This window comes from Drosophila gunungcola, chromosome 3R, assembly GCF_025200985.1.
Source record: "Drosophila gunungcola strain Sukarami chromosome 3R, Dgunungcola_SK_2, whole genome shotgun sequence".
In the NCBI taxonomy this organism is placed as follows: domain Eukaryota; kingdom Metazoa; phylum Arthropoda; class Insecta; order Diptera; family Drosophilidae; genus Drosophila; species Drosophila gunungcola.
In genome coordinates this window covers 29,699,986-29,844,164 of record NC_069139.1, presented here as the reverse complement: position 1 = coordinate 29,844,164, position 144,179 = coordinate 29,699,986, and the positions used below count along the sequence as shown (strand labels likewise).

The window sequence follows — 144,179 nt, the reverse complement described above, 5'->3', positions numbered from 1 at the left end:
GTTTACATTAACTGATTTAATCTAAACTTTTTAAACTCTCATCAACTAAGTTGTTCCATCTCCTCAGAATTTTTGGTACTTGATGTCGCCCGAGGCCTGGACAAAAAAAAGTTTGTTTACCTTTTAATGGCGTCGGTGGTGGCGGCGACAAAAATCAAATCAAAACAAAACACGCAACGCCAACTCTCAGTTCAAACACCCCGCAGCCAAGGCGGCAAAGGTCCCAAGATGTTGTTGATGAGGCGACCTTAGCATAAAGTTGCCAGCCAGCCTCCTCTTCGGAGCTCAGTGTTATGCTAAATTTAAAATATGGTGCGGTATAGATTAGAATAAGGCGTACGGAGGCTGCGTGCACTGAGAAAAATATTACAACTTTACGTCGTGTTTATTTTTATTGCACAAACTCGTTTTTCTTTCAAATTATTATAAATATTCCAGTCTTTGATGTTTCCACACATTCTTTCTTTTATCAATCAATCTTTTTATATTTTCTATAAAATCAAAGTCGTCTGAGTTTTTTTGTAAACTTAAAACAGAAATAAAATTAAACAGGAAGGAACGCTCTAGTCGAGTGCCCCGACTATTAGTTACCATTCAATAAGATTATCAATTTCAAAATAGATACTGGTGTTTTATTTGGCGCCATCTGCCGCACTGTAACATTTTTGCTTATAAATTCTAAAATAATAGCTTGATTCGTACTCTACGAGTAACGGGTATAAAAAATACTATAACGAAGTTACAATTTAATTAAATTTATTTTTCGATCTTTTTATGTGATACAGAACATCGGTCCAAAAGTTCGACTTTAGCAAAAGTTTTTTTTCTAAAAGATCATTCAACTTTCTTAACATTACAGGTAGTAAGCAATAAAAATTAAACTTTTGAAATTATTATCTGGGAGTAGAACTGGAGAATGGACATGGCTAGATCATGTTGAGTGTTGATGCTAATCAGCAATACACATTACCAAATATTTTTCAAAGGAGTTTTAAAACCAATAAGTCACTAATTCCTTATAAATTCGCTTTAATGAATTTTGAATAAATTTTACACAAATTTCACACCCACGGCTCTTCTTTAACAGAAGCATTACAATTTTTAACTAAGGCCCCTATACATTCATAAAGTTGCTTGAAGGAACAAGGTTTTCTTCTCAGTGTTGAGGCTGCAGCTACAGCCTCACTTCTTCACTCCCCTGGAGACATGTTCCTTGCGTTTTGACGCTGGTTGGGTGAGACATCTACAAGCTAACATCTGGCGTGGCACATCACACACGCGTGCGCGCTTTAATTAGCTTCTCGAAGGGAGGGAATATCGGGGGTATATCCTCCCTGATCTTGGAGGGAGGGGAAAACGGGGATATAGAGGAACTGCTCGCACTGCCTGCACATGTCACCGAGCTCGGTGTGTTTGTTTAGGGCACCCCTTTTTAGCTTCGCCCCTTCGCAGCCCCTTCGAGTAATGCCTTCGAGAACTCGTGTTTATGTTTAGACATTGCATATTCGTATTGCCAAAATGCTACACACGAAATGAACACAGAAACTTTGATTGCCTGGTAAAATTTATTATATGTTTTAATACTCCAGTGGGTAGTGAACTATACCCATTAAATAATGTTCAAATTTTCTTGTTAACTGAATTTGGTTATTGTGTGTGTCTGTCTTGTGCCGGCATGCAAACGTAAGCGAATGAAAATCAAACCCGTCCAATTGTCTGAATGTCAAGTTCAAAATTGCCTGCATATTCGGACTGACATCATTCCGGTTCTCCTTCTCTGCCGAAAACGACCAATGTCTAAGAAATGTGTATAAATTAGATTTTCGGAAGAGCAGTGAGATGCAAGTTGCTAAACGTCTGTTATCAATGCAGAATCGCTTCGAACCGCAAACATGGACACCCCCATGAGAACGAGATTGCAACTGGACAGCATACGCAGCTGTAACGCACAAACACACTCCCACAAGCAAAATCATGATTTCACTGAAAAAAATATATATAAATTATATTTTAATTTTATTTTGGTGGTGGTATGGTTTGCTATAAAATTATTATTTAGCGAAGTGCGTTTTATTTTTGAACACTTTCCTTAATTTATATTGAGGATTTATTTACTATTACTGTTAAAAAAAACATTTATCAGCATTACGATTAAAGTCAGTAAGTTACAAATAAATAATGGTTATAAATTGGCTAAAAAATACAAGAGTTTTAAGAAGTGGCTGATGTGACGTAGCAACCTGGGCTTTCTTTGTTTGTAAAATTATTTTTAGTTAATTTCAATTGACAGTCTTTTTCAGTCTTTTTTTCTTTTGCATAGGCAGCTTAACGTGGGAAATGTAAGGTTTTTGCTTCGACAATATTTGGAATTATAACCACTAACAACTGCAAGCAATGGGCGTATTTAGCAGAACAACATGATCACTGATCATTGAAAGATTTCTTAATATAGCTCTGCTGAAAACGTATGATCACTGATCATGATCCAAAAATTCTTCCATCATGATCAGCAAAAGAGAATCGAAAAAAAGTACTTGATACTTGATACTTAATACTTAATACATATATGCTAGCGATGGTTAAGATATCGATAAGAAGAGAACTTAAACAAAACAAAAATAAATTAAAAATCATAAATTCAATTAACTTTTTTATTTATTTTGCAAACATTTTTTGATTTTGAGGTACAGCGACAGGAGTTTTGTGGCTGCACTGGTCCAGATTAAGCTTTCAGCTGTAAAAAAAAAAAATTAGCCCCTTTCTTTCTTAATACAGAAATATACTTTTTTTTTTTAATACTTTAGCACTCTTAAGAAGACTTCAATCATTAATTCTGGCAGTGATTGTTCTTATTGTTTTTGAATTGTTTATTGAACTGAGATCAACGCAAATGAAAGAAAATTTGATTTTGTGTATCCCCATGTGCACTTAAGTCTTAGATTTGTTTGAATGTAGGTCACCACATTTATTACCAAATTTAGGCTTCGAGAGGTGACAAAGCTATCTAGTTGTTAAAGGTAATGAAATATAACAAGTTTACGCCACAAATATAATATTAAAATAAATTAAATTATATAAACAGGCGACAGTACGTATTAGTAAGAAGTGAAGAATTCGCTAAGCCTTAAAACGATTTCGATTTGAAAAGGAAGTACATTTTTACGCTATTTGGTTTCGTTTTTCTCCGTGCACTTTCCTCCTGTTTTGTATGCTTTTCGCTTGGGGTTTTGTGGTTCGGTAAGTGGCTCCCAAATTGCAAAATACTTACCCCAAAACCAAATGCATCATCAGCATACTTTGGTCCTTTCGTACATAAAACCGATTCAAAATTGGAAGAGGATTTCTTAAATGTAGGAATGGGGAATGAGCTATTAGCAGGGGAGATGGGCATTATGCAGCTGACAGGGAAAGACATCAATCACCTGCACATGGAGTTGACCTGGACTCCAATATTAAACATACTTTTAACCATTTGATTCACCAAGAGGCTAAGTCTTCTTAAAATAAAAGAAACGTGCTCCCGTACAAATGCACTTCCGTTGATCATTTTATTGTGCGGCCCTTGGCTGCAAGACACAAAAATCCCAGCAACCTCGCAGAAAAAATTACCGGAAACTGAGTCACAAAGTTCCTACGACTGTTGCAGTTTTGGCCAGAAACGGCTGCGACGGTTAAATTGTCCGTAAACGATTTATTTCTTAGAAATTATGATTTATATGGCTAGCAGCCAGTTGCACTCACAGCTTCTATTCGAAGCCAGGGTCCCGCGGAAAACCCCCACATAAAATCATGGCCAGACCGGGGACACTTTCCCAAGCCACAAAGTCTTTCATTATTTCTAACCATTGACCCCGATTTTTGCTGGCCAAATCAGCACCTTTTGGCTATAAGAAGCTGTGAAACTAAAGAGAATAATGCAGTGATTTTAGCTGCAGGTGAGTCCGATTTTTCGGAAACGCAGCAGTAAGCATAAAATATATCAAAATTTCCTTTTAATTTGAAGCTTCCATTTATGAGTTTTACCTAAAATGCTATAGCATTGACAAATTAAAGTAAGTAATTATTACTACAAAATGAAATTATGTGTGCAATAAAACATTTTTACCAAAAGGTATTTCCCAACAAGAAATATCATAAAAAATATATACAAAATTATTTTTTGTATGCATTATATTCCTTAACGGAAATTAAAATGCAACATAAAGAACACGGGCAAAATATATGAAACTTTTTACAGAACACTTTTAATAAAGCGAAAAGGCTTTTGGTTCCTGAAAGCTTTGCAAATGTAAAGCTCCGATACAAAGGTGGTGAAAACTAATACGGAGTTAAAAATAAAGCTTTCGAAACACAGTTTTTCAGAAAAAAAAGGATCATGTCCTTGCTAAAAAAAACACGCCCTTAATTCAAAGCTTGCTGCTATATAACTCGTAAATTTTAGCCCAGTCCCACAGAGCCCACTGAAACGCTTGATATTTTTGATAATAGATGTTCCAAATGGGTTTAAAACTAATTTTCACTGCTTTTATTTTATTAATTGCTTATGGAATACTGGGTAAAAGGTTTTTCTAAACATATAAATAAAGGCCCCAATTCTGTATACAAATTGACGGCTGGGTAAGAACGACGGTTTAATTTTCATCAAGATCAGACGACTATAGCATAAAGTTCCAATGGAAACAATAAAAATATAAAAAAAATTTTAACTTTTTTATTTTGTAATTTTTTTTAGAAATTTTTGTTGACTAATCAATAATTTAACAGTTCAGAATTACGCTTTTAATTTTATTAAAATCGGAAAACGATATCATATAGCTGCCATAAGAACGATCCAATAAATAAGCTGCAAATAATTATTTCATCAATGTTTTTAAACATATACGCAAGTAAATGATAATTTTAATGTTTTCAAGATTATTTAATTTTTACAATAGCTGCAAGAGTATATAAACTTCGGCTTGCCGAAGTTTGCTTCCTTTCTTGTTTTTCTAATTGTATATAACCGGAGTTGAACTATATCAAACAAGCAAAATGTATCTTCTCCATAGCAAAAAATAAAAAGTAACAGGTTGGAGGTCAATATTTCATCGAGGTCCAGAGGTTCTGGTTGAAAAACCAAGTTATAGTGAGTATTTATAGCCTGATTCCATTGGCGCATTAAAACGCATTTAGCCTAATGCGCATTTTTTACACAGGGAATCCCATAAGGCTAAATGCCGCATTTAAAATAAATGCGATTTTTAAATGCGATTAAAAACCATTCGCCCCGAACATATATAGAAAAAATACCAGAAAATACCGATGTTGAACGATATTTTGTTCGTGCCACCACTACAACAGCTGTTTTCTATATGCAAGGTTGGCGCAATTTTTGATTTCTTTTGAATTTAAAATCTATTTTGTATAAAAATGACTGAAAACGAAGGCGCACGCTGCAAATTCTGCTCGCAGTACCACAATGCATTACTGCTGGATCTCTGGCATAAAATAACTCCCACATATACGGGGATCCTAGCCCTTTTTGGAAACTGTGGTGGTCTCCATTGCAAACCCGTCATAACACCGTAATCAGCTTCTCTTCCTTGTCGTCCAAGTTGGCAAATGCCTCGGTCGCATTATAGATGTCCTGCTGAGCATTACAGAGTTTAGTAAACTCACTCATGTTCATTAATTTTGATTAATTTCTTTTTGATTTGCCGAAATGCAAAATAAACAAACCCAGATCAGCTGCTCGTGCCACTCACATGTCGGAGTAGCATTAGCTAAATGCTAATGCGCCAATGGAATCAGGCACATTTAAAAAGTCCACTAATGCGGCAATGGAATCACGCTATTACACATGGTCTAGCTTTGCTTATTAGCCTGATTCCATTGGCGCATTAAAACGCATTTAGCCTAATGCGCATTTATTTACACAGGGAATCCCATAAGGCTAAATGCCGCATTTAAAATAAATGCGATTTTTAAATGCGATTAAAAACCATTCGCCCCGAACGATTTTAGAGAAAATACCGGAAAATACAGATGTTTAACGATATTTTGTTCGTGCCACCACTGCAACAGCTGTTTTCTATGTGCAAGGTTAGCGCAATTTTTTATGTAATTTGAATGTAAAATCTATTTTGTAAAAAATGACTGAAACCTAGGGCGAACGCTCCAAATTCTGCTCTCAGTACCACAAGGCATTACTGCTGGATCTCTGGCATAAAATAACTCCCACATATAAGGGGATCCTTGCCCTATTTTAGAAACTGTGGCGGTCTCCCGTCATAAGAGGCTTACCCTGCCAACACCAATAAACGCCTACACGAGGCGTAGTGACGTACAACTTTTTGCCACTATCGTTTACTATTGAATTTGAAGTCTCGATAGTGTTTCTAAGCCCAAATATTCGATATATCGATACTATGTATCATGAATGGCCGACCCATCTCTACCCCGCACAGGGGCCTTTTGGTGCAGTGTTTGGGTCACATCTTAGATAACAAGTGCTTAGAACTGCACCCTTGAGTAACAGATCATAAATGAAGGCTCTAGATCGATAAACATGACATAAAATTCTCATAAAATCTTATACTTTATGATAAATTGTGTTCTTCTGAACATTCTGCAAAAAGTATTAATGATATACAAGTGACATACATAGATAGTGGACTGTATCTATGTTTTTCGATACATTTTATTTTGGAGCTACCTTATTGATATAAACCATTGCAACGGCCCAAGATATATAAGTTTTACTTTCATTACAATTTCAGATCAAGTTATGTTTTACAATTGCCTTAAAATATTAATATACTTCGAGATTTAGCAATTGTATACTATTTTATAATAACGATTTTAACTTTATTAATATCGGAGTTCATGTCATTGACTTTTCGGCTTGCCCAAGTTTTCTTTCTTTCTTGATAAAAATATAAATTTGGGCTTACCATTTGACTCCTCATTCAATTTTTTTACGAGAGCACAATAATTTTTTTCTCGATATGTTGTTTTTAAATATTGGGAATATTTTAGATTTAAAATAACCACAGTTATCCACGAGGACTTTATCCTTGCCTGGGAATGAGCAAACGCAGTCTGAGTCCACCTGTAAAAATACACATATTTAAATTTTTATCAGCCGAATATTACTGTAACTCTTCCCAGAACGTGTCAAAACGACTGCCGAAGAATTGGGTATTCCAGGAAAATGTCGTCTAGGGTCGCCGAAGATTGAAAAAATGATCGCCTTATTTCGTAAAGACTGCTCCACTTGGCGGGGACTTCCCTCGTGGGCATAACATTGTAGCTAAGCCAGAGTTTTGCTAGTCCACATTCATCTGAAAAACAATAAAAATATTATAAATATAATATTATATATTAGTTTTCTAAAAATTCTCTGGTTCCAATCAACCAATCTTTAACCTCAACTTAAGCCACACTTTTAAATATGTTTTTAAGTTGTAATACTTTGCGTATAACAAGCCTCCTTGTTTTTTTCCTGTTTTTTTTTTATAAAATATGTATTTTAAAAAAAAGTTGCGCGCAGCTTCGCCATCTACTGCAAACGAATTCCTAAAAACGCTTATTCTGTTTTACTTGCAGCTGCTTCGACTTCTGAATGTAAAGAATAAGACAAAATAGAACTTTTGTAAACAGCGGAAGTGAGAGGGAAGAGAAATGGAGTAGTAGTAGTTGTAGTAGTAGTAGTAGAAGAAACTTAGTTTCTTACTCTATGCATACCTAGTCTATCTCTCTATTTCGCTTCTTACTCCATGAGGATTGAACGAATGTCAGAGAAAGAAAGATGAAGAGAGGGTTAAAGGGAGCGTGCTCGAGAGAGAGATAGAAAGATTCTGACAGACAAAGTCAGACACGATTGTCTGAGAATGAAAATGTTAAACAATTTAAAAACACATTTAAAAAAAACAAATCACCTTTTTGTATATGTCGTAGAATGATTAATTTGCCCACTGTATATGTGTGGCATAGAATGGTTAGTTTGACCATTGTGCATGCATGTACATTTTGAGTGGCGACACGATGTCGCTAACGGTGGTTTTCAGAACGCACAACAGCTAAGGAAAAGAGACATCCTCTGCTGTTGAGTAAGGTCTGTTCGTAGGGGCGTAGAAAAGAGATAGCATTATGATCTGCAAAACTTGTGAAATAACTTGGAATGTGCGTAGTGAGTTCAGTTACGATCACGCCACTGAAACGAACAGAACTTGCTGCGTCCGAAAAATGGAAATAAATGAGCCATCTCCGACATCAGAAGTGGGATCTGCTTTGCCTACTGATCCACATTTGTTAGCATTGGAACTGCAAAATCGCAACCTGATGGAAATAATTAAAAACATGCAGACTCCAAAGGCGCCGCAATCCGATGGTAAAGCTTCACACAATACCTTACCAAAATTTAACCCTGACGTGGCTGGAGTGGAGCCCTCATCTTGGTGCAGCACGGTGGACCTTATATTTGCTGATAACGTTCTCCAAGGTAGCAATCTGGTGATAGCACTAAGTAAAGCACTAGAAGGCACCGCATCACAGTGGCTTTCACAAATATGCTTTGCCGGCATCACTTGGGAGCAGTTCAGGGAACTGTTTCTTCAGCGTTTTGTTGGAATTGAAACCTCTGCTGGCATGGTTCTCAATGTATTGAAGGGTCGACCGAAACCAGAAGAAGGCTTTGCTGAATACGGCAGCCGGATTGTCACGATGCTTATGTCTAAATGGAAAGCCAAGGATTTAGAAGAAATAGCTGTGTCTGTAACTTTGGCTCACATGGCTCAAGTTGACAGCAAGTTGGCGCGCTGGATTTTTACCACCAATGTAAAAACTCGCAATGAGCTACAACAACAGTTGCAGGCACACTCCTTCATGAAGCGTAGCCTAGAAGACGATGCAACTGGCTCGGATCGCAAAAAGTTCAAATCTCCGTCCCTGGTGAAATGCAACTACTGCGGAAAGGTTGGGCATAAGTATGCCTAATGTCGGGCACGTTTGCAGCAGGGCCAGAGTAAAGGCAAAACCTACAGCGGCACAAATACGACGGGTGTGAAAGATCGATCTGGTGTCAAATGCTTCAAATGTGGCGAAATTGGGCACTTTGCATCCGCATGTCCTAAAGTCCGATCAGGTGGATGCGAAAGAATTTTTGAGAAGCGAGTGGATATCTGCGCAGTAGCTCCACCCTCTGGAACAATAAAGGCATCCGGTGAGTCTGTTCCATTTTGTTTCGATTCCGGTGCAGAATGCTCACTGGTCAAGGAAAGTGTCGCCCATAAATTTAAAGGGAAAAGAGTTAATAATGTTGTAAAACTGAATGGCATAAGTAACGATGCAATTTATAGCACTCAACAAGTTTTATGCAAAATAAATATTGAACAATACTGTTTTGAGATTTTGTTACACGTAATTTTAGACAAGTATTTGAAATACGATGTGTTAGTTGGTCGAGAGATTCTTAGCCAAGGCTTTGGCGTGATGATAGACGCTGATAAATTTCAAATTTATAAAACGAAAATGATAGATAAGGTGACTTTAACTGATTACGAGGATATTATAAGTTCTGATACAGATTTAGTTGATTCCGATAAAATTGTCTTAACAAATATCCTAAAATGCTACTCTGACTGGTTCATTAGTGGAATACCAAAAACTCGAGTCTCGACAGGGCTGTTGGAAATAAAGTTAATAGATCCACAAAAGACAGTGCAACGACGTCCCTATAGGCTTGGCGAGGAAGAGAAAAACCTGGTGCGTTGTAAAATCGATGAGTTGTTAAAAGCAAATATTATCCGTCCAAGTTGCTCACCTTTCGCCAGCCCAATGATGTTAGTGAAAAAGAAAAATGGCACTGATCGTCTTTGTGTGGACTACAGGATGTTAAATGATAATACCATTGCTGATGGGTATCCATTGCCTCTTATCGCAGACCAAATTGCCCGGCTTCGCGGTGCAAAATATTTCTCGTGCTTAGATATGGCTAGTGGTTTTTACCAAATTCCAGTACACGAAAATTCAATTGAACGAACCGCGTTTGTGACTCCAGAGGGCCAGTACGAGTTTTTGACCATGCCTTTTGGCTTGAAAAATGCTCCTTCTGTTTTTCAGAGGGCCATAACAAGAGCATTGGGATCACTGGCACACTCATGCGCTGTCGTTTACATTGATGACGTGTTGGTTATAGCCGAAACTAAAGAAGAAGGTTTAGAACGGTTGCGTATTGTATTAGAAACATTGAGTAAAGCGGGATTTTCATGTAACATAACCAAGTGCTCCTTTCTTAAAACTCGCATAGAATACCTAGGTTTTGAGATAAGTAACGGAGAAATTAGTCCAAACGCACGTAAAGTAAAAGCATTGTTAGATTTACCGCCTCCACAATCTGTGTCGCAATTACGACAATTCATAGGATTGGCTTCGTATTTTAGACAGTTCGTTCCAAAATTCTCGGAAACGCTTAAGCCTTTGTATCAACTCACATCAAAGAAAAATTCTGATTTTTCTTGGCAACAGCAACATGAGCAAATAAGGACTAAAATTATAACAGTTTTGACGCAGGCACCTGTGTTGACTATATTCGACCCGAAACATGCAATAGAATTGCACACCGATGCAAGTTCGATTGGCTATGGTGCTATATTGTTGCATAAAATTAACGAAAAATAGTAGAATATTATAGTAAATGCACATCCCCTGCTGAGTCAAAATATCATTCGTATGAGTTAGAAACGCTAGCAGTAGTCAATGGTATCAAACACTTCCGTCACTACTTGCAGGGACGAAAATTTGTCGTATATACGGACTGTAATTCCTTAAAGGCTAGTCGCACAAAGCTAGACTTAACGCCGAGGGTACATAGGTGGTGGGCATTTTTACAATCGTTCGACTTTAACATAGAATACAGGAAGGGTGATCGTATGGCGCATGTAGATTGTTTATCTCGGAATCCAGTGCCCGATAAAAATAATGGTCAAAATAAAATTCCAGAAAAAAGCATTAATTTAACCGAGGTAACTGACAACTGGTTGATTTCTGAACAACAACGTGACCCTGAGGTAGCAGATACATTAGCTAAGTTCAAAAATAACGAATTGCCAGAGCATTTATTAAAAACCTATGAATTAAGGAAAGGAGTTTTATATAGAAAGATACAACGAAATGGCAGGACTAAATGTTTGCCTGTAATCCCTAGGGCATTTAGATGGGCAGTGATTAATCATGTTCATGAATCCATCATGCATCTAGGTTGGGAGAAAACATTGGATAAAGTCTATGGATTTTACTGGTTTGAAAATATGTCAAAGTACGTTCGTAGATTTGTTGAAAATTGCATTACTTGCAAATTAGCTAAGCCACCAGTTGGAAAAATTCAATCTGAATTACATTCGATTCCTAAGGTAGACAACCCGTGGCACACAGTGCATATTGATATAACAGGAAAGATGAGTGGAAAGAATGACCTAAAGGAGTACGTAATTGTCTTAGTAGATGCGTTCACGAAATTTGTTTACTTACATCACACCTTAAATATTGATACTGAATGTTCAATCAAAGCTGTTAAGGCCGTCGTGTGTTTGTTTGGTGCGCCTACACGCATTATAGCGGATCAGGGCCGTAATTTTGCAAGCTCAGGATTCCGTGAATTTTGTTCCTCCCAAAAGATTGAGCTACACTTAATTGCTACAGGCGCGAGCAGGGCAAACGGCCAGGTAGAGCGTATAATGAGCACGCTTAAGAGTATGTTGACAGCAGTCGAAAACAGTCAGAGGTCGTGGCAAGATGCTCTAACCGAAGTACAATTGGCAATTAATTGTACCACCAATCGAGTCACAAAGTTTAGTCCATTAGAAATGCTAATTGGTAGAGAATCTAGACCTCATTGTTTGTTACCAATAGGTGAAGAAGAGGATAATTTAATTGATAGAGAGTCTATAAGAAAACAAGCCAAGGAAAATATGGAGGCTAATGCTCGTTATGATAAACATAGATATGATAAGAATAAAGCAAAGACAATAAAATATAATGTGGGAGACCATGTTTTACTAAAAAACGAAGAGTGTCACCAAACTAAGCTTGATCCGAAATTTAAAGGTCCGTTCGAAATAATCGAACAACTAGATGGCGATAGATATGTTTTAAAGTCTTTAACAAGCAAAAGAACTTATAAGTATGCACATGAGTTTTTGAGGGCATTGCCCAATAGAGAATTAAGTAAAGAAATTGATGAAGAACTAGATGACTCAAGAGGAGATGCATCTGACTCTCAAATGAGAAATAGAGATAAAGATGGCACAGCAGTTGCCTTGGAATCCCAAGAGGGGATATCGACCGCACCATAACAGATGGAATTGTTATGGCGGGGGTCAATCGACCGCACCATAACAGATGGAATTGTTATGGCGGAGGTCAATCGATCGCACCATAGTAGAAGGACTTGCTGTGGCGGGGGTCAGTGTTGATAGCACCATGACAGAAGGACTTGTTATGGCCAGGATCAGTTAGAATAACTACACAACATAATGGAATTACAGAAAAGAAGAATTGTTAAGTTTGACTTAAGACAAAATGTTATGAAAACGTCTAAGTGATGTCATTGTAAAACCAATTTGATTGTTTGGTATAAAAGTTGAAACTTTATATAAATAAAAGTTAATGAATTAAATGGTAAATAAAATTTGACGATAATTGAGAAAATCCTAGATCAAACACACGAGGACGTGTGATTTGTCAGGAAGGCCGTGTCGTAGAATGATTAATTTGCCCACTGTATATGTGTGGCATAGAATGGTTAGTTTGACCATTGTGCATGCATGTACATTTTGAGTGGCGACACGATGTCGCTAACGGTGGTTTTCAGAACGCACAACAGCTAAGGAAAAGAGACATCCTCTGCTGTTGAGTAAGGTCTGTTCGTAGGGGCGTAGAAAAGAGATAGCATTATGATCTGCAAAACTTGTGAAATAACTTGAAATGTGCGTAATGAGTTCAGTTACGATCACGCCACTGAAACGAACAGAACTTGCTGCGTCCGAAAAATGGAAATAAATGAGCCATCTCCGACATATATATATTTCCAAAAACGTACGCTTATGTGTGCGAGAACATGTGTTTCCTAATTATGTATTTCTCATCTCCATCTCCATTTATATTTATTGCTTTTAACTTACCTTTCCCTTTGGACTTTGTTTAATTTTTGAAAAAAATTACTGCTTGGTCAAACAACTCCTAAGGTATGTACATACATATGTGATGCCTTGTTCAAAAATTGTTGTGAAGGCCTCGCCTACCAACCCCTTCAACAGCGTAGTATCCATTGTACAAATTTCACTGAGTGGCACGCGCCATCAACCTCGTCTTTTATCGTTCATTTTCTTTCGCGTAGCATTTGTTGGTCAAAGGCTGGTTTTCTATTTTTAAAGGATGTTGCTCTATGGAACTCAAATAAAAATTCGTCTTTAAAAAATAATAATTGTTGTAACTGTTGTCGTCCGAAAAAAAAAACAAAAAAAAGTCTTTTTCCTATTTTTAAGAAAGTTATTTTTCTTAAAAGATTACATCGAGAAAGGTTTTCCATTTTTAAGTACAATTTTTTCTTGAATCAAGAAATTTTTGTCATTGATTTAAAGGCGAGATTTCTAAACTTTGGGAATTTTTTTTTAAAACTATAGCATATAACACTCGAAATTTTTTTTTTATATACCTTGGCTTAGCATTTATCTTGCATTTTGTTTATTACTCAACTTTATTTGGTAAAGTTTTTGCTAATTACTTAAAATGGACCCCCCTCTTCAACAACAACCCATCGATCTGCTGGAGCAACTCCTGCCAAACTACGGGCTATATTACGAGATAATATAATGGACGGCTTAAAAGCCGGCAGTACAACCAGAACGGCTCCCACAAGCTGTACCACAACCTGTACTGTAACATCCTCGATCTCATTTCCATTGACGTTCTCAACAAGCTCGAATGGCAGTTTGTGTTCCGCTGCATCCAGCACGGGGCAAGATCCTGCTCCTACTCACACACCATCAGGCAACTCCACCCCAGAGTGGCAGCAAGTCACCACAAAACCTAAAAAAAAGGAGCAGCTAAGAAGAGAGCAGGTACCGCTCTCTCTCTCCCAAGGTCAGCCAAAAGAAGACAAGCTTTACCGCCAACCCCGGAAACCGCTTCATAACCCTAAGCGATGAGGAAGAAATGGACGGCGAGCCTTCCACTTCGCAAGCCGCGTTAAGCCGCGTTAAGCCGCGCCGCAAAGATGTGTGACGCAACTTTACAGCCAGCAAAATCCAACAGCTCAGGACAAGTCCAAACAGCCGCACCGCAAGCCGCTCGATCACCCAAGGTCCCAAGGATTATGGTTTCCGGTGTGGTCAACTTCCGCGAAAAAGGAATTGTTTTCCACCACCACCAGCTGCCAGAAGACCGATCCTTTCGCATGGTAATGAGGAACATTCATCATGACGTCCCATCGGAGGATATCATTGAATGCCTGCAGGAAGAGGGTCACTGCGTTTTGCGCATCTATACCCCTCGTAACAAGGCAACTCAGTTTCCACTCAACATGAGGTTTGTGGACGTTAAAAAGGCTGACAACAACAAGCTTCTTAAAAACATCACTGCTGTCTACAGTCTACAGGACACATAGTGACATGGGAGAAGCCACGCAAGCAAGCCGGTCTTACTCTATGCCAGTGATGCCACCTAGACTAAAAAAGGGGAAAACTTCAGTTTTTCACGGTTTGATTCGTGCTTGTAATTTGGCCCCGCGGTGAATTTTTGCAGCTGAACTGTAGTTGTGCACCTCGCAGACGACCAGTCCCAGGCTGAGATACTTCTTCTCGTCCAGCGCGGCGATAGTCATCGATGTAAGGATATTTGTAGAGCTGGGTCGCAATAATATCGATACATCGAACATTTGGGTCTAGAAACACTATCGATTCAATTTCGATATATATAAATTTTTTTGCTATTATTTATTTTACACGGCACACAAGGATGGTCCTTGTTGGAGGAGCGCGGCTTTATCGTCTTCTCCAGGTTCTTAATAACTATATCTTGCAGCGAGGCGTAGCGGTTGCGCACCTCGCAGACGACCAGCCACAGGCTGAGGTACTCCTGTGGAAAATCGGAATCCCCTCGGAAATTTCCTCAGGAATTTATCCGGAAATCCTAGTAAAAAACCTAAAAAATTTAATTTATTAACTTTTTAGTTATGTTGTCTGTAAACAAAATACATAGATATATTAGAATAAAATACAAAATCTGATATATTTTGCTCAAATATACAGACCTATTATCCCGGAAAAAACACTGGGAAACCCTTGGGGGACTGTTGACGCCGCCGTTATTGAACCCGCAAAGAAGGGGCTCTGCTAAAACTCCTTCTAAAGCCTTCGGCAGGTTGTTTCAATTTAGGATTATGTGTTGGTCCCAATCTGTAGAAAAAACACAGAATAAATTTCACTCCCATCTTCTTCATAAATGTTATACTTACATAGGCGGTTTTAGATGACCAGCATATTTTAAGCTCCAACGCCACCAGCTTCTCCTCACTTTGGATCGGAAACGAATCGTGGACTTCTGCATCCTTGGACTTTCCTTGAAGAAATCTGCAGCATGGCCGTGAGCTTTGAAATTTGCTGCGTGCATTTGCCCTCAAGGGTCTTCGTGTTGGCGTCCAGTTTTCCCTCGAAGTCACAAACCCTCCTTGCTAGCTCTTCCACCTGATCCTTTATTGGGGTGCCTGGTAAGGGATCGCAGCTGTTTTGCGGGGTTTCTGCTCAATGTAATCTTCTAAGAATTACAATTTGTATTAATATAAACAAGAAAAAAAGCAAACTTCGGCGTGCCGAAGTTCATATACCCTTGCAGCTATTTCAAAAACTACTATACTCTTGAAAACGTTAAAATTATGATTTACTTGCGTTTATGTTTAAAAACATTGAAGCTATGATGATTTTCAGCTTAATTATTCGATAGTTCCTATGCCAGCTATACGATTGTTCCTATAGGAGCTATATGCTATAGTCGTCCGATATTGATGAAATTTAAACCGTAATTCTGAAATATTTGACCAATACTATATCTCGAAGCACTAAAAAAAAATTAAAAAAAACCAAAGTTATAATTTATTTTTATTTATTTTTATGATTGTTCCTATGGGAGCCATATGCTATAGTCGTCCGATTTTGATGAAATTTAAATCGTAATTCTGAAATAATTAACCATTAATATGTGTCGAAGAACTACAAAAAAATTAAAAAATAGAAAAGTTATAATTTTTTTTTAATTTTTTTACCAATTGTTCCTATGGGAGCTATATGCTATAGTCGTCCGATCCGGCTCGTTCCGACTTATACACTACCTGCAATAGAAAGACAACTTTTCGGAAAGTTTCATGCAGATAGCTTTAAAACTGAGAGACTAGTTTGCGTAGAAACGGACGGACGGACAGACGGACATGGCTAGATCGACTCTCCTAGTGATGCTGATCAAGAATATATATACTTTATAGGGTCGGAGATGTCTCCTTCACTGCGTTGCAAACTTCTGACTGAAATTATAATACCCTCTGCAAGGGTATAAAAATAACCATTATTTTGACAGACCAAATGAAATCGGCGGTTTTATCCAATTCAAAATTGGAAAACGAATTAACCCATAGCGCCTTGAACATTTCCGAAACGGTTCAAAACATTTTAGACGAATGGAATCTTTTCGATAACGTTTCCGCCATTGTAACGGATAACGCAGCAAACGTTGTGCTTGCATGCAAATATTTAAATAAAAAGCATTTCCCATGCTTTGGACATTCTCTTAATTGCTTTAAAAATAAGAAATTCAAGAGCCCTTTCTAAAGTTCAAAACAATTGTGCAGTTCTTTAAAAGCAGCACAATTGCGTTTTCAAAGCTTAAAGTAGTGCAGAGCTCAGATAAGCAACTTAATCTGATTCAGGAGGTGCCAACCAGATGGAACAGCAGCTTTTATATGATACGCAACAGTCTTGCTCAGCACTCCAAAAAGCCCAAAAATATTCTCTGCTGACGAGTTTCTCATATTGAAAGACATTTCCGCTTTGCTCACCAATTTTGACTGTGCTACAAGAAGAGTTTCAGCAACAAGCGTGACGATGTCTCGAATAATACCAATCATCTGCGGTTTGTATTCGGAACTGCTCGAATCATCAAATCGTCTGAGCACAAGACAAGGAAAAAATTGAGTCAAGACGTTCGAAATATGAAACCCTGTCGGTCACCAAAATTTCTACCATCTTGGACCCGAGATTTAAAATGGATGGGTTCCGCTCAAGTTCTAATGCTCAGAATGCAGTTAGCTTAGTCGAAACCAAGCTTGCGACTTTAAAATGTTCAGATCCCGAACAGCTGCCAGATGCCAAAGACCCTCCCACCGATCCGCTCTTTAAGTTTTTTAAAACTAAAAATGCCTCCAGATTTGTCAACAAAAAGGCGGATTAGAATAAATATCTTATAGCCTGATTCCATTGCCGCATTAGTGGAATTTTTAAATGTGCCTGATATGTGGGAAATATTTTATGAGCAATGAATGAGGACAACAATGTAGTGTCATAAGCCCATTAGTAAGTTGCCGTGCACTCATTCTGTTCTCTGGTGTGTAATAGCCTGATTCCATGGGCGCATTAAAACGCATTTAGCCTAATGCGCATTTATTTACACAGGGAATCCCATAAGGCTAAATGCCGCATTTAAAATAAATGCGATTTTTAAATGCGATTAAAACCATTCGCCAAGAACATATTTAGAAAAAATACCGGAAAATACCGATGTTGAACGATATTTTGTTCGTGCCACCACTACAACAGCTGTTTTCTATGTGCAAGGTTAGCGCAATTTTTGATGTCTTTTGAATATAAAATCTATTTTGTATAAAAATGACTGAAACCTAGAACGCACGCTGCAAATTGTGCTCGCAGTATCACAATGCATTACTGCTGGATCTCGGGCAGGAAATAACTCCCACATATACGGGGATCCTAGCCTTTTTTGGAAACTGTGGTGGTCTCCATTGCAAACCCGTCATAACAACGCAATCAGCTTCTCTTCCTTGTCGTCCAAGTTGGCAAATGCCTCGGTCGCATTATAGATGTCCTGCTGAGCATTACAGAGTTTAGTAAACTCACTCATGTTCATTAATTTTAATTAATTTCTTTTGGATTTGCCAAAATGCAAAAGTAAACAAACCCAGATCAGCTCCTCGTGCCACTCACATGTCGGAGTAGCATTAGCTAAATGCTAATGCGCCAATGGAATCAGGCACATTTAAAAAGTCCACTAATGCGGCAATGGAATCAGGCTATAATAGCCTGATTCCATGGGCGCATTAAAACGCATTTAGCCTAATGCGAATTTATTTACACAGGGAATCCCATAAGGCTAAATGCCGCATTTAAAATAAATGCGATTTTTAAATGCGATTAAAAACCATTCGCCCCGAACATATTTAGAAAAAATACCGGAAAATACCGATGCTGAACGATATTTTGTTCGTGCCACCACTACAACAGCTGTTTTCTATGTGCAAGGTTGGCGCAATTTTTGATGTCCTTTGAATATAAAATCTATTTTGTATAAAAATGACTGAAACCTAGAACGCACGCTGCAAATTGTGCTCGCAGTATCACAATGCATTACTGCTGGATCTCGGGCAGGAAATAACTCCCACATATACGGGGATCCTTGCCCTTTACAGAGTTTAGTAAACTCACTAATGTTCATTAATTTTAATTAATTTCTTTTGTATTTACAAAAATTCAAAAGTAAACAAACCCAGATCAGCTGTTCGTGTCGCTCATATGTCGGAGTAGCATTAGCTAAATACTAATGCGCCAATGGAATCAGGCACATTTAAAAAGTCCACAAATGCGGCAATGAAATCAGGCTATAAGTGCGCATTAGGCTAAATGCGTTTTAATGCGCCAACGGAATCCGGCTATAAGTCTCTTAAGTTAAAGCCTAGTACTCACTTTAGACACTTTATTCCTTCTAATGAAACCGACGTTTTCATATTTTACCCGAGTTCGTTTGCTTCGGTCATACTGTCAATCAGCTGGTCTTATTGGGAAACAAATTAATTTGAGAAAGCAATTTGAAGATGTTGAATAAAAGAAATTGGTATTGGAATGGTGGCAGATATCGTGGAGATTAATACTAATTTTCTTTTTGAAGATAACTGTAAATATGAGAGCAGTTTTTAGTGTCTGTTATGTAGTTTAGTCTTATGTTTGTATGTGGTTTTATTATATGTAACATTTCTATGGTAAAGCTTTTTCTGTATTGTCTTTCTTGTTCTTGTTGCATCGAAATTTGGCGAGTGGCCGCTGGTCTTACAGTGGGCAATAAGTGCTGTTTTTTGTGTGCTGATTTGGTGCCTCAATTTAAAATCCGATTAATGTTGTGATTGTCTGACATTTGAATTTTGGATTATGTTGAACATTTGTCGCAGGGTGTTGTTAGGTTTATGTGCTTATTTTACCTTTTCCTTGTTGTAAAATTCTGAAATTTTAGGAGCTCCGATAATCTTGGTATATATGTTACGGACATAAATTGCGTGGGTTCCGGACATTTTTGTTTTTCTTTAATGTTACTGTGACTTTTTATTAATTTTTTTGGTCAAGTGATAAGGGGAAGTCATAAACTTTTTAATAAAAATAGAAAAAAAAAACCTCTTCCCGATTACCGGCTGCTTCAAAAGAATTGTTTCATTAGATTTTGATTTCTGATCTTCACAAACTTTTTTTTTCGATTAAATCAATTTCCTGTCATTTGAAACGCTGTAACTCCGTTAACTGTCAAGAAGGTAAGTTTAACTTGTGTGATATAGGTTAGGGGGGATTCTGGTCTAGAAATTTGAAAAAATATTTATTTTTTTTGCATATTTGAAAGTTTAGACATTTATAAATATGATTCCAAAAGGATTTTTCAAAATTGGAATTTTTTCGGAGACACAACCATTTTTGTGACGTAACGTCCTAATCAGAATTCTTTTGTAATATTTAAGCACGTTTTTCTCAAAACTATAATTTCTGAGGTAGTTGACATAATATTTTAATTTCTACTTTCCCGTTTCTGCAAGACGACGCTATTTTGTTATTTTTATTTTTTTTTAAGTGGTCAAACCGATAGCTGCTCTTCTTCGGCAAATTTGGTTTTTATTTGTGTATTCTCAAAAACTCATAAATTACCAAAAATATCGATTTAAAACTTTTCATACGGGAACAATCTGGCCAGTCGTTTGAAACGCTGTAACTCAGTTAGTTTTACTCGGATTGACTTGAAATTTGTACAGAATATTCTCAGCATACATAAAAGTTTTTTTTTGGTTATATGCAGAGATTTATTCTTAGAAATATAAAAAAAAACCATCCAAAGTTTACTTTTAATTTCGATACTATCGACACAATATTTGCTTTCAAAATATCGAAAACATCGAATACGCGAACATTCGACTTTTTCCCAGCTCTAGATATTTGACCACCTTGGACACCACTTTAGCGCGTGAATGGAAATAGTGCGATATCTGGTCAAAAATGGGCGGCCGCCTCCGACTCCACAGTCTGAATCTAGCCAGAGTGTCCTCTTGGATGGATACGCCAAAGCTGTTGCCATCCTCAATCTTGGGTTTCATAAAGAAGATCCACATCTCGATCATATTAGAGTCTTCTAGTATACTAGTTATCTAGTATTGGCAGTTTTTATAATACGTAAAGCATTTTGCCGATGTAAAATCTTTAATTGGGTAAACTTTTTCAAATTGTTGGTAATGTGTCGCCTTGTCAAATCTACACGATGTATTATTGTAAATAATGTCCTTCTTTTTATAGTTAAGAATCATGTCAGCAAAATTAAAATTAATATTATAAGCTAGCGAAACCGGCGCGTTTGTTCCAGTAATATAGATGTATTAATATGATAAATGTACCTTCGTCTATATCATCTTTTAATTTGTTTAAAATTTCCAGACTGTAATGCTCCTTTACCCTTTCTTGATCCAACTGCTTAAACTTTGTTTGGAATGTAATCCACTTATTTTCTACGACTGGATATTTCAACTCAAAATCTCTAATTATCTAATAAGAAACATAAACATATTAAAACCAATTTATGCCCATGCACACATAAATAACCACTTGCGCATACTTTTGTATGATAAATGCGCATTAGTTCGATTACAGGAAAATTAACTTTAATGGGATTTTGACCTAAGACCGAAGCGCTTGGTGATCAGCAGCTCCGCCTTGTGTATCAGCTTGTCCTTGTACTCCTACACCTTCACCACCGTGGCGTTCGGCATGTTTGCTTTTGTGGTTTCCGCGTTCCGTGTCCGTGCCAACTTCTACCTGCCTGATCGTCTGATCCTTTCCTGAGTCCTTACTTCTGTTCCTTGCCTTTCTCAGACGCTCGACCAATTCGACAAAAAATAAAAAAACGGCGGTTATTTTTTTTACATTTTTTTCCCCGATTGTTCCTATGGAAGCTATATGCTATAGTCGTCCCAGAAAGACAACTTTTGGGATAGTTTCATGCAGATTGCTTATATAATTTTTATACTTTTAGGGTCTGAAATGGCAAACTTCTGACTGAAATTGTAGTACCATCTGCCAGGGGATTAAAAATGTTACTTTTCACCCCACCTGCTATCTTACTTTTATCTTCTTACATTGTTTTCTTGATGATTGGAACAAGTACGACGAGGTTACGGTACAGATATAAAAATCAACCTGAAGGTATGTGTTTGGTTCATATAAACCTTTTCTTCTTTAATTTCATTTGTAATTTTATATTTTTTCCATATAAATAGACATTTAAAAAACTTTGATTTGACTGTTGATACTAGAGCCCTGCATGAGTAGAGTCATAGGGCCCTCATTTTAAAATCGAGTAAATCAAGTCAAGGTTCGAATGGCTCAGCTCATGTAAAATTAACATGACCCACTTTATCTGATCAAAACAAAAAAAAAATCCTGGAGTTCATGACTTCTATGACTCCTGACTCCTGTGGCTCATGACTCCTATGGCTCATTACTCCTATGACTCTTGACTCCAACGACTCACAGAACAGATCAGCATTACTAAAATACAGATGCACAATGAACACGGTTCTCACAAAACTAGTGCCCAAAATGTCCGGTTGCGACTTCTCCGTTAAGTCGAAGCACAAACCGTGAATTCTTTGGAGCATGAGAATAATTTTATTCTGCGCCAACAGCGTTGCCGACCCTCTTGCCCAGAAACTCTTAAGATTTTTGTGTTTAACAAGTTTATTTTAATCATAATTCGATCAACATAATATTTTTTTACTTTTGACTCTTTGATGTAATAGCGGCCCTTTTCTCACAAATAAAATTTCATGCTTGGGAAATGTTCTTTCCTGGTACTGCCAATACTTTACAGCTTGTCTTGAAGAGCAGGGGAAAGTTTGTTTTATTGTTGTCCCACCACTTAAGGCAATCAATGTCTTCTGTGTATGGAGTAGAAACAGAACTTATATCCTCAAATACAGATCTGAGCATTCCAAAACAGTTTTCTTTGATATTTAAAATGCATCATTAAAGAGCCATTGACTCCGATCGAACTTTGCAACTTCGCTCTAAATATGTGCTACTTGTTTTTTCTAGCTCTAAGATTTTGAACAGCAGATCAGTAGCTTGGCAGATTTCTCTTGGAAAATCATTATTTCCAGCGTTAAATAAAAATTGTTTCTTTCCAAGAATTTACAGCGTCTTCAATGTAAGCATTGTCTTGACTTTTAAATTCGAAAGACAAATTTTGTTCCCTTGCAACGTTATCAGAAACCAATTTTATCCAACATCCGTTACAATTTCTTCAATTCCAGGTAATGAAGTTTCCGAACTGAAAATCATTTACATTTATTTGTGACTATTCTGCTGTTTAGGAGTTTTTTAGGTGTTGAAAGTTAGAGTTTTGCTTTTTTTGTTTATTGCATTTGTACTTTACAATATTTTTTGGATTTTTAAAGTTTTTTAAATAATAAAGCAAACAATTCTTCAAATATAAATATACTGTTTTATTTTAGTTTTAATTATTTTTAAGATAGTGTACTAAGTTAATAACTGAGGAATTTATTTTATCATTAGCCGACTATATTTTGAAGAAAAATAAAATCCAAATCCAACACGATTCTTTAGAGTACTTTAAATTAAAAACGGAAAATATTTTAAAAAGAATATCTAATAGCCGGATTCCATTTATTCATAGCCTGATTCCATTGGCACATTAAAACGCATTAAGCCTAATGCGCATTTATCTACACGGGGAATCACATAAGGCTAAATGCCGCATTTAAAATAAATGCGCTAATTAAATGCGATTAAAAACCATTCGCCATGAACTTTTCTAGCAAAGATACTGGAAAATACCGATAATTTGTTCGTCCCACCACTACAACAGCTGTTTTCTATATGCAAGGTTGACGTAATTTTGAATTGCTTTCGAATATAAAATCTTATTTGTATAAAAATGATAATAATCGGGAATCTCCATAGAGATCCATAAATTTCTGCGATAGCTAGCCGATGTTTCGGCAGTCCATCCCTGAGAAACCGTTGGAATTTTCAACAAATGTGAACCCTACCTTACCGACGATCGCTTTTAAGGGCAACGGGCAGAAACAAAAACAGCTGATTGGCTTTGGTTTTGTTAACATTTTTTAGGAAACTTATTTTAAATGTTATGTTTAATGATCTATGGTTGATTTATTTTTTTATGATTCGCAGTGTAACTTGTTGTCTTTTTTTTGCTATTTTTATGAGAGGTGTTGTTTTTGGCAATGCAAGTTATAGGACGACTGATAACATGCGCGCCAATTCTATGTTTGATTTTTGGTTGTAAATTTACGCGCGTAAAATGTTGCCATTTGATAGAAAAAGTCAAGCATCTTTCAACTGGCTTTTGATTGTGATTCTGTGCAGTGGTATTTACAGTGCAAAACACATAGTGAATAATTTAATTTTCAATACAGCGTTTTTTTTTCAAAACGCCTGTGTCGCTGTTCCGAGTGTCCGTGGTTATAACATCATCAATTCGCAAGTATAAAAATAGTTTAATTTATCTAGATGTTATTATTATAATTTTTTTTGTTTGCAATGAACTAGAATTTTGTTAAGCAAAATGATTCAGCAGCAATTAAGTTGTTTTCATTTCCATCAGATGATAGGAGACTTAAGAAATAAAATAAATAAATAGGCCTAAAAGCAATGCCGTACCCACTTTGAATTCAACTTACAACTTCCTTTTGCGTCCGGACAGTACTGTTCTTTGTGATCAATTTTAATATAATGATGATGGGGCGGAAGAACCAATTGGCGTTTATGTAAACCCAATTAGATCAAAACTTTTGTCCGATAGCTTAGATGCTAGTTCATTAAATTTAGAAGTACCGCAGTCAGTCTTAGGTAAATCTTAATGTAGAGCAGTTAAATGTTTTTCCTTCCAATTTATTATCTCCTAGTGTTCTTATTGTCAGAAAAGGAAAGAAAATGAGATGTTTTACAGAAACAAAAATTACGAGATGTTTCTTGCAATCAAAAATCCTACACAAATAATATTGAAAAATTGAGACGAGTTAATATCTTAATAAAAAATGCGATGAAGCGCAAGAGTAAGAGAAATAACAAGAAAAAGTACATAAATAAATTTAACAGTATAAATAAATTGCCTCATGTTTTGAAGAGGCAAAAACTGTATGCACAACGCTACTTAAAAAATCAAACCCTTACAATAGCGCAGAAAAATTAATAGCCCAAAATATAAACTTTTATTCAAGCCGGACATACGAATACATGCGGGGTGTTTTAAATTTATAACTTCCGTCAAAAAGAACGTTGAATAGATGGGCTTTGTTTAAAAATATGACGCCAGGACTTTAACCTGATTTATTAGAAAACCTTCAGTAAATTGTTGGTGAAATGAGTGAGATAGGTAAAGAAGCAGTTCTCCTTTGTGATGAAATTAAAATAAAAAAAGGACTGCAATATAATACCGCTTTCGATGAAATTCAAGGATTTGAAAACGATGGCGAAAAGAGAACACGGTTTTTGGGGCAGCAAGTATGCGTCTTTAAGGCAAGAGGAATATTTGAAAATTGGAAGTACGTTATAAGTTATACTGTTTCAGCTTACGGTATTAAGATTGAAGCCCTCATGAGCAAAGTTGAAGCGAACATTGGAGTTTCGCAAACTTTGGGGCTATAATTGCGACCTATAATTGCGATCAAGGCTGAAATAATAGAGCAGCATTCAAAAAATGGACATAAACAAGCCGAGTTTTAATGTTAATGAAAAAGAAATATTTAAAATATTTGATGCCCCACATCTTATAAAATCATTGAGAAACATAATAATGAAGAATACTCCTGATGGCGAAGTATCTTATATTATAAAGAAATTATACCAAATTGAGTTTAGAAACTCAACTCGGCTTTGCCTCAAATTAACTGTCAAGCATATCAATCCGAATTCATTTGAAAAAATGAAAGTTAAATATGCTACACAAATATTTAGCCACACAGTTGCGGCCGCATTAAGAACAATGATTGATTCTGGCGGATTTGTGGTATGCCGAAATAGCGCAGAACCTACGGCAAATTTCATAGAAAAAGTAAACAAGCTGTTTGATTGCCTCAATAGCCATGTATTATATGAAAGAAACCCATACCGATGTGGAATGCAGAAAAATAAAATGAAAGAAAAAGTTTTTGATTTGGTTTAATTAATTGCGCATGTGTTTTTAATTATGTTTTTCATTTTATTCCCGCAGTTGCATCCCACGCCGTAGTCTCTTCAGCAGGAATTTTACAGGAGCCGGAACGCAATTGTGGCAGGTAAGTGTAGTTTTGATTTGATTTTGTTTATTGCACACCTGTTTATTAATTATGTTCTTTATTTTTTCCCGCAGCCGCATCCCTCGCCGCAGTCACATCAGCAGGAACAGCCAGAAGTGGCCTACCCAGCCAGCCAGCCTTAGCAGCCTTGGACGAACGAGATTGCTGGATTTAATGACGCGTCCAACTAGATGAAGAAAGACCAAATCAGGATGGATTTTACATTGATTTAACATTAACACAGAAAAACAGAGATAACAGAAAAAAATACTAGATATACATTCTCAGGAAAGTGACCGTTCAAAAGTCATAGAAAATTCCAATAGGCAACAGCAACCTGTTAATAATTTTAGTCTGGCAATGCTGTGCCTATTGCTTACATTTGTAATTGGATAATTGGTTTACAGTTTTAAGTTTAGAAGTCAAAGTTCCGGTTTTAATTGTAGTTTGCATTTAAGTTATTTTAACCTAATCCAAATATAAAACATGAGGCAGCTGGTTTCAAGGCCATACCAGGATTTGCTGCGCCGACGAGTTGAGCAGGTGTCATAGGTGAGTCCAGTTTTGATTTAATAGTTTATTTTTCAGCCTGTGTGCTAACCTGTTTAAAGTGTGATTTTCTCTTTCTTTCCAGCATGGCCAGATCAAGCGTGTCGCAGACAACAATACTAAAAGTATTTTGGAGAACTTAAATATCCACAACTAGTGCATTGCATTGACGGAATGATTTTGAGCATATCATCTGTACTTGCACTTTATGAAAGTGTGTCGAGCTCCAAAACATTTTATATATCAACCGCGAAATTAAATCAAGACCCCTAAGAATAACAATCCAACGATGTATGAATTTAACATCATTAAGGCAAAAATGCTTTCAATGAAAATATTAACATCCACATCAGTATCTGGCAATTGTGGCCCAGATGATAATACAATGATAAAGAAGAAAGTACCGAATTCGATATGTTCTCAGATGAAGAGGTGGAAAATGAGCATATTTTTGATATTGCAACTGGTAACGAATTTGATAGCAGGGCCTGCGATAATTTGCAGGCTATATATTTTTCAAATTTCTGCAAAAAAAAGATTGCGGAGTGTGTTCTGATCTTTTAAAAACAAATATAGAAACACAATGCTCCACAGAACATTTTATTATAAATAAAAATTATGACTGCGCTGATAAAAGTTTTAAGCTTAAGGCTCCTTAAGATTTCTATTTCTCTCTAATTGAAGTTCATTACAATATTTAAAAAAAAATATTTGACAAAAATCCATATCAAAAAATAATATATAAAAAATTGCGCATGCCTGCATACTCGCCACTGAAAAGTCCAGCATTTATTCAAATTGGTTTTCGGTTACCCATTCATGTTATGAACACTGAATGAAAATGCGAGATGGAATTATTTAAATTTTACTGAGGAAAAACAGTAAATGGCTATCAGAAAAAATGTACACGAAAGGAAAAGCTGTATCAACAGCTAATGCACGAAAACTAAAAATACTAATATATACATACACCTGTGTTTATTACAGTATTAGTGGGACAGTGTAAAAACACATAGCATACGAAAATTATGCTTTTTATAATGCTATCTTACCAATTAACAAAATTGAATACATAAACTTTAACATTGTTTTAGTATTCGATTAAAATTTAAATATATTTAAAATCATTAAAAGTTTACTTCTTGATTTAAAATAGTAATGAAAATTTAGGAAAATCAGTTCGAATATTTTTGTCTGTACTTTATAGTGACTAAACAAATAAGGGTTGGTATAATTAAAATTTTACAAATATTTTTATTAAAATATTATTGTATATAATAGCAAAGGAAAAAGACAACAAGTTACACTGCGAATCATACAAAAAGAAATCAACCATAGATCATTAAACATAACTTTCAAAAAAAGTGTTCCAAAAAATGTGAACAAAAGCAAAGCCAAATTAAAATAAATAAAAAAAATAAATAAATAATGATCACGCATACATACAAACCCAATTCAAACGCCTTTTGGCGATTGAACGATCGAACTCGTGCAATGAGTCCGCGAGCATAATAATGAGAATAAGAATGAGAGAGCAAAAAACCCGAATGCAGACGAAGCGCCGGTTCCTTGGGCATAAAGTAAGAAATGTCATAGAGTAAGAATTATAGTTCTTATAGCCTGATTCCATTGCCGCGTTAGTGGACTTTTTAAATGTGCCTGATTCCATTGGCGCATTAGCATTTAGTTAATGCTACTCCGACATGTGAGTGGCACGAGCAGCTGATCTGGGTTTGTTTACTTTATCATTTTGGCAAATCCAAAAGAAATTAATCAAAATTAATGAACATGAGTGAGTTTACTAAACTCTGAAATGCTCAGCAGGACATCCATAATGCGACCGAGGCATTTGCCAACTTGAACGACAAGGGAGAGAAGCTGATTGCGTTGTTATGACGGGTTTGCAATGTAGACCACCACAGTTTCTATAAAGGGCAAGGATCCTCGTATATGTGGGACTTATTTCATGCCAGAGATCCAGCAGTAATGCATTTTGGTACTGCGAGCAGAATTTGCAGCGTGCGCTCTAGGTTTCAGTAATTTTTATACAAAATAGATTTTATATTCAAAAGACATCAGAAATTGCGCCAACCTTGCATATAGAAAACAGCTGTTGTAGTGGTGGCACGAACAAAATATCGTTCAACATCGGTATTTTCCGGTATTTTTTCTAAAAATGTTCGGGGCGAATGGTTTTTAATCGCATTTAAAAATCGCATTTATTTTAAATGCGGCATTTAGCCTTATGGGATTCCCTGTGTAAATAAATGCGCATTTAGCTAAAGGCGTTTTAATGCGGCAATGGAATCAGGCTATTACTCTATGGAAATGTAGTTCTTACTCTATGCTTTCATTGTCAAGTAGTAACTGTGCATGCTGCTGGAATGGGGACAAAGGCATAGAGTAAGAACTATATAGAGGAACCATTTTAACAGTGTGGTGAATATATCAGCTGTTCGAACCTGTGCGAGCGACCAGCAACAGGATGCAACCACCGTAAGAGCTGCATGCGAAAGAAGAGTCCAGCTAGTAAGGGCTAAATTCAAAAAATTTAACGACTTTTTGCGTTATTTTGTAAAAACAATGACTTTTTTTTTACTTTTTTTGCCTTCGATTCGCTTCACTATCATCGCCCTGGTTTAACAGATTCTACGGCATTTATTATGTTCTTCCGTTATCCGTTGTAACGCAGAGCATTTGGTGTTTTGAGGTGTGGAATTCATTCAATATAATCTCGATCTCTTCATATAGCTTAGCTGCCGTATACAGCTAATATATGCAATTAAATAAGGAGTAAAGTTGTTGTGTAAAACCGGTTGGCATCGTAGTTGTGCACTTTAATGCCGTATATGCCACGTTTGCAACGGGTAGCTTTATCGATTTTAGGACTCAACACTTTTGACCTAAGTGAGGTTCGAATTTGTTCTTTAATTTCGTCACTTTTTGGCCGACTGCAGCCATTACATTTCGTGAATTTACTCATACCAAAACCACTAACCATTTGCCCCGAAAAAACTTTATAGGGTTCTGAGGCCAACACAGAAAACGGCATCTTTTCAGTAGTTACTAAGTTTATGCAAGCATATGTAACTTCACCTTTACTCATGCTCACTAAAAATTTAACTTTCTGGTGCTTCATGAAAAGGTTTTATTGCAAATGTTGTTGACTACAAATATTATTCACTTTGCGGCCCATTTTAAATTTGCGAGCTCCAACAGTACGCTGAATCGGAATTAAAAAGGTGGGACAGAGAAAGGTTTATTTTAATCAGGACTCCGTGATATATTTTCTATAACTAGTTGGTAATTATAAATTTTGTCTAATTGAGGTTAGCTGCATAACTTATGCAACAAAAATCAATTTAAAATTAAAAGCTTATGACTCGTAGTCAGGCAAACATCATGTGCTTTTCTAACATTTAGATTCTGACTTGTGTTTGTTTCTAGTTCGGAAACACCTAAAAAAATGTCATAGAAACTAAACTATTTTTACATGAATTTTAAATTATTGGATATCAAATATTTCTCAATAAGATGAGTATTAATTAAAAATCATCGAAAGTATAAAAATAAAACTTTCGATTTTATCAATTCTATACTCAGGAGTATACAATTTAAACTCACTTGGTATATTCATACCGAGACTCCTAGTTTACTTTTTGTACTCTTTAGTATAAATGACACAACATGTAAACGCTTTCTAGTTTACATTTTAAACTACGTAGTATAAATTTCATATTTTTTTATTGGAATTATACTATTTCCCGGGAGACGTAAGGAAGATTTTATAACATTTTGTATTTTTTTAGTATACAAATTGCTCCCATTAAAAATGCATTAATTGCACTAGTTTACAAAATGAATAATGGGTATAGCAGCCGTTTTACAGCCCAACATTTTCAAAAAGTTTGTGTTTGTCGAGCTTTTGCCGACAATTGACTTATCCAATCCAATTACTCAATACGACAATGTTAAAGATTGATCTATTGGTAGTAAAATCTTTTAAATCTTTACTTTTTATTAAATATAACATAATGTAATTTAACATTTTTTATTATTTAAGAAGCTGAAATAATATAACAAAATAAAAAGCTGAAATTATAAAATAAATTATAAAATATGAAATAATAAAAATAAATTAAAAGCGCAAATTAATAAATTAATTATAAAATCTGAAAATTATAATTAAATACAAAAATCTAAAACTTTAAAATAAAATATAAACGTGTCAATAGTAAAAAAGTAAAAACCTGATATTATAAATATTAAATTAAATAATATAAATATATATTGTGATTAAAAATAAAATTCATTAAAATAATAATTTTAGCAATAATTGACTCTCTTCCAAAGTCAAATGGGTCATCCGCTTCGTCGATATTAAGTTTCGCAGAATATAGCCTCAACAGAATAATTTATTCTACTCTTTTTGTCAATTTTGCGCTTAACAAAATTAAGCAATGAGTTCTTAAAAAGTTCTGGTCTTTAGCTCCTTGTTGGCTAGAGGAAAAGATGTTATGATATTTTCAGGGAGGTTCACGTCTTGCTCCACGTTGTACTGGAAGCTGATGCCCTTTTCTTTTTAATCAGTGGTCGAGCATTGTTGCCAACCTTAATAATATTTTTTTCTTAATTTTTTGCAAGTTTTTAAAAAATATTTAGAGGCGATTTTGTTTAACTTTTTAAATTAATAGTTCTTGAGATTCCTCCACGTTTGGTAGACAACAAAGTGTCTGTGTAGGATGAATACCTGGATGAAGCGGTCCGAATTTCTATAAAACTAATCTCAGAAACAAAACTAGAAATTATTTCTTTCATGTAGACAAACATAAAGTTTTATTGCTAATTTCTAAATTTTAAGGTAAATTTTGTTATAAGTGTATTATCAAATACGAAAGCAAACATTGTAAATAAAGTTGTATTGGATACTTATTTGCGACGTTGTTTTTTTCATTGTGAAATATAAACTGCAACTTTTTGATTCTTATTTTAATTTAAAATCAATCTAAATAAAACAATGCTACAACCGCTATTATCAAGTTAAAATTAAGTTTCGTACACTAGTGCTGACATTTGAAATTGGTTCAACGCCATCTGTAGGTGGTTATTTTTGTATAAAATAGCAAATCATACGTTTTGTGGTTTGGGAACTGCCTAACAATTATCTACTGTATGAAATGGAAAGGCTAATGGCTAACTGCGTCAAATTACATTCTCGCACATCGCAATAAATGTAAAAAACGTGAAAAGTTTCAAGTCTCAACTGCAGGTATTTTTGGCCGCATTCCCCGTACAAGGCCTTCCAATGCGCATTGGAAGCGGTTTTAGTTGAAAATGTAAAATTGTGAGTAATAGGATATACAGTGTTTGTTGAAAAAGACACTCAAAAATACTACTCGATTCGTTCTAGCCCTGACGGTATATTTATTCTTATGAACGTCAAGGTCTACCTAGATCTGTACAAGAACTCAGCAAAATTTACCAGTACTTACTTAGTATTTTAAAAAATGGTCATCCAAATTCAGTACGCTTTTTATACCCTTGCAGAGGGTATTAAAATTTCAGTCAGAAGTTTGCAACGCAGTGAAGGAGACGTTTCCGACCCTATAAAGGATATATATTCTTGATCAGCATCACTAGTAGAGTCGATCTAGCCATGTCCGTCTGTCCGTCCGTCTGTCCGTCCGTCTGCCCGTCTGTCCGTCCGTTTATATGCAAACTAGTCTCTCAGTTTTAAAGCTATCTGCATGAAACTTTCCCAAAAGTTGTCTTTTTATTGCAGGTAGTATATAAGTCGGAACGAGCCGGATCGGACGACTATAGCATATAGCTCCCATAGGAACAATCGGAAAAATAAATGAAAAAAAATTATACCTTTGCTGTTTTTTAATTTTTTGTTTAGTTCTTCGACATATAGTAATGTTAAAATATTTCCGATTTACGGTTTAAATTTCATCAAAATCGGACGACTATAGCATATAGCTCCCATAGGAACAATCGGAAAAATAAATGAAAAAAAATTATAACTTTGCTGTTTTTTAATTTTTTGTTTAGTTCTTCGAGATATAGTAATGGTTTAATATTTTAGAATTACGGTTTAAATTTCATTAAAATCGGACGACTATAGCATTTAGCTCCCATAGGAACAATCGTATAGCTGGCATAGGAACTATCGAATAATTAAGCTGAAAATCATCATAGCTTCAATGTTTTTAAACATACACGCAAGTAAATCATAATTTTAACGTTTTCAAGAGTATTTAGTTTTTGAAATAGCTGCAAGGGTATATAAACTTCGGCACGCCGAAGTTTGCTTCCTTTCCTGTTGTAATATAATTTCAGTCAGAAGTTTACAACGCAGTCCAGTTTCCATTTCCGACCCTATAAAGTATCAAACAAAAACCTTTTAACTAGTTAAAAAAGTCGTGACGACCGCATATTCAACATACAAAATGTCTGATATAAAATTTATTATCATTTGACTAAATAAATACATTTTTAAAAGGTTTCCATTCGGACTGCTTCAGACAGGTATTTTGCCTACACAAACATTTTCTGTCGCAGAGTGCGGAATGGGAAAATTTAAAAAGTGTATTTACTAAGTCGAAAGTTTATTAATTTTTCGTCACAAAATTTGACATCAGAATTTGTGTATGTTTAAGATGCGATCGTCATGATGTCACTTTATCATCTTTAAATCAATTATTTTTCTAAGGATTTAGAACCACACTTCAAAATAGTAAATATAATTATGTCGTATAGTTATATTTTATATTATCATCCGCATAGTTATATTATATATTTATTTTAAATATAGATCGTATTTCAAATAAATATGACACATTCTTAATTTATATGATTTTTTTTTTTAATAACTGGAACATGTCGAAATATAATTAATTTTTACTTCACATAGTTATTTTCAGAGAGCTCGATCACTGTTTCCTTCACTTTGCATTGTCAGGCTTATGAGGGTCTTCACAGAAATTCTAGTGAAAAATTTTTAAATTGTTAATTAAATTTGATTAAAATCTCTATCCTGGAACTTTCGCTAGTCGAATAATATTGACCGAAACACCGCCCTTGTGCCAATACTTGGGATAGCATCAAGGTGTTCCAAAAGTAAGTCTGTTTCCTGTTAAATTATTAAAACTAAACAAAATTATTAATTTTTAAAAAGTGTAAACTTACGAGATCGATCATCATTAAATTCCAACTTTATACAAATAAAAGGCTTATCAAAAAACAAAAACAAAATTCTACAAAAACAAGAAACAAAAAAATATAATAGAAAAATGCATTTTCACATCATAAAAACTTCTATTATTTCAAAACACGACAGTAAAACAAAAAGTGATATTCTTCGCGATCACACGCCGTGTAAGAATATTCACATGTGTATGTGTGTGCAAAAGAATGGGCAAATTCTGTCGAACTTTGACGCATGCCGTTATGTTACAGTATTGGTAAAAAAATTGCACAACAAAATTTGGGTTATATTCAAAGGATGCAATGTATGAATACAAATATGATATGATATGGAGGCTGAAAACGGTAATAAAGTTTTGGAAAAAAGATTTGTTTTTGGCGTATGTAAGAAGTAAGTTTATTTATAATTCTTTTTTAAAAATACTATAGTGTTAATTATCAGTAAACAGTTGCCGCGGGATAATAGCGTTCACACGTCCTAATCGCAGTTGGTAAGCTATATTTGTTATTTCTATGGTTTTAAATTTTAAAAGTTAATTTTTTGCGTAATGTAGTTTCACTTTTACCATATTTAGTTAAACATTCTTATTTTTTAACATTTTTCCAAATATTTTGTACTTCTAGTATGTCATAAACCTCTTGAAAAGATATCCAAAAGGATCAGGGATTCTTAAATATTATGAAAATAAGTCCGTCCTGACAAATTTCCACCGATACGATTTAATTTCCATTATAATAGAACACGCTATTGCATCAGAGTTAAAAATAAGAGCGTCTGTGTTTCCTTCGATTGTTGACCAAATTATATCAATTTTCACAAGTAAGTAAGAAGTCAAAGTAAGTAAAATATTATACAAAATATGTTAAAAACATTATGGTTTTTCCTGTTTCTAAGTCCTGAAATTTATTCACTTTAAACAATATTTTCTTTCAGGATTTGTATTTCATTTTCGCAGTGGAAAGAAAACCCATCCTGGGAAATTGTATGCCAAATACACTAATTCCAGAATCAAACGGAATAAGCTCGACCGAGTGCTGGAGGTTCCTGATGAAGATCAACCAGAAAACAGCAATCAGTGTGATATTGATGAGGAAATTTACCTAGCAGACAAAACTGAATTGAAGTGAGATTTCTCAGACTGGACTGACCAAATCACAGATAAATTGACAAAAACTCATCTTCTTCGTCAAAAGGATGTAAAATCTCTTGACGGCGTAGAGTTTTTGAAGGCTTGGCCAAAATATAAAGACTCTCGAGCACCAGAATTGGTATGAATTGTTTTCATTTTTATATATTTGGCTGCAATTTTAACATATCTTAGACTTAAAACTTTTTGTCGACGTATACTCTAACTTTAAAGTAATTGCAAAATGCTGATTAAGAACTGATTTGATTTTTTAAAATATTACAAAATAGTAACAAAAATGCTTAAAAAATTTCTTATTTCTGTCTTTCTTTTATTTTTAATTAAATGACAGATTCATCAGACTTTAACTTTTAATACAATACATGGTATTCATCGAAATCATCAAAAATCAGGACAAAATACACTTTACTTAACTCCCAGGAAAGTTTAGTCCTTCGAAGAACTCCATCGCCGACTATCGCCAAAGGATTGCTGAACTTGTCGGTAAAAAAAATTTGAATTTATAAACAGTTCAACCGTTAATGTTTGTAGAAGGCCACAAAGCAACTTCTTTAAAAACTTGTATGAAGTGAGTACTAAAAACTACGTTAAATTTAGATCTCGTTGATCTATATAAGCCGTGCTGTAAAGAAATTCTGCTGAAATAAAATGATTTAAAAAAAAAATAAACTGCTAGATTTTTTTCTTACACTGGTAAAAAAACGCATAGTGAAATCAAACATTTTTATTCGAATTAATTATAAAAATCATTGAATTTAATAGAAAACATATTTAAACCTTCAGTCAATTATGCACATATTAAATCAATGTGAATAATATTTAAAAATATATTCCTCATATAAAAATCAAAGTTCTTCATCGTTATTTTTACTATTTCACAAAACTGCAATTTTGTATAGTATGCCATTTGTTTTGAATATGAAAAATGTTAAAAACTGTAAATGAAAATTAAAATATAAAAAGAGGGATGAAATTTGGCATATTAGTTTTTACTATAAAAAGTATTATCTAATGTTCATAGTTAAACGAGTGTATATATATATATATGTATAAGCAATTTTTTTAAACATAAACATATTTTTTTGAATATGGGAAATATTAAATGTTGACACATGTTTACACATAATAAACACGTATTTACGTGCGGTCACAAAATATGTGTGTGTTTTTTTTACATGTAATTGTTAAACAGCAGCAATATCTACGAATGCAACATCATTCAGGCAGACGAAGAGGAGAGAGAGTAAAAGCAAAATGCGCTGAAATTTCTTATTTTCATGTTTAAGCATAAGTACTATATGAAATATGCACATTTATTGTAAATGCAAGGTCAAGCAACCCAAAAACCAAGATCGCGTGTTTGCTTTTCGTTTTGCATTCTTTTCGCATTTTTCTACACACACACATGCGTGAAAGCAAAAAAGCTAATGCAAGCTTGCGTCTGCCCCTTTAATCGGAATTCGTACACCAGTGGTCAAAAATCTATGTAAAAATGTTTGTTCTGTTTTTGAAGCTTTCTCAAATAAAACAAAAACATATTTACAAAAAATGTGTTTTCAAGCTTAAAAAAAATAAAAAATTAGTTCGTAGTGATAACAAATTCCTATTTTTTTACAATGCGTAAGTATTTACAAAATTAAGATATAGGAATATGTATTCATAGCTGGCATCCTTTGAATATGATCCAAATTTTGTTGTGATATTTTTTTACCTCTACTGTAACATAACGGCATGCGTCAAAGTTCGACAGAATTTGTCCATTCTTTTGCACAAACATACACATGTAAATATTCTTACAGGGCGTGTGCATTGTTGCCATTTTAGCTTATTTCAAGCTAGATTTAGCATATTTTAAAATGAAATAGCTTGAAAAATACTTGAAATGCATATAGCTTAAAATCTGGCTTATTTCAAATTTCATTTAGCTAATTTCGGCTTAAAAAAATTTATAACAAAAAATTTTTTGTTTTTCGATTGTATTATAATTTTTGGTAATTTTTATCGATAATTTGGACAAAAGTCATATTTTTTGTTGGTATTTTAATAATAGTCGTTAGTAAGTTTCGGTCACACTGAAATTTTGCACATGTTTGTTTTGCGTTTGTTGTTGCGTAGTTTAAGAAACATGCCGAAAGTGACTTACAAGCAAAATTTCCGCGATTCGTGGTTAAATTTTGAAGAATTTAAGCAGTGGCTACGCAAAGTGCCAACCGACTCCACAAAAGCGTACTGCTGCCATAGAGTAAGAAATGTATAGAGGCACCATTTGCTCTGCCGCTCTCTCGAGTGACTTTTCCAGTGATGCCACCTAGACTAAAACAGGGGAAATATTCAGTCTCTCACGGTTCGATTTTGCGGACGTGTTTTAAAACATTAGAAGTGTTTTTATGTGAAAGTGGAGTTGTGATGAAAAGGGGAGTAAAAACTTTAATAACACTCAATAATAATATTAATTACTTTTTATAGTATTCATGATACTTTTTCCATTCTATATTTTTGTTTCTTGTTTTTCAAGGGATTTTCTTTTCTTTTTTGTTTATTCTTATCTTTTTATTTCGTTTTAATTCTATGTTCCTGGTGAACCTTCCCTTCTCCTACGCTTGTAATCCATGTAGTTTGTACGGTTAGAAGCTGGCGCTGAAAAGGCAAATGGAGAATATATCGTCGCTGGCTCATCCCATAATATTGAATCAATATTACCATCAGTCGACTCTTTAAATAAAAACGCGACACCATTTTCACGAGCTTTAAATTCAGCATTGACGATCTTAAGTTTGTCAAGCTTCCCAAGTGCAGCCGAAGTCTGGTTTCTGCACATTCTAGTAACTAGCAACCGCATCGGGATGTATCTAGTTTGTAGACATAATCAAATCCCAGAAGGCTAGCGTTCAATACACAATTTGGTGGATGCCAACCAGGAGGCAACGGACCCCATACAACAGGTTGAGTGCTCGTGATTTCTGCCATTTTCTGTATATATTCAGAAGTTATGAACGGACTAACTTTACATTCGTATGCGTAATGGTTTTCGGCAGTGATAGGTCCAAAACTTCCGGACCTGACAGTCTGATCATGTTCTGTCATTTCAGGCTTTTATGGCAACATTGGGGTAGTTCCACGCAATGCTGTCGCCTGTTAGTGTTAATAAGCACCAATTCCACAGATGTAGTCATATATTGGCTGTGGAATATTATACTCACTACCACTAATCGCTACTAGTGGATCCATCATTCTCTGGAGCTCAGGATCTTGAGGATGTATTTTCCTACAATTGGTAGGCAACTAAAAATTCCGTCATCGCGAGCTGGAAAATTGGAATATACATCCATTCATACACTTGACGCACTAACGGTATAAAACCGGCATTTTCAAAATTCTGGCCTAATGTTTTCTTAACGGGTTTGCTTCTACGTCCATTTCCCATATTAAGGGCTTCATCCCTAGGAGCTGTTTCCGTTGTGGATGGTTTGATTTCAGGAGCAGTTTAAGCTTTTTTGCCACCTCGTCCTCTGTTGCCATTATTGTTATTATTATTATTTTTGCGCTGGGACGAGCGCTGAAAGTTACTTGCCCGCTGGGATGGTAAGTGGGAGAAGGCTTCTTTCCTTCTGTCTCATGTCTTGTCTCCCTGACCAGTTGGAATTTCCAAATTGCTGGTTGAAGCGTCCTGTATTGAAGTTTGCGATTTGACTCGCATTTCGAGCTGACATTCTGCGGCCTCTCGGCTGCTGATCTTGTTCTGCGGGTGTTTCACGCTGTTGGCCTTGGTTGTTATTGCTGCTTGACGCAATCGTACGCTTTAGTTATGTATAAAGTTGAGCGGTGTAGAAACGACAGGGTTGGTTCCTAATGATGACCAATGTCGTAAGTATAATCTTTTCAATAATTTATTATTTTATTTAATTACAAATTTTACAGGAAACGGTGTTTCTTTTTGGTCACTCCAGTTTTATCAGCGGGGGACATCCATGATGCTATAGAGTATTTATTGATTTTTTATTGACAGTTTATAAATTTGTTTAATAAAAAAACCTGCCAATGCAAAATAAAGGATACAACGATCGAGTTCTGAGGAAAAGTTAAAATAAATTAATAATGTATTCTTTTGTTGTATTTTTATATTTTCAAGCTTTTTTCCACATAAAAAAAACAAATTAACAATGTGTATTTATTTAAAATACGGTCAATATTAAAATTAAATATATAATACTATATAGATTGAACAAAAAATTGTTCAAAATAATTATGGGCTTTTGTTTTTTGTGAATTTGAACAAAATTTGAAATAAATATTTATTCTTTTAGAAAATAGTTACTATGATTTACTACGAGGCATATTTAAATTAAATATTTTAAACTATTTTATATTTTAAAATGTTTGAATTTACTATGCGCATAATTAGATAAAAAATAACTACGTGAAATATTTATATTTACTTTTGCCATGTGTGATACAAATCGTCACGAAAAATAATTGATTCAATGATGAAATAGTGACATTTACTATTTTTTTTTACCATTGTAGATAAATAGCACATAAATCCAAATCAAAAACCTTTTTCTTAAATCAAAGGCGGTTTTCTGTTTAAGAAAAATATAAATCTATTGTAGTTAACCGCTTTCCACAGCGATTCTCCTTCACCTCCGTCCTGATGTTCGTTAGCAACAAGTTAGATGGGCTAAAAATTTTCGAACTCGGACGAAAGGGGGAAATTTCCCCCTAACAAAAACCTTTCCCCGCCCAAAGGAGAAAGTGTCTCAGAGGACTTTCCCGCCCCACGCAAGCTGTAAATGACATGCGCCCGCTCCCTAAAATGCTCAGCGCTCTCTCGATTAGTTCGCCGCACGCCCGTCTGGCGCTGCAGTCGCCGGGCGTTCAGAGTCGGCTAAATACGAGCGGAGTTGGCCGAGAAGGACGAATGGCATCCATGTGGCCTGGGCCTCTTCTCGGCTGGCTGAAGTGGCGAATTTCCATGTCAGTTCACGTTCGATATTTGTGTTGTTTGGTAGCGGCTATCGGGCGACAGTGCAAGCGCTTTAAGAACGAACCGAGCGCGTCGCGTTTTTTTCCCAAAAATCGTCCTGAAAAAAAACACCCAGTGTGTGGGTGTGCGATTTGGATAGGATGTGTGGCTGTGTGCGCGTTGAAGTTGTTGCATTGACAAGGCGAGACCAAAAACAACGCCCAGAAAAGTAAGCGAACGGATATATCTGACCTAGCCGAGAATATAAAGAAGATAAAGGCCGTGGGAACGGCGGAAATCGCAAGGAGCCCACAGATTTAAGTGAGTGTGCCAGTGTGTGTGCCGCGCTCGAGTGTCCGTGTGTGTGAGGCGCCAACTTGCCCGGGCAGAAAAATAGAAATAAATAGTCAGCCAAATGGCAGCCAGAAGGCACGAAAAGTGAAAAGCATATCCCGGCTAAAGAAATATTAAAGAAAATTTAATTTTACGCCCGAGCCAAAAGCCTTGGTGTGAAAGGCCAGTGAAGTGTGACGAGAGAGAAAAACCATTCCCGAAGAAAGTAAATTTTGCAAATCAAAGCCGTGCACTTGGATTCGGTCTGGACTATTAAACGGTAATTGAGTCATTAATCAAGCCACAATTAAAGCAAACTCACTGCCTTCTCTCCTGTGGTCACTTCGCCACGCGAGATTAAACTTTAAATGGGCTCTCAGACGCGATGAAAGTTGGCGCTTTCGTAAAAAACGAAAAATCAAACTTCAACCGACCCAATCCATCATGCGATGCCTCTCGAAAAAGCCTAGAAATGGCTTAGACCACGGGTCCTCCCTGATTGATTAGTTGCCGACTTGCGGGCACGCACAAGTCAAGTGTTTTGGCCAAGAATATTCTGCCGATTGGCGCATTTCTTATTCGATTGCTCTTGTTCTCTGTCAGTCAGACAATCGTCCTTCCACTCCCGAGGTTCAGCATTTGACATGAGTAGCGCAATTAGTCCATAATCGGATTGTGATCGCGACCTGACAATGAACTCTGTCAGTCATTGGGGCTTAATTGTATTCTGTTCGTCGAGAATTTTTTGCCCTTACTGAGCTTTTTTCGTAATATTCAGGTGCACTATGTAATATTCAGGTGCACTAAATGTTATTATTTATTCATAATCAATTTACCTTTACACTTAGGAAGCTTTTAAAATTGTGAACAAATTAAAATATATAAATACTTTAATTAATAAGTCAAAATCATTTTTACACGCTCACCAAAAATGTATGTTATGTAGTAAATAAAGTGACATCAGTGATTGTTTATCATAGCTTTTTATATTACAGACTTTTCTTTGACTAGCACATGGAAAAAAGTATTGCGGCACAATTTACATACAAATGTCATAATATTATTAGCTTTTTTAGTCAAAATTGAACATTTTTAAATCAGGAAAATAAACAAACAAATCCAAGGAAACCAAATTACTTTTCGTCTGCAATTACTTTCTCATTCGATGAAGCATTATTCAAAGGTTCCGCCATTTGTTCGCCTCTTATTCATTAAGTTGCCGAGCAAAGAAAAATATCATGGTGGTTTTCCCAAAGGGAAATTAACTTTTTCGGCGCGTGTTCAACCCCCGCACTTCACTTTTAATTAAATATTAATTTTGATGAGAAAATAATACGCGCACATTAGCGCAGTGACCACCACCAGGGGCGATGACCAATGTAATTATTTGCTAGGAGCGGAAGTGCTCACTTCGTGCATAGCCTTGGATAGCTCCTGGTGTTGCTTAGTCGCTGTGATTAATAATGCTTAATTGCAAGTATTTGGGCCGCCGAGGAAAGAACTCCCCGGTCTGCGGAGAGGGCTTTCCCCTTTTTGATTGATTACACATTTTGTCGCACTAATACCGAGTTGCCTTGGATAAGTTTGGGGTATCCTTGAGCCTGAACTCGGATTACCAGGGGCTTAGCAGGCCGACCACGCGACTGAGGCGGCCACGTTGCGGCACTTGAAAGCTAATCAACAATTAATGAGCAATTAATATGCAAAATTTGGCAGAGGGGTTGGAGAGGATAGGCGAAGGGAGGTTTGTGTGCAATCGGCCATCATTTAAAAGCATAAATTAATAAACGCTCACACGACTCGCGCTTCCCTGATGATGCAGTCGCTTATTAAGCACACACGGGGTAAATGAAACTGGCATGAATCAATTGATGAAGTCCAAACTAAAAACTACACCAACCCAAAAGTTCTGGGTTTTGTTAATTATTATGCATGCAGGTTTTCGAGCGTAAAATTAATTTGGTTTTTGGTCCAGCGGTGTCAGAAAAGCAAACAAAATATTAACCAATGGCAAACACTATCACATATTTTGCGCCAATGAAAGAATTTACTTTTTTTTAGAGGCCTGAATTATGGATAAGGTTTATAAAATGGCAAATTCGAAACAATGATTTATTTATTTCCTGCATATGAATTGATATGTGTAAAGCAAACAAGCATGTGTCGTTAAAATTATAGTGAATGCTGAAAAATGAACCAAATGCGCAAAAATATATTGTTTTTTTAAAGACCAATTAATTTTAAATTCCGAACAAAACTCATAAAACAATACAATGTCGCAGCAGGCAAACAAAATTCATTTTGAATACATCATGCAGAAGAAGTTTGACTATTTTCATTGGCTGCCTGGGGAATAATAAAGTGGCCATTTCGGGAGCAGTTGGCTACAAACATTTTCAGTTTCTAGCAAATGCTGGGTAAACTGTGCCGATAAGAAGGAAAATTATTCCTATGCCCCAATGTTGCCTGGCAATTGCAGTAATAATATGCCACGAATCCGTGCAGCTAAACATAAAGTAATGGCAGCCATAAATCATGGACATTGGCCTTGTCAAATGGCAAGAGTTTGATACATTTGCGGCTGGCGAACGCCAAAACTACACGCAATCGTAATACCAACAAGGGCTGCAATTGAAGTTATTTGAATATTAATCGGACCAAAGTAAACTAAAGCGAAACAAACAAGCAACAACTCAAGCCCGAATTTGTTGAATGTTCAGTGACTTGGTGTGTAGTGGTTTTCTTCTTAAATTTCAGGCGGTTTTAAAAATGATTATATTCAAAAGAAACAACACAAAACAACAAAAGATTAAAACAAAAATATATTCCTGTTTTTAGATAGCCACCTTTAAAACTGTGTTCCTAAAACCGAAAAAAATACAGTATTCTGGAATGCTTTAACCGCTATTTGTGGGAAGGGAATACCTTTGCTGGGATGATATTATAAAAATAATGCATATTGATGAGATGCTCATAATTTTCAAGATTATTTTAGCTTAACATCTCTCACTGATAATTCCCCTCTTGAGCTTGTCTTCGCTTCACAATACACTTTATACTTTATAATTAGGCTAATTTAAAATTCCGTTTCGCCACAAGCTAATTTCCAGCGCATTGCGTGCTAAGAGGAATGTATTTTCGCGGGATTGTTTTCCTCGAATATATAAAACTCCAGGCCTGGCTTTCCCTATTCAGCACGAGCATAATTAAATCAAATGGAGGCACACGTTGTCTAGCGAAAACAGAAAAAAAAACACAAAACACGGAAAAAACGGCGAATGCAAAGTTTTGATGAAATCGGCTCTGGTTCTTCCCAGGCATTCATTATATTGTTTTGTTTTGGTTTTACTTTTGTTTTCTTGATGAGGGCAATTAGCAAAGTTTTTCCTGCGATGGCAAACAAAGTGAAGCATACTTTTGCGAGGGGCTGCTGTCGCATGCATAGTTTTTGTGAGGAGCGGGGGATCTGCCATGTAATTGAATATTAATCATACGCCACCCACGCCCATAACTCACCGAATGGGGCGGGGCATTTGCATGGCCGCCTGGACAGGTGAACGAGGGGCCCTGCCGAGAATCGAATGCATGCACTGAAAATAAAACAAAAATGCCTTGCATGTTTCTACGCTGCCAGCAAGCCAGCAACATTTGCTGGAGCAACAACAATGACAACAAGGAGTCCACGTGTCTGGGACTGAAAAGTCCACCTACGAGGACTTCTGCCGGGCACCTGGCATCGCATGCAAGGCCATAAATAAATTTGCTCATATTTCAACACATGAACAATAATTAAATTCGTTTATATGGCACATGGGGCGGGCTAACCGTTCGTTCTGCTCTTTTTACCACTTTTTGTAACCCACCTTGGCCATCATCTTTGTAGTTTTTTATGCTGACTGCTGACATCCATAATGGAATGTATGCTGATGCTGCAGCCCAATTAATTGTTTTTACCGCCTGTGCTGCATTGAATTTATACAGCAGTTACTACACCCAGCGATTGACCAGCAAAAAACACTTATGAGGGCAAATAAACCCAAAGTTCACGGGGGACACACACCAGCTGTAATGAAACCGAATTCGCTGGTTTCAGATTGAAAAAATCGACAAATTAATTAAGGATTTATTTTAGCCTCTTTCTGGGTGTTCCTTTTAATGGCTTTCCTGTTCCCTTAATGATTTTGAATATTCATTGCTTTTGCTATAAACAAACCCAACATATACACTACCAAAGAGTTACGACTGCTCATGATTTGATCGGCTTTATACAAATTTATTGCGGTGCATATTTTTTTAGCTTGTGATGCTGAAAAACAGTTTACAGTTTGCCAAATTTAATTGCCTTATTTTTTTATTCGATTATTTACGGAATTACACATAGTCTTACTTTACATTCATTACAAATTCCTCATTAAAATGGGGAAATGTAAATCATTGTTGCAAATTGTAGCTTTCCATTTATGATCCCGTAGCATACCTTTGACCTTTTTACTTTTGCATTTCGTGGACCGAGGCGAATATAAATTGTATTGCGGCGGCAATTAAGTGAGCAATTCTTTTCCCCCGCATCGCGAAAATATAAAATTCCAGCCAAAAACATGTGATAAATGTATCTGCTACGGATTTTTCAATTATAATTATACAAATATTATAAAAATAAGAGCGCAGCAGTATGCTTGATAAATATTGATTTAAATGTGAGAAGCGAATTAAATTTGCATACATTAAGAATGTGCCACATGCGCCGCCAACGTTGATAAGTTTTAAATTTCTCACAAGTTGTCGAGGGTCAAATCGTTGCCCAAGGCGCTCGTTAAGCTCCGGGAAAGTCAAGCGCCTCATTCAAATCCGCCGAAGGACCATTAAATATCAATGCCAGCGTTCTGCCAGCTCTAATTTAAATCATTGCGTGTCGGGAACTGCCTTGAAGGCTTTCCATGATCTGCACTGCGAAAAATCGGTTTTCTTACAGAAAATAGTATCTTATTCTTGTGAAATGAGCTTTGTTAGCTGGAAACACATTTTTTAAATAAACAAAAGAAAAGCATAACATTCGCACATTAATCGGTGCTATAGGTCAGAACGACCCAACAAATTTCTTTCATGTAAAATGCCCAATGGATGTGTAGCTTGAACCTTTAGGTTCATAGAAAACCAAGCTTTATAACATATATCACACATTTGTGTAATATGTGGCTCAGACAATTGTGTGAGATCGACCAACAAATTTCTACGTAAATTTTGTATGGAGAAAATGTACATTTGCAGAATCACACCTTATAGAGACGCGTTTTGGAAGAGGCTTTTTGTTTCAGACTCGTCAGTAAATACTTTCTCCATGATTTTCAGGCAATTTCCGAGCTCGCTTTCCATGGAACAAACTGCGCAGCGATACATTTTTCGAAAAACATTTTGCCTGGGGCAACCCCTTTCCCCATTTTATTCTGCTTTTCGTCTCATAAATGTTTTAACGGAGTGCCATTTTGAGACGAAGTGTCACTTGTCTAAAGACAACAGCATCATGCTCGTGTGCCTTCTTTTTTGGGGACGAAAGTCCCCTCATCACCCGACAAAATACGTTATTTCCCCACTGGCTTCCACTTAGAGAATTTTAATTTCAAAATGCCTGTCAGGATGGCGAGGGGAACTTTGGTATTTTCGTTGAGGTTTTAAGTGACACAACGACGAGTTAATATCATAAAAATATTAAAATTGTGTCAGAAACATGCAAAAGTCTCTGGATAAATGGCGGAATGGGGAGGAAGTCCCTAAATTATGTCATACACATATGCTAGCATGTTTACAGACATGTTCCAACTCACTTAGCAACTTTTTGATGTACAGCTGTGGGTGGGACGCACTCCGGTAATTAGGTGAAATTGCAGAACCATTTGGTTTACATACTTTTCGTTGGAGAAATCAATTCCCCTCAACCGCAGGAGATAAATTACTCCACCAAATCCCAGATAAATATCTATTAGCTTAGCCAGAGAAGGCAGTAAAATCTGCTTGTGCCACGCAGCGTGAGACATAAACCTCACACGCTGGCCGCACCCATGACTTTCATTAGAGCCGGAATTGTTTTTCCTACTTGCCTTGGCTTATTTATGGCGGCGGAGGAGGAAGTTTTCCTTTTGTTTCACTTGGTGGGCGATAATATAAACGATGACGAGTATGATATGCATGTGTGGCAGCCTTGTTGGGCAGTGAAACAGTCCAAAGATAAATGGCCCAGAACTCGACTACACAGAGAATAAACGTTGCAAATTAAGCATAGCCTTCAAGATACAAAATAAATGAGATCAAATTTTTTGAGGAAAAATTAATAAGTATTTGACTTAGTAAATACACTTTTTAAATGTTCCCATTCGGAACGCTTCATGCAGGTATTTTGCCTACACAGGCATTTTTATCTCAGCGTACCGATTGAGAAAGTTGTCTTACACCAAGAGTTAAGGAATCTCAAGGACTATAAGGAGTTAAACAACAATCGGTTCTAACCATACTTAATAAGTTGCAAGCAATTAAAAAAAATTAGAAAATTTTCAAAGTATTTTTTTAAGGGCATTTAGGTTTAAGCAGCGTGATAAGCATTTGACAATACCTTTTTTAATGACATATATCGCTTGTCTACAGCTTTTCTAGTTTAGAAGTTATTGCAGTGCAAAGTTGGACTGCCTTTAGCGATATTCCGCTTAATAAGAAAGTGTTTCAAAAAGTTGTAGAACAAACTTTTTTGTTAAAACCCACCCAAGACATACAAAATTATTCCAGAATTCTGAAACAAGAGTTAACCATTTTTTAAAACGGACAAACAGGCATCATTTTAAGATATACCAAAAAAAAAGTATTTTTTGTGGAATCTTATACCAATTCGGGCTCAAGAAGTCCACTTTCACCGCACTTTCTCGTGAACCAATTAGTTAAATTTCCTAAAGTCTTTAAATCCCTTTTCTTTTAGCGATTTACGATCGGACCATCGCAGCAGATTTTCAGTTCTGCGGCTATATATAAGTGTCTTCTATGCACACACTCGTGGTGCGCATACTGCCGTCCATAGTGATAAACTTTCCTGCTTTTATTTCGTGCAGAAAAAATATCGTTATCACTGTTTCCTGTTTTAAATTTTTCTTTTGTTTTTAGATTACAACTTAAAAATTCCCTGCTCAAAACGATAATTTGTTAGTTATTAAATTAATGTTTTTAGGGCCCTAAAAGTGAGCTACCTTATTTTGTTGTGTGTGGAAAGTGAAATGGAATCGCAGGCAGTCCAATATCAAATCCGCCTGTGAACCGAGTACAATGCCGGCGCACTTGATTTATGTTTATTATGTTGCCCTGCCAATATTATAGGCCATCCTGTCCGCTCCGCTCCCTTCACGGACTGGTTTATTACAAGACAATGGCGTTGACAACGGAAAGAAGCAAAACAGAGTGAAGAAGAAATATGGTGGCAGAGGCAAGAGCGCCGCGACTGGCAATTAATATTCCATTCGCTCGCTCTGTCAATAGTTAACTACTTTTTTTCGAGGCTCACAGTTCTGCATTTAATTATTCATATATTTCGCTTTCCACATTCAAGTGGCATTTACATCGCGATGATGGAACCTTGAAATGGGATCCATTATGAGTCTGGTTCGCAGGGCTTGATTAATTGAAAATAAACCCGGTCCTATACACTCAGTTTCGGCAACAATGCCAGTGCCATCATCATCATCAACCGAATGGGAAAAATTGAAAAACAAAAACACCGGGAAGAGCAGAGAAAATCAGAAAAATACGGAACAAACTGCGGAGACTGTTAATGCCCATTTCTGTGTAATGCCAAACAATGCGAATGCACATGAAGGGAAATGAAACTTTTGTGGTGCATTATCCGGCGACAATGACATTGGCAGAACAAAGCGAGAGACTCGCTGTGTGTGCAGCAATAATTTTTAATCCGGCATTGTTGCACACGAATTTCCATAATTACGGGCGAAACTTTTCAGTGCAGTCTTTTTAGGCACCGGTTAACCTTGAAATCAGTGCACAACGAATTTAAGGCTCCCTTTGTGAGAGAGTCGGCACTCAACGCGGCGTATGCGTGATTTTTATGCAAATAACAAACAATACACAAACCAAACAAAACCCGATGGCAGAACGTAGCTCCATTTTTTGGTTTCAAAAGGAAAGCGGTGGCGAGCGTTGGAGTGTGAAAATGCAAGCTTTAAATAAATTAAACGTAATGCGAGTTGTGTGTATGAACTGGATTCTGGGTTGGTTTGTTAGTTGGTTGACTGACTCTGAAGGCTAATTTTTTCCGAGCTGCATGAATATCATATTTTCCCTAAGAATTGGTTAAATTCTATGGAAAATTTTTGATACAAATAAGTCAATTCAGAAAATGTTTGGTTCAGTACTAAAACTTTGAATTTTATTGTTGTAAAGGTGCACGAAATTTAACTTACTTTTTAAGAAACTCTAAATGTTTTTCTTCATTATCTAAAGCTGCAAAAATAATGGGTTTCCCCATGCTTGGGCAACGAAATTTAGAAAATGTTTTTGAAACGCTTTTACTGGAAATGTTTGATGTTAATTGTGCTACTGTCACGACTTTCGTTCCTCGTTAAGAAACTTGATTTTTAAATTCGTTACATTTTTATAAAAGGGGTACATTTTTGTGCAAGATTCTTTGTATTATATAATTTAATTAATTTGAAGCGTTAACAAAGCTAATTACTCTCTTCAGATTCTTCTCCCTTTGGCCTGTTCCTGATCTCATAACCACAAGCAATTTTAAAAGGACTGTCCTCAGCCATTTCTGCTGGCAAACCTTGACTCGCTGACTGATTGTGCCATTGTGACCAGCTCACACACCCAACAGGCTGACTGACAGACATCTGATGTTCATTGTCAAAAATGCATCACAGCATCAACAGCCAGCTGAGAACTGTGCTAATTTGTTTTTGCACTTGTTGTCGTATTTGTTTTACGTCTTTTTTTTATGCCATGGCCAGCTGGCCAAGCAAAAAGCAGCGGGAAAACGCTGCACGAAGCCGAGCAGAAGCAGCAGACAGACAGCATGTCAATCAAGTCCACGCTTTGGCTGAAAGAAAAACCCCGAAAAGGAAAAATACGGAGGCAGCAGAGGAAACGCCAGCAGTGCAACAAAGTGTCTTCATTTGCCAGCCACAGTTGGGGAGGCTGGGGAAAAGCTGGGTGGTAAGGGGTTCTTTTGGGACCCTCCGGCTGGCCTTTGGTTGTAACTGCTGCACCAAGTTATGAAAACAAAATTAATGTCAGGCGGTGTGGGTCACGTTTGCAACCCCCGCTTAACACTTTCCGTCAACTCTCAAAGGGCTTCCGGCACAGAGAAAAACGTAGCACAAGCCGTTGATGACTTCGCTTATTACCTAATGTTTGTTATTATAAAAAAAACCATTTTTATTTCTTTTTTTCTTAAATATTGTATTGATATATATATTAAGTTAGAAATGACTTGACAACTGTATACTGTATTGCTATAAATCAAATAACAAATTAACTCTATACACACTTGAGATAGTGTCCAACTCAGGCTTACACAACAACCGCACATTCAAAAACATCGAAATAGTGACCTGCCTTAAAATATTAAGTTTTAGAATGAGTTTGTCCAGTTTTTGAAGTCGCTGTTTCATTTCATCAGCAACGATTAGTTCAAAGAGGTATCCTTGTAGATGAGCCGAATAGCATTTAAGGAAATAGTTTTTGTAATATTTTCTCAGGCCAAGATGGAAATGACCTTACATTCGACTTCTTTTCCCCTTAACGATCGCACCCAAGAAATACAAATTTTCTTATATTAAATACTTTTATTTATATTTATTTATTTTACAATTTAGATTTAATAAAACTTAAATTAAATTTAAAAGATGTACAAAAGAAATTTTTTGTTGAAACGTTTAAAGAATTTACAGCACTTACTGATTTTTTTCTCCGTGTAAGTAACAGCTTTCCGCCACGAAAGTGAGTTTAGTTTTCGTCCTTTCATTCACATTTTTTGCACTGCCTTTGCCGCTTTTGCTGGCGACCTTGTTAATGACAAACAATATACATAGTTGGTGCGATTCTTTTTCATCTGACAAATGGTCGCTCGGAGGCTTGAGGAGCCGTCGCTGAGCAAATTGACAGCATCAGGCGTCCGTCAGCACCAGGGCTGAATTTTCCGAGCCCCCATATTACATTTTCCCCATGTAACTTTCCAAGTTGTCTGTGACGGGTCATTTTATGTGCGCAATAAAAAAATGAAGCCGCTTTTCGTGCTTCTAAGGCAGGCAGCATAAATAGGCGGGCTTTATACAGAAAATGACTGTATTGTACAGAGAAAAGAATACTCTTAGCTTAACATAAAGTAGCTTAATACTTAAAACAAAAATTGTTGTGTAACCTATGCAAAATTTGTCGGCCGTTGTAAACCTAAGTTAATAAGTTAACATTTTATTTATAATTTTTTCCAACGTGTTTCGACAGCCGCCTTGTCTTCTTAGTTAAGCTCAGGCACCCTATTTTTTGAGAAAGATACATATGCACATATTTGGTTTGCATACATTTAAACATTGAATTTTGCATATTTACATAAATTTTCTGCCAGTGTCGCCATTTCTATTCAAATATTGCACAGCCTTTTTTGTATGTCTAGTGTTTTCATCGTCAAGTCTTTCTATACCCTTGCAAGGAGTAATTTTACTTCAATCAATATAAAGTACATATATTCTTGTTCGGCATCACTAGGAGAGTGAATATAACCATGGGCAAAATAAAATTTGAACTCCAAAATTCAATTTCTGAATTATGGTTTTAATTTTCTAAATATCGGATTGAATAGTTCGTCGGAAAATCATCATCATAGCTTGACTGTTTTTAAACATGTACGCACAAAAATCGAAATATATATATGTGTTTTTTAAATAAAATTAGGCTGATCTATTTCTTCTCTGTGGTTGAGTGCATGTTCCATTTTCGATTGTATATATATTCTTGATCAGCATCACTAGTAGAGTCGATCTAGCCATGTCCGTCTGTCCGTCTGTCCGTCCGTCTGTCCGTCTGTCCGTCTGTCCGTCCGTTTATATGCAAACTAGTCTCTCAGTTTTAAAGCTATCTGCATGAAACTTTCCCAAAAGTTGTCTTTCTATTGCAGGTAGTATATAAGTCGGAACGAGACGGATCGGACGACTATAGCATATAGCTCCCATAGGAACAATCGGAAAAAAAAAATGAAAAAAAAATTATAACTTTGCTGTTTTTTAATTTTTTGTTTAGTTCTTCGAGATATAGTAATGGTTTAATATTTCAGAATTACGGTTTTAATTTCATCAAAATCGGACGACTATAGCATATAGCTCCCATAGGAACAATCGGAAAAATAAATGAAAAAAAATTATAACTTTTCTGTTTTTTAATTTTTTGTTTAGTTCTTCGACATATAGCAATGTTTAATTATTTCAGAATTATGGTATAAATTTTATCAAAATCGGACGTCTATAGCATATAGCTCCCATAGAAATAATAAAAATATATAAAATAACTATCTAATAATTGAGCTGCAAATCATCATAGTTTCAATGTTTTTTTTAGCACATACTCAAGTAAATCATAATTTAAATGTTTTCAAAAGTATTTAATTAATGCAATAGCTGCAAGGGTATATGAACTTCGGCTTGCCGAAGTTTGCTTTCCTTCTTGTTTCTGTTGTCATTCTAAATCTCTATCTTCTATCAATGTCCAAAGTAATTAAAAAAACATTATTTATAATTCAAGATGGATATGAGTATTATATGGAGTTTACAAAATAAAAAATTACTTTAGAATAAAGGCATTCTAAGTAGGAGTTATTTTACAATAAGTTTTTTAGTGTACAAAGTTGGACGCTTGATGCCAACCCCATTGCCTAGTTTTTTGCCCAATGTCAACAGCAACAACAGCTTGCCTTTGGACTCATTTTTTATGGCCCGAATTATGCAAAATTTGTTCCGTCTTTTTATTGGCGTAACAAAAATGTTTTTAATACGCAATGGTCTGGAACCAGAGTGATAAGCTTAAATTACAGGAAGCCCTACACAGCCAACTGCAGTGATATATAAGAGTATATACATTTTTTTTCTATTTAGCAGTTTATTTTGCTGGCCAGCCTGTTAGCTTTCTTGCTGTTTAGGGCCCACCCGAAAATTTGCCATAAAATATGGGTCAGTCCGTTGTTGATTGAGTTCTGAATGGGTGCTGTGGCTCAGATTCTGGTCAGTTGAACAGTCTGGCATGTGAATTAAGTTGTGTGCAGGGCAGAAAATGGAAAGATAATACAAACAAAAACAAAAAGAAAATGGGAAAAAGTGAAAGCGAAAATGGAATAAACATGAGATAGGGTTCTGTTTACTTGGCACGTGTTTGGCCCAATTTGTTGTTGTAGCTGTGAGGACTAGAGCAGAACTGTTAAAGTAGTAAGACGGCAAGAAAATTTGGAAAGTGTTAGGACAGAATAGGAATTGTATAGGCTGCAAATAAAAAATAACTGCTTTTGGAAATAATCAAATAAAGATTAATCAAGTTCTATAAGAATCTTACATGTATAGCCTTGCTTAAAGTGTTTAAATTATTTAAACTCAAGAAGAAAAGAAGCAAACTTCGGTAAGCCGAAGCTTATATGCCCTTCTTGAAAACACTTAAATCTCGACTTCTATGCGTATATGCTTAAAAACATTGATGATTTTCAGACGGACAGATGGACATGGCTAGATCGACTCTCCTAGTGATGCTGATCAAGAATATATTTACTTTATAGGGTCGGAGATGTCTCCTTCACTGCGTTGCAAACTTCTGACTGAAATTATAATATGCTCTGCAAGGCAATATATAAAAATTGCCTTTTAATAATATTAAGTTCAAGAGTATGCAAGTTTAAAATTATAGCAACTATTTTTTTTTTTAAATGTCTAAATCGATACAGTAGTGGAAATATAATTTGAAACGTAAATTCACATTGTTAAAAGAGATCAAAATTATTCAATTTAAACAGTTCAGACTCAACCTGGCAAATGCCAGCAAACTGATATTCGACCCTCAAGCAGACAATAAATGCAATTAAATCCTGCACACAAAGAGGCGCACAGCAAGAAAACTGGGAGCCACAGTCGGAGGCTGCGTAATTTCATTGCATTCAATTACATGCTGGCAACAATAAAATCCTTGAACTGCTGGCCCCACATCCTCCACTTTCCTAAACCACTTGTGCTGACCCACTTGAGCGGCCCAGCACTTGAAAATGGGTCTCCAAGGAGCGCCACAGTTCTTCCGCCTGGCGCCATTGTCCTTGATGGTGTGCGCCATTTTATAATAATTGCAAGAATGGAAAGGAAGAGGGGCGGTATAAGAGAACCGCCTAAAAACAAATTGTATGCGACCCTCAACAACAATATATTTTGAGTCAGCGCACGCCCTCCCACAGAAAACTGCGCCTTTTTGTATTTTCGCTGTAAGGCTTACAAAATGCGATAAAAGTGGGTGTGCGTATCTCTCATGTGTGAAAGCAGAGATCTTTAAAGAAAAACTGAAATTGTACTCTTGATTTGAAAATTCTTAATATTTAAATCATTGGAGTTTAGTTTAACTTATTTTAGTTTTAATTAAATAATGTTTTTCTTAAATGAGGTCGGTAATGGCAATGGGTTTATGAGCTTTATACAAATTAAAATAGAAACAATTCCCAGAAATCAAACCTTGATAATGCAAGTCCGTCTGTTCTTCCGTATTTAAAGTGTAATCTACCGGTTTCGTGCCTATCCTATTTTTCATCTCCAGTTGTCATCGAAAGCTTATATTGCTAGAAATAAATAGTATTTATATATACATGTAATGAGAATTGGTTTCCTAATATAATATACATGCTAAAGCTTGTCAAAATTTTAAAAAGACGAAACTAATTTTAGCGCTTTATCTTAAAGATGGAACATTAAGAAATCCCAATGGTAAATCTATTTTATACGTATTTTTCTATCTAAAGCAGACAGTTAAATGGCCTGTGTCTGTAAGTTACAATTATTAAAAAAACTTTCTATGTATTTAACTTATAATTTAATAGCTTGAAAATAAACTGTTTTTATGTTTTGGTGTTGTAGAACTCTTACCAGAAAACTAAAGTAAACATTTCTTCCGTTTGCAGCAGGACAGAAAAATGAAATACAAGCATTTAATGTCCAAATCAGACCTATTCAAAATAATATTTAACATTTAGTTGCACACAAAACTCATTTCGTTGGCCAGGTCAGGGTTGGATTTGGACAATTGACAGCGAAGCGAAATTGAATTCACAAATTGAATTTCAGCTAAATAGCAAGCAATCAATAATAATCAAGTTTTAGTTGAATGACACTGATTATAAATGAGAGCTGTGCATTGCGTGATACACAATTGCTCGACGAAAGTGTTTATTTCTAGATCGAATTACCCAAAGCATGTGGGTCAAAATAAAGAGTGTACCCATCCCCTATTATAAAACGACCATTCAATGAGAAACGGACCACTATCAATATGGCTTTGATTCGTTCCACTTGTTCGGTTTGCTCTTTCTGTGGGAACCACCAGATAACAATCCAATGCAAGGCTGGCACTCAAGCCACATCCACAACTGTAGTCCACAGAAACAATTCGCCCGGAAATTCCCCTGAACCCCCGGGGCGAAGCTTTGTTGGTTAGCACATGTAAAATGCCAGAAACTTTCAAAAGGAGCCAAAGCGATAGACATCAATTTGAAAAATGGGCCAAAACAACAGAAACAACGAAAAACAAACACGGGTGAACAATGGCCGACCCATGGCGGACATGAAACAAGCATGCAACTTCGATGAAATGCCCATTGTAAATTAAATGGACAAGAAGTTGAAGAAAAATAATTAATTAAAAGAAGGCATTACAAATTGTAACTAAATTGTAAACTCTGTGCCCGTTGATTTATGTAAATATTTTTTAAAAGCTAAAAATCAATAATAAATTTAATACTTAACTCAAAAATATATCTATTGGAAATATTGATTTTTTGATTGGCATACAAAATGATTTTTGAGCCATACTTTTTTTTAAATTTTTTTAAGAAAATACAGGATATACCCATTCGTTCCCACACAAATGGGATATCACAAAACACCCCAACCCAGACGGCGACGTATACTTAACGTTAGTTTGTGCTGGAAATTTGAGCAGCATAAATTTTGACAGCCAGCTCAAACGACAGACACATGCGATTGCTTCTGACCACTAGGAAGCGAGCAATAAAAAATGTTATACGGATGGCAGAGAGAGCAAACTAACGGACACTCACTGGCACCCACACTGGGACACTCTTACACACACTAAGGCCCTTGATGAGCCATAACGAATGCTTAGCCATACGTCACTCATACGCCAGGTAGCCCAACTGGAGACGTAGCGGGCGGTAATTCGTACACAGAAACGTATGAGATAGTGTAAACTTTAGGAATAAAGATTTCAATTCTTAATAAATTTCCCTTTTGGGAAAAGAAAGAAAAGAAAAAAAAAAGAAAAGATTAGTATCATTAAATAAAAAAATTTATTTAAAAACATTGAACTAAAATTTAAAATCAATAAGTGTTTTCCCGTTAAAGGCAGCCCAAGTCTGACTTCAAATTAAAAAAAAAAGTATTTGCTTCATTTTTTGCTTATTTATCAAAACAAATTTAAGCGATAAAAATATGAATATTTAAAAATAAAAATCATTTAAGTCCATGTTATTAATGCTGGATTTTGTTTTTAAACAAAAGCATTTAAGGTTATGTAGTATAGTTCGTAAAAGCAAAATTTGATGTGTTAAAAAAAAACTGTCCGAAAATCAAAAAACAATAATCGGTTAATTTCAAAACTATTTCTTGTGTAACTGTAAGGTGTGTCAATCAGAATGGATGTCCTTCGCCGAACTGGCGTTACCAAAGTGATGGCTAGCTCGGGAAAATTCAATAAAAACCAATTGATTGCTTCGGAGGATTTGCGTGCATGGTGAAAGCTAAAGGTAAACACCTTCCGCTTCTTCTCGGCTTACCCACCTTTATGTTAAGTGGCACCTGACAGATTGTCAGCAGAGGCGAGGGCGACAAACAAACGCTGCCAGGCGACTTTCTGGATGGCTAAAATGAGGTAGACCTCAAGCACGTCGGCCGATCAATATTTGGCCAGCGGCGAGGATTTATGCCAGCTCATTTGACTGCCTGCCAGCCCGCTCGGGTAATCTTGCCTCGACAACTTGATTTGGATGCGAAGAAGTCAATGCCCAAGGCATTCCCTATCACACACATGCCGTGAAGTCCTGGAATAAATTCTAAAAGTAGAAAACATCGTTCGTTGCTCATTTAATGTGCGCTCACGCATAATTCCATCGGACTTTCCGGGTGTGTTTCAGGGCGATTTATGTGAAGGACAGCAGAAGTTTGCTTTCGTACTTTGGCAAGGGGCATAAAACACATTAAAGTCCCTTTTATGACCGCCATAAAAGTCAAGTCAATTCGCCTGCTTGACCCTCGAAAATAACAGAGAAATATTGTACCAAAAAAGGTGAACGTTAAAAAATAATGAAATCTCTATGATCCACGCAACGAAAACAGAAATGTGGACAGTAATGATATTTCTTAGGGGTCAGCACGCGAAAATCTTTTTAAGATAGATAAGAAACCCCTCTGGTTAACATCCGATTTTCTTCATTTTTTCCGTTTGTCTATGGTATCAGCAGGCAATCAGTAATGCACTGAAAATAACATACAATTTTGTAATATATTCTTAAGTTAAATGAAATTTAAAATTATTTGTAGGTCCTAAAATAAAGTCAAACTGTAGTTTGATAATTGTTCACTCTAAATTGACTTAAGTCATTTTCAGACATCTGTGTCAAACCATGCACAATAGTTGTATTTCAGTGTACGTCAGGGCACAGATTTCTTCGGCACGAGTTTTCTTCTCTCCTCAAAAAAAGTCCTCAATCACAGCATGGTTCATTCCGATTCCCAGCTACACTCACACTTATAAACCTTACACAGATATCAGAAAACAATACAAATCCAGGGCGTACAAATATAAACATTATTTAAATGTTCCCCAAAATATGCTACGGCAAAAACGGCAAAAAATCAGAGCGAGTTAAAGGCAAGCGAATACAAATGTAAAGGCGGCCCCAGTAAAAAGTGGGACAGCAATGGGGCAAAAAGGCAAAAACAAAAGTCAAATAAATGGCAATTTAATACACTCAACATGCCATTTCATTGCGGTGGTTGTTGTGTTTTTGTATGGAAATTGTTATTGGAGCAACATAAATTTTGCCGTACGAGTTTGAATACAAAAGCACGGCAGAAGTATTCCACCCCACATGTGATATTTGGCGGATTTGCCAAAAGGGTTTTACACCGAAATCAACCAAAATTAAATAAAACTCACACTGGAATTGTTTTCCGTCTGCTGTATGTGCGAATACGTTGTCCAATTTATTTTGTAAGCCGCCCAAAATGAAATAAAAAATCTGTTGACCAACCGCGATTGCCAACGCAATAACAGCCATTGGATTCAGATGCCGATACAGCTACAAAGGACACGCAGGACACCCACTGCCAGCACATTCTGGTGGGCATACTTTTGGGCGCTCTACAATTGCCCTATTTAATTTTGGCCAGTCGTAAATCTGAGCAATCAGCGCCGGAAGACAAACAGGCCCTGCACAATCAATTAGCATCAATTAAGGTGCTCAATGAGGCGGAGGACGTGTGTCCCGAATGCGGGCAGGAAAATACCCACACCCACACCCGCACCCGTACCCGAACGGATTGCAATTGCAAGTTCTTGCTGCGTTGTCCGTCATGCAAATGATAACTAATTAAATGCGGATGGGAAAACTGCCGTTTGTGTAGGTCGTCGACTGAGGACGACGATGCCGTTTGCTCCGACGCCTGCGAAGTTGTTCGAGCGTTGTGTCAACTTCTTGCACAGATAATGAGTTAATGAGTTTGTCAAAGTTGCTGCAGCACAAGTTGGCCAAGAAGGGAGTGCAGCTGGCAGCCGCCTAACAGGCGGTGAAAGCAAAACGCTAAGAGGATCTCCTATGTTTGCCATGTGAACTTGGCTAAGGACAAGATGAGGGCCTTGTTTGGGGACTTTTCGTAATCCCCTACCCATTTCCCATTATTAAGCAGTAGGCTTCAGTTTGCTTTAACTTTATTCATAGTGATGGTTAGGAGAAATCCCATCAAATCCCATAACGTTGCTTTTATAGGCTTAAACGAAAAGCAACCAATCACCAATAAAGTTATTTGCTCTTTACTTAGCAAATGCTGATGTCCTAAAGGGCACTCTTAAATATTAAGATGCTTACACTCAGAGGTCTGTATACTTTTTAATTTGTGTTTACCAAACTCACGAATTTCTTAGCGAAATCAAAACAATACGTTGTATAAACTCGTTAACGACAAAAAAAACAGACATATTTTTCTATGCGCAACTTGGTACTGGGTGATTAATCCATAAAATTAGACCGCGAACACTTATTTTAACTAGTATACCAAAATGTGAGGTCATAAAAACACAAGTAAAGAAAATAAATATAGCCAGTCGAGCAAGAACGCATGGAATTTCTTGAGCCTTGGGCCTACGAAAGCGGGCCAGGGGCTTTATATACATATATGCCATATAGAATTATATTTTCAAGGCACAACTTCTCTTGTGCCAATAATTTTATAAATTTATGGCTCAACTTCTTGATATCGTATTGAAATTTTACGCACTACTTGCTGCAGCCGGAAACTTTGACAATAAGCAGCAAAGCCAAAGCCGTCGAACACAAAGCCAGAGCTGACATAAAACAAAGCAAACGACCAGGCAAACAGTGGGTCACACATTTTATGAGCCAACCATGAACCGAGGGCACTTAAACCGCAACAAAGTTGTATGTGTTTTGACTGAAATCCCACTTCCCAGCCAACTAATCCGCCCCAACACCCACAGCATAAAATCGCACGAATTAGTTTTACGTGAATGCTTTTCACAAATTTATTTGTACAACTCGTTGCCTTTTTAGGGATATTTAATGGCAAAGACTAATAAACGCTCAGGCTGTGTTTTAATTAAGACATTTTCATCGTCGCAGCCAAAATTCGAAATTAAAATGTGTCTGAAGTGGCCTTATTAGTAAATACCCATCAATAAGTCACAATAATTAATACGATTTCCCAATGATTTAATTACGTGATTGGTCAATAGTTCCCGTCCTGTGTGTGCCTATAAATTTTAGTGTGTATCTTCACGGAAAGACGGAGAGGTGTTTTTCAATAAAACAACTGCCAATGTTTGTTGTGCGTTCCATATAACTTTAATTAAAATGTTTTGCCTGGGCGCAATAATATTTCATTAAGAACTTATTGAACTTCACAGAGACAGAGTTTATTCTGAAAATACCTTAAGCCTTTGGATTTCACGTCACAAAGATGTGTATAAATTTCATTGGGCTTGGGCTTAACAATTAAATTATTGAAAATATTCCTTTAGTCTTATGTAATTGCCAAATAAATATTTCTTATAAACAATATGTTGATTGTTTGTTTATAAGTTTTACTTGCACTGTTAAATAAAAACGTAGTAAATCCAAATATTATGAATTTAATTTAAATAGGTTCCTTTCATTTTCATCTATTCCGGTATTTAATTATTTGAAAAAAGAATATATAAAAAAATTGTAATTTTTTATTTGGATTTGATTTAAATATGTATATATTTATATTTAAATTTAACTCACATAAAATGCATTTAAATCAAATTACTATTTTTTGTCTTATATTTTCCACATTAGTTTAAACTTGTATACCCTTGCAGACGGTATTATAATTTCAGTCAGATTTTTGCAACGCGGACATTTCCGACCCAATAAAGTATATATATTCTGGATCAGCATCACTAGGAGAGTCCATCTATCCATGATTGTCTGTCCTTCTGTCCGTCCGTCCGTTTCTACGCAAACTTGTTTCTCAGTTTTAAAGCTATCTGCATGAAACTTTCTAAAAAGTTGTCTATCTATTGCATAATTGCAACCGACATAAGTCGGAACGAGCCAGATCGGGCGACTATAAAATATAGCTCTCATAGGAACATTTTGAAAAATAAATGAAAAAAAGTTATAACTTTTCTGTTTTTTAATTTTTTATTTTCGACATTTAGTAATATTTAAATATTTCAGAATTACGTTTTAAATTTCATCAAAATCGGATGACTATAACATAAAGCTTCCATAAAACAATAAAAATACTTAAATTTTTTGTTTTTAATTTTACTTTTCTTTTCTGTAATTTTTTTTGTAAATTCTTTTTGTCTTAATAATAATTAAGCAGTTCAGAATTTAAATGTTTTTAAGAATATTTAATTTTTGCAATAGCTGCAAGGGCATATGAACCTCGGCTTGCCAAAGTTTGCTTTCGTTCTTGTTTATACTAAACGATGTAATTTGATATGCATTCTTTTTAATATGATGATTTCATATTTGTTTATTTAATTTTATTATTTAATTTACAATTTTAAATTCAATAGTCAGATATTTATTTCCACTATGCGACTTTTTGAATCAGTAACACGGATGCAAAAAATTGTTGCAAAGAAAAAAGAGCGGGGAAAGGTAATCACTTTTATGTTTGGTTCAATTGCTGAAAAGAGCTAGATTGTAAGTGTTTTTAACAAACAAAGTTATGATTTAAGATTCCCTACTTCACGGTTAAGGGGTATTTATTTAATTTTCCGGGCTTGGCCTGTTTTTCGCCGCGATTTAGCACGAAATGACTTAAGCCAAACATTTCAATTTCATGCGCTCATGTTATGGACGCTTAATGAAGCCGCAAGCATTTCAACTTACCAACCGCGTAAGGTCACACGCCCAGCACTTTTCACCGCCCCACCGACAGATGGCAGTTTATTAGCCAATTTAAGACAAAAGCTGCGACAGCCACTCCAAACCATCCTCATCCTCGGTCCTTCAGCCTTTTCCTGTGGTGCGTTTTATGTGCTGCGATGAATTCTGGCGGCGTTTTTGCCGGGCTGCCATTCGTTTAATGACTGGGTCACACACACAGACAAAGGGGGTGCCTGGGGTGGCCACGCCCCCTGGAAAAGTGCAACTGTTTAAGTTCCTAAGCTTCCCCACCTTCAGTCGAAACTGTGACAAGTGTTTGACTTTGTCTTTAGTTTTCCGCCCGCTTTCCACAGACTATCCCCTGGCTCAGTAAGTGGCACTTTCTCGCTCCGGCATAACGTTAATTATACGACTCGTTGACCGTGCTATTAGTGCTCAGTTTTTGGCTTGAAAATGTATAAAACTTTGTCATGCTTACCGCACTTCCCCAGGGACTTTCCTTGACTTTTGCTCGGCTTTCACAACGATTGCGGTTGCTGACTGTTTTTCAAGTGCAGTTTCCTAGAGCTCTTGAAATAGGACTTCTAAAAACTAACTTAACTGCTTGTTTCTTAATGTATATCCTTATTAATTGAACTAACCCTTAAATTTAGAAAGTTATTTTCTTATGATATTTCTTATTATTTCTAATGGATAATAATAATAATCGACAGTTTTTTAAACTGTTATGTTACTGTCATTAAATATAATCATATTAAAACAAACTTAGAAGTTTTCAAGTAGTTGTTACTGGGTATTGCTTCAAAGAAGTTCCATTTTTTTGTTTCAGATTAAAGACGTAGTAAACTCTACTTCGCATTTTTAACACATCTGCTGGCCATAAAATATTTCAATTATCAGAACAGCATTATTAACAAAAGCTTTTTGTTTCCATTTTCAGGTATGTCAAGATTGCCAAATAGAATGTGCAGCAAAAAGGTAAAGGTAAAATATTAATTGAATTACTTCGTACTTGGCCACAAAGCCACATTTGCCACAGTCAGGCAAAATATTTGACAGAGGCATCTGTTGAAGTCTACTCTAGATTCAGCACACAGCCGCAAGGATCCTGCAGGTCCTGATGCCGATGCCAAAATGCAAATCAGTCAAACGCATTTCATGCATGCCTGGCACTTTGGCCCACCATTAGAAACAGTGAAAGCAGGCTAAGTGGAAATTACACGGCAGAGTCGAGCAGATAATGCTGAGTCCCAAACCACAACCAGACAAAAGCGCTTCCTGAATGCGGTCGGCTTGGGAGCTTTTTCTCAGCATTGTTTATATTTATTTGTTATGGCGTCTATACCCTTTCATTAGGGCGGTTGCAGGCGCAGCTTAGTTCTTCAACTTGAGCGCCATCAGCTTGAAAAAAAGATTTAATTTCAGCTTAAAGGAGGTCTCCATATTATTCATCATTCAAGCAAATGTAGCCTTTTTTTGGTATCATTAAACGCACTTATCTTATATTATATAAAACGAGAGAGGAAGCAAAGCCGAAGCCGATGTAATATATCCTTGCAGCTATTGCACTAATTAAATACACTTTCAAACTTGTAAATTTCGATTCATATGTGTGTGTTTAAAAACATTGAAGCTATGATTATTTTCAGCTCAATTATTCTTTCATTCCTAAGCACCTAATGTTATAATTTTCCGATTTAAATAAAATTAAAAGCCTAATTCTAATTTATCTACCATTTATACATCCAAAATAAATAAAAAAGATAAGCAAAAAATAGAGACGCAAAATTTTTTGTTTAATTATTTTTTTAATATTCCGATTGGAGATGGGAAGATACTATACAGTCGAACGATGAGGTTTGTGGGGTTCAACACCCAATTTATGCATATAATTTTCCATTTTTGTTGCTCGGATTCCCATGCATCGACTGCTTTCGCACTTTGCCCGTATTCCGCAGACACTGCCATTCTATCATTTATTATTGAATAATGGAATAAACGAATAAACGAAGAAACTCGTTTAGCCGCCAAGGCACAAGCTCATGCGAAGCGGCTAAATTTATAATGCATTGCGGCTGCTCCTGCTGCCGTTGTGGTTAATGAGACAGCCAGCCAGTGGTTGACCTGCCAATACCCTCTCCATGTTTCCTTTTCGCACGTGGCAACCACCTGGGATATGGTATAGATTGTTTGGGCTACTTTTCATTAGATTGCATAATCAGTTTCAGACACCAGGCACCGTGGCAGTATATTGCCCTTGTAATATTTCATTTTGCCAGCAAGTAACTTTAAATATTTATGGACCAGAGCTACACAGAAACGCACTTAGGAACGGAAGGAAACTTGCAATTTTGGCCAAATAATTGAATATTTAATTTGCACCCAGCCAGGTGGATACACATACTTAACAATCAGCTAATATTTATTGGTATCCAACAGATATATGCCTTCTGTAATCACAAGATAAAGGAGCTGCAGCGTCTTGTTTTCATTACGGTTGTTATTTTAATGAAGTGAATGCGGTGTGTTTATTTTGAGAGCCAAGCTAAGCCTTTGTCGAATGACATTAATATAGATTGTCCATCTAAAAGCCTTTTCGCGCATGAAAATATTCAAGGAGCTTGTCCCAATTTGCTATCAATGAATGTGTCAAGTTGTATTTGAAAGCTTCTTAAAAACTTGAACTTATATAACTGTGCCCCACAAAATATGATACAGAAGTTAAACAGGACGAAAACCTTTCACACACTCATATGGAAAAACCAAATATAAATAAATTGTGGGGAAGAAAACATTCAAATCGCTGTAAAAATCAGGCCAAGCTCGTGCTGCGTACTTATGTCGTTATATGCTGGGGAGCGAAAAGTTGGATACGGATACGGATTGGGGTTTCTGGTTCGCCGCAGTCACAGTGCGGAAACATCTATATTTTGGTTTATTTTCCAGGTCTTTGGGGAAGCATAAATAATAAGCAGCTGCAGTTGCCATCAGAAAAACTAAAATTCGGGGTGGCTCCGTTAAATATTTATCTGTTTTTGTCAAAAATAACAGCAGTACTCTCGACTCTGACATGGCGACAACTGTTAGTTGATTAAAGGCTAAATGCAATGGTCATGTCTATACAGCAAAAAAAAAGGGCTAATTGTTTCAGAACAATCAGTACATACCCATCCTAATTTTAATTAAAAGTAATGGTTGTATTTCCGAACCTTAAAAGTATGAATATTTTTGATCATCATCACTAAGCGACTTTACATAGCCATATCTGTCTGGGCTTCTTGCCCAAAAGCATTTCTTCAATTGCAGGTATTATATTAGTCGGAATAGACGAAAAGGAATTGGACGACAATATTATACATTAATTAACTTATCTTTTTTGTAACATTATCTTATCTTTTTGTACCGTCTTGTAGGGTTGGTAAAACAATCGATAACACTATCGATACTATCGATGGTCGAACAATTTAGCAATTTGGGCTCACCATCGATACTATAAGTCTAGAACAATTATTTTTATTTATATATATTATATTTGAAGAATATTTGGAGCATATTGCGGTATATTTCTGGGAACATGATTAACTTTTCAACTTTCAGGTTAAACAGCATTTTCAAAAGGTTCGAGAAAGATAGAGGTTGGCTAAGAAGTTAATAAATGGCTTTGTTAATCAGCGTCGAATAGAACTAATTAAGAATTTTGATTTGTATTTATTGTTATTTCAATCTATTTTTTTGAGACAAAACAATTTTCGATACTATCGAAATAGTGCACTTATGCGAATTGCGTTTTGGTTTGGCACTTAGCCAATATTATTGTAATGTAGGAAATCTATTTGCCGCCATGAAAAGTTAAAGTTAAAGAGATTTTGGAGTAAGATAAAATAAATGTTTTTGCTTTTTAAATATATTTATAAGTCTACTTATAGTTTGACTAATTTAGTTCTTTATACTGTTAGAAATGTGTTAAGTAAAGATTGTTTCGATATCTTACAACACCCATAATATTTTTAATAGGACACTTATAACTTTTTCATGAGAACTCGATTTAATTTCTTTTATTTGTTAATGAGGGGCTAAAACGTGACAATAAAATTATTTTGGATAACTCCCGTATAGTTAAGCTTTTCCAGAAATTGTGAGCTGAGCACACATTTTGCTGAATTAAGATAATAGGTACAGATTTTAATTTGTATTACCTATATTTAACTTTTGACAACTAAAAAGAAACATTAAAATGAAAAAACTTAAATCTAAAGATATTCAAAACCTATTGGAGAATGAAATATTATCCTATTCTGGTGATAAAATGCTCTTCCTTCGAAGTTTCTCTATAGAGTTTTTATATGAACTTCTAAATTACCTATCGTATTGATCAAACGAAGAGCTTTTCTTTGAGGGGATATCTAAAAAAAAATGTATCGTTTTTAAACGGACTTTTATAGTCATCTTATAAGTGTACCCATTAAAAAGCCCATGTACACACATGGTCTGCCAGAAAAAACTTTAAATTATGTTTTATCATGAAAAAATGGTTGCAAGTTAACATAGCTAGTGGCCCTCTTAATACCCTTGCAGAGCTTATTATACATTCAGAAAAAGTTTGCAACGCAGTAAAAGAGACATTACCGACCCTTTAAAGTATATATATTATTTATGAGAGTCGATCTAGCCATGTTCGTCTATACCTCTGACCGGCCGATTTTAAACATACACGCATATAATTCGCATTTTAGATGGTTTAAGAATATTTCATTTTTTGGAATAGTTGCATGGTGTATATGTGTATTTTTATGAAGCACAAAAATAATAATATTTAAAATAAAAATAAAAAAACTTTGATCAGATAAAATATATAAGTTTGAAACATTTCATACTACTTAGCAAGTATTAATAAACAGAGCATACCATTGAGCGAATCAAATTGTTTAAAAGTAAAAAGCTTTTTGTTACTCATGGAAACGTTTTCTATTTTTAAAGTCGAATTTAGGCAGTAAAATCGTGTGGGTAATATGTTTGGTGTGATTTAAAGAGAAATTTGAAGGTTCCAAGTTCGACTTATGGAGACAAATTTGTTTGATATATAGTCACCAAACTCTTCTGCCGCTAATAGTGTGTTGACAGTCATTTTTTTTAGATAGTTTACCCCAGAGAAATTTAAGTTTTAATTTTTCAATACTTTGAGACACAACTATGTGTCTCTTCAGGGTTCTAGATATAGTACGACATGCCGTGTCTGTGTTCTTGTCATTGTGCGTGCTTCACATGCAAATGTCATTAGGGTTTCTGGCCAGAGGCGTGTCTGCGCTTTAATTATGCTGCAAACTTGCCACACTCGATACTGTTGGTGTGGACTAAAAACCATTGGGTAGTAGCATTTATAAGCGTATGCTCTGCCCACAATTAGCAAAGTTGCTGCAGGTGTTTTATGCACAAGTTGCCCTGGGCGCATACAGCTTTTCTCTTCGTACTTCTCCTTCGATTCTACCCCAATACTCCTCCTGGCTGGGGCTATATCTGTATTTTCATCGCAGCCCCTTCTCCATAGGCTAGTACATAATGAAACTTGATTTAGCTGACAGCAAAAAGTCACGTACAATGGTGCGTATTAGTAATCTTGTGTTAACTTTGTTAGCAAGCACTTGAGCATGTAGCAACGAAAAAAGTTCCCTCTATACATATATCCGTTAATGCATATATAGTGGAATAAAAGAATGACTGAAAATAGCAAAAACATTTAAGTGGATGTGCAGGATTGGGCATCCTTATTGGGTTAGTTTCAAAAACTTGACCAACTTTAATGTCAAAAGGTTGGTTTTCAGGACAAAATGCAGTTCGGTTGTTTTAACTTTAAAATACAATTTTTAAAATATGTTTAATCGATGTTTAAAGACACTACAAGCAAATTAAACCGAAAAAAACCAATTAAAGTACCAAAAATAAAATTAAGCAAGACTGATAGTCGGGATTCCCAGAGATGAACATTGTCTTTTTTTTACCGATCAGCAGTTAAATAGGCAAACTTTAACACACTATAGAAGTTTTAAATTTAACAAAGCTTCTGATCATGGAGTTATGATTAATTGAAGCCCAGAAAGAAACAACTATAGGGATACATTCACGGTCTCACTGGCTTTTATTCCTTAAATTTAAATGTTTTGATAAAATATGTATATTCCGCTAATTTTAACGTCCAAGGCTTGCAGTTCTTACCTTTAAATGCAAAAAAAAAAAAAAAAAATTACAAAAATATTATAACATTTTGACTTTGAACTCAGCAGTGTTTAATTTTTAATATGCCTTTCAAAATGATTTGGGGTTGCACCGAGCAATTGACCGTTTATTTGTCATCCCTGGCAATAATTTCTTATAAAGCATTTTAGTATAATTTTCTAGCTACTACTAACAGTTTTTCATTTATTTACAAAAGAAAAACTAGTCATTTTTCACGCTGTCTAAGACAAAAAATATATTAAGGTTTTTGCCTTTCTTGGTTCTCTATTCAATTTTTGTTGCAAAAAGATTTTAAAAACTAAAAAAAAAAATAAATTAGCCTCATATCTTCATTTTGTTCGACAACTCCAATAAAACACCAACGTTCTCCAACCAACGTTTAAATATGCTTTTAAAAATCTCCTGATGGGCAGTGGGTTCATTAAATATTGAAAAAAAACTTGACCTGCCCAAAAATTTTACGACCTACAAGACCAAAGCTATTTTTTTCGTTACTAATAAGGAATATAATTATTTGTTAAGAAATATGTAAATTAAAAAATAATTTATTTCAAGAAATAAATAATGTGGCCAAAGAATAATAACAAATTATATTAGCATATTCTTAACTCAACTTCAAATTTCTAGTTTCAAAATGGTGACGAAAATGTATTAGCTGCTCTGTTGCTGGTGTCTTGACCGTTGCTGTTTATTTATATACATTCTCAGACGGTTTTTGTCTGGAGCAGTTGCTACACGTATTCAACAGCCTGCACACTTGGTTTTGGACTAATAGAATTAGACCATAAACCACTTTATTGTCTGCAGTTATACGAGTGTATGCGTCACTCACAACAAAGCATTTTTATGACAGATCGCCGATTTGCTTGCCTAAATTTAGCCTCATTAGCCTTTTTGCATACGAATGTGAATATTTTCGCGAGGCTCCTGACTGGGTGGTCAAGCCATAAAAAAACTCATTTTAGGCACGAAAATTGTGAGCTCAGTTGACGCACTGCAGGTGCTGCACATTACGCAAGGGATTTCAGAGCTGTTTTGTTGGAAGCCGCTCTTTATGATTGTTAGGCTGCTTATGCTTCGCTGGACAAAAAACGGAGGAGGGTATCTCCGGGTATGATTGAAATATGGAGTAACAGTGGTGCAACACAATCAAAGATCAAATCACTAACACTAAGAACCACTGCCCTTGTGGTCCAAAAATCTGTTATTCAATTAAATGATTGGTAGACTTTACATCAAACAAGAACTAACCTGCTACTCTAGTTTTAAAATATTATTACTCCCCCTGAAAAAAATTTCGTTTTATAATAATTTTCATAATTTTTTGTATGAGTCGATAGATATTGGCTGAATAAACAGTTTTACTTGCTTCTATCAAGTGGAAGAAGAAGTAAAAACATTTCTCATTTATAGCCTTAACAGATTTTACTTCGTTATGCAATTCTCCATCCAGAAACAGTTAGCAGCAAATTAGACGAAAAAAAAGTGAGTAGAGCACAGGAAAAATTGCCAATATCAAAAGCAGACAAAACGGTAATGCCAGCGGTAGCATAAAACAACACGATAGAACTGAAAAAGCAAAGAAAATCGAGGCTAACAAAAAATTTCATGTTTCCAGCAAACCAAGAACTTGCCCCTAGGGAATTAAATGGAAGAAGCGGCCATGGCCTAAAAGCCTTAAGGAAAACATAAGCTGGCTACTAATTATCGGAAAAACTGCAAGCAAAACAACCTGGCAAAATTGGTTTGCCGGACTATGCTTTAAGAAACTGGGAGTGTCCACTTGGCAAGATGAATCAAATGTTGAATAAAATTGTTTGAATAAGAATATGACTTCTAGGACAACATTCTTAAAGGGTTTCTGAAACTAACTATTAACTAAAAAAGCAAAAGTTATAATTTTAAAATAAAACAAGAAAGGAAGCAAACTTTGCAAGCAGAAGTTCATATACCCTTCTAGCTATTGCAAAAACTAAATATTCTTGAAAAAATTAAAATTATGATTTACTTACGTATATGTTTAAAGACATTGAAGCTATGATGATTTGCAGCTTAATTATTCGATAGTTCCTGTGGCAGCAATAAATTTAAATATGTTTATTGTTTCAATGGAAGCTTTATGATATAGTCTTCCGATTTTAATAAATTTAAACCGTAATTCTGAAATATTTAACTATTGCTATATGTCAAAGAACTTAAAAAAATTAAAAAACAGTAAAGTAATATTTTTTCGTATTTATTTTTCCGATTGTTCCTATGGGAGCTATATGATATAGTCGTCCGCTTTTGACGACTCATATAGCTCCCATAGGAACAATCATAAAAATAAATAAAAAAAATTATAACTTTGGTGTTTTTAAATTTTTCTATTAGTTCTTTGACATATAGTAATGGTTAAATATTTCAGAATTACGGTTTAAATTTCATCAAAATCGGACGACTATATCATATAGCTCCCATAGAAATAATAAAATTATATAAAATACCTATCTAATAATTGAGCTGCAAATCATCATTGCTTCAATGTTTTTAGACATATACGCAAGTAAATCATAATTTTAATGTTTTCAAAAATATTTTATTCTTGCAATAGCTGCAAGGGTATATAAACTTCGGCTTGCCGAAGTATGCTTCCTTTCTTGTTTTTTGTTGAATTTATTTTTTCGATTGTTCCTATGGGAGCTATATGCTATAGTCGTCGGATCCGGCTCGTTCCGACTTATATACTACCTGCAATAGAAAGACAACTTTTGGGAAAGTTTCATGCAGATAGCTTTAAAACTGAGAGACTAGTTTGCATAGAAACGGACGAACAGACGGACAGACTGACAGACGGACGGACAAACTAGATGGCTAGATCGACTCTCCTAGTGATGCTGATCAAGAATATATCTATTGTATAGGGTCGGAAACGTCTCCTTCACTGCGTTGCAAACTTCTGACTGAAATTATAATACCCTCTGCAAGGGTATAATCATTGACAAACTATAAGGGTTTGATTTAGTATTTTTGATGTATTTAATTCTTTTTATAGTCTCCAAAAATATTCAGAGAGTCAAATTGCTATTTATATGTATTTATAGATAAGGTGTTTTAAATCGAATTAAAATAAAAGGTTTTTGAACGTTAACCCCAAATTGTCATAAATTTAAGCAAAGCTAGGCCTCTTGCTTATATAATACACGAAAACTAACAAATTACAAATTTAAAAGTCAAAGTAATATAACTCAAACAAGAAGTAGGAACAACCCCAAGCCTTTCAACATCAATTTTAAAAATGACTCTCTTCAATTTTTTCCTAAAACGTGTGTGCTTTTGGTAGTTTTTTTTTCACATTCCAGATTGCACTAACAAACATGCACAACTCGAATCTGGAGCGTGAAAAACCAGCGACACTTGGGCTCCCTTTGGCTTGTTAGCCATCAGCATCTGTTGCCGTGGAATGTTGGTAGTGCCCCAGAAAACAGCCCCCAGGCTCAGTCAACGGATCTCAGCCACATTTCCTCCCTTTTTGCTGCAATGCTGCTCGTGCTGGCGAGTGGGTGGTGAGTGGGTGAAGAGTGGGTGGTGAGTGGGTGGTGAGTGGGTGGTGTGTGGGTGGTAAGTGGGTGGTGAGTGGATAGGTGGCTGGGGAGCTGCGCTAACAAGATTCGACATTTGAACGAGAGTAATCCATCAGCTAACGTTGAGTACAAAAATGGATTAAGAAGAAATTTGTGTGTGTAGCATATATACACAGAAAAAATGCACATGTAGAAACAAAAATTTATGTCAAACGTGCCCCAACCTTTACAAAATAATAAATAATAAAGACAACAAGAAAGACATCAAACTTCGGCATATCGAAGTTTATATACCCTTGCAGCTATTGCAAAAACGAAATATTCTTAAAAACATTTACATTATTTATATTAAATATTCTTGAAAACATTAAAATTATGATTTACTTGCGTATATGTTTAAAAACATTAAAGCTATGCTGATTTGCAGCTCAATTATTTAATAGTTCCTATGGCAGCTATATGATATCGATTTCCGATTTAAGCAAAATTAAAAGCGTAATTCTGAACTATTAAAATATTACTATTTCAAAAAGAATTAAAAAAAAAAATTTATATGGTATAGTTGTGTGATTTTGATGAAATAAAAATCGCAATTCTTAAATATTTAACCATTAACCTTTATCTCAAAGAACTAAAACAAAATGTAGAAACAGCTAAGTAATACTTTTTTTTATTTATTTTTCCGATTGTTCTTATGGCAGCTTTATGCTATAGTCGTCCGATCCGGCGCGACAACTATTGGGAAAGTTTCGTGAAGAAACTTTAAAACTGAGAGACAAGTTTGCGTAGAAACGGACGGACTGACAAACCTCTGACTGAAATTATAAGTGTATAAAAACGGTCTTACCTATTTAAGTATACAGAAAATTAGTGGTGTGCAAGGTTTTTATTGTCACTTATATCCCATAACTAGTTCAACTTACTGTTTAGCTTTTCTGTCTGCCTGGGAATCGAACTAAGGCCGAACTAAGGAACATATGTGGACCTAAAATGGACTTATAATTACATTAGGCATTAAACATTACAAAATAAATAAATGTTTTTTTCTGTGTGTAGAGAAGAAGGTTTCAGTTTCATATCGTTCCACGGGTTTTTCCTCCTTTCTTAAATCGCTTTTAATGTGCGGCATTTGCTCTCGTTTTTTTCCGCCCCTGCAGACGCTAGGATGTGCTTCATTTTTCACAATGGAGTGAAAGTTCAATTATTTGATTTGACAGGCAATGCCAGGAACTGGCATCAAAGACGTCGGCTGCGAGCATCAGATTTACTCGCACACAAACAATCACTAGCCAACCGAACCGACTGCCACAACACATTTTATATCGAACATGACTTTGACTGCACAATTGAAGTGTAATTTATTAACTTCCCCCAAGCAAAATGAGTTTTTTGTGTTTGACGAGCACTGAAAACACTAAATCAATTCTTTTTCAATACATTAAAAAATTTTGTAACGGGGAGCATTTTTAGGTAACCTTTTCCATTTAAGAATAAGTGTAAGGAACTTATTAAAAGCGTTTAAAAAACCGATAAGAATGAACTAGTTATTGTTACTTTAATAGTATTCCCAAGGATACAATTATCGTAAAAGAAACATATTATTGAATGCAATTTTATGTGGATTTTTATGCATTTCACATCGCATTTCTGGGCTTCCTTTGCAGTAATTAGGAAGCTAATGGAATCTCTGTTTATTGGAAATTCGTTTGCTATTTAAGCTAAAAAGTTTGATTCACTTCGGCAAAAAGAGGTAAAATACTCAAATATTGATTTCTCTTTATTGCTACCCTTGTGAGTTTGTGCGCTGTATATTTGATGACTTTGGTTTACGTTTGCGATAAAGACAAACCCATAAACAACACACTCAGCTGGTTGATAGTCCGTAATATCCCATCCACCTGTTCTATGGCCTCGGAAACAAATTTTAATGAGCAAGCTGAGCCCATCTGCGGGTTCATTTTTGGGTTCACCCGCAGCCAAATAAAATGTTTCCCTTCTGCGGTTGGTAGCCCGAAACAAAAACTGTTAGATTTTATTTGTTTTGTGGGCGATAAGTGGTTGACAATGTAGATTTTGCTTTGCAATGTGTAAGCTCTGAAATACATTTTGAGGTTGCTGGCTGATTGTGGAAGGTAGAAATACTTCAATTTGAATACTTCTTTGATGCAATATAAACAAACGTATACCATAATGAGTGGAACTCTGAATGTATCAGTTTATTGGCTAGCAGAGGAAAACAGGACGTTCTTTGAAATTAAATAGGCACATACTTGCGAAAACAAAGTCAAAGAACACTCTGTTCTAAAATTTCACACAATCAACGTCTGCCCCATTCAAAATATATTCGGCTCTCATCGATTCTCAGCGAGTCAAAGGCCCCTGCCAAATCACACAGGCAATAGAAATTCCAAGTGTGAGAACCAATTTGCGACTATTAAACGGGAACCCCAGAAAACACAAGGAGCCGTATAAGCCAAAAGGATCGGATCGAAAGGAAAGAATGAAAGCAGTTTGCTTTGCAATGCATTTTGTGGGGTGGTGGATTCGGATACAGACCAGATTTGAATGGCAGCAAAGCCAAAACGAGCAGTCAAGTGGGTGTACTTCAGTGTTTGTGTTCATACACTGTGAAAACAAAGGTTGGGCGATGCAATGTTTGATTAAAAAACTGTTAGCATGCACAGGAACTATCAAATTTTTAGATGAATTTATTTAATCATCACAGGATTTCATAGAAACATCAATGTTTTAAGTATATGTCGTTGTGAAGCACAAGAATATTAATAATGGTAGCAATAAGACCACATGTATTAATAATATTGCTAGACAATCAGAAGACACTCGTCTAAGGCAAGTTCAAATTAAAAACTTCCCAGACCAGAGCATGTTATGATCTATATTTTTTTTCTTTGTGCATCTGTGTATGGAAGCCAATCTGAGGAAAAGCGAAAGGCAGAGCTGCCTGAGCTACGAGTACAAATTGCAGTACTTGTATCAAGATACATTCGAAGAACGAGCGAGCTACTGAAGCAGAAAGTTTGAATGGCTTAGGGGGACGCAGAGGGTGGCAGTCTCGAAATATTTGCATAGGTGACTCCCCCTCTTCCCCGTTTCTTGGCCCCTTTTTTCCTGTTTGCTCGCATATTGATATGCTTTTGGCCTTTTGTCGACCCTAAATGCCGGGCTGCGCGCTTAAAGGCAATCAAAATCTCTGCCCCAAACGCGTTGCCTAAATAGTTAAACGCGAAATCCCTGCACCGAAATTGAGCAAAGATTTAGCTTGTGGGTAAGTGACTAGTTTTACTTTGACATTTGTGTGACTTTGCTAGATACCATAACCGAAAGGCAGAAGCTTGTGTACATTTTAGCGGAGTTTTAGAAGTGAAAACCACGAGCAAGGTTCAGTCATGTTTAAGTTTGGCGAAGAAACTGTGAGAAATTATTAAGCCACGTTTCGGGAAACTTAAAGTTAAAAATTTAAATTTTAGGATAGGGTAATTTCTTTCGAAACGAACTGGAAAAACGATTTAGTGCAATTGAAAGGTTTAGTCATTTTGGTAGTAGTTTTAAAACAAAATATTACTTACACAACAATCATTTAAGAGGTCATCTTGAGTCGTCAATACGTAAACAATGATTTTTACGATCATGTTCTTAAAAATGAAACCCTGTTTATCATACACAATTTTTTTGAAGTAACAGAATTATTATAATTATTTGATTGGTTGGTTTAAGCCCAAAGAGTATTGTTAGGTTCGTTTTTAGTTTTCGCTGATGCGTAGTCATCAACACGCTTGCATTAACAAGCACACACCCTGAAATTTAGCCAGGAGGTCACAGATTGCGTATACGCCACGTCTTACGCTCGCTTGCCACCTGCGTGTTTGTTTGCCGAAAATTGTTTGCTGCTTGTGGAAACTAATTAAAATATGCACAACTTGCCAAAATACTTAAAAGCAGCACATGTGGGGCCCGAGACGCAGAATGAGGCACTCTGTGGCATGCGGCAAATGTTGTAAACGCCGCTTTTGCAGTTTTTTGTAATTTTCCACTCAACAGATTTCTCTGCTCCCGTTGTTACCCTCACTTGTATACGCCATTTACAAAAACGTTGAGGAAACCGGGCCAAACGGGCGTCCAAAATGCTGGGAACGAGCTTCTCAAACAACAAATAGTTTATTTATGCGCTTACTCTTCGTTTTATATGCACGGTCTCTTTGTGTTGCGTTGAGAATTAATTTAAATTTTTTCTTGACTTATGCTTAGTTGCAACCAGGAGTGCAGAATTGTATGGATGAAGCGCTGGGGCTGGGAATCCATAATGCATATATATATGCATACAGTATCAGTGAATGGATGTGCTTCGCTCATGACGACCGAAATCCCAGATGAGAAGCTCGTTCCGTAGAGATATTCTACGAAAGGGAATGTTTAAAGAGGCTTGGGTTTCATTTTGATCGTTTAAAAATACCTATTATTTTGTCCCTAGGAGCAAATTGCCCTCTTGCTGTTTGCAATGGAAATACCTGCTCACCTTTCTTGTTTGTCCTTAGGCAAAAGTCGTCTGCTGTTTTTGCCAAAGTTTTAACTAATTTCCTTGTTTTCGTGCCAGGACACGAGGCAAGCCAGGCCAAATGTAAGCGCAGAAACTTTTAGAACAAATTCACGATAAAGTTTCTTTTCTGTGCCGTATAGCAGGACAATTAAAAAGATTTGTTTTCACGCTTGAAATTTGCTTTCAGAACAGAAATTGCATGCATTGTTTCGGTACAGATCCTTCAGGTTTAAAGCCACCTGATACACGATAATTTAATTGAATGTGCCAGCCGAGTAGGGCGAGTAATTAAAGTCAACGTTTCGGAATGGGCGGGGCGTTCAAATTAAGCCGAAACAATTTCGGATGCCTTTGTTTATGCCATCGTTTGGGCCAAGCCCTGGAGCAGACAAGAACGGAGCCAGCGGCAGCAGGCCACTTGACGCCTAATGACCAATTTAATGGGAAGGCGGAAAGCTCCATGGCGCTTTGTGTCCAGAGAACATTTGCAAATGAAATGGCCTAAACAATGGCAGGGGAGTCCAGGCGCTTGGTGGCGCAATTCGAGCGCCTGCCGATTACCTGTTCGGGGTTGTTAATTAAGTTTAGGCGGCCTAAATGTTATGGCAAAGTTTTCTATTACCGGGTTGGGTCGGGAAGAGAGACGGGCACACGTCCCTTAATGAGGCACGTAGGCGTATGAGTAACGCAGTCAAACAGGTGAATTTACGGGGCAGACGACGTGACACACTGAGTCCTGCACTCAGACAATGGGGCGTATGCGTAGTGCCAGGGCAATCACCTTCCCTTAATTATTGCCTAACTGTGGGGCGAAAGTACACCCCTCGGCCCACAGCCGTACTCTGGCATGCTGTGCAGCTGAAATATGTATGAAACTCAATCGGGGAATTGAAAAAAGGCCCCACCGAAATATTCCATCTAACAAATTTTCCAGCCAAAAGTTACCCAACCAAGAAGCTTCAGCTACAACTCGGCTTAGCATGTAATACCATCCGCAGCCGTAACCCAGAGGCCACCCCCATCTATGAAATTCGAGACTTTTTCTTGCTGGTGCTCACAACTTTCACTGCTCGAAAGTTTTCGCACATGAGCTTCAAATTGCGCGTATCCCCCTCAGGGGGAAATGTAGGGTGCTGAGGAAGTGGGGCCCGAACTGAAATCGAAAATTGTTTGCCAAGCGAAGCGCTTAGCTAAATGTCTTCCGTGCCAGTTCTCCATTGGGAGGATGTCGATTGTTGAGGAAGCCGGGCCAGGAGGAGGGGTAACAGGATAAGGAGGAGCTAGGGCTCAGGTGAGGGGGGAGAGGAGAAGGGGGGAGGAGAAGAGCAGGTGCAGTCCTCGCCCACCTATTAAAACGAACGACAAGTGCAAACATAGAGTCCCACACGGTGCGAAAAACATGAAATCAGATCCATAATTTCACTTTTAGAGTCATGACTTAGGCACAGCTAAATTTTTCTTCAAATCTTTAAAACGCTTAATAAAGCAAACGCGACCATATGGATTTAAGCCAGTATCAATGAGTTCTATCAGAATTTGAAGTCAAAATGTGGCACAGTGACAACATAATGCTATCAATATGGTTAAAACTGTATTTTAGAAAGTGACAATGTATAATTACAAGATAATTTGAGATGTATACCAATTTCTTTTATAAAAAGCGACTTTTTCATTTGTTAAACAAACTAAACCGGTTTAGAAATTATTTCCAGGACATAAACAGTAAGGTTAAGCTTGTTCTGCAGTCTTAAAGTTAATTAATTTCAATATTTTAATTTTCTTGACGGATTAAAAATGTTTGAATTATATTTTTATGAGAAATGTTAGCTTTGCTTATTGATTGCGAGTCAATGTAAGATTCTGTTATCTTTTAAGACACAAATTTCAAAGTCAGATTCATTTTTTCTCTGTGCACCAAGGACCAGTTCGAAAATCCCAGTGCCCGTGCCACATTGCTGTATTTACATGCAGACAATATGAAGCAGTCGTATATGTTTATAACATCCGCAAATTGTTGAAGATAACAATTATTGTGCATTGAAAGCAAAGCTGGGGGAAGCACTGGAGCAGTAGCAGCCGGAAATGACAGTTTACGGAAACACACAAAGCCAACAAGGACGCCAGGACCAAGGACCAGGACGGACACAAAAGCCAAGCCCAAATAGCCTGGAGATGTGCCATTAGGTCGGCAACTCACACGCAGTCCCATAGTTCCACCCACCATGTGGTTAAGCAGATTTTTTGCTCTTGTGCTGTAAATTTTGCAACTTGTCTGTGGATAACTATTTCACCTTTACAGCTGCTGCTGCTTCTGCTGTCTCCCCAGGTGTTGCTCATTAGTGTAACAGGCTTTCCTATGCGGTTAAGTTGAGATTGCTCGGATTGAAATATTACTGGCTGGGACTCCGGCTTACAGCATGAGGTCGAAACTCAATTAGGACCAGCTGGCAGGTTGTTTCTTTGCTGGGGCTTCCTCTACTCTGTAATGAATATCAAAGTAAAAAACAAATAAACAGTTTGCGCAGAGCAAAAATTATCGTGGCTCTTCAAAGTTTTTTGCCCTACTATTTGTGAAATTTCATGAAATAATGATTACTTTTCAGGAGGGGGCGTATTTTATTATCATTATCATTCTTTTTTTTTACGAGAGATGTCTTATAATCTAATGCACTATATTTACTGAAACAAGATTATTTAATTATTTTAATAAGTATTCAAAATTATTGTGTATTTAGTTCATTTAATTGGTGATATGAAAATCTATTTTACAATTGTTTTGAGTTTTTGTTAGTTTCCTTACAGATGTTTTAGGATTTAAAATAAGGTGGGCTTGTGTTAGGCTTCAGTAGGTTTGCACCACTATTCTATACACAAAAATCAGAGACGAAGAAATTACGTTTAGAGGCAAGTGTGTATTTGTAACGGACAGTTAATAAAATATTAACTCATTAGCCCATCAGGACGTTGTCTTGAAGTCTATTGTTTGCCTTTTCTTTAAAAGCAGACTGTTCCATTCGAATATGCTCTATAACATTTTAAATTACAGTTAAGTATCTCAATTTGTTTTATCAACCGAAAAATAACTTGCGGGGGGAAAACTAATATTTAAGAAAATATTTGGACACACACATTGTAAAACAAAGGATTTTAAAACCTTTTGTATATACAAGCGCTTTAAAAATCATACAAAGAATTGAACAATGCATAAATAAAATTGAAAGTAGTATTTGTTTTGCTTTATACATACAAGCGTTTCCGACCATATAAAGTATATATATTCTTGATCAGGATAAATAGCCGAGTCGATCTAGCCATGTCCGTCTGTATGAAAGTCGAGATCTCGGAAAGTACAAAAGCTAGAGATTTCGGATTTGGCAAGCAGATTCTAGTAGTTTCTGCGCAGCGCAAGTTTATTTCAAAGTAGGTACTGGCACTCAGAGACTTGCTAGAAAAAAAGGTGTTTTTTTCTGTGTGTGAGTTTCGATCAAATCTATCGGTAGACACACAAATCGAGACATTATTTTAGAAGTTGTGAAGGTTATCCTCTGCCGCCACTCAAAGCTAAAATAAAATTCTCTTAAAAAATATTATTTAAAATAAAGATTTTAGCATTTTTAAAGAATCGTTTAATCTTTTAAGATTAAAAACAAAACCAAATAAGGGCAAATAAGATTTGGAACATTTTAAGAAGTAAAACGCTCCATAGTAATTTATAATGTCAATTTTCTCTGTGAGGCCATTACATTTGTTTTCTTTTTAGTCTGATTTTTCGAGATGGTCTAATTGATGGACATTGTCTGGGCTGAAATGAAGTCCTCAGCCTTGACCGCTCTTTCCAACAAAGCTCTGTTAAAAGGTCAATTACGACTTGGCTGTCTCGATTCGGCCATTATGCCATTGTTATGTAACTCTATCCAGTGTTGACCTTGCATTATTTAGACTGTACGATTTGCCCTTGCATATTCATAAGGCGAAACGAAACCAGCAAATGTATTAAGTAAGTGGGCAAGAACAAAGAACGAAGCGAAACGAAACGAACTCTGGCGAGGAATGCTCCTATGACCGCACACACACAGAGGCCCAAAGGACTAAGGACCAGTTGTCATATCGCGCCAGCAACGCCCTCATTGAGTAAACATTGAGTCAACACTTCCGCTAAGATACCATCAACATGGCGCCAACATTATGGAAGGGCCGAAAGCGATGGCCAAATAGATATTCCATTGCAGATAACATGGGCCAAAAGACAAAAGCGAGGACAACGGGAAAAAACACTGGCAGGCGGCTGGGGAAACCAGAGCGCTTAGCTCTTGGCCAGCGATTTTTACCCAATAAATTATTTTATCTGCCATTTCAGCCAAACAAAAACAAATGCGCAGAATGAAGGCCGAGCCACGTGGCATAAAATGGAATTAGGAACGCATTGACAGACACAAAAAGACACACACAAATGGCGGCGGCTGTTTATGAAAACGTCATTAAAATACCCCAAAGAGCATCTAGTCCTGTGCCACAACTAGTAAAAGTAATCCCGAACAAAGCCAAGGACGCTGCCTAACGCGGCGTGGGTGGAAATTAATTAAGACTAACGCGCTCAGTCGGGATGAATATTTAGGGCTCGTGTCCTTTGGCGTGTGCGGTGGAAATTGATTTTCATTTGGAAATGTCGCCTTAAGTGTGACGGACTGGCAGAATGATAAGAATTCAAAATTATAATACCCTCTGCAAGGGTATAATAAATTATCTGAAATGTGTTTGTTGTGATTGCTTCGCCTTATAAGCGATAAAATGCTGAGCTATATGTTGAACATTTTGGAGAGGTAAACGCATGTTTAGTCTGTAGTTGCACTGTAAGCGCTTCAAAGCTGTTTAAAAATGGCGAAAAGTTTTGCATGACAATTTAAACATACTTTTTGTGTTCTTTGTCGGTTTAGTTCAAACCGCTCTTTGATTATGTACTGAGCTCCATATAATTGGAACTATTTTACCTCTATGTCTACCCTTCGAGGCCATTATTCCGTGTTCTCTCCAGTCGGTGACTTTGCCAACTCCGCCTGTGCCCTCTAGCCTCATTATTTAGACTGGCTTGGCTTACGGGGCGTATGCGCAATGTCTTTGGCTGCCAATGTATGTAGCCAACGTCATTGTCGTCAATTATTTTTGCATGTGTGTCGCTACGTAATGGCGTAATGTTGCTCTAATATCATTATTTCGTCATTTGCTGCTGGTGACCCCCCAAGGCAAAATTATTTCATGCGACGCCGAATAACGAATTCAATTTGCGAATTTCTGGCAAGGCCAGACGGAGAAAAAACACAGGAATGAATGAGAGAAGGGAAGGGGATTCGATGGTATCGTATTATTTGCCAATATTAAACGATAATTTATTTCTAACTGCGTCGAAAATTTGCTTTTGAAATTTGTAAGCCGCGAGCGCTAAATTTATGCCTTGTATGGAAAGGGAATTGTAAAATCGGATGGAAATTAATTTTCCATGCATTTTCTGGGCCCAATTGTGCGATAAATTTATTGCCTTCGCTAATGTTTGGCCCAAGGATAAATACATGTGTATCTCATTCGAAGGGTTCCGAACATCGGTTGCCTTTCAATAATTTAAACCTTGTGTGATTGTGTGTGTCTGATTGGACTTATCACTTAAAGTTCAATTTAGTGTGCGAGCTCGAATTTTCAAATGCCTTTTCCTAAGCTCGTTGTAAATGCTTGAATAATTCATTTAAATTTAAGAACCTTCACAAATGTGATTTGATGGGGCTCAAGGTAAAACTGTATATGAAACATTAACGAGCTCACCATTTGCATAGATGGAAATCCTCATAAGATATCTGCAATATTCCTTTTGCAGTTAAAGCAATCTCTCATTTTGCATACTTAATTTTATGTAAGCATTTATGCTAAAATAAAATACCCTTCTGAGCTGCTTTGGGGCTTAGGCCAAAACTATTTTCTCCGCTGTATTTTTTTTAATGCAGATGGATTTTAGTTTCCGCCAAGTATTTTTTGTTCCCACTACTTGCCAGAGAACGCTTTTTTATTTTCTTCTCGTTGACTTGTCAGTTGTGCTCTTCCTGATGAAAGTCAGTTTAATTTCTGCCTTCGTTGTTGTGCAAAGCCATTGTTTTAGCCGTTTTTGCTGGCAGAAGGCGCAGCCCAGTCGAAGAGGCGAGAAGTTGTGTTCTCGTATACATAAATAAAGGACGTGGCGAGCAAAAAATGATAAGCCTTTGTTTGTCGGATAGCCAACATAATGAAACCCAAAACGCAGCAAAAAGGAGGTAGCCCATTAGGGCAATGGAGAGACGGAGATAAGAACTCGGAGAGTTCCTCTCGAATATTATTATCTAGAGACGAACTCTGACATGCAAAATGCATTTGGCCAAACTAAAACATAGTTAAAAAGTCGCATTATTTCCCATCACTTGGAAAGTTCTCCACCCCACTTAGTTCTTTTCTTTTTTGTTCCTCTTTGGTTTTAACTCTTTTGCAGATTGCATTTTTCGCTCATATTTTCTTGAAGCGAATTTCCCACATTTTTGCATAAATTTACATGAAATACTACGGTTTGAGTTGGTCCGAGTATCTGTCTACATTTAGGTTTCTCCATCAGACAAAGCTTTATGCAAAAACAATAGTTTTCCCTGGCGTCATGAGTTAAAACTGTTATTTTACTCTTTGCGCTGAATGTGGCTCGAGGAATTTAGTAAAACAATTATAAGGAACTTTGCAAAAAATATCTTTGCTTTATTTTTTCTTTGGCGAAACAAAATCATTTTCGTCTTCGTGGTCTTTGTTTCTTCCTCTACATGTGTATTTTCATACCCACTTAAGCAAGGCAAAGCAAGACAGTCATTTCAATAAAGTCAAATAACAATGCCAAGGCAAGTAAGTCAGAAACATTTTCATTTCTATTTCCAGTCAGACGACTGCTAAACAATTTTCCTCCCTATCCTGCCGTTTTCTCCTCTGCCCTTGCATTCTTTTCCTTTTCCTTTGCCTTTGCCTCTGGATTTGGATTTCTTTTATATTTGTGAAGATTCTTTCGTTTCGTTTGCCTTCCACAATTCAGAAAAGCACCAAAACTGATTAAATTTCCGGAAATACGTGTCTGAGAGCGTAAAAATCGATATACTTACTATAAAGCAGCAAATTTTTCCCAGATGAGGGCACATTGAAAAAGTATACGCATTCGTAGGATTCTTTTAACGGTGTAAACGTTCGTTTAGTTAAAAAACAAGCAATATTACATATTTTTTTAATTATTATTATCTCCTTTTAGTTTTAGTCATAAAAACAAAACATTAAACCTTTAAGACGTTATTCATATTTTATTTTTTAATTAATGTGTAATAAGTCGATATTAATGATATATGTTCACTAGTACCAGTGTTCAACAGATTTTGAATACTTTTTTCTTTACATTTGCGGAGAGGCAACGTCGTTTTTTTCGAATTTGTTAGTATTTTTTATTTCAAATAAAATATTAAATTTTTTCTGTTACAATCTTTGTTTTTCCCTAACCAAAATAAAAATTTTTAGTCTTAAAACTGGTAACTGCGTTACCAGGGTTAATAGATTATCTAACGATATAATTTTGATTTCATATGATCCAGTACCGAGTTATGATGGACACCACAATTCAATGCTCCAGAGTATTTTCTACCATACTGTTAAATATTTTCCGTAGAAAATTAAAAAAAATTGATATTTTAACACAAATTAGCACTACTCCCCACTTAAATAGCATTTAAGTTTGGTATTCATGTCGCTTCTTTCCCGGGACTTACTTTATAAAAAGCCTATAAGATTATGTCAGAAAGATCGGAGCGAACAAATATCCATTACACCTCAGGATTGACCTAGCTTCGAACTTTATTGCTCCTTGTCTGACCTGCCTTTGCTGCCCCTTTTCTAATTGCTTGGCCCACAATTCTTAATTTAGTTGTGCTACTTAAGCAGTTTAATGCCGCAGCGGCAACGACTGCCAAAGCTCCTCGACCAAAATGCCTTTCATCCACCCTCGCCTCCACCTCCACCTCAACAGACAAATTAATGACCCTCGGACCGGGTAAAATAACTGAGGCTGCGGATGCGGATGCGGATGCGAATGCGGATGCTCCGTCTAGCTGGCGCTGAATTTATGGCACAAAGAGCGAAGAAAAAGTTGCGGCGAGACGGAAATTGCGGCCAGTTGCAAAGTCAAGAGACTGCTTCTTGCTTTTGCTTAAGATATAATTCCCCCCGCGACCGTGATAAAACGTTTTCCATAGCAATTCCCTGGGTCGCTTATCGCGTTTTGATTTTTAATTAAAGGAAAAGTATTTCACAAACTGGAATTTCGTTTCGTTTATTTGCAATTAAATTAGGCAAACAACATGAAAACACTCCCGAATCCAATTATATCTTTGGGAGCCGAGATACAAATTACGAATGTGAATAAAGTCATTTCAAATACTTGCGCATATACAAGTTGTATACAAATTTGAACTTTTGACAACTTTTTGTTTTGAGTCCAAAAGTTCGAGCAGAATCTTTGGGAAGCAACAGCAAAGTTGCAGATGTTTTTCCTGTCATGTAATAAGGCGGCATTATTATGTAGACGGTATCTCTGAGTGCGCTCAAGGAGATTCTTAAGCTGGCTTGTTTCAATCCTCCTCAAAGATGCCAGGCAGTACGGGTCCGACACTAATAAGAAGCGGAGAAGTCCAGTTGGCCTACAAACATGGGGATATTTGTGTGTTTGTTGCACCATCTTTAGAGTACTACGCAGTGTGACATGCTCCCAACCCATTCACAAAGACAGGGTAAAACAAAACGTCTGGGCCACAGGTACGTACGATCCACAAGGCTTTGCAGGGAAGTCACTACTTCTCCGGACATTGGACGATCTTATTTGTTGAGCAAACTAAGCAAATGACACTCTAAAATCCCTCTGGTCTGGTCTGTTTACTTATGTGACTCGACGTGCCGGGCTCTGTCTGGGGAAAATTATGTGCGGAAAATGAAGTCGAAATTCGCATAATAAATGAAAATCACCAGCAAGCCAAGGAACGCCGACGGGATGCTTTGAAGGAATGTGGGAATAACTCAATTTCCAGGAATACAATTAATTCAACTAGTGAGCCGAGGATTATGGGCGGCTAGGCAGCCGAGTCTAATTACTTTGCTAATGATCTGCATAATAATTTACTTACACTTGAGGGCATCATATAATTAAAATTTTCCACCAGCTTCGAGTCACTGATTCAATTAATACCCTGCAGAAACGGCGGTCGGGCAAGGGGATAATCTAAGTTTATATTTGGTGTGTTGATATCATTAATTAATTATCAAAGAACATAGCAACGTGAAACGAATTGATGTCTTAGCTACGGAGTAAGGCAGTTTAGGCTTCCATTAATTTATGGAACTGATATTTGCTTAAAATCACTCGTTGTTGGCTTAGAAATAAAAAAAAATTAAATATTTGCCATATTTAAAATTCTTGGTGACCTGGTGTAGTTGCTATGGTGTGTTTGGCTGACTCAAGGTCTTAAATATTTTGGAATAGAAAATAGAAAGTGTTTTTTAATCAAAGAACAAGAGGCACTTTAAATAACCCAGTCAAAACACACAACAATAAATACTAGCCTCAATATATCTGTACGGGGCACATCCAATCAATCTAATAATAAAATAATTTAGTTTCAATGGTTTTTCTTTACCAAAAAATAAACTTACAGAATTTGTTACCGATGTTTATTTAAGAAGTTTTAAAGTTTTCTAGACTTACAAAATAGTGTTTAAACGATAAGTATTGAAGCAAAACAAAATCGAAAATTGTAAATACCGCAGAAGCAAGCCAATCGCTTGAGGATCTACAACCCGTTCCGATTCTCCTCCTTAGACAAACTGTTTACCCCTCTAAATACGCAAAATGGCGCGTGTCGGGTTAATTGCTAAGCATAGTTTAGGCTCCACATAGGCGAATAGAAGGTCTAATAAAAGTGTGCCATCTCTCTGATCCGATTGCAGCAACGTCGGCCATGGAGGGACATCAACCAGAGGCCCAACCAGAGTCTGCTAGCGTCTCCTCCCCGGAACCCTGCTCATCGCTGAGTACGTGAACGTCTCCGTGGAGAATGTCCGCTTGCATGACAATTGTAGCGTGCCGGCATTCAAAAAACGCAGCAGCAGCAGACGACGCGGCTGAGCGAGCAGTACGTGAAGTGATTCTCAACCAGGAGCAGCAGTAGGTCGCAGGAGAAAGCAGGAGAAAGCAGCGAGGAGCAAGGACATCCAACGCTCGTGCACGACAGAAGGGCTTAGCACCTGCACTCGAGCCGCAGACAGCAGCAGAGCCGACGCACGGAATAAGTAAGTGCGAGCTGAATAAAAATGCCTTCCTTCCCCGAGAGAAGGAATATCTAGGGGTGGAGCAGGAGATATCACCATGGGCTTATGCTTCTGCCGAGTGCCTTTCTCAAGACAAAAGCTGCAGGGGAAAAAGAGTGTGGTGGGGTAATTCTCTTACAGCAGCCAATATCGGAGTCAAGTTCGATTCTACCACTTCCGAAGTAAACTCTGAGAAACAATGTGCCAGCATAGTTGAATTTTAAATTAAAGTTTGGCAAAAGTTAACGCAGATGCGCTTAGCAAAAACATTTCGTTTTACGAATAAAGTAATATGTTTGGATAAATTTATTTTTAATTTCTTTCTGAACTAGCAACACAATAAAATAGTTTCAAAGGCCATTTTTTTCCAACGGAATATGCTTTGACAAAAAAAAAATTTGTTTTCCATTGATGCAAGTCTTTGTTTATTTGATATTTTAAAAAATGTTAATAAAAAGAGCATTTATTTATAACAAAAATCTTTCTGTGTTTAATCTGTGTTTAATGCTTGTTTGAATCGGGCTATTACATTGGCTGTAATAAATGATATTGACAAACAGTATTTTTTTATAAATGAGTAATACTATCAAAAAAGTTGTTTTCAATCCTTTTTTTAAGACTTTGGGAATTGGTGGTTCACTTAACTGAAAATTTGATAGGATCAAGCACATAATCTAAAAGAAGACTAATAGGCATCAAGTCTACAAATCAATTTGAGGCACCTGAAAACAAATACGTTAATAACCCTTACATCCAAACCTGTTTACCGGGCCGCCCATTGTTTGATTCCTTCGAATTGTTGATCCAATGACCCAATGTCACCAATTGGGCCCTGAAAAGGCTCCAGCTCTGGACTCTGCACCTTAACCCTCCACCGCCCACTTCCTAGTCCTTGCACGTAGGCGTTCTCCCCGTGTTGTCAGGAGTCTCTGCTCTGCCTGCCAGCTAGACTGACATGTCTGGCATATGCAAAATGCCAACTGTCCTAGCCTTCCGCCCGTCCAAGCCCATCTCCACTGGTGCCCACTAAGCCCCTCCACCCTTTGTTGTTGTCGACTACAACAAGGGCAAGGACACTACACCAAGTGCAAACAAGGTGATGCTTCAGCTGGCAAACATACCGAAAACAAGCTGAGGAAAAAGGAAAAGACAACGAGTGGACGGAGTAGTTTTTACCCACATCCCACCCCTTTTGTTCACCTTTTTTTGGGGGAATGCCTCTAGTCAGACAACAAAAAGGGCAGTAAGGACCGAATGAAATGCTTCAAGTCACACACTCCGCGGAATTGCCTTGATGAGAGCAGAAGAGCCCAAATGAAGAATGCAGAAACAAGACCTTATAGAATTTAGACTTAAGTTTAATTAGTAAAAGTTATGGATACATGTGAAAATCTTAAAATATCTCAAACTCGAAAAGCTAAGCCATCCACAAAATCCATACTTCGACAAATATTTCTTAATGAGTAAATTCTTATGTATTTATTTGTTTTTATACCCTTGCAGAGGGTATTATAATTTCAGTCAAAAGTTTGCAATGCAGTTTAGGAGACGTTTCCGACCCTATAAAGTGTATATATTCTTGATCAGCATCACTAGTCGATCTAGCCATGTCCGTCTGTCCGTCCGTTTCTACGCAAACTAGTCTCTCAGTTTTAAAGCCATCTGCATAAAACTTTCCCAAAAGTTGTCTTTCTAATGCAGGTAGTATATAAGTCGGAACGAGCCGGATCGGACGACTATAGCATATAGCTCCCATAGGAACAATCTGAAAAATAATAAATAAATAATAAATAAATAATAAATTAATAAATAAATAAAATATTATAACTTTGCTGTTTTTTAATTTTTTGTTTAGTTCTTCGACATTACGGTTTAAATTTCATCAAAATCGGATGACTATATCATATCATAGAAATAATAAAATTATATAAAATAACTATCAAATAATTGAACTGCAAATCATCATAGCTTCAATGTTTTTAAACATATACGCAAGTAAATCATAATTTTAATGTTTTCAAAAATATTTAATTCTTGCAATATCTGCAAGGGTATATGAACTTCGGCTTGCCGAAGTTTGCTTTCTTTCTTGTTTAATTGTGATTTGATTGACATTTATTAAAACCTTATTAAGCAAAACGCAAATGTACACTTTTTTGTTGCTCTACATTCTTTCAATAATTATACCCGTTTCTCGTGGAGTAAAAAGGTATACAGTTTTCATTGAAAAGTATATAACAGTAAAAAAAAGCGTTTCTTGGTCAGGATCAATAACCAAAAACTAATCGGAAACTATAAAAGCTAGAGATTTGGGATAAGGCATACAAATTCTTTGTATGTGCCTTTTGGTCATACCTACCGGTAGACTCAAACATTTTTCAAACCGAGCTATTATTTCAGAAGTTATTATCAACAATTTTACAGTCCGGCGGATGGCCCCACGTAAAACACAAATCTGTTTTGAAATGGACAAGCTGAGTAGTCGGGCCGCTCGACTATAGCAATTCATCCTGATTTTAATTGTGGGTGATAAAAATCAAATGTATTATTGAGCTAGTCATTTATACCGTTGTAAAATACTAAATACAAATCATTAAATTGCCCTCCAAAAACAATTAAGTAAAAAAAAATTTATTGGTTCTCTTTCCAGTTTACTTAAACTGCCACTTTTCGCACCAAAAATTCAACAAAAAACGGATTCTGCTGTAAAATAAAATTAAAAAGGGACATAAAAAGTGTAAGTCCTTGCCGAAACAAGCAAAGCGAAATTCAGGCCACCCCACGAACAGCTATCTTGTGGTCAATTATACAAGAGCGGAGATAAAAAAAACACAAAACAGCAGTTGGACATCAAGTTATCGGAAAAACAACGACAACATTGCGACGTGGCCATTTTGACCAATAATAATAATGGTTATGTTGCTGCACTCGAAGCGACAACTCCCGCCTTCAGCAGCCACGAGAACGCGGCGGAAAGTGCCGCCCACCAGAGGGGCGTTGCCGTGGACGTGGGCGGGGCCGTGGACGAGTGCTCTGCTGGTGCTGGTGGTCCTGGACGTATACGCATCCAGATGCACGGCGGCCGGCATTAGCTACAGCAGCAACGGCGGCAACCTGAGCACCTCGCAGAGGAGCCCCGGCTCGGGACCCGCGACGACGAACAACGGCGGACTCGTGCTGATCGGCTCCAGCAGCGCCACCTCCAGCTCCGTGCCCTCGTTGTCGCTCACTTCGTCCTCGTCGGCGGGCTCCTCGTCCGCCGCCAACAACAACAGCGGCGCCAGTGGCAGCCGCAGTGGCCGCCCCACCAGCAACAACAGCAACTCGAACTCGAATTCGAATTCGTTTTCAAGTTCGAACTCCAACGCGAACCACGATCAATTACCCGCCCAGCTGTCGTCGCGGATCATCCACACACGCAACGGCGACCTGACGGGCGTGATTGTGCAACTGGATGGGCGGCACTTGGATCCGGTCGAGGCGTACCGGGGAATCCCCTACGCCTCGCCGCCGGTCGGCAACTTGCGGTTCATGCCGCCCGTCTCGGCGGCCATGTGGTCAGGCGTCAAAAAGGCCGACAGGTGAGTCGGCTCACTACACTTTAAGGGGCACAACATGGCAAAGAAGCAGGTGCAGGCCAAATTGCTTCCTTCCGCTTTAGAAATTAATTTCGAAATAGTAGACCAGTCATTCATAGTAGGATAATTTTATGTGCCACTAAGCCCAAAGAAAAATCCAAATATTTTAAGTTTAATATTATACTTTAAGTTTAATATTTTGGTACTGATTTAGCCCCGAGGGATGCTGTGTTTAAATCAAAGAGTTAACACTCTTATATTTTTATTTTTAAGTATTAAAAAAATATAAATCTACAATTTTCCTATTGAATGAACGAATTATATAAGTTAATAATTACATTATCATGGGTTTAGCTAACTTTAAGTAAGTTTATATATAATGTTACATCAAAAATGTTAATGTTTAATTTTACTATGGGAATTTTCTCTAGGTAAAAAAAAAATAAAGATAAAAGAGAAATTCTGGTTTTGTTGATCTCATATTTTTCAATCAATCAAAATTAAATTGCATTTAACTACTAAATATGTGAAGAACACTGTTGCTGAGAAAATGCTAACATACATATTTTGGCTTATCGTTTAAAGAAATGCCTATCTCAGTTTTTTCAAAAAGTTAGAGTTACCTATTAATCGAAAGAAACGTTCCCATAATCATCGTAAAAGCTCATTTTAGAGAAGACAGAAAGATGTTTAGCCAAACGCCCAGCTTTGAATGACAACAAGTTCAACAAATTTTTGTATTCAATCCCATCAGGAGTTACACGAGTTAAGTAGCTAAGTAAACTTCCCAAAGAGGCAAGGGAGTCTTGCACCTTCCGGGAGAATGCTTTGTCCATCTAAAGGCATTAAATCATTTCGAAAAGGGTTGACTTTGATTCGCCTTTCGAGTGCATAAAATGATCAAAATGCCATAAGTCAAGGGCCGAGTCTCTCGAGAGTGCCCAGCAATTGTCACCTCAATTAACTGACTCATTATTGAGTCAAGTGCGCAGGCGGCGGTCCGAAAATGTGGAGAGCTGAGTGTGGCCGAAAGTAATGAAAGTAATGGAAAACGCTACAACCCTTGCCCGGCCGCCGACAACAATGGGTATAACGATAATGGCTTCTGAAAGTAGCGAATGAAAAAATGGGGAACACAAGTCAAAGGTCAACTTAGTCGGCCGCCTTCCGCTCGAAATATCTCGCAAATTAAATATTTACGCTGTCCCCGTCAGCGAACCGCGCGGCGGGACAACAGCAGCTACACAGCAGCATCTAATTTACAAATGCTCCCAAGTGGCAAATCATTATTCAAAAAGATGCCCAGAGATATTCCTGGTTCCCTTGTTTACCATTGTTATAAAAAGGGAAGCGAAATGGGGCCGCGACGCAGCAAAACTTTTTCCCCTTTTTCCATGCCGATGGAAAAGGGCCGCGAAATCAGTACAGCGCACAGCGGAGCCCGGCAAATAAAATATAATTTTTCAAGTTTAACAAAGAACACCACCTGCGGCCTGGCGGCAGACGGATGATTCTCGCATTCTCGCATTTCCCCGCCAATTTTTGGGTAATTCAAGCCTCCGGACGGACGACTTTCGCCTCTGCCGCATCATCTTCCCTTTTCCGGGTAGGTGAGCGGCTTTATTTGTCAGGCCGTCTTGTTGACAGCGGGGGTCAGTCGAAAAGGAGCCAATAAAACGGCTTGAGTAATGCTCCGGAGATTTTTCAGCACGTCAGCGTAATAAAGTTGTCCATGGACAGTTGCCACAATGGGTCATTAGCCTGATTTTGCACGGGAAATGGATAGCACCTAGGTTTTCGAGGGTAAAATGCTAAGATTGTTTCGTGGCTTGGGCTTAAATTTGTGTGTGGCTTCGTTGGCTTTAGTCTTCTTGGGGCCCTATCACCAAAGTGAAACCAAAGTTTCTGTTTCTGAGCAGCTTAGATAAGTAAAATATTATATATTTTTATGAGGAAGGTAAAAGTAATTGTTTTTTTGGATACTAATGGCATTTTAAATGAAAGATAGATATTTTTTTGGGAAGCTAATAAAGTTTGTGCACTGTTAACGTAGTAAAATAAAGTCGTCACTTTAACAAGATTAATTGTAGCTGTTGCCAATACAGGTTCAAGGTACTTGCTTTCGAAAGAGTAAACATTTCGAGATTATGTTGTCAACGATAGAGTAGTTCGCTTTTGTTTATTTCATGATTGTAAGGAAATTCCAGTGGTTTTAGCATTAGTAGAGGCATATGTATATTTAACCTGTGCTCAGAGCCTTTCATCTGTCACATTTCGTCCTTTGAACTAAAGTTTACCCTGAATTTCCGCTACACAAAAACCGAACTTTGCGGGCCTCATACTTTCCCCCACAAGCGGCTGCTCCAACTTACATCGACCCCAATGCAAAAATAATTTCTCGCAGCCACAAAAATGGAGGCAACGCATGAAAAAAGGAAATTATGTCCACACATATGCCTAGCCCGCCAAAGGCAGCAGCTGCTCATGGCTTTGACAAGCCACGCGTGTCACCACCAAACCACCCACACCTATAGCGACCTCCACCATTTTCCACCGCCAACCGCCCACTAGTCCGACCTCATCCACGCACTTTCCGCCAACGTCTTTAATAAAAATGAAATAAATTCCGCCAGCCACTTTGCACTCCGGTGCTGTTGTTCCAACGGCTGCACACTGGTCCTGTCCGCTGCCTGTGGCGTAAGGATTATGAAAAACAAGCGGATTAGTGGCCAACCTCTCCTGACCAGGTTCTGCCTGGGTCCCCGGATCGGGCTCATAAACGAAGTGTAAAAATCGCAATAAACTGACGAGTTTTATGCATGACGCCAAAGTTTTTAATAAAGACGAAAGTAAAAGCTCGGCGCAAAACGCTAAGTGGGGAAACTCAAGTTAACGATTTTCCTAATAAAAAGCGCATTAATGAATGGTGGGAAGGCGGGGAGGGCGGTAGGGCGGTAGGGCTGTGGTGGCAAGGACCTTCAGGATGTGCGTGCAGCAGTTTGAGAGGCATCTCTTTTGCTCCGGCAAACAGAAGCTGGCTCGTCATTAAAAACGTTAATTCCAATTTGAGGCCCAGGAGCAAGTGGTAACCGCAAGGCGGCGGAGGGTTTGGGACCTGGAGGTCGACATCAGCCGCATAAATTGCCGACTGACTCGGCGACGCCGCTACAAACTGTTGCCCGTTTTAAATGAAATTGCGAAAATTCATTTTAAATTGGATTTTATTTAATTTGACTGCGGCAAGAAAGCTTTACGCCCGAAGGAGATTTTCCGACGAAGGTGTGAGGTGTGTGCTGTGCGGGGTTCAGGGGCTGGGGGTGTGTGTCTGTGTCGCCTGCCAATCTAATTTGTGTGAGCGGTCGGAAGGATGGAAAATCAGGATGAGGACGACAACCTTCTGGCCCGTTGGCCACAGGTAAAATTAATCTATTTTACTTGTCGTGGCCGCATTGTCGCGGATAATTTTATGCTATACGGTGCCCTCCGTTCATCAGCCTACACAGAAAAAAAATTGAACAGACCAAATACAGCACCTAAAATTTGAATTTACTCGTTACAAAGCCTAGTATATTTACAGTACATCGGCACTAAATAATACAAATAAAGTCATTTCTTTTTCCACATAACGATCCGCAGTTAACAATAATAATATTAGTATATAAAATGTTAAAGAAAAACGTTTGTTTTATACAAATAACTTTTTATATAAATAACTTGGTTATTTCCTAAACGACTGAATTGCTCAAAATATAGCAGAAATGTTCAGCAGTTGAGAGAACGACCAAAAATGTTTCCTGCTGAAATTTTCAAGCAGCTGTTCTATCATACAGCCGTTACAGCTGCTATTTGTGTTCTTCCATAGCTTAATTGCCTTAGCTTTTGGTTGAATTCGAGGAAAATGCCTTGGAAAAGGGAAAATACCAACTATTGGGTCTATTAACAAGCAATGAACTGTCTAAACTTCTTCAATTGCATATATTTCTTGATGACTTTCATGTTGCCTTCCCAATTTTAGTAGAAAAGAGCGAATTCTCTTTCTTTTAAGAAATTTAACAACATTTTCAGCAGCCTGTGGGTTGCTGAAATGCTGAAATTTCAGCCAGTTGAATATGTATGGAACTGCTGACGAAAAGCTAACCGTATTTCAGCAATTCAGAGATACAGTCCCTTAAAGAATATTCTCGGTGTAAATGCGTGTATTTTTCTGCTTGGCTAAGATTATGCTTTTGTTTGATGTACTTAAGCCGAAAGCGCCAGCGGATCTCTGGCCGGGCTGGTGTCCTGGCTACCATTTATTTACCACAAAGCGATGGGAACTCCTGCTTCGCAAAATCACCCCTCGAAACCCCCAAAAACCCTGGCCCTTCAGCTTTGTCTGCTCTTGAGCAGCTTCCCCTGCATGCAGATTAGCCTGGCCTTCCATTCAAGTGTACACAAAACTCGAGCATTTTGGGCCAGCTTTGCTTTATGTTTTGTTTGTGAATTTCAAATTGCATGTATTCAGGAATATAGGATGGGAGGTGGAGCTGTGGCCATAACCTTGTTTACTTTTGACCGCGTGCTCTGGTTGCCGAACAGTTTCTCCCCGGTCAGGGTCACCATCTTCAAATTGTTTGCACGAATCTCGCAGATATGTATCTGTTTGCAGCAAATAATCTGAGTTGAAGGCAGGCGATGTTTGAGAGATGCAATCCATATTTGTAAGTTATTAGTCAGGAATCCAATATGGTTAGAATATTTAGGCAGTCAAATTCGGAAACGCAAGGCAATTTAGGATTCATTTCCACTAATTTTCGCAGTATCCTTCCACAAAAGTTTTTTGAAAAACAATTAACAATTCAAAAGATTAAATCGAACCTGTATATTGTCTATTAGGGTTGGTAAAACACTCGATAGCACTATCGATACTATCGATGGTCGAACAATTTAGCAAAAATCGTTGGTTTGGGCTCACCATCGATAGTATCGTTCTAGAAAAATAATTTTTATTTATGGTGTTTTTGAAGAATATTTGGAGTATATTGCGGTATATTTTTGCGAACTTGATTGACTTTTCAATTTTCAGGTCACACCTTATCTTCAAATAGTTTGAGACGGATTAAGGTTGGCTTAGAAGTTACAAAAAAACCTAGTTGGAAAGTTGGCCTGCCCATCATGATGAAGCAGAACAATTTTTGATACTATCGATAGTATTGTTTGTGGCCACCATCGATTGCCAAAACTATCGACAGAGCACACTGTCGATGCTTTACTAACCCTGTTGTCTACATTTTATACACAATTTTTTAAAATTGGTCTTCATAATTCTGCAGGGCCGATAGTCATGTAGAGTGCAAGTAATTTCAGTCTGAAATTTCTTCCACCTAAATGTACTCATGGCAATAAACATGTACTACACAAACAAATTTCCAAAACGGTGTTTTTTGTTTTTAATTAACTCTGTTCAATTTGGAAAAACAACCTGAAAATGTTTTCCCACTTTTATCACGAACCATCAGAGTGAAAATGCAATAGTTAAGCTCTCGATGGCTCTAACTTAAATAGGCCACCAGGGAAACAAGATTACTGCTCCCCACAGCTGTCTGTAAAATCTACAAGTAATTATCAAGTTTTTAATGCCTGGCCATTTGCAAATGCTGCATCGAGAACAACTCACCCTGACCTTAATTGTGGCACCCGCTTTATTAGCTCAACCACCGACTTGCCACCCACACCCACACCCTCTGCCCACCTGCCCTTGCCACCTGTGTTGCGTGGCACCCGTTCTTATCTGCAAAAGTTCAGCGGTTGCAAAGTGGCATAAACAAGATCGCTTGCCACTTGAGAAGTGTGCGCCATTCGTTTGCCATGGGGGCAACGTTAAAAAGGCAAAATGTGGCTTTTATGACCTCGAACCGGAGGGGTGAGTGGATTTCGTACCTGCCCGGACCACTGGCAACGGCAGCCACTACACCAACTACTGGAGCTGCCGTTAAAACTTTTCACTTTCATTATTTTTAATATTTTCTGCTCATCCAAGCTGCTCCAGCTCCTGTGGCTGCAGGGTTCCGAGGTTCCGGGGTTGACACCATGTCCGCTACATTAAAAAAAAGGCGAAGGGAAAATGAAGCCCGAAAATGAAACTTTTATTACCTGCCTTATTGTTTTGCCATAAAATTAATGATTATTATGGCAATCGCATGGCCACCACAAGCGTCCATTAAACTGGCGACCCACTGAGGGTCAGTTCCAAGTAGATTCCCAATTTTCGGCGAAGCGTTTGGAACGCCATAAAAAGCAAAAATTAAATATACTCGCCATGGTAAACAAAAAGCAGCAGCGGCCGCGTTGGCGGTAATAACAAAGATAAAAGGGCAGCAGCGAAATAAAGTTAAGGAAATTAAATAAAATAAATTCTCGTTTCGCAATGTCATTAATGTTAATGCATTTTGGGATGACTGAAAGAGGAAGTCTCATAATGGCCAGCCGATGGAGGAACGAAGCAGTTTTTACCCTTAAATGCTGCTATTGATTTTCGCTTTATGACAATTTGATGGCCAACAGGAGTTGTGGCTGTTAATGAGTTAAGCCTGATACTTTAAGGGATCCCAGTGCTCAACTGTAAATTGGGAGTTGAGTTTCGACGGTCGAAAGGGCTAGACGAATGGAATTGATGGCTTTCCCCAGACAAATCGCATTGGCCTTAATTTATTAGTGGTCACAAATTCATTTCGATCGTTTACCAATCCTTTCAAAGGGCACTTGCCAAAAATCTAACATTTCCATCGAAAATTTTAACAGAATTTTACCTAGAGACCGGATATTTCCTGGGAATTTCGGAAAACACGTGGAGTTAACTTGAATATGTGACCCACCCACACATAGATCAGATTAAAAACAAATAATAACAATGCAGGCCAAAGCAGCTGGCTGAACAAAATCCACTGTACTCTGAAAAAATCGATCTATGTAATTATTAACATATTTAAATATTGTAAATTTAATTTTTTTAATTTTAAGTTAAATTTTTCCATACTCAAAAATATGAATGAAAGTGTATCACCTTTTGATTTAAGAAAACTCCTCTTGGAGCTAAATCAGTACCGAAATAACCTAAATCTATTATTAGAAGAAGAATATATAATATATATGAAAATAATTGCATTTAGTTAAAATTTGTCATTATCTAATTTATAAACCTGAGCATTAGGTGTGAGTCTTAAAAATTATAGCGTGAAGCCCTTTAATTTGCTTATAAGCACCTAATTGCTTTCTGTGTATACCAGGCCCCATCAGATTTATAAATGAGCGCAAAGAGAGAACACTTCTGGCATTTGCATGGCCTGTGTGTGGGAATAGAGGAAGAAAATCAGCAAATTGCACAAGTGCACCCACAAAGGGGGATATGCCAATGGGGAAAATCGAACGATAAGAGCCGAATCGAAAACCAATTTGCCAGCATCGAAAATAAGCCTTGGCAGAAAAGAGAAAAATGAAAAAGAAATGGAAGGGCGGGGGCCAAAAAAACCAAAAACAAATTAAAACGCAAACTTTGCGTTCAAATCAAAAAGTTGTTATGGCCAAAAGACAATCACAAAGTGGACGTTGACTAGGTCTCTCTTCGGATCAAATACGAACTCCTCTCAAAAATCCCTCGAAGATTACACAATTCCGGCAAATTAATCTATTTATAACGACATTCGAGGCCGGGCATAAAAATAAGCCTATTTACCGAAAAACTTTTTTCGCGCGGGGAAACCTTTTTGGTCGAACAACAGTCAAAATGCCACGAGGGAAAGTTTCTCCTTTGACAAGCTCGGCACTGAAATCTTTTCCGATTTTACAGATTCAGCCCGGTCTGCCCGCAAAGATTGCCGGACATCCACAACGAGACGGCGGCGCTGGAACGAATGCCCAAGGGCAGGCTGGAGTATCTGAAGCGATTGCTGCCCTATCTGCAGAATCAATCAGAGGACTGCCTCTATCTAAATATTTATGTGCCCATACAAGGTGAGTGCGGGGAAGAGGGGGCCGTGCCCGACACCAAATAAGTGTGCTATAATTTTGTTTTTTTGCACCCAGCTAAAACCAAGAAAAATGACATGACCATGCCGGGGGACTGAGTCTTGTTTATTTAGCACTTTGCAAGGCATTTGAATAAATTGGCAGTCGGTCGGCCTGGGGTAACTCGCTTCAATTTTTCTTCTGTCCGTTAATCCCAAAGGCCAACGCCAGAAAAGGGTCAGCCTTGGCAAAGTTTTAAAATCTGTTTTTTTTTTTTGGGTTTATCCGCACGCGTTTTTCCTCTGTGCTGCTCTCAAATGGACAAATGTTTTGGCATTTTTCAAATTCCCATAAAAAAAATACTCTAAGCTGCAAAGAAGGTCCAAGGTCCCGAATGCAAAGTGGCCACATTTATGCCTTAAAGTATGTCTGGTCCCTACTGAAGAAAATTCAAGGCGATTTGCCACATTTGTCTGCAGCTGATTTTCTTTGATAATTTATGTAATTTGAGATAATAAGGCAAACACAAACTGCAAACACAGCCATTTCTGAAGTTTTGATCAATGATGATTTAAAATATCTTTGAAAATCGGTAATTAATTTTAATTTTCAGTAAATGAAGATCTATTTTTTTTGTTTTTGCTATGAATTTAATACACGAATAGATGAAATCAAAATATCTCCTGTTTATGCGATTCTAACGAATTCATGAAATCATATTAGCAGAGATACCAGACGTGCAACACTTAGTCCCAACTTAATTTACATGTCTTTCACGTCTGCTAGTATCACTATGAACGACAGTACATTAAGAGCGTGTGCATCGGAGACTACCATATATAGCCCCAAAATTGAAAATCTACTTTGATGGTCTGATCTTAAGAATAGGGATTGCTTACCAAAGCTTTAGAAAAATTAATTGGTTCAGGAGAAGAAGCGGTGAAAGTGACATACTACAAATTTAACTTGAGATACAAATGCCTGTGTAGACAATTTTTTGTATGCTTAAGGTGCGATCGTCACGACTTTTTTACCTCATTAAGAGGTGTTTTTGTTTGATTATTAAATTAGCTGATTATTGATACTTTTACCATCGCCAAAACAAAAAGGAGAACTATTTAAAAATTAATGGCCCTTAAAGGGGCGAGAAGAATTTAATTTCAATTGCTTACTGATACGTCCGGCGTTGCCAACTTATTCGTAGCAAGTTGAGTTGGTTGCGCATCATCATTTCCCGCGTTTAGTTACGGATTAGTTATGGTTTAATATTTCAGAACAACGGTTTTCATTTTATGAAGATTGGGCAACTATATCATATAGCTACAATAGGAACGAACGGAATTGATTGTTTTTATACATACATATACTCATATAAATGAACTTTAGTCGTTTTTAAGATTATTTAGTTTTTGTAATAACTTTGTGTGTCTAGTTGTTTTATTTGTAACGGAAGAAAATATTTTGTGGGCTTAATATTAAATACGAATTCAGTTAAATTTACTCATCGATTTATTTGGAGCCCTTCAGTTTGCCAGTCAATTTAAGTTGGCCACTAGGAAATGCAACAGCAGCAAACTCAAGCGCAGACGCCGCCGCCGTTCGCCAGGGTAGTAAATTACATTTTAATTAAAGCCCAAAGGATGGCTGCCCGTGGGGAATCCGGACGTGTAACTCGGCTTAATGGGAACCATCAGCGCCAGTCAGTTAACGCGGCCCACTGAGCCAACTATGCCAACTGAGCCAGCTCTGAAAACTCAAACAGCGCGGCACCTGTCAGCCGAGGAGTTGAAGAAGTGCATTGCGAATCGAAGTAAATTTGATTGTCTATCAGGGCGTAAAGAGCTAAATTTAATATACTGTTCGGCGGCAATGGAGTTTCAGCCGCAGAGCGACTGTCTTTCAGTCTGTCAGCCAGTTCCTCGGCAAGACAGTCGTCCATCATTCGAAGAGACAGTTGCCTTGATTCCGCCGCTGGCTTTCAATTAACTTACAGTTTGCCTGGGCGTACACCTAAAGTATTTTCATAGCTCCCCTAACTAAACGTAATTTAGATATATATTCCATAGCTTTTTGACATTTGTAATTGCAATGTTATTCAAAAGCTTGTTTTTGCAGGGTAATCAACCACAACAGAGCTCTTTGGCTTTCTCGTTAATAGATATCTAATCAATTTCCCTTTGATATAAACTAAAACCTACTTGTTTTAGTCCTCAAACTTTTCAATCAAAATCTTTGTATAATAAAACTATAACATATTTAATTTGTTTTCAAATTATTACATTAAAATTGTGCACATTTATTGAGTTTAAGAGAAACGCCTTCAACAACTCATCGTGCTTTGTATTGAAACACCATTTAACCAGCACACACAGGTTTTTACATTAGGAGTGTCCAATTAGGTGAATTTATGTTGTTATAACAACGGGACATTTTTTGGACTAGCTGATAAGAAAAATGTCGCCTTGTCAGAGCATGAAAAATGAATAAAAGTAAATACTTATAGAATAAACAAAGAATCGCTCAAGAAAATTTACATTTTTCCTGCAATTTGTCTTCGACAGCAGGTGGCAGAAAGGTCTCTGCCGATGAAGGCGTGCCAACTTTGCTGAGTTGCAAGAGTTTTCGTTTTTCTCATTTATTTTCTTTGGGAAATTATGATAAATTGTTTGGGACCGAAACTTGAGACGCGGTCCCAAATTGAATTGGAAATTGTATTCGTTCTTCAAGTGCAATGTTCATCTTCAAGGGCAGCTAATTGAACGAGCAATTTGTCGAGGGCAAGAGCCAGAAAAGGGAAAATTAAATGTCTGGTTTTGATAATTGGATAAGCAGACCCTGAAAGACAGAAAAACTTTCTGCACATAGCAAACGCTACGAAGATAGGAATTTATTTCAGGGGATAACAACCTTTGCCAATCCGAGTCCTTGAGCATTTCATAATAAATCGTTTAAAAGGAAAAAGAAAAAATGAGAGGAAGAATATGTAAATTTGACAGTTTAACTTAATGAGCTAAGGCCCCCGTTTTTTCCATGGGTTGCCCAACTGTCAGAAGGGCACCTTGATGCATAAATCATTATTTATTTGTGTCGGCTTACGTCGAAGTGTGTTTCAAGATAGGCATAGAGAAGAGATTCAAGTCTGGCCTGGGTTGATAATCGCTTGTAATCAGTGATGAAAAATGTGCGGGAATATTTAACTGAAAAAAAGAACCTCTAGTTTCCCAAACTGGAGAAACCCAATATCATTAATCTGCTATTAAAAGCGTCTAAAGTAGTATAGGTAAAATAGAAAATGTTTTTAAAAGAACATATATTAAAAATGACTAGATTTCGTTCTCAAATATTTTTCCAACTTCAAATCTTAGAATTGAACTGCCTTTAATCGTGTATTTACTGCATTTATATAGGCGACGGGCTTCAAATAAAAAATAACAAAAATAAAAATAAAAAAATAAATACGCCAATTACAAATTATACTGTAACATTTATATATCAATTTATAAATAATTGTTTTCAAGTTTTTAAAAATTGCTTTTAGAAACGCCACTACGTTAAAACCATAAACATTAAAAACAATTAAATATAAGTCCACACCTAGCTTACAAGAAAGAAGCTAATTTTAACAAGCCGAAGCTTATTTACCTTTGCAGATTTTACAAAACTATGTTTCGATTTGTCTAAAACAATGAAACTATGTCTATTTTGCGTTGAATTTTTTCGATCGATCCTACGGCAGATCCTACGGCCATCGTCCGATTATTGTACTAAAATATTACTATATCCCAACGAAAATAAAAAAATTTCAAAACCAAAAAATGTTTATTTATTGAATAAACAATTTTTCTATAATTCTGCGATTGTTGCAATGGGAGCTATATAATTCGTCCGATTTTATTGAAATTTTGATATATTAAGCCATGACTGTATCTCAAGGAGTTTAACAAAAATATTAAATGCAGCTAAATTAAATTTGGCTATGGTTGGCTTTTTATTAAACTTGAAACTTGCTTAAAAAAAAATACATTTTATTCGAATTTTAAAAAGTACCTATAATTTCAGTTAAATATTAGAATCGAAAAAAGAGTTGTTTTGGTTAGCAAATAAATTAATTTAAGTCGTTAAAATAAAATGATCTTGAAACCATAATCACAATTTCAAAAAATTACGAAACGAACATTTATTTGCCTGTCCGGATTTCTTTGTCCGCTACTTAGGAATATTTTAGGCATATAGTTCTAAAACCGTAAAAAATAAAGGAAGGACGGACAAACGGACAGACGAACATGGCTAGATCGACTTTGTGATGCAATTCAAAAATATATATTCTTCATACTTTGACTGAAGTTACAATACCCTCTGCAAGGGAATGAATATATTTATTTATTTAAGAATATGCCTTATTAACAATGTTCCTTTATTGTTCCTTTTAATTGTCCATTACTGTTTGATTTTATTTAGCTTATATATACAAGTCCTTGAAAGTGTTTTCATTTCAAGCTTGAATGTCCAAGATGATTTTTTATTTTGCAAGCATAAGACCCACTTAATGTCCGAATGTGTATGAATATGCGTAAAAGCGTAAAAAGTGAAAAATATACTTTTATTGTCCAAGCCCCACACAGACACAAACTGGCACACACATAAGCACATAAATCTCTTGCGCCTTTTTTGTAGTCCACTTTTTGAGCTCCGTTTACGGGATCGAGGAGCCGGAATTCGGGACTCTAGAGTCGGACGGATATGCAGCTAGTTTAATCTACTTGGACATGACAACAAAATTTATATCATCCTGGCATTCTTCTCCTTTTGGGCTGCTGCTTAGCGAAGTCCCTTCGCGCCTCTGTGGTTTTTATTTGCCCTTCGCCTTCGCAACTGCTTATTGCCTGCGTCCTGCTTTTGGCCTTGCGCTTCATTTTGGCCTCTTTCGCATCTCATCTCATCTCAACTCAACTCATCTCGTCTCATTTTATTTTATTTGCTGCCTTTTTATGGCATCATTGTTGCTGTTGTGTCCGTTGGCGTTTTCTTTTAAGTCCTGGGCTTGTTTCTCGCTGAGAAAAGCGTAGAAGGAAAATGTATAAAATAAAAAAATAAACATACAAATGCCACATTAAGCATGATTTGCCGCTTTTCCAGGCAAAAGTCCATTGGGCTTTCGAACCCTCATCTGGATTTGCTCGTTCGTGTGTAGACTTCGAGTTTATCAGCTGTTTGAATGCCGGCTGTATGCTGGCCACAATTTGTGCCACAATTTGTGCTCACTGACTTTTGTTGCCCAGTGAGAAATGGACCTCTATTCCCCCCCTCCCTCAAACTGGTGAAAAATTAATGTCATAATTCTAATCTTCAGCATTTCCATGTGATTAACCTCCTCAAGCCTCACTTAATGGCGCATTTTGAAAGGGCTTTGTTGCCCATTGACCAACTGATTATGTATGCCAATGACTATCTTGACTTTTTATTTTTGAAAACATTGAAGCGTAGAACCACGCTCACGATACAGATGATATATACAGCATTGTGGTTGAAATCGTATTGAAATTTTTCCTTTGTGTCTATCTATTCCTTTCGGATGAATCCAATAATCCAATCGAGTTTTGGATGCGTGAGCCAGAAAATAAACGAATAACACTGTTGGCTGGCGAAGTGGGATCTTGAAATTGATATTTGCCAACAAAAGGAGTTCTATGTTTGAAATCAACTTTTGCGAAAGATGGTAGTGAGCCATTGAGAAACTGTGGTGCTTACATTTTTATTATCAAATCACATTGCAACAATTTAGCTCAATGCTATCATTTTTATTTCGTTTTACTATTAGGAATAACTTTGTTTATGAACTTAAAAAGATTTGTATTTTTATACCCGTTACTGGTAAGAGTAGACTTTTGAGATATGGTTTCAATAAACGAATACTTTAAACGCCACTAAAAACGTAAGAAGTAACTGTATAATATTATAACTGAGAACCAAAACTCGAAACTTAACCAAATTTTTGCAAATATTTCTTTCTTCAGTGCAGCAATTTTGTTTTAATTATAACCACTTCTGCCTTTATAGCCTTACCCAATTGAATCCAAACCCATCGCAAATACATTATTAATGAGACGAGGGGCGTGGCAAGGGCGATGGAATTGATGTGTGCCGGAGTGCGTGCCGCATTCAACACGCAATCGGGGGCACAAGTCCAGAGTCAGTCAGTCCCGAAAGCGGAACCGGAAATCGAAACGAGAACCTGCCGGCGCGTGTTTCTGGTCACACACGGAAATGAAGCTCTTCTTAACTTTTTTTGTATGAAGACCGCCTGCCAATACAAGAGTTATGTATATGAATGGCCAAAATAGAGGTAGAAAACCATTCTTGCACACAGGAGTAGCCGAATTAACACAGAATAAAACAGCCAAAGGAAACGTTTCTCGGCCAGAACAGGGTAAAAAGAAGAAAAACAAGGGATCTTTTTACTTTCTCTGCTCCCCCTTAAACTTTCCTCAGCAGATACTGCAGCTGGATGAGATTGTCAGGGGGCGAAACGAGACAAAGACCAGAATGAGGTTACTTTGCTCATTTTCTTATGCCAGACACAATTGCTAAACGCAACGAGGAAGTTGGAAACGGAAAAATGTTGAAATTACATTTATTATTTCCCCCAGACCCTGAAAACCATTTAGTGTCAAGTTTGCAAAGTTTTTCATCAGCATTTGCATGTTTTAAGACATTGACTTGATTTGTCAATGCAAAGCACTCGGACATATGAAATTTTAATCTTCTAGTTACAGAATTGAAATCTTTAAAGTTACAGGCAGCATTTGTAATTAAGACTCAGAGACAGCATTAAAAACAATAAAAAAAACTTTTGAAATACTAATTTAAAAGGCAATTTAAATGCAAACCTTATGGAAATCAACCAGAATTAAAATTGAACTCATTAATTCCCCTTAAAGAAAGTTCGGATTAGTTTTGAGGCTATAAAAAAACAGACTTTTTAATCTTTTTTAATTAGCCCTATATGGCAAAGTCTCGCAATTGGAAAAAAAAGATTTTTCAGAAACAAGCACGTTTCCCTGACACCAACGCTGATTTTTTAACTTTACTGATAGGAAAAATCTAATTTTTTTTTAAATTTATATATTGTCAATTATTGTCTTAGATTTTGTTTTTGAAAATGTTTTCTTCTGTCAGCTTGATAGTCAGCTTGTCAAATGTTATTTTCGAACCAATTCGTCCAACCTATCATATCCCAATATTGCACATGGTTGGCCTGCAATCAGAGTTTAAACGAGATCCCACAAATGGATTCCCATCTCAGTACATTAGGACATGCATCAAATCAGTTATTTTGCGTAAATCCTTCGTCGAGACGGATAGTGACTCCTCCGATGGAATTGTGTCTGCGTTTGTGTTGCTGATTGTATTTGCTGCCTGCGATTGCAATTTCCTAGGCTTTGCCAACACACAAGTATACTAGCATCTATAGTAACTCTGGAACAACTACCTACAAGTGAGGATGGAAAGCCATAAATACTGAGCAGAAAAAAAGCGGCTGGCAGAAAAAGGGCGTCGGAACTTTTGTCAACTTTGTGTTATAAACGAAGCGCTTGACTACATATTGACTTTAACTGAAAACGTTTACGTTGATTGTATATGTGTGCATATTTCTGAGTGCTTGCGTGTGTTCCTACACTAAAAAAGAGGCTGACTAAGCTTTTCCCTTCACTTTACCCTTAACTTGGAGAATTGGCAGAGTGTTTAAAAAAGTCTGGATATTTAATAAAGTAACGGAAAAATGTTGTCATTTGAATGCCTATTTTTTGGTGCCTTAGTAAAAGTGTCAATATTTTAAAACTGATGGTCGCTGATTTGTCCTCTATTAAAATATTCCGTATTGTTCAAGTTTTGTTAAAATGTGATGATAAGTTGTCTTTTCAATAGGTAAAGGTATGTTTCGAAAGAAGTTTTATAGTTCAATCGCGAACGACTTATATTTTATTTAATTAGTTAAAAAAAATTGAAGTTCGGCATTGACACAAATGAATCAATTTTAAGTTCTCTTCGTTCATCATTCCTATCCTTGCCCCAATATCATTTACCTAGTTTGACAATTTTATTTGACCTAATATTTATCTTGCAGTACAATGAAAAAATAGTTCAAACTATATTTTTTTTAAGACTAGGTAGAAATTTGTTTGTAAATTGTTTAGCATTGTATGACAACCTGTTTTGCATAACTTTTCTTAAGGTATTTTTTCTCTGTGAACATGTGTTTGTGTATTTGGTTGTGTGAACGAGGAGCGCTATCAATAAATCTACAATATGTATGTATGGTAAACTGCTGATGGCCGCCATTTGTGTATACGTATGTTCAAAAATGGGCGCGTGTAAGTGACATTTTTCCACTTTCCTTCTGTCTTTTACTGTTATGAAACAATGTTGCATGTCATTTTTTTATATTTCGGGAATATTTTTATACTCTGTTCCATTGCGATTTTGATAATCGCAGAGAAGAACGGTAAATTGTGTGCAAAAGAGAGAAAAACAAAAAAAAATTTTGAATATTTTAAAATTTAAAATTGTTTAAAAATGTTTAAGAAAACCGACAAAATATTTTCACAAAATAAAAGCAAACTGCTTCACACAAAACAAACTAATTTTCAGGACCCTAAAACACAAAACTGATTAAACAAACTTAAAAACAAACTTTCTAGTCTCAATGTTAACTGAATAACTTTGCGGTGGAGAGTTGAAACGGATTGTTACCTTCCGACGTGCATTTCGGAAGAGAACACGACTGAATTGAGACATGGGTATATTTCAACCGCACTATCCAGCCCAATTTTACTAAATTTGATGAGATGAAAGTAATCTCAATTTCATCTAATCCAATCGAAGCATTTTGAAATGTCTGAGTATTAATTTTTAAACAGCGTAGAAATACCTTTCGATCAATATATAACCCTATAGGACTTTTAACTATTAAAGAAATAGTAACCAGTTATCTGTATCCATTAATGGATAGCAACCTCGTATATATAATATATAAATATAATTAACTCATCAGAAACTAGATCGATACAGTTAAAAATCAATCTTTTCATTGCATTCCACTTTGTAGAGCACTTAAAATTCGATGTCACGGCTAATGCTTTTCCGTTGTTTGTATTTATGTTCTCTTTTTTATAAAAATTAAAATATTCAATATTGACACGAAAAATTGCGCTTTTAAAGCGCCAGCCATATTCTGAGTCCTGTTTGAAAAAACCCAGCCGCCACCCAAAACCACCTTCTGAAATATGTATTTTTGTTTTATCAACCCTGCTTCCCTTACACACACACACACACCCAAACACAACCAAGTATACACACTACCAGTACCATTGAACACTCAGGGCCGAAGCATAAAATATGCATGAAAAATTTGTCACATCTCGGCGAAATGGTCGAAGAGAGTTCACCTTTTCAATGGCCACTTGACCCTCGAAAGTGAGCTATACATATAGCAAGAACCCAAGGCATTGAATTTAAATTGCGCATTAAATGTGACCAACAGAATTTGACCATTTCAGAATGTGTGGTCATTTTCCAAGAAATTGATAAGTCAAAGTTCATAATTGGCCTCATACGCCTTTCACCTTTTTGGGGTCAATTTGGCATACCTAAAAAAATGGGAATTTTTATCCGGAGTGAGCAAATAATGTGTGAGGGCAAATGGAAATAGAAAATGCGCCAAACTAGAGCAAATAGAATTTGCAAATGGCCTAAAGTCCGTCGAAGGAAAGGCGGAAAATACCTTTTATTGCATGCACTTGAAGCATTTCCCCAAGACATTTCCTTTCCCCACCCCTGATTTTGCTTCCTGATTTTCTATTTTATTCCCTGTATTTGTGCACTTAGCGTGTCATAGTCTAATTACAGGGCGTTATACTGACTGCCATTTTGCATGACAGCAGTGCATTAGACACATACCCATGAATTTGTAGCGGCATGTTGGCAAACACACAAAAATCGGTGCCCCAGTCGACCGGATAAATGAACAGTTGACTTTTGCACTCTGGGCTCTTGCCTAATACGTGTAACAAAAAAGTTTCGTAGGATCTCCATCCCTCTTTGCATTACGAACTGCACGCAAACTAATCACAGTTTTAGTAAAAACGAAATTGCAATTTAATAGTTTTGCGGGTAATCATAGAAGGAAGTGCAGTTTTTGAAGGAAAGAAAATATGTGGCGGTCTGCTCCTTAAGACTTCTTCCTCTGAAGACTTCAGTTTTAACAGTAGCCTTTTTTTAAACGGATGTGCAATTTTTAAATTAAAATGTTTACTGATTAGTTTCTTTCAAAGTAATAATGAATGTAGTTTGACTTATTTATTGGCATCTCAAAGGCAACTGTCTTGGCCTGTTAAACTTGCCCTTTAAAATGATCAATGGCTCTCAATTAGTACTCTTCACAAGCAAGTAGCTTGACTTGGTTAATGAATTATCTGCTTAAAAGCAGTATTTTAAATCGACCTAATCGATTGCATAATCAAAATCAACTGTCAAATCAAATCTAGAGACTTCGCTTCGTGATTCCTGAAAGACACAGATTAAATTGCCTACGAAAATACCCTCCACTGCCACTCGAACACTCGTAAACACGAAGAGTCGGGCAGATATCACACCACACACTGCCATTTATTACCTCCAGTACACTTGACTGCCTAACTGCCAAACGAGCGTATATAATATTTCATTATAAATTACACACGACTTACGTCAATTTGTTTTCGGTGGCCAAGCAAAAGTGGAGTTCGGCAGGATGGCAGGGCCTCATAAGTAAGCCATCGCACACACACTTACGCACAACATATGACGGCTCAGTTTATTAGACAGCAAAAACGGAAGTGGCCATAATTTACTAACGAAGCCGTAACAGAAAATGGCCAAGCAAACAACACACACATGGCTTATACAAAAAGAATGGCAGCCGTAAAAGAAAATTTATCAATCAAGGAGGCCGGGAAAGAAGCAGCGGAAGACACGCTTTCGAATAGTTGTAGCAATAGACATAAATTTGCTACAACAAGGAGACCGAACTACTTGATGGCCATTAATATTTTGACAATTTTTCGCCGTATCTAGCGGATATTGATGATGCCGACGATGGATGAGTTTTTGTGCTTATTTGTTTATAACACATACGTCATGTTAGTTATTGATGAGTTTGCCATGTGCAGGCCATCAATTATGTGCGGACTTTTCGCACGGCTGGCACAAGGCGACCATCTAGAGGAGTCGTTAAAATGCAGCATAAAATGCGAAAAGAAAGCCCCAGTGTAAATAGGGTGCACATTATGCATACGCCCTGGTGTCCCGCGCACAATGTGTGACACATTTAAGGGGCTGCAACAAATGCTGAAAAGTAAGCGCGTTCGAGGACTGTGCGCAAAATGTAACTGGAACGCAATTATGTGGCAGATTCTCCACCTCCGTCGATCACCATAAATCGCTATGGGTCCGGAGGCGAAATGAGGAAAAGAAAACTATTAAGGTGGCGAAGCACTTGCTTCGATTTCAAAACGACTTCCAACCAATTTCTATTCGCCATTTTTCCCCAGTCCGCAATTTTCTTAAGCAGTTTTACGCCTGAACGCTGACATAATGTTGTTAACCGATAATACGTTGAAATTGAAAAGGGAATAGAAGGAAATCAGAGGGAAAAGGTAAGGGAGAAGGTGAGGGAGAAGGAGAAAGGGAAGGGGAAGGGGAAAGGAACAAGAAAAGCGGACCAGCACAGCAGGAGCTGCAGTCGAAGTCAGCGGCAAAGCCACACAAAATCTCTCACGACAAATTGCATATTTCAATTTGCAACAACATTCAGGACCAGGAGCGAAAGCGAGTCTCCCTTCTGGTCCAGACTTCTTTTCGCACCCATCCAGCCCCCTTATCTGCCCGCCGCAGCATCACACTTGGGAAAAATCCCAATTTAGATTATTTAATAAAATTTAGCGTTTAATATGACGCTGCTTTTCGACATTACCAATGGGCGAAAATAGTTTCAAAGCCTTGCCAAACAAAGTGGCGTCCTGTATTGTAAATATAAGCATATTTCAAGGCGTCGTACTTGATTATATATCTCTAACAGAATTGTTTTCAAAACAAAATAAAAACAAGTAAATGTAATGTTAAATTAATTTAAATTTTTATCAAGACAAGCACCTAAAATAAACAATCAATTTACCAAAACATTTGCAATATTTGAGTCGAAGTAAGCAAATCTAAAGGATAGTTGAACTACTGAGAAATTTACGATATACGAAATAATTGAATTCAGTTCCTAAACTTTTTTCTCCGTGAAGAGCTCCCTCTTTAAGGGCTTTCGGTTTCGCCCACAATTCTTTTTTAGAAGTCAGGTGTCTGCCGCATATTGGTTTTGTTAAAACGCACTCTCACCTGTGCGCTCGTATGCAAAACGCAGGCGGCTGCCTGGCTTAAGCCGGAGTTAAGCTGATGCATGGGTTAAGCGGTAGAATGCATTAAGATAAAGTGCCCCGATCCCAGTCACCTTGCGATCTTCTGCGCTGGCCTGTAGTTCAATTTATTACGTATACGCAGGGTGCGGCGTTGGCTTACATTAAGACGGTACATGTGTTTAACTAGCTTGGAAATGGCATCTGGAGCTTGTTAGGGTAACAGTAACTTCTGACATCGTTAAACATCGTTAAAGAAACCCGAAAGGCCAATGACTCTCACCAGCAGCACATTCGATGACATTTCAAAAGAAATTTCAGTCTACGCTAGGATTTCCCTTTTGGCCAGGGCAAATATGGGACAAATGTTCGCGTGGATCTCACACAATGCGTTTTGAGTGAACGTGTCCGGAGGCATCACAATATTTTACATTTTTATGAAGTGCCAGACTCTGCCACAGGGCCAAGGCAATAAAAATCGTATTTTGTGGGTTGTAAAAGTTCAACAACGGCGAAAAAGGAATATCAAGCATATCAAGCTGGCAACAAAATTTTCCATTTGCATTTGACTCGATTCGGTTCGTCTTCTCAGCGCCTTTCGTTTATTTTTTGTTTTAATGATTTATCGGCATTTAAGTGTGGCGTGGGCCAAGTGACGCATCGTAAAGTTTTCCACTCTCCGTGTGCGCCTAATTTAATGCAACAATTTTTTCTTCACACTTGCCTGGCGACGGCTTTTCCCAGCATTTTCCGGGAGCATTTTCCCGTCGCATTTTCCTCACACTCTCCTCATTCATTTCGGGCTTATCAGCGAGGAAGCAAAGGGCATTTGGTGGGTGTGGAGCCGTGTGTGCTTGGGTGTTGTGTACATGAATGTAAATTGAGTTTTGGCGGGCAAAGTACTTTGTAATTTATGGCGTGCAATGTGCGTAAGAAGTCACGTGATAACTTCATACTTCCCGCTCCCACAGACGCATTCATATTTCTTTTATGAGCTTTTATGTTTTTTATTTATGAGTGTTTAGCCGCATTTTGCATGACGAAATCATAATTTCATCTCTCCTTCGTTTTTGACATTTCGCTTTGTTTCCGGCGGTTCCATCTTATATATTCGCCAAGTACGAGCAATTTATTAAATGCCGAGAATTTATCCGTTGGGTTTATTAACAATATAGAGCCACAGATTACTCGAGATTAGATGGCTCATTTAGGAGGGAATTGCCAGTTTTACTCCAGCTACCGTTTGGAATTTAAACTTTAACATTTTTAACTCTCCTTTGAAGTATTCGAAAACTTTCTGCTCATACAATTTGCGGAAAAGTTGCTGCCCAGAAAACTTCAAGTTTGAATGGCTTTTTGCATTTACGAGTACATTTGCCTACTCACTCATGCAATTTGAGACAAATACTAAGTGGAAAATCAAGTTTTTCAGTCTGACCACAGGAACTTTAATTGCTTGTTGAACCAATTGACTTTTGGCCAAACATTTTCCTGCTTCTCACAGCACAATCAGAAATTCCCATTTATATCTTGTCTGCTAACTAAATTATTCAATTCACTTATCGGGGTTTTGCCGGGAAAAGTTACCAGCTCATGTGTTCTTTTTTCCGAAACCCCAAACATGTTTGTGTTAATCCTCATACATCACTTAAGCCCCCATAACGCAGCCAACAGTTTAACAAGCTTTTTAAAACTACAGGAAGGGCAGAAAAGAGCTGAAAAATATCGAAAATATTTCCAACCAGTTTCATTCATTTGTCGAGGCTAAAAAGTTTTCCAGAATCGAAAACATAAAAAAGGGAGGAAAAAGAAAAACTTAAGCGAAAGTAATAAACTACGAAACCGAAAATGCACTCGCCATCTAAAGTCAGGAGGACAGGGCGAAACAGTTTGGGAAAGGTTTGGTTCAGGAGTTAAGAGGACCAGCAGCTTGGCCATAAAGTGCAAAATGTCGAAAAAATAATGATAGAAAAGGAAAACTTACGTGACCGTAACTGTGTCACCTGGATAACTCAGGACCCAGCGAAACATTTCCCCGGACCTGGGGCTCAATGAACCTTAAATTGAAGACACACGCTCCAGCGACTCTGCAATTTATTAAATCGATAAAAACAGAAAGCCAAAAACCAACAAAAATACTAAGGGAAATAAATTGATGGTAATCAGATATTTGTGGAATCAACGCCATAGAGCTTTAACTCAACATGTACGAGGCAACGGAAAATGGTAGAAAATTCTTTATAAATTAAACCAAAACTTACGACACAATTCAAACTTTGTTTGAATTTACTGTAAAATATTAATCACAACACATTCAACATTGGGGCATTTTAAAATTGATTTTTCCATTAAATTTTGTTTTAAATATATAGATAAAATACTTGACGTATTGAGCTCTAAAATTTGCGAATATGTACCCTGTTGCATATTTGTCTTACCTGAATTATAGTAAATAGACAAAAAATATAATCTACCAGGTAAAACTACGAAAACAAACTGGAAAATTGGTTAACCAAAATGTATGTACCAAAACATGTAGCCGCAATGAACTAATAACAATTTTGACTGAAATTTTCTGAAAAGAAATAATTTAGATTTCCAGCTAAATATATTCTTTGGGTCAGAATTGGCTATACTTGAAAATGTACTTGGCGTATAACAAAAGACGACACTAAACTTGAAGCTCAACGAAATGAAATTTTCTAGCTACTACTACCATAAAGTGAAATGAACTAGATTTTTTTTGCAGAATCTTCCTTCGAACACAAGTAGCATTGTTTGGGGAGCAGGAAATGAAGGGGTTTTTTTCAGGGCAAGGGGAAAAGCCGGGGAACTACGACGACAATGCGGCTGCCAGCAGACCAAGCTAAATGAGTTGAGGATATTGATTTCACCTAGTTTTTGGTTGCCTGAAGGCTGTTTTTAGACTTGGTTTCCTCTTCTCTGCCTGCTTTTATTTTCCTACTTTTTTATTGGGTATGTTTTGGGTGTGAAAGAGTGTGCCATAAAACAAGCAATACAATATTGTGTGAGCATACTAGAAAATAAATTTCAATAGCAGCAACTTTATTATCAACAAATTGCTCTACATACTCGAGTGGCTTGTCAACTTAACTTTGTTACGTGTATATACTCGTATAAAAAGTGATCAAACTAAATTCTGAAACATTCTAAAAATATATATATACACTTGATTTATCTAAATGTGTAAAAACTCTCCAAAAATGAATTTTAGTCAGGAAAGCAAGTCAGACTTTAGTTTTAAAGATAAATTTCGGAATATTTTTAACGTAGCTTTAATTGTATTTAAAAATTGATCATTAATTTTACTAAGATCCATCGTTTTTTCTAATCTAACTAAACTAGATTTTTACCTATGAAACTAGAGTTAGTATCTAAAACAGTAAATTAGTTAATTTTATAGTTAGTTTGGGCAAGCCAATGTTTATATACCTTTGCAGCAATTGCAAAAATTAAATATTTATAAATCTAAAACATTTTAAACATATGCGTATACGCGTATATGATATATATAAAAAACATCAAATTTATAATTTTTTTTTCTTTTTTTCCCGATTGTGTCTATGGGAGCTATATGATATAGTCGTCCGATCCGGTTCGTTCAGACTTATGTACTACCTGCAACAGAAAGACAACTTTTGGGAAAGTTTCATGCAGATAGCCTTAAAATTGTGTAGAAACAGGCGGACAGAGGGACAGACTGACATGTATAGATCGACTCTCCTAATGATGCTGATCAAGAATATATAAACTTTAGGGTCGGAAATGTCTGCTTCACTTCGTTGCAAGCTTCTGACTGAAATTATAATACTCTCTGCAAGGGTATAACAAACTGTATATCAGAAATAAATTATATTCCACATTAACATCTTCACTTTCAATAATTTATTCAGTTTTTCTTGCTTTACTTTCAAGCTAATAAATTTAATCCTCCATCATTTTTCCACAGTTGTCACATTTATGAAAGTTCTGCTTTAACAGTGTCAATCATTTCAGTTCCATTTAGTCAGACACTGACAGAATTGTGCAAAATGTCGCACGAAAATGTCTGCTATTAGCTGGCTGAAAGAGAATGTACTCTTTTGCTGCATGCCACAAATTTGATTAAACTTATGCCAGTCAAAATAACAAAGAACTGTTGACAATGCTCCGACGGGAACTCCAAGCGGCAACTTTCAGGCGAGACTGCCTCGAAAGTTGAAATCCAAGTTGTGATTTGCCGGTCCCAAATAAATGGCTGACTGAATAACAACCCAAGCTCTGCGTGAGCGTGTAAATTAAAGCATGTTCAACTTATTAACAAGCCCGACAGTGGGCTCCAAAAGTCGCATTAGTTTTCCGGCAAACACATATTTGTAGACGCGTTCCTACAAAATATTTACATTTGCTGGAATTATGCGAAACAAACTTTTTGCCAAGCACCCGGCAAAAACTATTGTACATGTTTTTTACGCCGAGGCAGTTGTGGGCGGAGCACTGCAAAACTTATGTCTGTCTGCGATCTGTTGTTACACAGGAAAACTGAATAACGTGAACCATTTTTTACATACTAATTACAAATATTTAACAACAGTGTCTCTTACATCTTAACTTGTCAAACAAATAATAGCACATTTAAACCATTGTAATATACTTATTGTAGGCCAACAATTTATTAGTGCTTATGATCGAATTTTCTGAAAAATGAATCCGTTTGTTCTCAGTGCATCCGTATTTGTGCTGACTTCTTCTCGGGGGCAGTCATAAAAGTTTAATTCCTTTTTCTCTGGTTGTTGTAAGTAGCATCCCCCGGGGGCTGCAACTTGCAGAAAACGTCGCCATTTTTGTTGAAATGACAACAAAAGTTTTCTGGCCGGGTTTTTGTAAGGGTGGTCGGAAGTTTTTGAGACAAGTTTTAAATGCTGTTTGCATGTTACGTGGCTTTCCCTTCAGTCCCGTTCTGGAAAGAACCTTTCTGGCCTCAAATTACTGTAATGACTGAAGGGGGGCTTTGAATTTTTGTGGCCTGCTTGGAATTTATAGGTTGATACAGCCAAAAAGTTTCCTTGAGAACTAATATGGAAATGTTTGGCAATTATGCGGTGAAATTTGCTGAGCTAAACTGCTATGTTCTAAATTGGCAAATTATTTTAATGCTTGAAATAAATAGCCATATCACCAAAATATCATTAGCTCAAGTCATATTGTAACATAAGTTTTTATGGTTTCCCCTGATTTGTTTCTCTCAAAAGAAAAAATATAAATAGATTTGGAATTATAATTGCTATAAAAGATATCTCGGGATAATATTGACGGTAAATAACTTGTGCTCAGGACGTTATCAAAAAAAAAAAAAATTTAGCGTTTATTCCTAATATTAATGGGCTTGGTGAAAACAGGACACTTAATGACAAATTAACCAAAACGCAAAATACCACAAAAAATAGGAACTTTTCCGTGATGTGAGTATGTTGTTGTTGTTTTTGTATACCAATATCTATTAAAATAATTATTTAACCATGAAATTGGTTGTCGTGCCCCTTACTCCGATTTTCTAGTATTCAATGTATCTTTAGTTTTTCTTCTATTACATTCAATAACTAAATTATTTTGATTTCATAGTGTGATATAACCGATATATATTGGTATTACTGATTACAAATATATTGTGAAAATTTGGTAGTTTTAAATATTACCATTATTCTTTGCGGGACAAATAATTTTCTAATGCTTTGTCCTATATTTATGAAGTATATTTGTCACAGAATGCCTTGTCTGAGAACACTCATTGAATGAGCTCAAAATGTGAGAATTTTGACACCGCTGTGACACCAAGGCGAGAAGATTTTCCATAGATATTGACATTGGTTTCTATTCGGTGACACGTTAACACACATAGACTGGCTCACACTCGGTTTTGGCCAGGTTTCAATAGGTATCTATACATGGTGCCGATGCCGCTCGATTCTTTGACTGAGCTCCACACACGTGCCACGAGTCGGTCTTTGTTCGCGCTATTTATAAAAGTCACTGACACAGTAACTTGCTTTCCTCCTCGGCCTTTGTATGGTGCTCGATTCGCCACTTCTTCTAACTCTTGGTAACAGAACCACCTCCACCTCCACCACCACCTCCATCTCCATAGCAAGCCCAGCACCATCGCCTCCTCAACTCTTTTTCCGCTTTGATAAGCAGGTTCTTTTGTTCCAGCGAGCAACTTTCTATGTGGGCAGCAGGCGAGAAACCAGTGTTCATATTGCTATTGTTCTGCTTGTTGTTGTGGCTTTGTTCGGCAGGAGGTTGGTGGTGGGCTTCGGGTGTTGGGTGTGTGGGTAGTGCGAAGGTCCTGCCTGATGTTGACTAGCTCAGATACATGCGATATGTATCTACCAAAGATGCAACTGCACAAACTCTGCTTTCCTCCTCGTTTCCTTCTATTCTAAAGATAAATTTATGTTTGCATTTTGCGAACGATTTCGTGTTCCTTGCTGCAAAGCTGAGTTTAGCTTTCACTTGCAGGTTGCCTTAAGAGATGTCTTGCATTTTGGTATGGAGCATATACTAGTACTTTAACCAAATCAAATAAAATAAGACTCAAGTTAATGCTTAACAAGATATTATATAGCTCAACCTTTTAAGCAAAGTAAAGCTTTTGTAAATCAATTGTTGAATTTTTATTTTAAAAAGGATGTAACTAAATTTTCGTTTGGAATTAAAATAAATTTTGGTTACATTGACGCGGAGTTTCAAGAAAAAGTTAGTTTAAAATTGGATGTATTAAAGTAAAACTTACTTTTTAAAGTTTTCTAATATATTTATCCTGCCCGAAGCATTGAGCATGCTACGCCTTAATCCCCAAATGTACTTCTTCGACGGCTCACACCCATTTTCGGATTACTTTACATGCACACGTCAGCAAAAGGGGATCAATTCAGGGCTCCCATTTTTTCCTTCTTAAGGAAAAAGCCCTTCAATACGTAAATATCTTAAGCTCGAAAACGTGTCCGCTCCGATTAGAATCCACTAGACCAGGAGAGCCTTCGATGACTTTGGGCTTTCTACACACAAGCCAAACGGGAAAAGAGTTGTTTACGTCTAATTTGGCTATTTTCGAGGCTTAGGCGCTCATTTGTCCCGGAATCGAGTCAATGGATGAGACCTGATTTAATGCCTTGTTTACCTATTTTCTTCGACCGACTTGATTAATGGATCTGGCTTTTCAGCTGGCGGCTTAAAGATAAAAGTTCTTCTTCCGCAATTTCTTTCTCGTTACATGCTTAAAATATTTCTCAAGGAATTCCACCGAAAAGACATTCAATATTTCCTAACCCATTATACATTTTTTCGCAATCGCTTCCGTCAATTGTCGTTTTGTTGTACAGAGTGCTTATTTCCCTTAATATTTTTGAGTAAAAGGGTATAATTGTATTCGTTGAAAAGTATGTGGCATGTATGTAGAAAGCGTTTCCGAGCCCATAAAGTATATATAATCTTGATCAGGATCAATAGCCGAGCCAATCTAGCCATATCCGTCTGTCTGTCCGTCTGTCCGTCTGTATAAACGTCGGGATCTCGGAAACTATAAAAGCTAGAGAACTTGGCATGCAGATTCTAGTGTTTCCTAAGCAGTGCAAGTTTATTTGAAACGGGAGCCACGCCAACTCTAACGCCCACAAATCGCGAAAGAACCTACTGTCTCTCTGAGACATGTTTGAAGGTTGTGGTTGATTGTGATTGTGTGAGCTTTTCGGTCAAGTCTATCGGCAGTCCCAAACATTTTTAAAAGCGAGCTATTATTTTAGAAGTTATGGGGTTTATGCTAGCAGATGAGAGAGAGATAGACAGAGAGATTAAGAGAGAGAAAGAGAATTACTGAACTGAGGTGGGAAAGAAACTAAATAAACTTCGATTGTTTTGTAGGGGAAATACTTAAGTCGGGGAACTCGACTATAGCGTTCTTTCTTGTTTTCTATATGCCTTTATTGGGATAAAGTTCACTTCACACGGAACAATAAAGGTGGGGTTGTTCCAGTCTTGTGAAAATATAAATTTATTTGAGAGCAAAGTATCGACTTCCTCAATTGTTTAGCTTACCTCAATTTCAAACTGATATTCTGTTTGCTCTGCATTTTACAGTCGGATCGCGTGACTCCTCAGGAAGTTCTTCGTCCTCATCCGCCGGCTCGTCGTCATCCTCGTCGTCGGGAAATGGTGGCTCCAGCTCATCCTCATCCTCATCCTCCTCGTCGTCATCCTCATCGTCGGCAGGAAGTGGAGGAGGAGGTCCCGTCAAGTATCCTGTGTTGGTCTTCGTGCACGGCGAGTCGTATGAGTGGAACAGCGGCAATCCCTACGACGGATCCGTTCTGGCCAGCTATGGACAAATATTGGTGGTCACCATAAATTATCGCCTCGGAGTGCTGGGTAAGTGCTCTGAACACTCGAATCCTAATGCTAATTGATATGCCGAGTGCATGACCGAAAGGACGAAAGACTGCCGGACGGATGGGCGAGTGAGTGCAATGGGGCGAACGTGCGCCACCAAACCGAACCCCTCAGCCTTCGAGCCAACCTCCTTTCCCCTCCAGTTGCAACACCAACTGCACTTCCGGCGCCAACAACTACCACGGCAGCTGTAACAGGCGTACATTTATTCCATAATCCAACTAATTTAGCTAGAGTCTGCCGCAAAATTCACCAGCGGCACAGTGGACATTGTTATAAAAACATGTCAACTGTCAAATGTTATTTTTAATCACAAAAAAAAAAAAAAAATTAAAAATATATAAAAGCAAACAAACAAATATACAGGGAGATGATTTTCAGAAAGAGAAATTATAAACCATCGCAAATTTGATTGATGAAATATTACTTCAGTTAATTCTGTTACTAAATTACGTATTGAAAAATTAATTTTCTTTCAGTATTTTATTTCGATTTGCTTCGTATCACATTACATTTTGAAGTATTTGTCACACATCGGAAAATAATTTACTCGAACAAAAAACAGGAACAACTAAAACCATTAAGAAATTAGTGTTTAACTGCAATGTACTGAGCATAAACAGTAATATTTATTTAATATGAACGCAATATTTATACCGTAAAGCCCTTAATGGTTTATGAGAACCAATTTTTTGTATGTCCAATACAGGAATACCCCAATCTCAAACTGAGACCACTGTGCGCTGCCCAAAACTCTGTATAAATTGAAATGCACAGACGAAATTAGTGTGACCTCATTTGCCGCCAGCCACCATTTCTTTCAGCCCGTTTCCCTCAGCAAGCCGACCCCTCCCCACCCCTTTTTCTATCACCGCCTCTGTTGTTGCAGAGGAAACGGAAGTGCTGACATCATGATTTGCACGCGTGACTTTGCACATTTTTGCGCGCCCCAGCGAGCGGGAACGAAAGAGAGCCGTTTGACATTTTAAACAGGCAAAGCAACCGTCTGACTGACTGCACGAGTACGCGGCGAATCGATTAAATTTCCATTCGGGAGCCAATCAGGCGCGCAAGCAAATCTGCTGATTAAGTGCGGGAAAACCCGTCCACTATTTGTCCATTCGCAGGTTTTCTGAATGCCAACACGGACCGCTACTCGAAGCTGCCGGCCAATTACGGTCTGATGGACATCATCGCGGCGCTGCACTGGCTCAAGGAGAACATCGCGTTCTTCGGCGGGGATCCCAACAGCATCACCCTCGCAGGACACGGAACGGGGGCGGCATGCGTCCACTTTCTCATCTCGTCGATGGCCGTGCCGGAGGGTGAGTACGGTGATGGAGCCTCATGTCAATTTCCCATACGGAAAAATAAAATAGTATCGCAATTCACACTTTTCCGATTACAATTAACCGTAAATACTTCAGCAACAATCCAATCTGCTTTTTGGGGGCCCATTTTAAACAGTTAAGAACTTTCTTTGTTATAAAAGCATATATATGCAACAAAAGTTCAACAGTTTTCACCCCCACTTAAACGCCCACAGATCTTACAAATTTGTAGAAACATTGCATACAAATGTGTTTTGGCGGTATTGATTATTTTCTGTCAACAACATTGTCCAAATCAAATATTAGATCAGAAGCTATGAAGAACTTTTGTTTAACTTTAACGCCACCACTGTCAGGTAAACACATCTTTGTGGCAACCCAAGTTTAAACACCATCTAGCGGAAAAGCTATAAACTAAGAACTTATCGAGAACCGATATCGATATTTTATAAGAAACACATCAAATACCTCCACCTGTCATACACATTTTGAAATTGGTTAAGAGAGTAACGGGTATCTGGTGGTCGTAATCCTCGATTTTCCTGCTCCGTTTGATTTTTATTTGTTTTTTAACGACACAAGCTTACATACAGCGCTTTTACTTTGACAATAAAATCCAATAAATTGGTACTGCTTTTATTTAATTCAAAGCAAATTCCTTGACGATTTGACACAGAAAGGGATACCCAATTAATGCGCCATTTAGCATTTATATGATTTTTCTCTGGTCCCTCTCATCCCCAAGGCCTGCTCTTCAATCGAGCCATCCTGATGTCCGGTTCAGGCCTGGCGCCCTGGTCGCTGGTCAGCAATCCGGCCAAGTACGCGGCCATCGTGGCCCACCACGTGAACTGCGCCTCCGACCTCCCGCACGCCCACCTCATGAAGTGCCTGCGCGAGAAGACCCTGGACCAGCTGCTCAGCGTGCCCATCCGCCCGCCGGAGTTCGGCTTTGCCTTCGGACCCAGTATCGACGGGGTGGTCATCGACGGCGGGGACTACGTGCCGCCCGCGCCCGGGTCTCCGGCGGCCCAGGCCCAAGCCCAGGCGTCGACGGCCGCCGGGAACGGACTGGGCGGCGAGGCAGGGATCGCGGCTGCCGGCGGTTGGGGGACGCCCGGACAGCTCGAGAATATCGGTAGGTTAGGGGGTGCCTATTTCGCAGACTTTTCTCTTTTGTTGAACATATTCAGATCCTTCTTTTATTTTATAACGAATATAACTTCCTCTTTTGTTTAATGATTGATGTGTTTTATTGTACACCAAAATCTAAGAGATTAGGCAATGAGAACAAGTATTTTCTTATTGGACTGACCTGATTTTTATATATATTGCCTGGATTATTGCATTCCTTACTACATTTTTAATAATTTTTTGGCGGTATGTTTTAAGTAAATCGAAACAGATCGATTTAAAACCTACAAAATTACTAATTATTATAAAATGCAAATAAAAGTTCTATTCAATTTTGTTCAATTACAGTAACTTTCTCTAAGTCTTAATCAAAGCATTGTTTGATAAAAATTAATAGCTTTGAATGTGTTAGTATGTATAATAAAAGTATTTTAGAACCTATTACAAAACAAGAAAGAAAGCACACTTTCGGCAAGCCGAAGTTAATATACCCCTGCAGCTATTGCAAAAATTAAATATTCTTGAAAACATTAATATTATGTTTAAAAACATTGAAGCTATGATGATTTGCAGCTCACTTATTCGATTGTTTCTATGGCAGCTATAAGAAATCCGGTTTCCGATTTAAAAAAAACTTACAAAAAAGAAAAATTACATTTAAAAAAAAATTTTATATATTTTATTTGTTTCCATGATATAGTCGATTGATTTTGATAAAATTTAAACCGCAAATCTGAAATATTTAAAAAAAATAATAAAACAAATTAAAAAACAGTAAAATTATAATTTCTTTTAAATTTATTTTTCCAATTCTTCTTATGGGAGCTATATACTGTACTGTAGTCGTCCTATCCGGCTCGTTCCGACTTATATACTACCTGCAATTGAAAGACAACTTTTGGGAAAGTTTCATGCATATATCTTTAAAATTGAGAGACTAGTTTGCCTAGAAACGGACGGACATGGCTAGTGATGATTATCAAGTGTTTAAGTGTTGAGTACAATAAATATTCTTAAGGATTCGTTATTTTTAATACGAAGGATGTTTTCGATAATATAAGCTTATTAATTAGATAGCATGTGCTGGGACATAAATCTTAATTAAGGGGAAAAAGTTATTTAACTTAGCTTAAATTTATTTTAGAGAAGATGGTCGCATTATTCGTTTACCCGCAAATTACTATAATTTTTAAGTAGTTAAAATAAATTATTAAGCATTGGTTTTTCTCGTTTCTCCACCTTTCTCTTTAACACGACACCAATGGTTCCTGTTGATGATGATGATAAACTGATGATTCCTCACACGTATGCCTGCACAAACGATCAACAACTCTCACGCTTACACAACTTGCGGCGGACTTTTTAATTAATGCAGTATTAATGAGAAAAACTGCCATTAACAAGTTGTCAAGGTAAGTTGGGCCAGGCCAGCGAATGCTTAATTATTTTACCTTACCCCTTACCCCTTACACAAACAAATGCATATGCGGGATTACACAAAGAAAAACGTTTCGGGTTTAAAATTAAAGTTAAAGTATCGAGATAAGGATGTGTAAGAAAAAGTAATACACAAATATTTTTCATTTTTTACATCATATACATCATATTAGCTTATAGGACATTAACCTATCTTAATAAAAGGGTTTTTTTACGAATAAGGTAATAAAAAAATTAGGAAATGTAAAGATTTGGAAAAATACTTAAATATTTATGACAATACCCTAATCCCTAATCTTATCTGCAGTACAAATTACAATAATATTGAATCGACTAATATAATAATATTAATATGAGTTGTATAGATTAAAATATATTTTGCTCTTTTCCTGGTGTATTTCCTTATGTAACCGAAATATGTGCCATAATTAAATTTTAGTCTCGACTTCTTTTGCCAAGCTTGTGCTTGCTTTGTTGGGTGTCAAAAGAGTTTTATCTTGACTTTTGACACGGCACGATCCTTCTAACAGTCGGTAGCTTAGCCCACGATTAGATTTAGCCACACACCAGCATTTCCCACACTTGCATATAATTAATTTATGCACATTAGGCACGCAAATGCTGGGCTTCATTTTGTTATGCTGAGCACGCTGCTGGCCATAGTAAGTCCTGTGGAGAGCTGAGTGGAGTGGTGTGGGCCACTTGATTTATGCACTTTGTGTTTGAGCCATTTTACATTGTTAATATATATTATTAACAGCTAATTAGCCGCGATTCCATAATTGATGTGCGGCTATGCCGCTGAGTCCCTGAACTAGGTTAGCTGTAGTGATGCGAACGCTACTTACATAACAAAGGTCAAAGGGTAATTGAAAAAAATGTTCATTGCTAGAGTAAAGGGTAGTCGTTATAAAAAGTCAGTTGCACAATTAAAAAAAACAGTTGAAATACCAGAAAGAACAAACCATAACATTTTGCAGCTCTTTAAAAATTAATTATATTTGTGTGTTTACCAAATGGATACCTTAATTTGGTTGTAGTAATACTGTTATTGAGTTAATTTTATTATAATAATTATATACCCAAGTCCAACCCCACATAAAAGTTATCATCACTAGCTATCTGCACTTGAAGTCAAGCAGTAAAGTCAAGCAATTGAATAGATAATTAACAGAGAATCGGAATGACAGCCAATCAAACGCACAGTCAATAGTTAATGAGAACTCTTTTTGAGTTGAAAATTGCAGCACTTTGAGGTTCTGGCTTTGAACTGCAACCGGAGTGCAGCGTTTGCACTGTTGTTCTAACTTCAATTTATCTCGGTGCGCTTTGTAAACTGTCAATGCCCTGAGGGCTATTAGTCAGTCTCCCTGCCAAAGGAGTATAAATATTTCTTTGGGCACATTTAAAAGCAATTTGTGGGGCGCACACGCACGCCGCATATCCAAAGGAATTCCATTAAACACATGCACAAAGAGCAAATAAAATTTACCGAATATAAAACGCAAAACTTTCAAGCGACCAATCTCTTCTCCGTCTATGTCCATCGCACACTGTGCGTAAACAAATAAGGCAAAAGCAAATTTAAAACTGCAAATGCTGCACGTTGATGCGATGGTCAGAGGATACTTTGGCCCTAGACACTTTCCATTTGCATTTGGCCAAGAGTTGCTTCAAAGTTTTATATCTATCAAGAGTGCGGTTAGCTGTAGGGTTTGCTTCAACTTGTTTAACAAATGAATGGATCCGAAGTTTTCGGGCAAAATTATTGTGGCAGAGAGATAAATGTGGATTGAAGATTTAGGAATGCAATTTGTTGGCTGCAAATTCTTAATTACAAGCCATAATTTGGGCCAGGGAAAGCACTTGAAATGTGCCCTTGTTTTATTTCTTAATTCGGTTGGAAGATGGTCCGAATTGTCTGGCAGTGAACGCGTTCAATCAGCGACTTATCTTATCAAAGGAGGCTCACCTTTGGCGAGGGGTAACAGGTGCAGATTTTGACACCAAGAAAAAATCTTAAAGCACGCACAACAAGTTCTAATGCAGAATAAATAAATATTAGCAATCGATCAATAGCATTAAGCAAGTACATAACCTCGAACTTATTCCGGTAATTCACAGATATTACTTATTTGGTTAGAAGAAATTTCTAAAACTACCCGACTTGATACAATTCACTAAAAAACACTAAGCTTATTTAAAATAAATCACAAGTCCTGAGTTTTGATTTTGATTTACACAAACTTAAGATATCATTTGCCTCGCCCTATATTATCAATTATGTAATAATCCTATCATACTGCTCTGCTTTTATTTTAAAGAAATGATAATGTTCAGTATAATATTTTCCTGTTTTAAAATATTTATGTCTAGTTAGGTTTACGATTCCCTTAGATTTAATAACAAATGATTATTGAATTCAAGACCAGAATATCTTTGGTTCGAGTTTTGCGACTGCATATATTGACACCCCCATTTGTCACTCACATTTTCGCAGATACGACCTGATGGCCGGCGTGACACGTGCGGAGGCCTTTTTCAGCTTCAATTCGGGCGACGTGCAGTACGGAATCGAGGCGGATCGACGGTCGAGAATTTTAAAGGCCTACGTACGCAACACGTACACGTTCCATTTGAACGAGATATTCGCCACGATTGTCAATGAGTATACGGATTGGGAGAGGCCCGTGCAGCATCCAATTAATATCCGGTGAGTAATTGCGTTTGTATGCGGAAGGGGACGAAAAGGGAAGGAAAGGGTGAAGATGGCGCCCGAGCAGGTGGCTATTTGAGGGAGAAGGTGCGGGTGGGTTTTTGCCAAATAAATATTTCCTTCTTAATTAAATGCGCAATGGCATGCCCCGATCTCTTGCTCCGGAGCTCACATCCCTAGCAGGTTTCAATTAAAGCGGCTTAAATGAATCTTGATTCCAATCTTATGGAAAATGAAATGCAAATTTATTGTCCATTCGCTACGCTTCGTGTCGGACGGTCGGCCAGCCTGCCTGCCAATCTTCATAAATAATGTTCGACTGCAATTTGTCTGCAAACGGGTCGTATAAGTGACATGGAAATTGCTTGCACACACACCCAATCAAATATATGATTTGCTTTCATTTTTCGATTTCAATCAATATTTATGTTTGCGACTAGGCCAAAGTGACATCCCAGCTGCCACACAGAATGCATTCATATCATGTACAATATATGTTTCGACTCTGGTTTCGATTTCCTCAAACAATTTATTTGTGTTTGCATAATTTTTTCGGAATTTCCTTCCATATTTCCACAGAATTAAGGCAAACAAATTGATTTCCCCTAGTGCAACCCGAGGCGTATACGCAACACTGCCATTCACGGCCTGTGCGAAGTTGGTGCCGGAGTTGTGCGGACGTGCGTTAAGTGGCCTCCAATGAAGCGCGGCAAACGTTTCACGCTCCATCTCCGGCAAAGGCTGCGTTTCCGAAGAGCATTGATCACAGGTGCCAGGAAGGGAAACTCTAGTGGGAGGTAGTGAGCCCGAGAACAATGAAAGGCCCCATTCCATTTAAATGCAAGCAATACAATAAATAGATTTGCCTTTCTCGCACAAACAAGTTTTCCCCCATAGCGTTGTGATTAGATACAAAGTTTCAATAACAAGAAAAAAGTGTCTATTAAACTTTAACTTTCCGGTGCAGTTGGATCCCTGATTCAGAAAATGACAGTTAACATTTTTTATGGTTTTGCTTTTATAAATTGTTAGTAACGTTTTTCTTCTGGTTGAACGCCTTTTTTTATATTTTATTTTCAGTTCTGTGACATGATTAGCCAATTTGAGTCATTAATGGCCTGTTTTAATGGCAATAAAACGTTCGTTTTGATTTTCCTAATATAAGAGCAAGAGCTCTACAAAGATTTAAAAAGTTGATAAATCTAAAGTTCCTATAAAATAAACTAATTCTTAAAACATAAGGAATCATTTATAACGAGCATTTCAAATAATATAATGCAAATATTTTTAAAAATTTGTTCTTCAAAATATCATTTATAATATTTTTTTGCTATCGGGCTGAAAAAAATTTCTCTCTTTATACCTTTTATATCATATTCCTAGTTTAAACAAACCTTGGGCTGCGTCATTGCGTCTGTGGCTAGATAGATTATTTTTTACATAGGCTTTGTATAGATACAGATAGAGATGGGAAAAAAGTGTGGCAATGTTTACTAGATATGTCTATGTTTATGTCTATGTTTACTAGATATTTACTTGATATTTGGCATACCGATATACTATTGTGGAAAACTATCACCACTAACGACCAAAAACAAAATCGGGAGGATTTTCCTTGACAAATCAAAACAAAGAAATGCTGTTCAGGCGATAGCAATATAGCATGTCTATCAAGTGTATAGGGCTATTTTGCTTCATTTTGTCTATTCCATCTATCGATAGCAAACGTGCGAGAGTGTAACTAGGCTATAATTATTATCAAATTGTAGAAGTGGGTAATTATTTTATTAACAAAATCAAAGGAAAATGTTTGTCGTCATTAAGAAAGCTTTAAGTAGCTTTAAAAGGAGGAGGCACACTAAATAATAAAATGCAAAAGGCAAAAAGAGCCATCTTTGCTGCATTGAAAAGATATGTATGCAAATGCGCCAAATGGGTTTTATTCAAATTTTACGCTGGTGCATTCCGAATGCTGAACAGACTAAAAAAGCGAAAGGGGCAGACAGACAGAAACAAGAAAAAATCTGGAAAACCAGAGGGCGAAAAAAATGAAAACCCAAAATAGGCTTAGGGCAGCGTTGAGAGCCCCACTTGGTAAACAGGTAAATACGAGCCACATCAACGAAAGTGGCAGCACTCAAAGTGGCTTGTTAGTTGCGCACTTGAACACAGCTCGATTGGCGAGGGCAATAGCAAAATAGCCGGAAAATTGCAAGCGAGCTGAAGGGCGGCGAGCAAATATTGAAAAATTGTTATTTGATTTTAATGTTGTGCTTTCCCATTTTCCGCAGAGACGAAACGCTGGAGGCGCTTAGCGATGCTCAGGTTGTGGCTCCGGCGGCTCAAACAGTGGATTTGCATTCGGCGGATCATCGCAACTCGTACTTGTACGTGTTCGACTACCAGACGCGCTTCGGTGATTATCCTCAGGTAAGTTCAAGTTCAAAAACGGGTCTAAGGGACCAAATTAAACAAGTAAATAATAAGTTATTCATAAAATAAAGCCATGTTTTCCCTTATTCATGGAATCTAGTTTTCTAAGTGTATATGCCACCAATTTTTATGGATGATCATTAATTTTAAATGAATGAATATTGTATAATATATTTATTTTAAATATTATTTTATTTTATTTTTATTGTAAATACTAACAAGTTTTGGTTATTTGCGGCAAATGTTTTGCCTGCTGAACTTAACACATAGAAACACCTGTATTTGTATTTGTATTTGTCAAATTTGGTTATGTCTGTCATGATTCTAAGATTCTTTTTCTCCGTTAAATCTAACAATCTAAAGCAAAAACAAACAAAACATTTTATTCAGTGGTCGGATTCGAAAAAACCGGCTTAGCCAATAGCTTGAACAACTCGGCCAGCATTTGATAGAACAACACTCAGTTTCGGATATCTATTTTAGATTAGTTTAGTTTAGATATCTAAGCATCTCCAAATAAATTGCTAAAGCCAAGGCTTAGTTATTGCATTGACAGACCGAAAACGAAAACGAACGAAACGCATCATGTGAAGCTTGACACTTAATTTGATTTCTGGTTTTCTGGCATTTTGCAGCGCCAGGGATGCATTCACGGCGAGGACCTGCCCTATATCTTCGGTGCCCCGCTCGTTGGCGGCTTCAATCATTTCACGCGCAACTACACAAAAACCGAAATCAGTCTATCGGAAGTTGTGATGTTTTACTGGTCCAACTTTGTGCGAACCGGGTAAGTCAAATTTTGAATGCTGCTTATTTCTAATTCAGATGGGCCTAGCATACTGACCCTAATCACACAATCTGAAAAAGTATTCCCCATCCTTACAAATCTCGACTCGCTTATTAAACGAATTGCTTGTGGAGTTGAAAGGCTTAAATAAGAAGGAAGAGTTCGTCAGTTCGTTGTCTAGGACATTTGGAATTTGCTCACATTTTTAATGGCGGATAAAATTATTCGAACTATATATATATTCGGACCGTATATGTTATATACAAGCCAGAAATTGGAGCAATTGCAACTATTGTTTGCCGCGCCAAACGAGTGGCACTATATATTAATGTCTTAAAAATTTTAAAATAATTATTTAGCTATGAAAATTAAGAAATTCCACAGGAAGGTCTTTGTTTTAAGTGGAGTTTTTTATTTCAAAAACTTGCGTTCTTAGGCAATATAAATTGTATTTAATATTTATTTTTGCTTTGTATGCCAACATATGATATCACTACTCATTTCACCACCCCATATTAAACACACTTTCTCGCCCGTTTGCAGCAATCCAAATGAGCAAATGGAAACGGAGCATGGCAGTCGTCAGGAGCGGAGTCGCTATAAAACAATTGAGTGGACGGCCTACGAGAGTGTGCACAAGAAATACCTAAATTTCGGTTAGTAAGGAAATGCAGTCGAAGCTTAGTTTTTTGTATATTGAAATCAATTTGAGATTATTTTCATTCCATCGAGCCCTTAGTAAAGTAAACGCGAAATCCTCTTTTCCCTTTCTTGACATCTGCTGCAGACACCAAGCCAAAGCTGAAGAACCACTACAGAGCACACCGCCTCTCCTTCTGGCTGAACCTCATCCCGGATCTGCACAAGCCGGGCGGCGACAATGTGCCCGCTGCACACCACCAGCTGCACGACGACGAGGACGAGGACAACAACATAGCCAGCGATGCCTCCGTGAAGCCCCTCAACCCGCCCTACTCCTCGCGGGCGGCCAATGCGGCGGCCATGGGAAACTTCACGATCTTCACCAACCAGGTCTTCTCGCTGCTGAACCTCAGCTCCCCGTCCTCGTCGCTCCAGAGGAACGGTACTCGCTACGGGGGCGGAAAGATATACCCGGACGACCTGCTGGATGGAGACCATGCTGGAGGCGCAGCCAGTGCCTCGCAGGACAACGATGGGTTCGCAGCCTACTCGACGGCCCTGAGCGTGACCATTGCTATTGGGTGCTCGCTACTGATCCTGAATGTCCTGATCTTCGCGGGGGTCTACTACCAACGAGACAAGACCCGGCTCAGCGAGCCCAGGCCCCAGACCAAGCTGAAGAGGCAGGAGAACGGCCAGATGCCGAACAACATATGCGGCGACTTGGAGACGCTCACCATCCATGCCAAGAGCGACCCAGCCACCATACTGTCGCACCACCACGCCATGCAGCACCACCAGCTGCCCCCGCCGGAGTTCGCCGACATACCCCACCGCGCCCCGCCCCCGCCGAAGCACATGAAGTCCCTGCAGGATCCGGGGGGCGGTGGCTCGGTCAGCGGGGCGGTCGGCGTGGCCGGGGTGGTGCAAATGCCACCGCCACACGCCCTTCAAGTGATGGGCAACCAGTGCGGTACACTGACCAAAAAGAGCTGCATGAAGCAAACGCAGGCCCAGGCCCAGGCCCAGCAGCACTCGCCTGCCCAGCAGCAACAGCAACAGCAACAGCAACAGCAACAGCAACAGCAGCAGCAGCAGCAACATGTGGTTACCCATCAGCAACACTTGCAGAATCATCATAATCAAAGCATGACCACTGTGCTGACCACGGCCGGTGGATTGGTGGTGCCCACGCCGCCCACTGTGCCGGTGATTGTGGCCACCACCACGCAGCACCAGCAGCAACATCAGCAACATCAGCAGCAGACACACCAGCAGCAGCACCAGCAGCAGCAGCAGCAACATCCGCTGATGGACGAGCTGCGTGTGTGACATTAATTGACCGTGCGTTTTAAATGTGATCTCTAAGCGCACAGCATCCCTGTCCTCACCTCCTAGGCCCTTCCCCTATGCGTTTCAGCTGTCTTTATACATAAATTACATAGGCCTTAGTATGTAGGCGTGTGTCGGGAGTGAAAGCTGTGTCTATCCAATACACACGGATGCTTCTCCCTGCTTAACTCTGTTGCCCGTTGACCTTTGAACAAATTTCATTGTAAATGGCTAGGTGTAGATTATTGTCGAACTCATTAACAAGGAAAGTTAACTTGGAACTAAAACTAAGCTGCAAAGTGTTCACCAAATGGGTAAATTATATATAGGTTTAATGATTTGCAGTGTGAATACATTTAATAGAAATATACATTTATTCCCAATATGGTTTTAGAAATAAAATTATTTGTGTTAGTCTCCATTTATTATTTTAAATGGTTTTGAGTTATATTTACACTTTAGATGTATATCCAATTTCACTGTTTTTTTTCATTTCAATCTGTATTGAGCAACTAATTAGGACCAATAAAAACTACAAGATTCCAAGTTACAGATTTCCATCTCTTCCTTTTCTTTATTGGCGTTAGTATAGAAAACATTAAGGTAGACTAAAAAATAGGAAAAACTAAAAGAATTCTGAACGCGAAAAAAGCAAAAAAAAAGAACATGAATGTTATTCTTCCAAAGACTGAATTATAATTGTGTATTGTGTGTAAATAAACCTAGTTGCAGAAATAAAAATTGTACTCTACATGTACAACAACAAACTCCCATATACATATATACATTTCAAACGAAAAAAAGAGAATGAAGATTTTAGCCAAACAAAAACAAAAGGAATTAGCCAAACAGCCAGGAAAAGAGACAGTCTTAAAATCAAATCATGTACAGGTGAGAAAGAGCTGTTTCTTTAAGATTTGGCACTATATTTTTAAAAACGACACTGTACAACTACCCTAACAAAACAATAGAAGTCACTTCAACTCGAACTAAAACCGAAACTAAACTTTGGTCAGACAGTAAAGAAACAAAAAACAAGAGCAAAATTAAATTAAACTGTTAATTGTAAGCATGCAGCTACTTTGTTATGTAACTAAATAAATATTTATATAGTTATTAAAATTAAATGCGTATATAAGCCCACTCACAATAAAAAACAAGTAAGCTCCCTATATAGCTATAAAAACTTCCAACTGCGAGAATAGTTAAAAATTCCATTAGGAGTTAAGCGGGGCAATTGAAATGCGCAGTGAAAGCATAACAAATATTCATAATTTATCGTATTTTTTTATTCAGTTGGTTTTTTTCTTTATTTCAACTATTTGCACACAATTGCCCAAATTGTAATTAAAATGGAAATGATACCCGAGAAAAAACAGGGGGAAAATTAAGCAATGGAACAGCTCATTAAAGTGAAACAGCGCGGAAATTGCAAACAATTTACGGGCTTATTAAAAATACTTGTAAATTATATAAACACGTTTAGCGGCAGTAAAAACCAAAGTAAAAGTCATATATAATGAAAAACAAAAACCATTTACAGCCTAATTGAGAATGTTTAAGTCTATAGCTTCTGTATGCATATACATAACTCTATAATAATAAATCTATACATTAAAGTAATGGTGTAAACTTAGCATAATTAGCCAAATAATACAACAAATATATATAAATAACATATAGAGTGCTGCATAACTGGCAAATCAAAACGATACAATTAAAACCAAAACCCATGAAATTATTGCGTTAGAAAATGTGTATCGATTGTGCGAAAGAGACTTAGCATTAACAAATTTGGACTAAATGGAATATAGTAAAAATCAGTAAAAAAGTAAATAAAAAAAACCAACTGAAAAAAACGAAAATTTAGTTAAAAAATTGGTTTATTACCACAAAAGCATTGTGTAACAAGTTGCAAACACTTAAGATGACATGGAAATTTAAATAATAATAAAGTTGCAAAAATTATAAAACAGAATGGTTATTGTATGAACAAAGAAAAAAGGTATGTATCTTGGCTAAAACCTATCTTTAAACGTTACATATAAGATACTATACCTGATTGGTTTTAAATTTTATTTAAGTAACAGGGGTAAGTAAGCAATTTGGTCAGCCATAAATAGAAACACCCACAACTTAACACAAACTATTTTCAAAAAACACAATTTAAAGAGTGGTATTCTATAACTTATTTATTTCATAGTTTCTTGTTCTATATTATGCAGCTGGATGGTTAAAATAATATGCTTTTTAAGAGACTATTGAAGCGTTGAATGTTTCCCAACATGTGCGCCACGCACGCTTATTGAGAAACACATAGTTCCCAGCATCTTTATACGAAACAAATATGGCACTAGCATCCACACAGATACACACCAACTCACACAGGCTGAGTCCACACAACTATGTACACTTGTTAACCAAATATTCGCAGAGCTGCAGCAGCAAGGATAGAAAAAAATACAGACATGCGGGAAGATAGTTGGGCTGGGGACAAACTGTAGTATGTATAATGGTTCTATTGATACCAAAATAGAATGCGCAAAGGCAAAACCCGCTGGAGATACGTTTCTTTTACGATAAAAACCAGACGGATAAGAACAAGAAAATCTATTGAAAATAGATTTATTATGTAAATTTGGCACAGCGTAAGTGAGTACGCTATTACTCCATCTGCGTATTCTGCAGCTTAATTTACAAAATAGAATAATAGCACTACTCGTCAGCTCTCAAAAACCCATACATGCTTAGCGCTATAATTGAATCAAAACAATTTCAAACTAGCATCGCTTTCGCTTTGTCTTCTGCCTTGGCTTAAGATTTGACTGATTTTTATTACCAATGACGAAATCCAATTGAAAGTCGCAAAACAATGGGGCAAAAAAGGAGGGTCTTGGCACTTAATCCCCTCTAAAAAGTTTCGTTTTCGTAGTTTGGTTCTTTGCATACGACGTACGTGTTGTGTTGTGTTTTGTTCGTTTTACTTAAAATCAGGACGCCAGGGCGGTCCTTGGGTGGGCGTAAGTCAAGCTGTGTTTAATTTATTAGGCCAAGCCGGGCAAAATTAAATAATAAAAGTCTTCCAAGTGGCTCTCCCTCTCTGCGCTTTTCCCCATGTGAGAGTGAAAATTATCACTTTTAATGCTGCCAAAAAGGTCACGAGTCAGGGGGCGGCTGGGTGTAGGTCCTTCGACCCTTTGATGGGCGTGAGGCCAAAAGCAAATGGCTGGCGAGCTGAACATCCGTTCAAGTCCTGGCAAGTTGATAATTTATGTTGCGAAATCTGTCGGAAATTGCTTTATACGCTAATAAAAGTATTCCAAAGGGGTAGCAAACAACTTTATTTAAGACGATTCAGATTTCGGGGAAAACTAAAGAGGAAAACAGTAATAGTTAATGGCTTAATTGGAACTCTAATAGGTGAGAGATAGCAAGACGCTTTTGCTTTACTTTTAAACATTATTCTTGGGATGAGGGAAGCCACCTAGACTCCTAACAACGAAGACGATGGAAAGCTAGAATATTTGGACTGGAAGGTTCATAGACATGGTAAAATTTTAAAACTAAAGTAGTTTAAAAAGACAACAGCATCAGGACGAAAAATTAATTTAAATTCAAGACACCCTAAAACAATGATCAGTTAGTTAATTGTATTCAACGGATGCTAACCATTTCTGACCAAATATTTCGTGAAGAAACCAAAGAGAAGAGAAAACTGATTTTAAAAAACAATGACTTCCCAAATCACTTGACCAAAAAATTAATAAAATGTCACAGTAACATCAAAGAAAAACAAAAATGTCCGGAACCCAAGCAATTTATGTCCGGTTAATTTATACCAAGATTATCTGAACGCTAACAACACCCTGCGACAAATGTTCAATAAAACCAAATCCAAAATTCAAATGACCGACAAAACACTGTGTTATAAAATTCCGTGCAATGGAGACGAAAATGACAGCGGCCACTCGTCAAATTTCGATGCAACAACAATTTGGAACAAGAAAGGCATTACAGAAAACGCTTTACCATAGAAATGTTACATATAATAAACACACGTACAAACACAAGTCTGAACTACAAAACAGACACTGAAAGCTGCGCTCATATTTACAGACATCTACTAAAAGAAAATTAGTATTAATCTCCACGTCCCATGGTGCAGACGTGTAGATAATGTATGTTCTCATGATTGTTATTAATATGTAACGTAAAATCAAAATCTAATTAATTCTTTAATTCTTTATGTGTTTTTATGTTGTTATAGTTGCACTGAAGACCGTTGCCGAAGTGCAGCCGAAATATATCGGAAACAATAAAAAACTTTTATTTTTCATTTTTCACAAAAAAAACCTCGACCTCGAGCCGGCAAAACTTTAAATTAGCTACTGAAAAAAGAAGAAAATATAATTAAAATAATCAGACAAAAACTAAAAAAGTTTTTTTTCCAACCAAGCTTTGCACTCTGTACCTCGAGCCGAAAGGAATTTTGACCTCGTAGACGCACTAATGCACTAACTCTGAATAAAAATTCTAATTATAAATGTTAGCTTTTCTCAGCAATATGGTTTAGCTTAGCCTGAAAAATAGTAAAAAAAAAATATGAGCATTTACAAGCATGGCGGAGATTTTTAAAAGTTTTTAATAGGTTGTATTTATTTAGCCTCATTGTTGCATTCCGTTTTTTCGGCAACTCCAATGAATGAGCAATATTGTAGTTTTTAGACACAAATTTTATCACTGATTTATTGGCCGCATAAGTATATCGACGACCGGTATTTTTGGTGTTTTTGTTATCGGCTCTGTCAAGTTCCTAAATTTTTTGATCATTGGAAATGCCAAAGAAGAAGGCCAACAATGCATTGACATAACCCCATAATTAATGGTTTGAGTTGAAAAATTTTGGAGGGAATCGATAGATACGGCCGAATAAAGCAAACCCAACTTCTGGCCTGTCAGAGTGCTAAGACATCAATTTGACATAATAAGACCTAAACATAACGTATGGACAGACAAACGGACGTTGCTAGATCGACTTGGTTACTTTTTCGATTAATAAAAAACATACATACTCTGCGTATCTTACATACTTTTTAACGAATGCAATATATCCTCTTACCATCATTAGCAGACTACCAACTCACACTAACGACAATATCGATAAAGACTCCGGCTTTTCTAAATTACATTTCTGATCTACCGAGTGACCGAATCTAAGGAGAAGTTCATAGAGTTAAAAGTTTTTCTTTTGCCAGTTTAATAGCACATCAACGTTAATCCTAACCAAAATTGAGTTTGGAATTGCAAAGCAAAAATTGGTCGGCAGACAAAAAAATTCCGCTCAATTTGAGGAAAGTTTAGTACGCGTTTTTTCTCCAGAAGCTGCTGAAAAAGTTTAAACGAAATCGAAGAAAAGTAGCTGAGAAAAAATGTTATACATATTATAACAGTTTTTCGTTGGATAAACTTTATTTAGCTGGCAATTAGTTTGTATTATTTTCAGTTTGCCTTGCCATTTATATTTGTTCTTTCTGCTCCGGTCGTACCATTGAATTTTTCAACTTTTAAAATGCTTATGTAGTATGCGTTTTTTCAGTTTTTGTTTGCTATTTTCGCTTTTTTTTGGCAGTCAGGTGAAAACAAGATTCCGCGCTATACGCTTTTTGAATGCCACAGAAAGTTTTATTAGTTGTCCGACCAACATGTCTCCCCATGCTTCCCGCCGTTGGATTTCGTTTCATTTTCCGTGCCACAAAAACCAGAAATAACAAAGTTTGGCCATTGTCTTTTTGTCATTGTTGAGCAAAAACTTTTAGCTCTCCTTCAACCATCCAATAAACTCAAATCCAATTGCCAGCAGCTATGAATAACATTTCAGATACACCTTAAAACCGCTAAAGCCGCTAATTAGCCAGGCAAGGACTCACTCAATTGGCTTAGGCGATTGTTTGCTCCAAACCTAATTAGATACTTGTTTGAGTGGGCTTTTGAGAGCGGAAGCTCTCATCCATTCACACGCGATTCGTTTGTAAGACTCGTCAAATCTCATTTAGATTGCAATAACATAACTGCGATATTTTCGCTCTGGGTGCATATCGCGTCGCGCACTTATCCGATACAATCTCCAAGTAACCCAGATTTCGCTCACACGTGCGTATATTTGGGAACCATAATCCATCCATTCAGCCAAATCAAATCGAATCGAAAATTCAGCAATGAGGGGACGAAGGAGCGAGCGCTGAAGGAGCTTACATCCGATGCAGCGCACTGAAATACGGGGAGAGCGAGTGCAAAGCGAGGACTAGGGCAGCACTCTATCTATCTATATCACTATCCCACCCGATCCGCCCTATATCCACCCTCTGGGGTCACACTCGATGGCTGTCAATGATGGCCTCGGCTGCAGGAGAGGAACAGAAGGGCACCAACTGCCCGACAAGTGTCGTATGTCGTCCTGTCTAATGTTAAGCTACTTTTCATGTATGCCCCCAACATCCGATACCCGTCCTTAAGGTTGTGGCAACTTCAAACTTGCGCACGAAAGCACATTGGACAAAATCAAATACGCAAGTTGAGGGCTCGACCAAACGATACCTTGTTCGAAGAACACATATCATTATTGTGGCTTGCATACTACACTTCAGCCGAGGCGCAGCTGTTATAAATATAAATTTAACAAATACCTATAATAATAAATAAGTTTTCATTCCCAAGTGGTCCAATTTTTTAAGCTGGTGGTATAATCAATTTCCCACTACCAAAGACGACTTCTTTATGAATAACTTTTGATGAGCTAAAATGTATTTAAAGGACAAATTATGGTAATAATGTCGAATTTTCGATTTTTCTTTTCTCCACAGGGGTCATATGGGAAAAGTATTTGAACATTCGAATTTTCTTAGCATGCCAATGCTTAAAATATAAGATTCCTCATCAATATTTTTTTTTAACTTTTTTTAACTTAGTTTTTAAGTTTTATCAACCTTTAATTTTTAGTAAAATTTTCAGAATTTTGAACGAACCTGTTTTGGTACTCATATGTTCTTTTCGATTAAGAGGTATGGTTACAAACTCAAGAAACATACTAAATAAAATAGAAGGGGAAACCCATCCTCCATCTGATGTCTCCTGGGCTTTCAACGCCCGTTAAGCATCGCAATTATTCATGTTTATGATGCGATGACATTGCCAACTGTTCACCTTTCTTCCGCAATCGGTTTTTCCCCTTCTTTATACTTTATAGTAAGCCATGAATGACTAAAGTTAAGAGGAAAAGAAGAAAGTGGGGCGATAAAAAACGTTTGAAAGTTGGGTCACGACCATGGCATCAAATTGGCTAATATTGAAAATTTATAAATAATCGAATAGAAATATCTTCAAGGCATTCTGAGTACCTTAATATATATATATGAAAGGGGTTGAGTAGTTTGCGAATCTAAGGGTGTATGTACAGGATAGGACAGAGCTGAGTTTGGAGGGTTCTAATTAATAACAATCCGCCCAGTTGGCCGTGTACATTGTTTGTCAACCCGACCACACAGCAAATACCGCTTCAACATCTACAGTGCGTTTAATAACTACTAGCCCATTTGAAAATACTCTATTCCACAAACTTTCCTTCATTAATATTCCCAATGCAGTCGTTAAGAACATAACAAACTTACAACAAATTCCGATTACATTTTGGGTTGAATTTTAAGAAATATTTCACGGTGTTTTTTAGGGGCTTTTGGATTACAGCCCAGAACAATAAACTATTTTAAAATACTCATAGAAAAAATTGTGATTTTTAGAAGTAAAAACATGAATCTGATTTATTTGCAATCATTGCAAATTTATTTATTTAATATGCTGTTTGTGAAATTTCCGTTGTTAGTGTATTAGCAAAACAAGTCTACGGACAAATAGATCCTTTTGGGACGATAGCAACCCACATTTCGACCTCTTCATCGCCGCCCACTTCCTTACGACTCCCAGTTATCTGCCCTTAACCTAATCGTGTGTTCTGCATAAGATTATGAACACGAAATTAAACCGGTAACAAGAAACTTCAATTAGAGGTAAACATTTTGATAGACTCAGGGAAGAGGGGAGCCGGGGCAATGGATAAGTTTATCTGACCAAGTGCAGTTCAAGTTGAAATCGCTCTAAGCTTGACGACAATAAAACATAAAATGGCTTTTAGCCAAACGCAGCGTAACTTTGCCCAATCAATTTATTGAAGCAAGTTTCAAAAATAAAGTAAGAGATGAAAAAATAGCACGTTTAATGGAAAAAGTTTTTGGCGCCAAGGAAAATGCTGCTAATTTGATTGTCATTAGACAGCGAGAAACAAATTCATCCAACCTTCTCCATGGCCATTGTGCCTACACTCAGGGGAAACCTTGAGTAATTTGTAAAAATAATTTACAAAACTCGAACAATTTATGTTCCTTAAAAACTGTATGCTGTAATTTTAGATATTAATTTTAATGAAAAGTTTTTGTCAATGTAATGACATATTACATTATAATTGGTTGAGAATTACCGCATTCGGTTTTATGGTGATGCTTTTTTTAAGTGTTTTATGTATGTGTAGATGGGCTATATGAAAGGTAATGCATATAATTGAATTTTTACACAACTAAAGAAGAGGCCTATTCGCCGAATGCCTTTGTTGCTAGAAAAAGCGCCGGCGAAAAGATGGCGATGCGATGGTGATGAAGACAGCAGAAAATGCCGGCGAAATTAAAGTGAAATTGAAAAAGTTTTATGAGCTTTTCCGCCATGCAGTGGGCCGCACAAAAAGAGCAGTCGGATGGCGGGCAAAGAAAGCAAAATATTACACAGCCGCCGACGACGCGTAAAGAAGACAAAAGGCCAAAACGTGGGAGTAAGAGGCGGAATCGCTTTGCCACCGCTAAATTGCCTGCCTTCTCGGAGGCTAGGGGCATAACTTTGTGCAGCAGGTTGCTTAGGTAACAGTTTTATGTAGTTATCCCTCCGAGAGCCAATAGAAAAACGATGTCGGCCTACATCCTCCACGTCCTCCATCCAAGCAGCCATCCTGTAATTGCATAATAATTGCACTGGCAGCGGCACCAGCAGCAATCCACACTCTGACAGCTCTGAATCATCCGAAGGCGGCTGCCACGCCCGCTTAAACTAATTTTCCCATAGAATTACTTTGGATGAGTTTGGTAATTAATGGCAGCGGCAACGGTGAGCAAGTCATCGCACACTGAGAAATACAAAAGTTAAGTCTTCTTTCCAAACTTTTAATGTTGTTGGCATTAATTCATTGTATTTTTGAATACTCACTCCCACGAAAAGTTTTAAAATTCATTTGTTTCAGAATCAAACAAATACACCTCTTATCGAGGTAAAAACGAGACATGATGAGGAGAGTCGATCTAGCCATGTCCGTCTGTCCTTCTGTCCGTCCCTTTCTACGCAAACTAGTCTTTCAGTTTAAAAGCTACCTGCATGAAACTTTCCCAAAAGTTGTCTTTCTATTGCAGGTAGTATATAAGTCGGAACGAGCCGGATCGGACTATAGCATATAGCTTCCATAGGAACAATCGGAAAAATAAATGAGAAGAAATTATAGCTCTACTGTTTTCTAATTTTTTTAGTTCTTCGACGCATTGTAATGGTTAAATATTTGAGAATTACGGTTTAAATTTCATCAAAATCGGACGATTATAACTTAAAGCTACCATAACAAATAAAAAAAATTAATAAAAAATATTTTTTTTAATGTAACTTTTCTATTTTGTAATTTTTATTTTAATTTTTTTTTTTACTTATTAATAATTTGACAGTTCAGAATTACGCTTTTAATTTTATTAAACTCGGAAAACGATATCATTTAGCTGCCATAGGAACTATCGAATAATTGAGCTGCAAATCTTCATAGCTTCAATGTTTTAAACATATACGCAAGTCAATCATAATTTTAATGTTTTCAAGAATATTTAATTTTTGCAATAGCTGCAAAGGTGTATGAACTTCGGCTTGCAGAAGTTTGCTTCGGTTCTTGTTTTTGTTTATATTTAATTTTATTTATCTCTATATATATATATTCTATAAACTTTAACAAGAAAGGAAGCAAACTTCGGAACTTCGGTTGTTGGAAGCTATTTTTATTTAACTTTTTACGTATATATATAGTATATATATCCTCATCTTTGAACAAATATTTTCGAAAGATATTGAGCAACAAACATGGCAACATTTATTAGTTAAAAGCAGTTAACGCTGCGGTGGCAAGAATTTGCCCCTAAAAGTATGCATCAATAATTTGATGAGAAAAATTTTAAATTTAAAAATTTTATAAATAAAATGGATTTAGGTTAAAAAGAAACATATTCCCTAAATATTTGTAAAATATGAATTGTTTTCGAAAAATTTAATTTAAAACTGTTTCTCATTTAAGCAATCTTATATGAAATCAGATACTTTGCAAAAAAGTGAGCAAGACTTAAGCAAATATCTTAAAAACAGCGAATTTATGAAAAATTTAATGTTCTTTTGGGAGTTTTAGAGTAGAGTCGATCTAGCCAAATCCGTCTGTTTGCCGACTCGTTTCTAGCCAACTAGCCTATCAGTTTAAAAGCTATTGGTAGCAGTTAAAACAAGCCGGATCGGAAGACTTTTTAATATAATTCCAATGGAACAATCGGGAAAATTATATGAAAAAAATTAAAACTTCGCTGTTTTTCAATTGATTTGAAAATACTTTGGTACAAGCACTCAGGCTATTGCGTTCTAAAAGTACCGAAAACGTGTCTATTTGTGTCTTAAAAACAGCTCTAAACCTTTTGGTAGTATTGTATGAATTTGTGGTATTATTTTAATAACGGATTATTATTACCGCTGTTCTAACTCTAAGAACGAAACGTTTTCCTTTTAAAGAAAACGATCTTGTCTTATTAACACATTGGGCGTATTGAGCAGAACAACATGATGGATTAGTAATCAATGATCACGTTTGTTCTAGTGAACGCTTACTAGCGTTTTCCCACAGAAATCCATCCACCTTCCACCATCCGTTGTCCGCTGTTAAAGTTTGACGCACTTTGACGGACTAATTTATGCGATAGTAAGCCGATGTCTTTGCGGTGCAGCCCTGTTACAACGTAGTCCATCCCTGAAAAACTGTTGAGATTTTTGAAAAATGTGAAACTCCGATTTCCACAGAGCACATCAGAGCTGGGTTTGTGGACAAACGGAAAACAATTCAAATTTAATGCCCTCTTTCCACACAGTTCATCGTTTGGAAACGGTTGGAATTTTCAACAAATGTGAAACTCCGATTTCCACAAAACACTTCCACCATCCGAATTCAGCTGATCTGAACAGCTGTGGCTCATGAAAACATTAACAAAGATGGTTTACCGTTTGCGTTTACGTTTTGACGAGCCACAGCTGTTCAGATCAGCTGAAATCCCATCAGCTATATGGTATAGTCGTCCGATTTTGATCAAATTTGAAACGTTATTGTAGTATAATAAACCATTACTGTATGTCTAAGAACAAAAGGCAAATATGAAAAAACAGAAAAATTATATAGATTTTTTGTGTTTTTTCCCCGATTGCTATATGTTTTAGTCGTCCGATACGACTTACGTTCGTTGCAATTAGAAGACAACTTTTGGAAAAGTTTCATGCGTTTGAAACGGACGGAAGGACAGACAGACGGACATGAATAGATCGATTTTTATAGTGACGCTGATCAAAAACATATATACACTAGGGGACTCTATTACTTGTGACAAAAATTATAATACCCTCAAGAGTATAAAATTTAAATGTTTGTGGACTTGTAGTCAAAAACTGTTCAAATATATTTATGTATTTCTTTCCACATTTATTGAATGATGTTTTGGCAGAAACAATCTAAATTTAAAGCCAACTTTTCTTTGTGCTCAAAGTGCACAAAAAAAAAAGGAAGAAGTTTATAGGGGGTTGAACAACTTTGTAACGTATTTTCGCTAACAAACTTCATCCTTTTCTCCAAAAAAAAATAGTGCTCATCCTTTTCGACTTTAAGGTGACCGGACCACATGGCGTATGAGCAAAACCATGTAGATGCAGTGCCCATTCAAAGTTGCAGAGCTAAGAGTCTTAAGAAAACACCACCCAAGGACACTATACTGTCCATTCAGTTAAGCCGTAGGAGGTCCTCGAAAGCAGCTGCTGCTGTTAGCACGTGTCCACGAGTTGCTACAAGGAGATTTGACACTTTCCAATGCACATTGAGTTCACATTTAAATTTGCAGCCAGTAAATGGGTTTCACGTGGTTGACAAATAAAATCCCGACAAAGAAGACGTATACCTTTTAAATTGTCTTATCTGCTACGTTTTCACGAAAATTCTGTTTTTCCTTGCGATAAGATCGGGCTTGTGTCCAAACACGGGGACCTAAAATCGTTACATAGGAAAATATAAGAAAAACTAAAGAGCACTGTGGTGGAGCACTAAAACCAGTAGGAGTAAAGTTTGTATGCAGAATCTACAATATGTATATACAAAAAAACATCCTTTAAAAAGTTCCGATCTAAAAAATTTTACAAAGCTTACTCAAACTTATCGAGACCAAAAACATTTCTCTACAATTAAATAAGTGGGCTCCACAGAATTTACGATTCAAGAGTGAATGGGTTGATCCCCATTCGTTTAATAATAATAACATAACAGCAACCTTAATAAGACTTTTGTTGTATGTAATGTAGCAAATAATACAAAGTGCAATATATTAGTGTGAAGGGTGAGTATGTTTTTTTAACTGTAGTATCTTGCACTGTCTAGATAACACTAGAATATGAAAGTTCAGTACCGAATCTGTACCTCTTATAATATCCGAGATATCGACGACTTACCCTTTTTCATATATATATATATATATATATATATATATATTAAAATATGGATTCATATTTTTTTTTTGAACGAATGAAATACAGGCATTACTTTTTCTGAACGATATTATAGCTGGCAGCCTAATAGGCAATTCACATTACAGTACTTTTTAGGGGAACGAGAAGACGGTTTTCTTCCGAGTGTCCAATACTAAGTAAAATTCAACGCAAAATTAGTAAAACATGGAAAATTTATTGGATGTGGCTTCTATTTCGTCCAAAATAATAATAACATCCTATAAATTTTAAATTTTTTACTAGTTTTGGTTGAATTTTGAAATTTACGTAGACGGCGGCAGTGTGATTCGAAGTTTTACCTTTTCACCGTATTGTCATTGATCCCCAAAATACTGTAAATATTTATTTAAAATGACAGTTATTTTCTGGGCGATATGAACAGCAGAAGTTGACAGTGGAATATTAAACGTTAGACGGTGGCTAATGTTAATTGGCTATAAGCTGCCCTTGAAGCTCTCTAAAATTGTCTTCTGTCTTTACGTTCTTATAAACCATTTTTAATAAGATGTCGTCGGACGAACTATGCCGTTAATGAGCCTGTTTGCAGAAGTCTGCGTTTTTCATTTCTGAATATGTTCTTAATATTATTATAAAGTTGTAAGTTTACGTTGTGGAAGCCAGTAAACAACATTAAGTGGTTGGAAAATAAATTAAATAATAAAAAAAATGTTCTACCACATTAAAAATGCGCTGTTATTACACATATCAGCTTAGCTATGCTGAAGCAATAAGTACATTATATAAAGTGAATATTGGAAAAATGATTGTCAAAGTAATAATGCCTTTAAAAAGTTTAATATCTTGAGGAATATACTCTAAGCACGAAAAATAGTCCCGATATATTCTTATATGCCATAAATATATTTTAGTCTCATATGCGTTTTTTTCGACGCCATTGTTTGCCATTTAATTATGTGTTTATCTTAGTTTTTCATTAGGCTTACGGTTGATTGCACAATTCGAATTATGTTCCGGTTGCCGCTACGTGGAAATATTTGTTTTCTGTGTTTGTTCAATGTTAATTTAATAATAATTTTACAAAGGTTTTTAACCACTTTATTAGAACATTCTGTAGTACATTGCAATGCAAACAATGGAATTATTTAGCTGGTGCCGCTGATACACATTGTGTAAAATATTATCACAAGGAATTTAAGGATAATCCCGCATCCGATTTGGCAAAAATATGGCTATTAATTGTTAACTACAGTCTGCCGTGGCCTACATTGGCCAATTGATTTATATTTATCGATGGCAAGATTAACGCAATTTTGCTAATAATCTTTAA

At 36.9% G+C, this 144,179-nt stretch overlaps 2 protein-coding genes across 7 annotated transcripts; both read left to right on the top strand.

The window, feature by feature from the left end:
- The first annotated feature begins 7,936 nt into the window (after positions 1-7,936).
- On the top strand, positions 7,937-10,236 carry LOC128266413 (uncharacterized). Its single transcript, XM_053002913.1, has one exon. It carries the CDS (start codon positions 8,131-8,133, stop codon positions 8,974-8,976), a length of 846 nt encoding a protein of 281 aa, XP_052858873.1. The 5' UTR covers positions 7,937-8,130; the 3' UTR covers positions 8,977-10,236.
- A 29,539-nt stretch (positions 10,237-39,775) lies between these two features.
- LOC128266401 (neuroligin-3) lies at positions 39,776-131,948 on the top strand. Of its 6 annotated transcripts, XM_053002898.1 has the most exons (14): positions 39,776-40,066; positions 61,915-61,952; positions 85,353-85,694; positions 88,363-89,293; positions 97,116-97,279; positions 117,850-118,137; positions 119,286-119,483; positions 120,235-120,627; positions 121,999-122,035; positions 124,561-124,773; positions 127,068-127,206; positions 127,845-127,996; positions 128,540-128,652; positions 128,784-131,948. In XM_053002898.1, the coding sequence occupies exons 4-14, from the start codon at positions 88,623-88,625 to the stop codon at positions 129,968-129,970; spliced, it is 3,555 nt and encodes a 1,184-aa protein (XP_052858858.1). In that variant the 5' UTR covers positions 39,776-40,066; positions 61,915-61,952; positions 85,353-85,694; positions 88,363-88,622; the 3' UTR covers positions 129,971-131,948. The 6 variants fall into 6 exon arrangements, with proteins under 6 accessions (XP_052858858.1, XP_052858857.1, XP_052858855.1 ...); XM_053002897.1 differs by lacking the exon at positions 61,915-61,952; XM_053002895.1 differs by lacking the exon at positions 61,915-61,952 and having other exon boundaries at positions 39,776-40,358.
- Positions 131,949-144,179: the final 12,231 nt, after the last annotated feature.

What these genes read in the sequence shown, in the direction of transcription:
- LOC128266413 (XM_053002913.1), top strand. Translation starts at nt 8,131, where the DNA reads ATGATCTGCAAAACTTGTGAAATAACTTGGAATGTGCGTAGTGAGTTC.
- LOC128266401 (XM_053002897.1), top strand. Translation starts at nt 88,623, where the DNA reads ATGGTTATGTTGCTGCACTCGAAGCGACAACTCCCGCCTTCAGCAGCC. An exon ending in GGCGTCAAAAAGGCCGACAG is followed by an intron (nt 89,294 to 97,115) that starts GTGAGTCGGCTC and finishes CCGATTTTACAG; the next exon opens with ATTCAGCCCGGTCTGCCCGC. An exon ending in GCTTCGGTGATTATCCTCAG is followed by an intron (nt 127,207 to 127,844) that starts GTAAGTTCAAGT and finishes GGCATTTTGCAG; the next exon opens with CGCCAGGGATGCATTCACGG.